This window comes from Bufo bufo, chromosome 1 (genome assembly GCF_905171765.1).
Source record: "Bufo bufo chromosome 1, aBufBuf1.1, whole genome shotgun sequence".
Taxonomy (NCBI): Eukaryota; Metazoa; Chordata; class Amphibia; order Anura; family Bufonidae; genus Bufo; species Bufo bufo.
This window is the reverse complement of record NC_053389.1, coordinates 216,795,668-216,939,846: the sequence shown is the minus strand read 5'-3', so window position 1 is coordinate 216,939,846 and position 144,179 is coordinate 216,795,668. Positions and strand designations below refer to the sequence as shown.

The 144,179-nt window shown below is 44.9% G+C and overlaps 1 protein-coding gene across 1 annotated transcript; it reads right to left on the bottom strand.

The window, feature by feature from the left end:
* Window positions 1-63,328: 63,328 nt before the first annotated feature.
* LOC120986925 (galactoside alpha-(1,2)-fucosyltransferase 2-like) lies at window positions 63,329-126,330 on the bottom strand. Its single transcript, XM_040415607.1, has 2 exons — window positions 126,280-126,330; window positions 63,329-64,467 (listed from the first exon to the last, which is right to left on the bottom strand). Exon 2 carries the CDS (start codon window positions 64,400-64,402, stop codon window positions 63,329-63,331), a length of 1,074 nt encoding a protein of 357 aa, XP_040271541.1. The 5' UTR covers window positions 64,403-64,467; window positions 126,280-126,330.
* Window positions 126,331-144,179: the final 17,849 nt, after the last annotated feature.

Here is a 144,179-nt window from a genome sequence, read left to right as displayed (position 1 = left end):
TATACCAGTCCTTAAAAGGACTTTTGTGGCCCTATTAGCTAGAGTTTTGGTGTCCCTAACAGCCAGTCCCTGCTCCACAAAGAAACCTCTCCCTACACTGGCAAAACACAGAATGTAAAATGGCTGCCAGATCGGGTTCTGTTATAGGGTGGGGGTGTGTCCATGTGCTGAAACATCTCAATTGGCTGTCCTGTCCCACCTGAGATGTGTGTTCTCATTGGTCAAATTTCGGCGCAATGCAAAAGAATATGGCGCCGGCGGACATCGCCATATGTTAGCATGTTCAGCAAATCGCGAACACGCAAAGTTCGCCACAAAACGACCGCCAGGCGAACCTCAAGGCCATCCTCTAATTAGGACCTTCCAGAACCCTCACGAAGTTAGATCGTGAAGAGTATATGTATCAAGTTTGGGTGAGATCCATTAAGGCACTTATGAAGAACAAAATGTACAAACAAACAAACAATAAAAATTTCACTTTTAGATAGACAGAGTTACATGAGAAAATTATTTTATTTGCTTTTCGAAGGAGGAGCCAGGCTCCTCTATTGGGAGTCCATGTCTTTAGTCATCAGGTTATGGGGCACTTTTAAAGGTGTTGTTCACCGAAGAGACAGATTCTACAGATTCTCCAGACCATGTGGTAATCACCTACCTGACCCCTATGGCCGAGTTCCAGCGCTGTCCCCACCGACTCTGCAGATCCCAAGTGTTCCCACATCAATATCCGTTTTGGCATGGGTCAAGTGACTTCTGCAGGCAGACCCAGGACCCTGCAGAGCCGACAGGACAACAAAGGAACCTTACCCCAGGGACATGGATCAGGTAAGGCTGCTTTCACACCTGCGTTCAGGTGTCCCCCGCTCGTGAGCTCCGTTTGAAGGGGCTCACGAGTGGTCCCGAACGCAGCCGTCCAGCCCTAATGCATTCTCAGTGGAGGCGGATCCACTGAGAATGCATCCATCTGGCGGCGTTCAGCCCTCCGCTCCGCTCAGCGAGCGGACACCTGAACGCTGCTTGCAGCGTTCGGGTGTCCGCCTGGCCGTGCGGAGGCGAGCGGATCCGTCCAGACTTATAATGGAAGTCAATGGGGACGGATCCGCTTGAAGATGACACCATATGGCTCAATCTTCAAGCGGATCCGTCCCCCATTGACTTTCAATGTAAAGTCTGAACGGATCCGCTCAGGCTACTTTCACACTTAGAATTTTTTTAAGTTATAATGCAGACGGATCCGTTCTGAACAGATGCAAACGTCTGCATTATAGGAGCGGATCCGTCTGATGAAACATCAGACGGATCCGCTCTGAACGCTAGTGTGAAAGTAGCCTAAGGCTACTTTCACACTTGCGTTGTTCTTTTCCGGCATAGAGTTCCGTCACAGGGGCTCTATACCGGAAAAGAACTGATCAGGTATGTCCCCATGCATTCTGAATGGAGAGTATCCGTTCAGTTTGCATCAGTATGTCTTCAGTTCAGTCGTTTTGACTGATCAGGCAAAAGATAAAACCGTAGCATGCTACGGTTTTATCTCGGCTAAAAAGACTGAAGACTTGCCTGAACGCCGGATCCATTTTTTCCCATAGGAATGTATTAGTGCCGGATCCGGCATTCAGAATACCGGAATGCGGATCCGTCGTTCCGGTATGCGCATGCGCAGACTGAAAAAAGGTGAAAAAATAAATGCCGGATCCGTTTTTGCCGGATGACACCGGAAAGACGGATCCGGCATTTCAATGCATTTTTTCGACTGATCAGGCATTTTTAAGACTGATCAGGATCCTGATCAGTCGTAGTAATGCCATCAGTTAGCATACATTTTGCCTGATCCGGCAGGCAGTTCCGGCGACGGAACTGCCTGCCGGATCTCTCTGCCGCAAGTGTGAAAGTAGCCTAAGTTAGATTACCACCATGGGTCTGCCACACTGCTGGGGGAGGGTTGTAGAAAACGTCCCAGGGCTGAACAACCGTTTTAAGGAGAAATTTCTCCTGAAGTTGTCTATTTTATTTTTTATTTGCCCTTTCCTGAATTCCATTAGAGGATCATAATTTGTAATCTCTACCTGAGTGAGATTCCTCATTTGAATTATCTAGGCTGTGTAATTATTATCAACATTATGTTTTTATGATAGCAGAGGAACTAATATCATTTATTTAAACAGCCAACAGAATGAATGCCAATTATTAATTATTAACATTTCCAGACCTAGTGCTAAACCAATGAACCTAAACCAAACTGCACAGAATCAGAAGACAGAAACTGTGCAAACCAGATTACCATAAATTAATTTAGAAAATGTCAATTCAGATGCAGCCGCAGTTAGCCCCATTATTCTACGGTATTCCTAACATGCCCAAGGTGACCACGAAGTTGAATAGTTTTTTGGTTCCTCAAAGTGTCTCTACGTGTTCCCTCACGGCACTGCCAATCACAGACAAGAATAGGCATTTTCTATTATGGTCTGACCCATGTGCGGTCCACAAATTGTGGAACAGATAGAAACAGGATATTCCTGCCATAAAAGCAATCCAAGCAAGCAAGTATCTGTACCCTGTATGGCAGTATTACTGCTCTCTATATTATTAGGATATTATATGGCCAGTGTATGATTATATCTTGCACTTTTTGGTGGTGTCATTTGAGTACATTGTGTAGTGTCCTTTTTTTAAGCTGGAAAAAAAAACTCTTTGAAGGGAATGTGTCTATCAGAAATGACAATTATCTTTCAAAGAGCGTTTTTACAGGGAGGAACAAAATACCAAACTTCAAAAAAGCTAAATTTAGCCAACTAAGAGAGGCCATAGGCCTAATGCAGCGTACTCAAGTTAGGTTTAAAAATGTTCCTGGGTGTTGTAGTGCAATCGTGACTCTAACCGTGAGACAGCTGACTCTCTGCAAGGGCAGGTAATGTAAGTAATGTTCGTGACGCCAGCTGCCAATTGAACGTTGGCACGCCGTTTGCTGATAGCAGGAATAACTGAGGAACCACGTGATGTTAAACAGAACTCAAACTTTAGTAGTCATCATACTGGACACAGATGGAAGCCGCAGTTCGTTTGAAGACAGTTTGGTTTCAATACATTTGATGCAGGCAATATATAGCAAGGTGACTTCAGAGTGTTAAACACAGGACTTGCAGTACAGGCGGCTTGCACTCTATTCCTGACTGATCCTGGAACATAGAAACTCTTCTCCAAGGCCCGATGCCCTAGCACTGGCGTATATCCTTGGTTTTATAATTATCAAGTACCTCCTCTGTTGTCTTTAGTACCTCTTGCTTTTCTGGACTTGCCTCTGTCTCTCTCAGTTTCCTCAGGCTGATTAACGGTGGTGTTCTGCTTTTTCATATATAAACTCAGGAGGGGAACCTTCTCCTTGGATCTGGAACCCGGTTACAGGGACTGCAATACCCTCTCCTGGTCTGCAGGCTCCATGCCTGGACTTAACTCAGACATGGTCTAATCTCCAACCTCAGCTCCCACTTCAACTCCTCTTCCTTTCTCCCTGACTGGGCCTTATATAAATTACTAGGGCTCCCTAGCTCCCTCTAGTGACTAAGAGCTGGAATGACACCCCTAGCAGTCCCCCCGCCTGTACATGCACATTTTCCTGTAACAGGGAAGACATAGCTTACATTACATTATATTTTATGAAGATGGACTTATACGCTACCTCCCCATAAATAAGGGAAACGGACAGCACACAAGTGACCCTTCTGTAGTGACGGGCATTACAGCTCCGTACACTACATACCCCCGCTGCTTTAAGCTGAGTACGACCTCGTACTCCATCAGGACCCGCCCAACTGGAATCCTCACCTGAAATAGAAAAAGACACATGCAGTGCATACATATACGTCATTCATCCTGCATTTACGTCAGGATAGTGAATGGAACTGGGGCGCTGACCTGGCACGAGCGTAACATTATTACCAGGATAGTCCATATGTGCAAATGTCCTTAATAGAACAGCAGAAAAGATAAAAACAGTATAAAAGTTTCTTGGAGGCCTCAAAGAACAAATATGAGTCCGTACCCAGGTTCCTTTCTTATAAATCACAGAGGCTCGCAGGCAGTGGAGTCCATCTCTGGGCACATTTCCTTAAAAACAAAGATCTCAGAGGCTCAGGTACTTTTGAGTCTATCACTGGGCACGTATCCTTGGAGTTCCGTTACACAATAAAAATGACCAGCTAAAAACAAGTGCTGTAATACCCCTGATCAACCTGAAAAGGGGGTTAAGGGTAAAAGGTGCAACAACGGAACAGGCACAACTTGGTGTGTGATAGCAGAAGCAGGCAGGAGGTCCTGGAAACAAACTTGGCTTTGTTGACTTTATTATTTCAGTGGGTGACCACTACACTGAGCCGTGGGTAAACTGCAGCAGCAACAAAGGACCAGAACAAAGGACTCCTGTCCTGGAAGGGTTAAACTTTCAAAATCATCCCTTGGCGAAATAAATCAAAGACCTAGCAGCTAATTCACAAGGGCGCCTCATAGTTGCCCAGCTCTGCTGGCAAATAAGGGCTGTAGTAGTTCTCTACAGGTGGATGTGCCCACATTACAGTGTCAGGGGGCAGCTGCAAAGTGATGGGACCCTAATAGGTATTGGCCCCATAGGTCCTAGGGGTAAAGACTCTTGTGGACCGTACCGGTCCCGACATAATTATAGTAGGCTAGGGTGGACTTGATACCGCCGCCGCAAGCGGTCCGGTGGGCTCTGTGCAGCAAGTCACAGGATTAGCGGGACTTCTTTGGGACCTTGACGGAGCAATGTTAGCAGAAGGTGGTTTACGGGTGGTGACAGGCACCCTTACCTCGTCCTCCTTAGGCGGCGTCTGGATCCTGGCGGTGGCAATCTTGCGCAGCTCCCGCAACTTTCTCCTCCAGCCGGACGATCCTGGTCACCTATACTTTCAGTCTCCGAATCGCTGTCCTCTGCTGGCGCCGCCGGCGCAGGTATAGCGTAGGATGTGTCGAACGCGGCCGCTGCAGGCTCCTGGTGGCGCATCTGGTCTCCTACCCTTCGGATATTCTCCAGGGTAACGCGAAGTCCTTTTAAATTTTCCATGTCTTGGATGGTTTTCCCTCCCGGCGAGGCAGCTCGGGGGACGGATAGGGACTCACCCATTTCTCCAAACACAGTTGGCTGCCAGAATACATTAGGACCAATGAAACGAGCCCCGCTCTTGGAACGCGTGATGGGCTGGTTCTGGAGAGCGCTCAGGTACCCGCTCGCAGCCAGAATAGTCCTCTTCTGCCTCCCAGTCCTCCGGTTCCTTCTTGGGACGGGTCACGGCAGTCGCATATGGGGCCTCGCAGGCTCTCGGCAGGGGTGAATTCTACCTCTCTCCTCGCGGAGGTTCTGCAGATGCTCAGGGAGGTAACCTCTCTTGACAGCACCTCCGGTTGACGTAATAAGTCTCTGCCAGTCACACAGTCCTGTATGAACCCGTAGCCACGGGTTTTGTCAAAGGACATGTACCAACCCCCTTCTCCTTTCCAGGCGGGGTTGGGTATTGGAATGACGGTCATAAATGGACTTGGTCAGTTCTTCATAATATATCTTTGGTTTTAGTATTCCTCTTTATAGCGGCTCCCGGATCTCTGCCATTAAATGCGGACCACTTGAAAGAGGGCTGAAAGAAATCTCTCCAAGAGCCCTAGCAATGCTCCGGTTCTTTCCTCAGTGGCGGGCAGGCGGGTCTCTCCGGTCCCGGAGAGTAGGCCGGTGGAGTCTCCTCTGGCTCAACACCAACGACATCCGTCTTCAATAGCTCAGGCGCAGACATCTCAGCAGAGCCGGTCTTTACTCTCCAACATGCTCGATCCTCCTACGGAGAGCGACAGGGGTGGCGCCAATAAGTTCAGCAGATCCTCCCATTGCACTGGGAGGCCGCCCCCCACGTATTCCAGAATGTGGAAGGCGGAGTCCATGCTGGCAGACATGCATATGTCCCAGGACAGGCGGTGGCGGCCTGACCTTGAACCTTTTCCCGCTTTTTCAGTAAAAAGGCGCCAACTTTTCCCGCCTTTTTCGATGAAGATGACGCAGCAGTAAATTCAGCAAGCTCAGCGGCCATCTTTTAGCAAGAAACGCTGGTCCCTATTCACTGACAGCAAGCAGGATGGTAAAAAGTCCATAAACACACTCCGATGTGGCGATTTTCCTTCCTCTGATAGAACAACACTGCACAGTGCTTTTTGGAGGTTTTAGGGACACTTTTGGTATGTTTTTCAGTCCACAAAGTCACTTTAATAAGCAGGCAATTTGTCACTTTGGTCACAGGGCAACTGTAATAAGCACAAAGTTCACACTTCTTGCACTAGAAAGCGTGCGCATCCTGTTCGTGACGCCAAAAGAGACGTGCAGCGTACTCAAGTTAGTTTAAAATGTTCCTGGGTGTTGTAGTGCAATCGTGACTCTAACCTGAGACAGCTGACCTCTCTGCAAGGGCAGGTATGATAAGTAATGTTCGTGACGCCAGTGCCAATTGAACGGTGGCACGCCGTTTGCTGATAGCAGGAATAACTGAGGAACCACGTGATGTTAAAACAGAACTCAAACTTTAGTAGTCATCATACATGGACACAGATGGAAGCGCAGTTCGTTTGAAGACAGTTGGTTTCAATACATTTGATGAAGGCAATATATAGCAAGGGGACTTCAGAGTGTTAAACACAGGACTTGCAGTACAGGCGGCTTGCACTCTATTCTGACTGATCCTGGAACATAGAAACTCTTCTCCAAGGCCCGATGCCCTAGCTCTGGCGTATATCCTTGGTTTTATAATTATCAAGTACCTCCTCTGTTGTCTTTAGTACCTCTTGCTTTTCTGGACTTGCCTCTGTCTCTCTCAGTTTCCTCAGGCTGATTAACGGTGGTGTTCCTGCTTTTTCATATATAAACTCAGGAGGGGAACCTTCTCCTTGGATCTGGAACCCGGTTACAGGGACTGCAATACCTCTCCTGGTCTGCAGGCTCCAGGCCTGGACTTAACTCAGACATGGTCTAATCGCCCAACCTCAGCTCCCACTTCAACTCCTCTTCCTTTCCCTGACTGGGCCTTATATAAAACTAGGGCTCCCTAGCTCCCTCTAGTGACTAAGAGCTGGAATGACACCCCTAGCAGGCCTGTACATGCACATTTTACAGTAACAGGGAAGTACATAGCATTACATTACATTATATTTATGAGGATGACTTATACCAACCTCCCCATAAATAAGGGGAAACGACAGCACACAAGTGACCCTTCTGTAGTGACGGGCATTACAGCTCCCGTAAACTACACTAACTAACTGGGATAAAGTCCTCAAAAATAAAAATACAGCCACAAAATGGATATCTTTAAAAACATCCTAAAATCTCATTGTGAGAGGTACATACCGTATGGGAATAAAAGGTTAAGGAACAAAAAGAAACCAATGTGGATAAACAGAACTGTAAAGAAAGCAATAAATGACAAAAAGAAAGCATATAAAACACTAAAACAGAGGGTGGCACGGAAGCACTGAAAAACTATAAGGAAAAAAACAGAACATGTAAAAAACAAATAAAAGCGGCCAAACTAGAGACCGAGAGATTAATTGCCAAAGAGAGTAAAACTAACCCCAAATGTTTTTCAATTATATAAATGTTAAAAAGTATAAATCTGAAGGTGTCGGCCCTTTAAAGAGTAATGAGGGGGGATTCGCAGAGAGCGACGAGGAGAAAGCAAAGCTGTTAAATATTTTTTTCTCCAGTGTATTCACTGAGGAATATAAACTGTCAGATGATAAATGCTGAATGTTGAAATAAATTCGCCATTAAAAGTGTCCTGTCTGACCCAGGAAGAAGTACAACAGCGACTTAAAAAGATTAAAAAGTTACAAATCGCCAGGACCGGATGGCATACACCCCTGTATCCTAAGGGAATTAAGTAATGTCATAGCCAGACCCTTATTTCTGATATTTGCGGACTCTATACTGACAGGGAATGTCCCACAGGATTGGCGCATGGCAAATGTGGTGCCAATATTCAAAAAGGGTCCAAAAACAGAGCCTGGAAACTATAGGCCGGTAAGTTTAACATCTGTTGTGGGTAAACAGTTTGAAGGTTTTCGGAGAGATGCTATCTTAGAGCATCTTAACGGAAACAAGCAAATAACGCCATATCAACATGGCTTTGTGAGGGATCGGTCATGTCAAACTAATTTAATCAGTTTCTATGAGGAGGTAAGTTCTAGACTTGACAGCGGCGAATCAATGGATGTCGTATATCTGGACTTCTCCAAAGCATTTGACACTGTACCACATAAAAGGTTAGTATATAAAATGAGAATGCTTGGACTGGGAGGAAACGTCTGTAAGTGGGTAAGTAACTGTCTGAGTGATAGAAAACAGAGGGTGGTTATTAACGGTACATACTCAGATTGGGTCACTGTCACTAGTGGAGTACCTCAGGGGTCAGTATTGGGCCCTATTCTCTTCAATATATTTTATAATGATCTTGTAGAAGGCTTGCATAGTAAAATATCAATTTTCGCAGATGACACTAAACTGTGTAAAGTAATTAACACTGAAGAGGACAGTATACTACTACAGAGGGATCTGGATAGATTGGAGGCTTGGGCAGATAAGTGGCAGATGAGGTTTAACACTGACAAATGTAAGGTTATGCACATGGGAAGAAATAATGCAAGTCACCCGTACATACTAAATGGTAAAACACTCGGTAACACTGACATGGAAAAGGATCTAGGAATTTTAATAAACAGCAAACCAAGCTGCAAAAAACAGTGTCAGGCAGCTGCTGCCAAGGCCAATAAGATAATGGGTTGCATCAAAAGAGGCATTGATGCCCGTGATGAGAACATATTCCTACTACTTTACAAATCATTAGTCAGACCACACATGGAGTACTGTGTACAGTTCTGGGCTCCAGTGAACAAGGCAGACATAACAGAGCTGGAGAGGGTCCAGAGGAGGGCAACTAAAGTAATAACTGGAATGGGGCAACTACAGTACCCTGAAAGATTATCAAAATTAGGGTTATTCACGTTAGAAAAAGACGACTGAGGGGAGATCTAATTACTATGTATAAATATATCAGGGGTCAGTACAGAGATCTATCCCATCATCTATTTATCCCCAGGACTGTGACTGTGACGAGGGGACATCCTCTGCGTTTGGAGGAAAGAAGGTTTGTACACAAACATAGAAAAGGATTCTTTACGGTAAGAGCAGTGAGACTATGGAACTCTCTGCCTGAGGAGGTGGTGATGGTGAGTACAATAAAGGAATTCAAGAGGGGCCTGGATGTGTTTCTGGAGCGTAATAATATTTCAGGCTATAGCTACTAGAGAGGGGTCGTTGATCCAGGGAGTTATTCTGATTGCCTGATAGAAGTCGGGAAGGAATTTTTTATTCCCCTAAAGTGAGGAAAATTTGCTTCTACCTCACAGGTTTTTTTTTGCCTTCCTCTGGATCAACTTGCAGGATAACAGGCCGAACTGGATGGACAAATGTCTTTTTTCGGCCTTATGTACTATGTTACTATGTTACTATGTTACTAGAAAATGACTATTAAATCGCATTTTTATGTTAAACTAGAAATGAGTGAACCAGTCGAGATTCGTTTTTTGGTCCAGTTTGTAGAATTTTTATAAAGGTTTGGTTGGGACTAGAGTTGAGCGAACACCTAGATGTTCGGGTTCGGGAGTTCCGCCGAACTTTAAAAAAAAGTTCGGGTTCGGGACCCGAACTTGATCCGAACTTGGACCCGAACCCGAACCCCATTAAAGTCAATAGGGACCCGAACTTCACTTTATTATTTTCCATTATAACATGGTTATAACGATAAATAATAGTATTAGCTTCTTCAGATCTGAGTTTTAACGATCGTGAAAACTCAGATCCGACAGTATATTCTAACACAGAGGCGTTCCCATGGTGATGGGGACGCTTCAAGTTATAATATACTAAGAAATGTGTACATAACTGCCCCCTGCTGCCTGGCAGCACCCGATCTCTTACAGGGGGCTGTGATCCGCACAATTAACCCCTCAGGTGCCGCACATGACCCCCTCCCTCCCCAGTATTAAAATCATTGGTGGTCAGTGTGTTTTTTTTCCAGCTTAAAAAAGACACTACACAAGTACTCAAATGACACCACCAAATAGTGCAACCATGGCAGTCCTGGCTGCCATGGTTACTTAGCACTTTTAGCAGCATTATACTTACGTGCGCTGTCTGTGGCTGGCCGGGCACTCCTCCTACTGATAAGTGACAGGTCTGTGCTATAAGCAATGCGCCGCACAGACCTTTCACTTACCAGTAGGAGGAGCGCCGGCCGTCCACAGACAGCGCATGTAAGTATAATGCTGCTAAAAGTGCTAAGTAACCATGGCAGCCAGGACTGCAGTAGCATCCTGGCTGCCATGGTAACCGATCAGAGCCCCAGCGATTAAACTGGGACTCCGATCGGAACTGCCGCTCTGCTGCCACCAATGATGGGGGGGTTGTTAACCAATGATTTTAATTAGGGGTGGGGAGAGGAAGGCCGCACTGGACACCAATGATTTTATAGGGGGTGGGTGGGGGGGCCGCACTGGCCACCAATGATTTTAATACTGGGGAGGGAGGGAGGGGGAGCCGAACTGGCCACCAATGATTTTAATACTGAGGAGGGAGGGGGGTCTGGCCCCCTGCTGTCTGGAAGCACCTGATCTCTTACAGGGGGCTGTGATCCGCACAATTAACCCCTCAGGTGCGGCACCTAAGGGGTTAATTGTGCGAATCACAGCCCCCTGTAAGAGATCAGGTGCTGCCAGGCAGCAGGGGGCCGTTATGTCCACAGTTCTCAGTATATTCTAACTTGAAGTGTCCCCATCACTATGGGAACGCCTCTGTGTTAGAATATACAGTCGGATCTGAGTTTTCACGATCTAACTGAAATCCGATGGTATATTCTAACATATATAATGTCCAGCAGTATTGATCCCTTTAAAACATAACTTTTACTTTTCAAATTATAAAATATTACCACCGTAGTGGTTCGCCAGTGAACAGTGATAAGACGAACAACAATAATCACAGATACAGATTTTCCTTGGAGCCAGTCATGGATACACCTAAAGAGTGGTGAGTGAACACAAGGCAGCTGAGGGGAGCAGTGGGCAAAACTATACTTTCCCTATGCTCACCCTGGCTAGAACCTCAGCCCAGGGACGTCCCCTGATGGTGGAGACTCCCTGTCCTCGTTCCTGGGCTGACTGCCCTGCGTTTACCCTCCTCTCCAAAAATAACAAAATGTGCTCCCCAGGAAACTGACGGGTGTAGTGATGCGTCCCTGGTAACTGAATATCGTCAGGGACACCAATAGATAAAGACCAGTTCAATATGCCGGTGAATAGGATAACCACCCACATATACAAGGGACCGAGCACAGGGGCATCGAACGATGCGTTCCCAGGCCGGTTCCACAAAAGTCCCTACGCGTTTCCCCTATTGCTAGGTTCATCAGGGGGCATTCATGGTCAAAGATACAACCATCAATCAAGTAATAAAACAAAGATACTTAAGATATTGTTGAGGCAACAGGACCAGAGACGCAGATGATATTAAGCATAGGACCAAGGGACCCGTTTGATATGTCCCACCTGTAAGAAATAGAAACATTCTCAGTTCAGGTGCTGGATATAGACTATATATATCCCCTACATCTCCTCTATATCAGCACTTACTTAATGTCCTGTGCAGTCAGGAGGCTAGAGGGCCCACCAGAAAAGGGCCAGTAATTCACCCAAGAAGCTGTGAGCAGAAAATTGTATGTAGTATAAAACACACTACATGCCCTCATGGTTTTGATTTTTAGTAAATGGTCCTTACTTACATTTAAGCTGCGTCCTGATAGCGTCCTGTTCCTCCTTTCACTCACTCTCACTTTCATTCCCTTAAATAGCCACTTACCAGCTGTGCAGAGTTCACACTAATTCATATGCAAATTCAGCTTGTGCCAAAAAGTAAGGCACCACAGCCGGCGTCTCTTCTGGTCTGTGAGCCGCATACACATGCAGCCATTCGTCCCTCATGCGGCCCGAAGCGTTCCACCTATCTCTGGTAGCCGACCAGACCAGGTGGAACGCACTCTGTGGCGGCATCCGGTCGCATGGAACGCACAGACGTGTCACTTCCGGTCTGTGTGACGCCTATCCCAGGTGAAACGCACAAAGCGGCCGCATCCTGTTCTATGGAACGCAGAATCGCGTCACATCCGGTCTATGAGCCGCACCATAACCAGCACATAGAGATCCTATGTCAGGGGGGGCAGCCCAACAGGCAAAACGACGCTCAATACATATATACATATGCAGCCAGACTAAACTGGCATACCGGTGTATATTAAGGCATATTCATAATAGGGGCCGAAAATAGAATGTGGAGGATGCTCATAGTTCACTATCATACTTTTCACTGTGGTGTATTCCCTATGATAGAGGTGACACCTAAGGCACATTGGATAGCTAATGTGCAGTCTGGATACAGAGTGTATCCTGATTCTTTCATCTTGGCCATTGATAAAATTACCGAAGTGGCGTAATTTATTAGACAGAGAGATAAGAGAAACGTACATATGAAGACCCACCCTCAACGGGATAGGTCACAGGAAACAAGCAAAGGTGAGTCTCTCATTAATCCCTGATGGTGCCTGGGATCTGAAGCGGTGAATCCAGACGCACTCCTTTTGAAGGATTTTACGGTCCCAGTCTCCACCCCTTGGTGACAATGGGATGGTTTCCAGGACCGAAAAACGCAAACAGCTGGGATCACCACCATGGACGTCGATAACATGTGACGCGACGGGTGTGATCTTTTTCTTCACCACGTCGTTCACATGCTAGCAAATCCGCCGCCTGACCTCTCGAATGGTTTTACCTATATAATCCATAGGGCAAGGGCACTGGCATATATATACCGCACCCTTGCTCTTACAGTTGTAAAAGTCCCTTATTTGATAGGCTTGACCAGTGACTGAGCAAACAATCGATTTAGCCGTGGAGATAAAAGCACATGCTTTACAGGAGCCGCATTTGAACATCCCGCACGGTTTCCGGTCCAGCCAAGTCCCCACTCCAGTTGGTGTGGTGTAGTGGCTATGGACTAAGCGGTCTCTTATACTCCTCCCCCGCCTATAGGTGACACTCGGTTGCATCGTCAGCACATCCTTCAGGTCAGGGTCCATGTGAAGAATTGGCCAGTACCTTTTTAGGACTGACATTACTTCCACGTTTGCGTAGTCAAATACAGAAATCAGGCGTATCGGTTGTTGTCCACTCTGTACCTTTGGTTTAGGGACAAGGAGTTCGGTACGTTCCCTGCTTGCGGCGTTCTGAAACGCCCCTCCGAGTACCGTCTGGGGGTAACCCCTCTCCCTAAATCTCTTCTGCAGCTTCTTAGCCTCAGTGTGGAAGGCCTCACCCTCTGAGCAATTTCTCCGGGTCCTCAGATATTGGCCCCTTGGTATACCGCGTTTAAGCGGTGTCGGGTGGTGGCTCTCCCAGTGCAGCAACGAGTTGGTTGCGGTGTCCTTCCTGAACATATTAGCAGAGAGTTTATCTCCCTCCCTGGTAATCCGTACGTCAAGGAAAGAAATAGAGTGATAATCAAACTCAAAGGTGAACCGCAGCCCCAACGTCGTTGCTGTTAAGGGACCCCACAAACTCCCGGAGTTCCTCCGACCCACCCTTCCAATCACATACAATTTTCTGCTCACAGCTTCTTGGGTGAATTACTGGCCCTTATCTGGTGGGCCCTCTAGCCTCCTGACTGCACAGGACATTAAGTAAGTGCTGATATAGAGGAGATGTAGGGGATATATATAGTCTATATCCAGCACCTGAACTGAGAATGTTTCTATTTCTTACAGGTGGGACATATCAAACGGGTCCCTTGGTCCTATGCTTAATATCATCTGCGTCTCTGGTCCTGTTGCCTCAACAATATCTTAAGTATCTTTGTTTTATTACTTGATTGATGGTTGTATCTTTGACCATGAATGCCCCCTGATGAACCTAGCAATAGGGGAAACGCGTAGGGGCTTTTGTGGAACCGGCCTGGGAACGCATGTGCTCTGTCCCTTGTATATGTGGGTGGTTATCCTATTCACCGGCATATTGAACTGGTCTTTATCTATTGGTGTCCCTGACGATATTCAGTTACCAGGGACGCATCACTACACCCGTCAGTTTCCTGGGGAGCACATTTTGTTATTTTTGGAGAGGAGGGTAAACGCAGGGCAGTCAGCCCAGGAACGAGGACAGGGAGTCTCCACCATCAGGGACGTCCCTGGGCTGAGGTTCTAGCCAGGGTGAGCATAGGGAAAGTATAGTTTTGCCCACTGCTCCCCTCAGCTGCCTTGTGTTCACTCACCACTCTTTAGGTGTATCCATGACTGGCTCCAAGGAAAATCTGTATCTGTGATTATTGTTGTTCGTCTTATCACTGTTCACTGGTGAACCACTACGGTGGTAATATTTTATAATTTGAAAAGTAAAAGTTATGTTTTAAAGGGATCAATACTGCTGGACATTATATTGACTTTGTGATCCTTCTCTATTGATTGTTATTTGATTTAGCTGGACAAATATATTCTAACATAGAGGCGTTCCCATGAAGATGGGGATGCTTCAAGTTAAAATATACCATCGGATTGGAGAAAACTCAGATCCGATGGTATATTAATATTACCCGAACACCGAACCCGAACTTTTACTGAAATGTTCGGTTTCGGGTGCCAAACACCGTAAAGTTCGGTACGAACCCGAACTTTACAGTTCGGGTTCGCTCAACCCTAGTTGCGACCTGAATCTGTGAGAAAATGTCGGTACTGATGGCATTAGCAGCATGATGCAGGCAGAAGCTGTACAGGACGTGATAATAGGCAGACAGACAGCAACAGTGACAAAATGAGGTACTGCCAGTAAGGGGAGGTCTATTCATCGTAATCAGCCTAAGTTGTGAGAATATGTCTGCTTAAAGAAATTTAACTCCCATCCCCTCCCCCCCCCCAAAATAAATAAATAAATGTCAACCGTGTGGCCAATGAATAAACGTAAACGGATGCTGGAGGCTTGACACTCAATTTTACCTTAATACACACTGGTAGATTGCTGCACACCTTGCCTATTGCTGCAGCAATCACATATACATGCAGTTTAATTAAACTAAACCCCCCCCCAAACAAAATGTATTACAACCGTGGTAAAAGCTAAATATACGTAAATGGACGATTGAGGCTGGATGCTCAATTTCACCTTAATACACAAAGGTAGATTGCTGCCACAAATTGGGTTATGCTGCAGTAATACCAATATATGCAGCTTAATCAAATTGATCCCACAAAAAATAAGGATTTCTGTGAAAATGAGGGGGAAAAAATAAAAGTACCGTATATGTTTGCAGGTAGCTTCTTTTAAGGTCTGTTGCATTGCAGGATCTGTATTTCTGATAGCAGGCACAGCCAGCCATAGCTCCTGTCATCTCTTTCCTTGGCTATCAGCTGCCCTGCTTATTCTATACAAATCACACAATTCTTTTTTATAATCCTAGCCTTTCCCTTCACTCTCCCTGGCAATAAGTTTGATTGATTTCTGACTGCCCTTGATTGTTTTTTCACTCTCCCTGACTCCCTAAGACCGTTTTCCTGGCAGACACAATAAGGGTCCATTGACACGTCCGTATGTGTTTTGCGGATCCACAAAACACGGACACCGGGAATGTGCGTTCCGCATTTTGCGGACCGCACATCGCCGGCACTCTCATAGAAAATGCCTTTTCTTGTCCGCAATTGCGGACAAGAATAGGACATGTTCTATTCTTTTGCGGAACGGAAGTGCGGATCCGCAAGTGCGGATGCGGACAGCACATTCCAGCCCCATTGAAAATGAATGGGTCCGCACTTGTTCCGCAAAATTGCGGAACGGATGCAGACCCATTTTGCGGACGTGTTAATGGACCCTAACACCCAACCCTCCTTAATAAGAGCCCAGCACAGACTGCCATTCTGCTCGGGCACCTCCCTGCCTGCTGCAGCACTGATTGGTTCATCCAGGCTGTCTGTCAGCCTGGGAGCCAATCAGGGCAAGTCCTAACCCCCGTTTCCTCTCTGGATCATGTGAGAACCCTTCTTCTTCGTCCCTACTGCGTTTTTACTACCGACATGTGCACTAAAAGGGCCTTATTCGGATTAGTCTGACGCCTGGAAAATAGCAATGTTCTGACTGAACCCTCCATTAAAAGTCAATGAGGAGGTCCCCTTCTGACCATTGCAATTTTCTTAATACTTTGTAAATGCTGTTAAGAACAGCACAGGCAAGTTGCCCCCATAATCATGTTCAGAAAATAGAATAAAAAATAGACAATCACCTAAAAAAACAAAAAACTATGGCTCAGAATATGGAGACACTAAAACATCATTTTTTTTTGTTTTAAAAAAGCTGTTATTGTGTAAAACTTACATAAATAAAGAAAAAGTATATATATTAGGTATTGCCGCGTCCGTATCGTCCGGCTCTATAAAAATATCACATGACCTAACCCCTCAGATGAACAGCGTAAAAAATAAAATAAAAAATATATGCTAAATAAACAATTTTTTGTCACCATACATCACAAAAAGTGTAATTGCAAGCGATCAAAAAGTCACACGTGCCCTTAAAATAGTGCCAATCAAACCGTCATCTCATCTCGCAAAAATCATACCCTACCCAAGATAATCGCCCAAAAACGGCAAAAACTATGGCTCTCAGAATATGGAAACACTAAAACATGATTTTCTTTGTTTCAAAAATGAAATCATTGTGTAAAACTTACATAAATAAAAAAAAAGTATACATATTAGGTATCGCCGCGTCCGTATCGTCCGACTCTATAAAAATATCACATGACCTAACCCCTTAGGTGAATACCGTAAAAAATAAAAATAGAAACGGTGTAAAAAAAGCAATTTTTTGTCACCTTACATCACAAAAAGTATAATAGCAAGCGATCAAAAAGTCACACGCACCCCAAAATAGTGCCAATCAAAACGTCATCTTATCCCTCAAAAATCATACCCTACCCAAGATAATCGCCCAAAAACTGAAAAAACTATGGCTCTCAGACTATGGAAACACTAAAACATGATTTTTTTTGTTTCAAAAATGAAATCATTGTGTAAAAGTTGCATAAATAAATAAAAAAGTATACATATTAGGTATCGCCGTGTCCGTGACAACCTGGTCTATAAAAATACCACATGATCTAACCTGTCATATGAATGTTGTAAATAACAAAAAACCTTGCCTCACAAAAAGTGTAATATAGAGCAACCAAAAATCATATGTACCCTAAACTAGTACCAACAAAACTTCCACCCTATCCCGTAGTTTCTAAAATGGGGTCACTTTTTTGGAGTTTCTACTCTAGGGGTGCATCAGGGGGGCTTCAAATGGGACATGGTGTCAAAAAACCAGTCCAGCAAAATCTGCCTTCCAAAAACCGTATGGCATTCCTTTCTTTCTGTGCCCTGCCGTGTGCCCGTACAGCAGTTTACAACCACATTTGGTGTGTTTCTGTAAACTACAGAATCAGGGCCATAAATATTGAGTTTTGTTTGGCTGTTAACCCTTGCTTTGTAAATGGAAAAAATGGATTAAAATGGAAAATTTTAGAGCTAACTACTTACCCATGTACCGAAAGATACGTCAAGATTTGGTGTCCTGGCTAACCTTACAGACCTCATGGGTGGGCAGGATAAACATCATCAGAATGGTGGTTCTCCCTAGACTCCTTTACCTGTTCAGGGCTCTACCAACCCCAGTTCCAATAAAGGATCTACGATCCATTCAGAGAGATGTGATGAGGTTTATCTGGGCTAACAAGCGTCCTCGTATATCCAGGGCTTTCATGTGTAGACATAGGTCTCAGGGAGGGTTATCAGTCCAAGATTTTGTGAAATGCTATCAAGCAGCTAGGTTAGTCCAGATGTTCTTGACCCATTCGGATTCACGAGAACATCCTCTATGCATCTCACTTGAACGCTCTAATCTTAAGGGAACCTGTCGCCGGGATTTTGTGTATAGAGCTGAGGACATGGGTTGCTAGATGGCTGCTAGCATATCCGCAATACCCAGTCCCCATAGCTCTGTGTGCTTTTATTGTGGGGAAAAAACGATTTGATACATATGCAAATTAACCTGAGATGAGTCCTGTCCCTGACTCATCTCACGTACAGGACTCATCTCAGGTTAATTTGCATATGTATCAAATGGGTTTTTCCCCAGAATAAAAGCACACAGAGCTATGGGGACTGGGTATTGCGGATGTGCTAGCGGCCATCTAGCAACCCATGTCCTCAGCTCTATACCCAAAATCCCGGCGACAGGTTCACTTTAACCCCTACACATGGAGAGCTCTGATATGGAATACCGCTCCTATCCCTCAGGCCCTACGTAACAATTCCCCCCTGACATACTACTCACTGCTACTCTGGAGATCAGTTAGATTCAAATTTGCACTCCAATACAAACCATCACCGTTACTGGGCCTTATAGGAAATCCATTATTTCTACCAGGCCTTCAATACCACAACCTTGATTGGTGGTCGACCAATCAACTGTGTACGCTGCACAAGTTCCTAATTAGAGGTAAACTGATGTCCCTTACAGACTTTAAAGAAAAATACTCTCCCCCCGTGAGGGAATACCTTCTCATGAATCATATATTCTCCTATTTAAGATCTGTTCAGATGCCCAACAGAACTGTGGAATTTACACTGTTCGAGCATTCTATTGTCTACTCACTATATAGACAGGGATTGCTATCAAGAATGTATGGGGCCCTCAACACTATCCCCCGAAGGCCATAAGTTACCTTATATGAGAGCTTGGGAGGAAGACATACAACAAGAGTACTCACCCTCCAAATGGTCCGAACGTTCGCAGACCCTTACGATGGGTTCCTGGCAAGTTAAACTGGCAGAAACCTCAATAAAAGTACTACACAGATCCTATATGGTCCCCACACAACTTCACTGCATATACCCTGACATATCCCCTATGTGCTTTAGAGGATGTAATGAGGAAGGGTCAATGTTACATATTTGGTGGTCTTGTTCTGTTGTAAAACGGTTCTGGGTCTAAATAACAAATCTGTTATCGTCGGTGTTAGACTGCAACTTCCCTCTAACATTACCATTATGCCTCCTAGGGGACAAACCTCATCGGCTAACCTACGCCAGATTCAAACTTTCTCAATATATACTACTAGCAGCTAGAATCCACATTGCTTTTAAATGGTGATCAGACTCGCTATCCTTCCAAGCTGTTTTGGATAGGATTAATAAAATCCTGATGTTTGAGAAGTTATCGGCTATCCGCACTGATTCATTCTCCGCTTTCGAGAGGGTGTGGGAACCTTGGCTATCTTCCTCCTACTCTCCAGATTTACGTTATAGTATCTCCCTTTGAATCTTATGTCTTTTTGTGATCTACAGCAAAGTTGTTGATTTAATGCACTTTTTCTCCAAGTTCAGAAAATGTATTAACCCTGCCGAAATGTCAAAGACAATTGTCATGTATACCTCCAAGAGATGTTCTTGTTTTGTGTAACATATCTTATCATTCACCACTGTAATTTCTTGCTTAACTATGCAAAAAATTCAATAAATACTTTTTGAAACATAAAATGGAAAATTTGCCAAAAAATTGAAATTCTGACATTTCATCTCTATTTGCCAATAACTCTTGTGGAACACCTAAAGGGTTAACGATGTTTGTAAAATCAGTTTTGAATACCTTGAGGGGTGTAGTTTCTTAGATGGGGTCACTTTTATGGAGTTTCTACTCTAGGGTTGCATCAGGGGGGCTTCAAATGGGACATGGTGTAAAAAAAAACAGTCCAGCAAAATCTGCCTTCCAAAAACCGTATGGCCTTCCTTTCATTCTGCCCCCTGCCATGTGCCCGTACAGCAGTTTATGACCACATATGGGGTGTTTTTTGTAAACTACAGAATCAGGGCGATAAATATTGAGTTTTGTTTGGCTGTTAACCCTTGCTTTGTAATTGGAAAAAAAAAATTTAAATGGAAAATCTGCCAAAAATGTGAAATTTTGAAATTGTATCTCTTTTTTCCATTATTTCTTATGGAACACCTAAAGGGTTAACGACGTTTGCAAAATCAGTTTTGAATACCTTGAGGGGTGTAGTTTCAAGAATGGGGTCATTTTTGGGTGGTTTCTATTATGTAAGCCTCACAAAGTGACTTCAGACCTGAACTGGTCCTTAAAAAGTTGGTTTTTGAAAATTTCTGAGAAATTTTCAAGATTTACTTCTAATCTTCTAAGCCTTGAAAATAAAATGTCATTCCCAAAATGATCCTAACATGAAGTAGACATATGGGGAATGTAAAGTAATAACTATTTTTGTAGGTATTACTATGTATTATAGAAGTAGAGAAATTGAAACTTGGAAATTTGCAAAATTTTCCAAATTTTTGGCAAATTTGGTATTTTTTTATAAATAAAAATTAAATTTTTTTTACTCCATTTTACCAGTGTCATAAAGTACAATATGTGACGAAAAAACTATCTCAGAATGGCCTGGATAAGTCAAAGCATTTTAAAGTTATCACCACTTAAAGTGACACTGGTCAGATTTGCAAAAAATGGCCTGGTCTTTAAGGTGAAATAAGGCTGTGTCCTTAAGGAGTTAAGGAGAGGATTGTGGAACATCTTAAATCCCATGGATTGAAAGATGAAAAACAGCATGGGTTTACTTCAGGGAGATCATGTCAAATTAATCTTATTGATTTTTTTGATTGGGTGACTAAAAAAATAGATAGCGGAGGTGCAGTAGACATCGCTTATCTAGACTTTAGTATGGCTTTTGATTCTGTCCCACATCATATCTAGTAAGGCTTTTGATTCTGCTTGACATTTGGCTTGTGACCTGACCTGTTCTTGTTCATTCCTGTGGTACCTAATTACTCTCCTGGTATTTGACCCCGGCTTCTCCTGACTATTCTCTGCTTTCTCCATTTGTACTTCGTCGCTCTCTTGGTATTGACTCGGTCTGTTCACTATGCGTTGTTTGTCTTGTCTGCCCTCCCAGCACGTATTCTAAGCTAGGGACTGCCGTCCAGTTGTCCCCTGTCATCAGGACTTGCAAGGCAAGTAAGCAGGGCCAGGGGTGAGGTTGGAGAGCAGTGGTCACTATCCTTCCCCCCTGTGTGTGCGTGTACATGACCGTGACAGCCTCTTCTTCCTTGCCATCTGATTGATTTCGATTTAGATATTCGAGTACCAGACTATCAACCTGGCCTCGAAGATCTAAACCGCAATCGATCTGTGTGCGTCGCCCCCGTCTGCCAGATGAACGGCAAACTGGTGCAGCACCTACAGGGGTGACTTCAGGGTTGGGATTTGTGATTTCTTCAGCAATTGCCTCAATTTGGTCAGAAGGCTGCAGTGGTGGAGAAACTGAATCTTCTCCAGTGGCCTCCTGGTTATCTTCCTCTATGTCTGTTGCCTCCACCCCTGTAGACAGTTGTTGAGACCCGCATTCTTCTGACATATTGTCTACAGTTCTGTTAAAAAATATTATAATTAAAAAAAAATTATATAAAAATTTATATAAAGTTTAAAAATATAATATAAAATTTACTTACATTCTCATTTCCATTATTGGCTTCAAAAATTGGAGATATCGGGTGAACATATACAGCTTTTTTTTTAAGGCACCTTGTCCACTCCTCTGGCATTAGTTTCTCTGCGGCACTGGTCCCTGCACGTGTTCCATCTTTTCTTAAGTTGTTGTGCTGAAAAGAAAATAATAATACATTTTTTTTTATAAATTTATTATTATTAATACAAATTTACTAGACAAAATTTGAATTAAAGCTCAAAGTGTTATTTTGCTCCTGTGCACACGATCAATGCTGTTCTGGGACATATGGCCTGATAACGGACCATGTGTCTCAGAGGGCATATGGTTGTGTGCATGAGGGCTGATACAAACATCCTTCTAGTTTTAGGGCTCATGCACATGGCCGTTGCACGGCTGTGACCGCATTGCGGGCCGCATACGGCACTCCCCAATGCACGGAATGGCTGCTCAACGGCCATTTGCATGAGCCCTAATAATCAAATTTGTGAAAGAGGCCTATTATCTATTCATATCAAAGACATTAGAAATATTTAATAAAAAATGTGGTTATTTAAAGTATAAAATTTTTTTTTTTTACATGTTTATTGGTTGCTATGCAATAAGTTATGCATTGCTGAAAGGGAATTTATAATGTCTGCTATGCAAGACATTTTCTGACTAGGCCTCTTGCACAATATATATTTAATTTACAATATATACACAAAAGTGAGTTGGCATCTGTCATGAAGAAGCATAGAATATGTGCAAATGAGCATATAAAGTACTGTATCACTCAAAAGTACACTATCTATGCTGTTCCAGGACATATGGCCCACTCACGGACCTTAAGGCGTCATGCACACATCAGTGGAGCACGGCCTGTGAACACCCGGCCTGCCGTGCTACTGAGTGCAGGAGCGCATGGCGTCATAGCAACCAATGACGCCGTGTGCTCCAGCACTCAGCAGCACGGCAGGTCGGGTTTTCACATGCTCCACGGATGTGTGTATGAAGCAATTAAAAATACACATACTTTTAAGTAAATTGAGATACTCAAATTTTATTTTTTCTGCACTGAGGCTGAGGACCATGCTGTCGGTAGCAGTTTTCTGGCTATTTCCTCCCATGACCGGTCTTTTTTGACACGGTCATGATAGACCTCAGAACGGGTGTCCCATAGGCAGTGGCGTAGCTATAGGGGTCGCAGTTGCGATCGGGCCCCTAAGCCAGAGGGGCACAGGAGGCCCCCCTTGCCAGTGGTACTGTACTTTTCCCTTTATAAGATGCAGTGCATCTTATAAAAGGAATACTAGTGAGCGCTTCCATAATGGAAGCGCTCACTAGTATGCAGGAGGAAGAGGCAGGGATGAAGCACTGTGAACGCAGTACTTACCCCTCCTCCTGCTTACTCATCTCCGGTACCTCGCTGGTGTGTCCTGGCTGCCTGCAGCGTCAGGACGTACAGAGCGCACTCTGACCTGACGCTGCAGGAGGTCAGGTGACTGTGCAGCGCGGGCCCTGAGAAGAGAGCCAGGACAGGGAGAGTGGCGGCAGGAGACAGGAGAGGTAAGTCATTTTATTATTTTCACAGTTTGATCTGAGGTCTGATATGGAGGTCTTATTGGGGGTCTGGAGAGGTTTAATGGGGAGTCTGGAGGTCTTACTGGGGGTCTGAAGTGGTCTGACTGGGGGTCTGGAGAGGTCTCACGGGGGGTCCACAGTCTGGAGAGGTATAATGGGGGTTCTGGAGGTCTCATTGGTCTGACTGGAGCGTCTGGAGGTCTGACTGGGGGTCTGGAGAGGTCTAATCGGGGGTTTAAAGGTCTGACTGGGGGGTCTGGAGAGGTCTAATGGGGGTATAGCTATCTGATTGGGGGTCTGGAGAGATCTAATGGGGGGTCTGTAGGTCTGACTGGGGGTCTGGAGAGGTCTAATGGGGGTATAGATGTCTGATTGGGGGTCTGGAGGTCTAATGGGGGTCCTATTGGGGGGTCTAGAGGTCTAATGGGGGTTTTATCTAAGGTCTAATATTGGGTCGGGGTCTTACATGGAGGTCTAATGGGGGGGGTCTGATCTGAGGTCTAAAACTGGGGTCTGACATAGAGGTCTAAAGGGGGTTTGGTCTGAGATGGGGGTCTCATTTAGGGTTTTATATGGGGGTCTGATCTGAAAGGGGTATTTTTTATACTGGTGCACAATATAAAGGGGTGTTTTTGTACTGACGCTCTGTGTGGTACCAGTATTTTCAGGGGGACTGTTTCTGCAGCATAACATTAGGGACACAGCGGACACAGTATTGGAGATGGCAGGATGGGGTGTTGAGAAGGTGAGGAGGAGGAGGATGGAAAAGTAGGAAAGTAAGTTGTCTGTTAAACTCTGCAGAGACGAGGTGTGGCTGAAAGAAGTCACTATGGTGGTCTGGTCTGAGAGGAGAAGAAGAGAAAAGAGAATATCTACATCAGAGAAGAGAAGTCACTGGATGGAAGAGGTACATATGTGGGGCTGTATTACCCTGTATGTTCTGTAGCACTGTATGTAATGTTTTCCAAGTATGTCTTTAAAGGGGTTGTCTGCTTTTTTTTTCGTACGAGTGCTGCCTTCTCTGCTCTGTTTACCTGCTCATCACTGAAAATGCTACGGCGAGCAGGTGAACAGAGCAGAGAAAGCAGTTCTCATATGAGCGCAGCCCTCTCTTCAAACAGCTGATCGGAGGGGGTGCTGAGGGACCCTGCCGATCTGATATTGATGACCTATCCTGAGGATAGGTCATCAGTAGTAAAAAGATAACAACCCCTTTAACAGTAGGACTGGAGGGAAGGGGTTAGGTTGAGAATTTGGCATGGGGGGGGGGTTCAATTTTTCCCTGGGGCAGCAGAAAAGCTAGGTGCACAAGCGCTGAGTGAAGGGGGAGGGGGCCCAAGCTGAACTCTTGCACCAGGGCCCATGAGCCTTTAGCTACGCCCCTGCCCATAGGGCTGGGTGCTCCTTAATCAACACTATTATTTTCTCTACCTCAAATGAGGCCATTGTCATATTCTTCTCTTTTTCCCTTTTCTTCTTCTGCTTCTCACTACTTTCCCTGGTTCTGAAAGTCACAGGGGGCAGGTCTATTTTTTTTCTATTTCCTGTGGATCCACAATTGCGGTTTACATGCGGATGACATTTGGCACCTTTCCGCATGTCATCCACATTTTTGTGGACCTATTGACTACAATGGGGCCACAGCCCGCAATTTGCGGCCAAAAGTAGGACATGCTCTAGTTTTTGTGCGGATCCGCATAACGAAACGGAACTACAGATGCTGACAGCATACTGAATGCTGTCCGCATCTTTTGCGGTCCCATTGAAATAAATGGGTCCGCATCTGTTCCGGATTACAGATTGCAGACGTGTGAATGGAACCTTATTCTCTCTTAGGATCTGTAACACTTGTCTCACGTGATCCTGATGCGTCTCCATGTCAGGAGAATAAATTATAATATCATCCAGATACACCACCACAAACCTGCCAACCAGATAATGAAAGATTGAATGTAACATAGTAACATAGTACATAAGGCTGTGTTTTGTGTCATTGTGGGAGTGGTTTGGGGCATTGTGGGTGTGGTTTGGGCCAGTCCGGTTTTCTAGGGTGAAGCCAGTGGCCACCCTACATGACATCCACAGACCACAGATCACCCTCCCACCGCTCACATTTGAACATGATTTCTCTAAACGGTAAAGTAAACACTGTAATCATCCAGGCTGCACTGACAGTAACTTTAAAGGGGTTCTGCACTTTCATTTAACTAATGATCTATACTCTGGATAGATCATCAGCTTCTGATCGGCGGGAGTCAGACACCCGGGACCCCCGCCGATCAGCTGTTTGAGAAGGCAGCGGCGCTCCAGCAGCGCCGCGGCCTTCTCACTGTTTACCGCCAGCCCACTGACGTCACGACTAGTATCAACTAGCCTGGGCTCTGTTCACTTGAATTGGGCCTAGCCGTGCCCACGCTAGTTGATACTAGTCATAACTCGTGACGTCAGTGGGCCGGCGGTAAACAGTCAGAAGGCCGCGGCGCTGCAGGAGCGCCGCTGCCTTCTCAAACAGCTGATCGGCGGGGGTCCCGGCTGTCTGACCCCCGCCGATCAGAAGCTGATGATCTATCCAGAGTATAGATCATCAGTTAAATGAAAGTGCAGAACCCCTTTAACTTTTAAATCAGGAAGATTCAGGGGGAGCCAGCTCTCCTCTCAGACTCAGAGTCAGATCTCATCTCTCTAGTTAGAAAGAAACTTAGTCAGACATTCACTACTTGTACCTTATTATTAAGTTATTAACCTGCTACACCACTAGGTCAGGCTCAGTCTCAGACCAGTCAGGCTGACTCTCAGCTTCAGCAGCTACTGCAGTGCTTCTGCTTCGCTTCGGTATCGGACGGTTAGGGTAGGGTAGTGCCACGCTACGCTGTCTGTCTCTCTAGTCTCTGGGCTGGGCCTGGCTGGCTTAGGCAACTACTTCAACTACAGGCAGTGGGCGGGCTGCACTGAGCGCTCATGGTGACGTCACGTGCCTGGCCCAGGCTGCGCCGCCTAGGAGGAGGAGCAGGAGCGCCGCCCGCACTGCCAGTAGTTGAATGTTAGCTAGTCTCGACTAGCGGCACGCTGATTTATGCACAGCAGCGTATTTATGCACAGCACTGCCACTGACTGAGTCTGACTAGTCAGGTCCTGGGGACGCGGTGGGCAGACTCAGATGTGATGTCCGGTAGGATAGTCCGGCCCTCAGGGCCTGCGCAGCACAGACCAAGTGTCACACACAATGACACACTGTAGTGCACAGTGCACACCAAAATGAATGGGGGACATTTTAGTTGGGGATTTTAGTTGGGGGGCACATGGGGAGGCACAGCTTGATGTAGGGGGGCCATGGCCCCCTCTGGCCCCCCCTGGCGACGCCACTGTGTATCAGAGTGCACCCCTGTTATCTGACTTGATCACAGAAGTGGATAGAGAGAGCGGTCCACAGAAGCCCAGAAGTGTGCTTGTCTGGGACTCAAAGCTTCATCAGGACCAGTGATTACTCTATACAGAGGTCTCTAGATGGCTCCAGTAGGTGCGAGTGACGATGGGACATAACGCAAGTGTCCCAAAGGGTTACTGCTCACTTGAGCAGTACGTGGTGGACAGGAGAGGAAAATTATTTGTGAAAAGTCTGAACAAGTTAGAGAAAGGATATGGTATATGTGAAGGTGGTACTTTGTGTTGTACAACATGGCAAACTTTGCTGAGAGAAAAGAAAGGTACAGATTTGTGTTCGTGTTCAAGATTTGTGTTCGTGTTCAAGCATAGTCCTATGGCAGACTATATTAAGAAAACAATATTAAATAACTGGGAAATCCTAAAGGTAGAGGATGATTTGGGTGAATTCACAGATCAAAAACCCATATTAGCCTTTAAACGATGTCGCACGTTTAGGGACATTCTGGTGCGTAGCCGTTACAGCGAGCAAAAACCGCGCGATTTGGTTGTCACTCGGTAAGCCGTTTGGCAACCATCGCTGTGGTGACTGCTCCCTGTGCGGATACATGTTTAGAGGCCGCCATTTTTTCTTTGGAGGTCTGGAACACTGTGTGCATCAATTTATCAATTGCAGAACGACGCACGTAGTCTATGTGTTAATTTGTGTATGTGGATCCTTCTATATAGGAAAAACCAAGAGATCCTTAATGGAGCGGGTACGAGAACATCGTAACTCAATCAAAACAGGCAAGGGACGTACTCGCCTAATTGAGCATGTACGGTGCCAACATGGGGGAGACGCAAATGTCTTGCGATTTGCGGGCCTAGAACATGTCCCCCCCACCAGTTCAGGGAGGTGATAGACACCGCACCCTGCTCCAGAAGGAAGCTCGGTATATTATTAAAACGGATGCCACAGGTTGTTTAGGCTTAAACGAACGCAATGATCTGGCAGCATTCATTGAATAGGACGCTATATAAATATGATTCTCCTATGTATACACCTTAGATTATCTTTAGTCACTGTACGTATATTTATACGTTTTTGTATTTATATATCATTGCATTAACTTTTGCATTTCTTTCATTTATATTTTATGTACCCTTCCATGTGTGTAGATACTATTCGCAGACTATGTGTCACTTTTTGTAACTATTGTTTCATTTGTGTCAGTATTGTTTTTAAACTTAAACTTGCACTAATGTATCAATGCACCTGTGTTTCAGGTGTGTGCAGTGGGTGTAGCCTCAAGGGTGTTTGAGTGATGGGTCAGTTGACCCTCCCCCCATATGAGGCTATAACTAGCACACACTTGATTCCCAGAGTGGATCAAACAGCCGGAGGAAGCGGTCATACCGCGAAACAGCCGTCGCTGTGGATTGATACTCCATGTGAGTCTGCCCCCGCAACATGCCCTGCAATAAAGAAGCGTGAACACGAATGGTGAGTGCGGCTTATCTTTGCATCTTGTTCTCTACTGTATTTTAAACCAGGTAATCTTAGGCTGGGCCAGCCGCCAGCCTATAATAGCACTGAGAAGTAAGGAAGTGGGTCTGTAATGTATGTTGTCAGCAAAATTCCCACCTCCCGAGATACGTGTTTTGCCTGTGGTTCTCCACGCCTACATAGTCACACCCCTGTAAGCCCCAAGCATGTCCTCCCAGTCCCTGCTACGGCGCAATCTTATTCCCAGCCGACGCCCATGGCTGGACCATTAATCTCCTTCAGTCCTGATCCTCCCGTTGCCCCTGTAGTCTCACAAGTGGCTCTGTTATATCCCATGATAAATCCAGATGGCACGTTTATGGCCCCTAGTAATCCACCTGCTGCCTCAATCATGATATGGGGACAGTCAGTAGCACCTGAACAAGAGAATCCGGACAGTGTTGTTGGTCCTGTAGACTCAGACACAGAGACCCCTAAGCGACCACCCCCAATAGACTATACAGGGAGTGCAGAATTATTAGGCAAGTTGTATTTTTGAGGATTAATTTTATTATTGAACAACAACCATGTTCTCAATGAACCCAAAAAACTCATTAATATCAAAGCTGAATATTTTTGGAAGTAGTTTTTAGTTTGTTTTTAGTTTTAGCTATTTTAGGGGGATATCTGTGTGTGCAGGTGACTATTACTGTGCATAATTATTAGGCAACTTAACAAAAAACAAATATATACCCATTTCAATTATTTATTTTTACCAGTGAAACCAATATAACATCTCAACATTCACAAATATACATTTTTGACATTCAAAAACAAAACAAAAACAAATCAGTGACCAATATAGCCACCTTTCTTTGCAAGGACACTCAAAAGCCTGCCATCCATGGATTCTGTCAGTGTTTTTGATCTGTTCACCATCAACATTGCGTACAGCAGCAACCACAGCCTCCCAGACACTGTTCAGAGAGGTGTACTGTTTTCCCTCCTTGTAAATCTCACATTTGATGATGGACCACAGGTTCTCAATGGGGTTCAGATCAGGTGAACAAGGAGGCCATGTCATTAGATTTTCTCTTTTATACCCTTTCTTGTCAGCCACGCTGTGGAGTACTTGGACGCGTGTGATGGAGCATTGTCCTGCATGAAAATCATGTTTTTCTTGAAGGATGCAGACTTCTTCCTGTACCACTGCTTGAAGAAGGTGTCTTCCAGAAACTGGCAGTAGGACTGGGAGTTGAGCTTGACTCCATACTCAACCCGAAAAGGCCCCACAAGCTCATCTTTGATGATACCAGCCCAAACCAGTACTCCACCTCCACCTTGCTGGCGTCTGAGTCGGACTGGAGCTCTCTGCCCTTTACCAATCCAGCCACGGGCCCATCCATCTGGCCCATCAATACTCACTCTCATTTCATCAGTCCATAAAACCTTAGAAAAATCAGTCTTGAGATATTTCTTGGCCCAGTCTTGACGTTTCAGCTTGTGTGTCTTGTTCAGTGGTGGTCGTCTTTCAGCCTTTCTTACCTTGGCCATGTCTCTGAGTATTGCACACCTTGTGCTTTGGGCACTCCAGTGATGTTGCAGCTCTGAAAAATGGCCAAACTGGTGGCAAGTGGCATCTTGGCAGCTGCACGCTTGACTTTTCTCAGTTCATGGGCAGTTATTTTGCGCCTTGGTTTTTCCACACGCTTCTTGCGACCCTGTTGACTATTTTGAATGAAACGCTTGATTGTTCGATGATCACGCTTCAGAAGCTTTGCAATTTTAAGAGTGCTGCATCCCTCTGCAAGATATCTCACTATTTTTGACTTTTCTGAGCCTGTCAAGTCCTTCTTTGACCCATTTTGCCAAAGGAAAGGAAGTTGCCTAATAATTATGCACACCTGATATAGGGTGTTGATGTCATTAGACCACACCCCTTCTCATTACAGAGATGCACATCACCTAATATGCTTAATTGGTAGTAGGCTTTCGAGCCTATACAGCTTGGAGTAAGACAACATGCATAAAGAGGATGATGTGGTCAAAATACTCATTTGCCTAATAATTCTGCACTCCCTGTAGTGCTTCCGGCTCCCAACCCTTGAGCCTGCCCAGACCAACTCTGCTCCAGGAACAGATTAATGAATTACAAAGGAATATGCAAGCTTTAGAAAGGGGCAATTTCGAAGTTGTAAAGGAAGCCCTAGCTCTTACCCGACCACAAGGACCTCCAAAATATGTCCTTTACCCCGCAGCAGTTATTCACCACAGTGAACCTGCTGCCAGATCCTGAAACCCATCCCATGCCCTTTTTCAGGAAACTGTACAAACGTATGGATGTACATGGTCAGACCTACAGAGTATTGTGGAAACAAGACAGGGGAGTATTCTTCACTAATAATGGACCATATCCTCACCCCTATCCTAAGGGGTCTGACCTTCAACCCTCGAGGTGGCAGGGAAGGAAACTCTCATTCCTTGTAGACACTGGTGCAGCCCGCAGTGTTTTATGTGAGACTGCCGTCCCTCCTTCCTGGCTCACTGACATTCAATTACCCTGTTCTGGACTAGAAGGGGTTGTGCAGCACAACCAAGCCACTCTTAGTGGACCAAAACTCCACAGCTCCACCTTTCAGCAGGAGTCATGTTGCAATTTGTTGTCAGCCAAACATGCCCCTTCAATCTGTTAGGCTCTGATTTTCTTTAGAAAATCCAAGCTAATATACAGTTCAGAGAGGATGGGACGGTCACCCTTGGTACAGCCCTATACCCGGAAGAAACTTGCCTCCTCATGGCATTAACAACCCTTCAGGTCACTGATTCATATGAGCCAGGGGATTCGCTGCAGAACATTTTTCACCTCATCCCCGATACCCTCTGGACCAAAGGACCCCAGGATATTGGACGCCTCAATGTCCCACCAGTCACTGTGACCCTGAAGGACCCCAAGGTCCTTCCATACAAAGCGCAATATCCCTTTCTGTCTCTCAACAGGATGCTATTACACTCCAAGTGCAGGCCCTCCCGGCAGAATGGGGCAATCAAAATCGCTACCTCTCCCTGTAACACGCCCCTTTACTTAGCTGGCTGTCGGGTCTTACAAGCCACATTGCAGCTGTGTCTCCCCAAAGTTGTCTTCCTAGGTTATTGTATCTCTCAAGGTAGCAAGCACCTCACTGATGCCAGGAAAAAAGTCATCTCTGACATCCAACTCCCGGACACCCCTCATCAGCAGCGAACCTTTCTGGGACTCATCTCCTACTGCAGACCCTGGATCCCTGATGCTTCAGTCTTAATGCAGCCCGTATATGACTGCATTCCCCGCAATGCTACTACTTCTTTCCAGATGACAATGGAGACCAGAAAAGCGTTTCAGACATTAAAGGCCGCCATTGCATCTGCCCCTGCTCTTGGCATCCCCAACTACAACCTTCCTTTCAGACTGTATATCATGGAACATCAGGGCCACGCGACTGGAGTCCTTTCTCAAACTCATGGTGGTCGCAATAGACCCCTGGGTTACTATTCTAAGTGCCTTGACCCCGTAGCCAGAGCCGCCCCTACCTGTGTCAGAGACATCCATGCTGCCAGCTCTCTTCTGGATGTCACATCTGACGTTGTGCTTGGTCACCCCCTCACAATTCTGACTCCCCGTGACATTTCTGCCATCCTCCAGCAGACTCAGCCTGAACACCTCACTGCACAGCGCCACCTCTGGCTCCAGTGTAGTCTGCCAGATAATGTCACTATTCAGAGATGCCAAATCCTCAACCCTGCTGCACTCCTTCCTCTTCCAAGGGGGAGTATACTGGAGATGGAGATTATGAAGATTTTATTGATCTACGGAGTACATGCTAAAGAGGATCTTCAGGAAGAAGAACTATGGACCTCAACCGATTCTCTTTACAAGGAACAAGATCATGATTGCATCACAATGATGGAAGCTAAAGTGGGGGCACCATCATCAGTCCAAGACACTCCTCTGACAAACCCACATTGGGCTCTCTTTGTGGACGGCTCAAGGTATGCCGATGACAAAGGGAAGTTCCGTACAGGCATAGTGGTCACTAGTGAGCATGAGGTGCTGTGTGCAAGACAATTGTGCCCAGACCAGTCAGCAAAAGAGGCTGAACTCATTGCCCTCACTGAAGCCTGCCTCATGGCAAAATACTCTAGATATGCCTTTGGAGTGGTTCATGACTTTGGAGTAATATGGAAAGCCAGGGATTACATCATACCCGCAGGAACCCCAATCAAGAATGCTTCAGCAGTAGCAGATCTAATGGCAGCAGTACTTCTGCCCAGCCAAGTGGCAGTGATAAAGGTAAAGGCCCATACTCGAGCTGACACCTCTGAGGCCAGAGGAAACGCCCTAGCTGACCAAGCAGCCAAGAAAGGAGCAGTGGAAGAGGAAAGAGTCCAGTCAGACCAGATTATGGTAGCACAGGAAGACCTGAAAGAAAAAGAAGTCACATGGGACCTACTGAAACAAATGCAGAAACAGGTCACTCCCATGGAAAAGGAAACCTGACTGAAAGAGTCAGCCCTCGAAGAAGAATCTGGACTCTGGACACAAGGAAAGAGAGTGTGCCTACCCAGAGCCCTCTATCCCTTAATAGCCTCAGAGACCTATGGGCCCACCCACCAATCCAAAACCATCATAAAAGAACTAATTGACAAAATATGGGTGGCCCCAGGAACCACCCCGTTCCTGGTAAGACATACCCAGTCTTGCCTCATTTGTGCCGAGTGTAACCCAGGCCGGACTAAACCCACGCCCACCAAGTGCCTTTCCACAGCTCTGTACCCATTCCAAAGGATCCAAATCGACCACATCCAGATGCCAATGTGCCAAGGGTTTTAATATGTGCTAGTAGTGATAGACTTGTTCTCTGGGTGGCCAGAAGCCTACCCCGTCCGAAACCAGACAGTAACCACCACTGCTAAGAAACTAATGCAGGAAACTGTTTGTAGGTTCGGGGTACCTGAGGTCATTGAGAGTGATCAGGGCCCAGCATTTACTGCTAGTCTAATACAAGGGGTCTGAAAGATGGTATGGTCAAAACTAGCATTTCACACCCCTTACAAACCCCATACGAGATCCTATTTGGGACAGGGCCAAGAATAGGACAGTATTTTCCGCAACAGCTACAAATGCATTATGAATCTGTTACAAAATATGTGATAGCATTGAGCAAACAATTGTCTAACATATATGCACAAGTTCTCTCTTCCATTCCAGATCCTGACTCCCTAGAAGGAAGCCCCACTCTGAAACCTGGAGAGTGGGTGGTAGTCAAGAAACGCCAGAAGCACCTCGAGCCACGATACGAGGGACCCTACCAAGTGCTGTTAACTACCCCAACTTCCGTGAAACTCGAAGGGAGACCCACCTGGATCCACGCCTCACATTGTAAAAGAGTAAAGGCCGTCCTGACGACCCCAGGAGAATAAGCCATGAGGATCCACCTACTTTGACATGACTTTGACCCATATACCAAGTTAAATCCAGTAAAGACAAGGACAGGGAAGTGCCCTTCCCTGTCTCAGGGTGGGCAGATGCCCTATGGCTCATGATAAACAGATCTGGACCCTCGATAGATCATAGCTCTACCCACTGGCAAGAGGGATACTGGGCTAATGTCACATGTTTTTCTAGCTGGACACACTGTTATAGTCTCAAAGTACAAACCAAAGGCATGACATTTAGTCCACACATACACTCAGGTTGCAATGACTCAGAAACAGACAGCCACGTGCAGTGTATTGGTGTAGATGAACGAAAAATATCTACCCTGTATCCACCGTACTGTACAGAACCTTATCACAGGTATATTAGCCAAGACCACCGAAGGTCAGTAGAAAGGATATGAGCTGGCAAAAGGAACAATTAGCCAAATTAATTACCCAATTATTCAATAGCACAGCAGTGGCAGTTCCAGAGGACATATACTTAGTTTGTGGACACAAAGGGTACAAATGGTTATCTGAGAATGTCACAGGACTGTGCACCGTTGCCAGGCTTACTCCTGCCACCTTTATAGTACCACACTCTGAAATTGACATAAAAGCTATTCCTAAACACACCTTGTACCGTAGGGCCAAAGATAACATACCCAGACCAAATGGTAAGCCACATGTTCCCAATAAAAAAATTTGTACCCTTTTCATATATCCCATGGTAATGCAGATGTGGGATCATTTGGTGGTAGCAACTGATTATCTAGACGATCAAATATGGGAAGTGATGGGACTTATGTATACCTTGAACAGAGCCAGTTGATCATTGTCACCAACCAACACACATTAGTTCTAGACTATGTTACAGCTAAAGATGGAGGTATATGCCAGGTTGTGGGACCCGCTTGTTTACCATTACATAGACCCGCACGGAAATTTGCAAGTTAAGGTCAGGTCTAGAGAAAATGAAGGATCTAAGGGATAAATGGCTGGACGCACATAAAGCTGATAAAGATACATGGTGGTCTGATACTTTCTCATTCCTTAACCCCGCCAACTGGTTTAAAGGTATTGGGGGTTGGCTCATGGGAATTGTCCAAGCAATATTACAGGTAGCCCTAATACTATTGGTGATATACATGGTAATTAAGCTTGTTCTTACTTGTGTAACCCGCCTTTCAAAAAGAATGAAGAAAACTGATGAGCAACCTATCATGCTTCTTTATGATGAGGAAGAACAAAAGGAAACGCCATTCAACATGGTTCCCCCTCCCAGCTATGATGCCGTGCAGAGATAGGGTAAGATAAAACCCGGGGTACTATCATAAGCCCTGAAACCAGGAGCTTTTATTAGAGGTAAGTTGTCGCCACTGCAGGTAAAAAGGATATGAAAGGTATGCGCAGTGGATTTGTTAGGTAGGGATAGCCTACAATCAAGTTTCCAAGGGGGGACTGTTATGGACTACTGAAACAGTATGGATACTTGCTTGTTCTATACACTTGCGTTACACTGCTCAGACACCACTTAGTAGAAAAATCCTGCTTCCTAGATGTACCAGGCGCACACAGCTTTTCCTCTATCTTGAAGATGGGAGGGGGGAAGGAGCGCATTCCAAGGTCCTAGGTACAGTGAGGGGGTTGCGGAGCTGCACTGTTAAGCTGATATTTAAGTCAGCCTGATGGAAAAGAAGTGTAAGATTAACCCATTAAATGCTTGCTATTATTTCCCAGTAACTAATAAAAATGCACTACATTCAGTCACCTCCCACTGGGGGGCTATATTCTGTGTGAACACTCACAATAAACTAGAGATTTTGCTTTGACCCCAGCGTGTGTGTCTTTGCTTAATTTCTCCATGCACGTAAAGACAATATCTACCAATTTGGAGCAGTACATCAACCTACCTGGTATCTTCACCAGATCCACAACAGGTCTCCTCAGAACGCTCTCCATGCCGTAAGCCACGCAACTTAGATCTCGGGGAGATCTGATCTGGGTCATCGTAGAGAAGACCTAGAGCTCTGAAAAATTCATCTACCGACCAGAGGGACTGTGATCCGGTCAGCAGCGAAAAAGCCCAAGATTGAGCGTCACCTTTAAGTAACAAAATGATTATACCCACTCTTTAACTCTCGTCCCCAGAAGAGTTAGGACGTAGTCTAAAATATTATTTGCCCGACTCCCTGAACCGAATAAAGTTGTCACTTCCCCTGGAAAATCTGTCCAGGAGAGCGACCTTAGGTTCAAGGCAGGCCTGGTTCCCGCTGCCGGAACCAGCTGCTTGTGGTCTCTAGATCTGTGAGACGGTCGTGGGGAGGTGGGCTACCTCCAAAGACAGCCCCTGCAGTTGTCCGACCAGTGTATCCATTGCTGCACTGACACAAACAAAAATGGTGGTTGATAATGTCAAAGTGTAGGGGGAGGGGAGGAACACCAGAATGACAACAGAAGGAAAATAACCAGGAACTAGGCCTCAAGGCTACGGAAAGGTAAATGGTGACCACCTAAGGAAACCCTAAACCTAGCCCTGACTCCTGTCAGTATGAATAGACCCTGAAGGTGGGAATATTCATACACTGTAAACCTAGGCCCTAGTAACCCTGAAAATCCCTAGAATTGGTGACAGGGTCTGAGACTACTGATTCCTTCCCAGATGAACAAACCAGCCTCTCCCTGAGGCCTAGTAAACAACGAGCAAATGGGAGCAACAAAATACCAAGAGAAGTACACTTATCTTCAATAGAAAATGGATGAGCAGGAACTCAGATGAAGACCACACACCAGCTCTTCCAACTCCAGGCAGAGAATATCAACCGCATGGTATGAAGTGTGAGTCCAGACTAAATAGAGGAGCAGTAATGACCACAAGCTACACCTGAAACTGGAGGTGTGGTCATTACCAACAACAACACTGCAACAAGTGAAAACAGATAGGCTGTCAGATGACCTAATGTGCAGCCAGTCTTTCAGATCTTCTAACCTCCCCATAGAGAAGACTGGAATGGTTCCTCAGTATCCCTGCCTTCTAGATGGCTGTGTACACAGCGCTCTGTGTATAGCTGAGGAAGCAATATGCCGCTTCCTGTTTTGGCCCCAGCGATCATGTAACTGTCGGGCTCGGGAGACTGCAGTAGGTGCCAGGTCTTCCAAGACCTCGATCAGCCCTGCAATGAGGCTGTATTGCTTTGTATAGTGCTGTACAGCCTCTATGTGGGCTTTATTTCCCCTGTAACTGGAGCTACTATGTCAGCCCCAATTACAGGTCAGCAGTAAAAAAATATATAATGTAAAAAAAATAAGTATTTTATAAAAAAAATTCAAATAAAAGTTTCAGGGTTAAATCCCCTATTCAAGTAATTTAAAAATGATAAAAAAAATTGACATATTTGGTATTGCCACATCCATAACGACCGGCTCTATAAAAATATAATGATTTTCCACATCAGGCAAATGTCGTAAAAAAAATGCCAAAACAACAATTCCCATAAACATAATATCAAACGATCAAAAAGTCATATATACCCCAAAATTGTACCAATAAGAATTACAGTCTGTCCTACAAAAGGCAAAAAAATGTTAAAAAAATATGGCTCTAAGAAAATGGCAACACAAAAGCATGATTTTCCAAAACTGCTCTTATTGAGTAACTGACAAAAAAAAAACAACAGCTCTATAAAAATATCCCATGACTTACCCCATCAGATAAAAGATGTGAAAAAAAAAATAAAGTGATTTTATTATGCAAAAATAGTAAAACATGAAAAAACTATATAAATTTAGTATCACCATAATCATATCAACCTGCAGAATAAAATTATCATTTCATATACACCACATGGTGAACCCCATAAAAAATACAAATAAAAAACACTGATAGGATCTAAATTTTTGCCTACCTCACCTCTAAAAATATAAGATAAAAAGTGATCAGAAAGCCAAATGTACCCCAAAATGATGCCAATAAAAAGTGCAGCTTATCCTGCAAAAAATGAGTCCTTACACAGCTCAGTCAACAACAAAAATTTTTAAATGGTATGGCTTTTAAAAACCATTTCAGCAAATTCTAGATTAGAAAATCCACATGCTGCTCCTTCCCTTCTGAACCCTGGCGTATCCCCAAACAGCAGTTTACGATCACAAGTGGGGTGTTGCTGTATTCAGGAGAAAATGGGTAGTAGATTGTGGGGTGATATTCTCCTGTTATTTCTTGCGAAGAAGAAACTTTGGGCCATAAAGCACCATTTTCTTGTAAACAAAAATGTCATTTTTTTTATTTTCACAGCCAAGTTTTGATTACAATTCTATGAAAGGCCTGTTGGTTCACTACAACCTTTAAAAATTATTGCTGAGATCTCTGGATCCATGTGAGGCACAAGGCTGGTTCTAGCTTTGTTAGAAAGGTATTGTCATGTACTATATGATGTCTGATTTTCATTTTTTCACATCAATCATGGGATAACTCCTTTAAAAGTTAATTGAGATTAATCATTCCTGTGGTAACTAAAACTAATGATTTAAGTTCGCTTTCAAGTCATAAGAGCCGTATACTGTAGATAAGTAATATTTGCACATTCTATTAAGTCACCTTGTGTTTTCCCTTTGACATGGCATTCTTAGCCTTGCTGAAGCGAGCCCTGGAGGGTCGGTACAGAGGATGGGAGTGGTAGTGGCCCTGTTGAAGTGTTGTGTCACAGTGTACTTCCTCAGGCCGTTACTCACTGGGGATCCGTGAAGTGGAAATGTAGTATTGAAGAATAAGGCCAGAATTAAACATAACAAAGTCTTTTTACTAACTGCGACGTAAAACTTCAAATACATTCAACAGATTTTAATTGCAATTATCTGACACCAATAAGGAGTATGGAGGCAGGTTGGATGGCTGCAATTTAGCACTTAGGTCATACTGGCCTAGTAATGTTCTGGGTGATGTAGTCCCTCACCTTTCTCAGCAATGTCTGTAAATGCTCATTATAGCAGTTAAAAAAAGAGAAGTATTATTTGTCCTTAAAGGGGTTGTCTGCTTTATTTATATTAATGAGCAAAGTATTCCAAAATTCGTATCGGCTGCTTTGCCGAATTTTACAAAAAAATTACTTTGTCATGAATAGCATTTCTTTGCAATGTGGGTGCAATGACTCCCTGTCATTGTACCATTCAGATGGTGCGTTTATAGCTGATTGCGGCATCTAACAGTAATAATAAAGTGTAAAATAAAAATAAAAATAAACTAAATCATACTTAATTCATCCATTTGCTCTTGATGGGCATCTTGATTGAAGATCTAGAGCGAAATCTCACGTGGCCCTTGATGACGTCATCACGTTGCGGCGTGGTGACATCGTACATCACTGCGCATGGGATTTCGTGCAAGATCTTCAATCAAGATGGTGGCGGCCAGCCTGTCGCGAGAAAATGGATGAGGTAAGTATGATTTTTTTGGTTTGTTTTTTACCTCCATTCAGGGAAAATCGATTACCACAAAGCACGAGGAAATTTGGCTTTGCAGCGAATTGAATTTTCCCTGAAATTCGGATTGAAGTCCACTTTGTGGACTTTGATTTGCTCAACACTATTGATGACCTATCCTCAGGATAGGTTATCAATATCATATTGGAGAGATCCGTCCCATGGGAGGGCTTAGGCTACTTTCACACTTGCACTTTCTCTTTCCACCCGTGATAGGATCTCAGTAGCGGGGAAAAACGCTGCAGTTTTGTCCCCATTCATTGTCAATTGGGACAAAACTGAACTGAACAAAACGGAGTGCGCCAGAATGCATTCCGTTCCGTTTGGTTGCGTCCCCAAGCAGCGTTTTTCTGTCCGCGATGTGGTGCGGAGCAAGACGGATCCGTCCTGACACACAATGTAAGTCAATGGGGATGGATCCGTCTTCTCTGATGCAATAGAAAACAGATCCGTCCCCCATTGACTTTCAATGGAGTTTATGACAGATCCGTCTTGGCTATCTTAGAGATAATACAACCAGATCCGTTCATAACGGATGCAGGCGGTTGTATTATCAGAATAGAAGCGTTTTTGCTGATTCATTACGGATCCAGCAAAAACGCTTGTGTGAAAGTAGCCTTACTTGTAATTATATCTGCTCACCGATGCAGTTGCGACGCCTAGCAGGTAAACAATGGAGAGAAGCAGTGGCGTGCCTAGGGTGTTTGGCACCCAGGGCAGGTTGCTTTCTCTTGCTCCCCCCCAAAAAAATCATACCCCCTCACAGTAATATTGCCCTCATTGTACAACTTTCACAGTAGGTTTTAACAGATGTGTGCCCCCTCACAGTAGTTATGCCCACAATGTGCCCTCTCACAGTAGCTATGCCCACATTGTGCCCCCCTTACAGTAGTTATGCCCTCTCTGTGCCTCTTTCACAGTTGTAATGCCATCTTTGTGCCCCTTCACAGTAATAATCCCAATTGTGCCCCCTTCACAGTAATAATCCCCATTGTGCCCCCTTCATAGTAATAATCCCCATTGTGCCCCCTTTATAGTAATAATGCCCACTGTGCCCCCTTAACAGTAAAAATGCCCATTGTGCCCCCTTAATAGTAGTAATGCCCACTGTGCTAGTAATGTCCTCTGTGCCCACTCCATAGTAGAAATCCCATTGTGCCCCCTTCACAGTAATAATGCCCACTGTGCCCCCTTCACAGTAATAATGCCTTCTGTGCCCCCTTCATTGTAGTAATGCCCTTTGGCTCTGTGCCCCCTCCATAGTAGAAATGCCCATTGTGCCCCTTCACATTAGTGATGCCCTCTGTGCCCCCTCCATAGTAATCAAGTATTCTGTGCCCCCTCCATAGTAATAAATTCCTCTGTGCCGCTGCCATAGTAATAAAGCCCTCTGTGCCCCCTCCATAGTAGAAATGCCCATTGTGCCCCCTTCACATTAGTGATGCCCTCTGTGCCCCCCTCTATAGTAATAAAGTCCTCTGTGCCCAGGGGTCAAGTCCTGGGAAAAAAAGTGTGGGAACTCACCCAAGTGCCTCGCGTGATGTCACAGCATGCGGCGTTCGCAAAGGGCAGGGGAGGTCGGCTGGAGCAAGCAAGTACTGTATTTTTTACCCTATTAGACGCACCGGTCCATAAGACGCACCTAGGTTTTAGAGGGGGACAATAAGAAAAATTTTTTTTTCATTACACCTCAGGTCAGACCACCAATCAGACCCCCAATGTTAATCAGACCTCAGCTAACAACCCCAATAAGATCCCCAATGTTAATAAGACCCCAATAAGACCTCAGATCAGACCCCAATATGAATGACCCCCAATAAGACCTCAGATAATAGCCCCATGCCTCTCATCAGCCCCCCAGTGCCTCTCATGAGCCCCCCAGTGCCTCTCATCAGCCCCCCCAGTGCCTCTCATCAGCCCCCCAGTGCCTCTCATCAGCCCCCCAGTGCCTCTCATCAGCCCCCCTGTGCCTCTCATCAGCCCCCCTGTGCCTCTCATCAGCCCCCCTGTGCCTCTCATCAGCCCCCCTGTGCCTCTCATCAGCCCCCCAGTGCCTCTCATCAGCCCCCTGTGCCTTGTCTCATCAGCCCCCCAGTGCCTTGTCTCATCAGCCCCCCAGTGCCTTGTCTCATCAGCCCCACAGTGCCTTGTCTCATCAGCCCCCCAATGCCTTGTCTTATCAGCCCCCAGTGCCTTGTCTCATCAGCCCCCCAGTGCCTTGTCTCATCAGCCCCCCAGTGCCTTGTCTCATCAGCCCCCCAGCGCCTTGTCTCATCAGCCCCCCAGCGCCTTGTCTCATCAGCCCCCCTGTGCCTCTCATCAGCCCACTGCCCATAATATATGAAAAAAAAAAACCAAAAAACACTTACCTCTCCTGCTCCTGGACGCAGACGCTCCTCTTCTCCTGCTGTCGGCTGTGCTGTGAAGGCTGCGCACAGCGTGACGTCACAGAGCGACTCACTCCTGTGCGCACTGCGCAGCCTGCAGAGCCGACACCCGAGGACCAGGAAGCGGTGAGTACAAAGCATTCACTGCTTCCTTCCTGGTCCTTTTGCCCTGAAACTTTGGGAACGGCGTTCCTGCCATGAAAAAAGTGCAGGAACGCCGTTCCCACCCGTTTCCCCTCGACTCGAGCCCAGTGGCAATGTCCCTTGTAATCATGACGCCAGTACCTTTTGGATGGAGGTACAGCCATTTACTATAGTGTTAATAAAGGAACTGAGTCTGAAACTCCAAATGGCACTTTACTGATGATGACTTGATTACAATACATCCATTGCATTAAACAGTCTCTTGATACAATCTGGCATTAAGCACAATCTCCCATGCATATGGGGAAAGGGAAATGCAAATCCTCAATGAAGTACAAGCTCTTGTAATACATAAGAAACTACTGCTCAGACTAGGCTTCTAATGATAAAGAAAGTCTTACACTGGTCACAACTCCGGCCTGATCCTAATCCTTGAATAAAAAGGTGCTTTTCTGAATCCTGAAACTTCTATTCCAATGCTGTTCTGACAGTTGGCCTGACTGTCCTCAGGATTTAAACTGGAGATGTAGATGATTTAAGCTATCTCCTACACCTACTACAAAGGTGCTTAATAAGTCCTCAGGTAATGACTAGAGATGTCGCGAACATAAAATTTTCCGTTCGCGAACGGCGAACGCAACTTTTTCGAAAATGTTCACGAACGGGCGAACCGCCATTGACTTTAATGGGCAGGCAAATTTTAAAACCCACAGGGACTCTTTCTGGCCACAATAGTGATGAAAAGTTGTTTCAAGGGGACTAACACCTGGACTGTGGCATGCCGGAGGGGGATCCATGGCAAAACTCCCATGGAAAATTACGTAGTTGACGCAGAGTCGGGTTTTAATCTATAAAGGGCATAAATCACCTAACATTCCTAAATTGTTTGGAATAACGTGCTTTAAAACATCAGGTATGATTTTGTATCGATCAGGTAGTGTAACGGTTACGCCCGCTTCACAGTGACAGACCAAACTCCCTGTTTAACACACCGCAAACAAGCGCAAATAGTCCATTTGCACAACCGCAAACTCCCGATTTGCACAAGGTTGGATACCAAGCTAGCCATGTCCCGTTCCTTGTCCTCACTGATGTCATTGAAGGTCTCTTTCTCCACCCAGCCACGTACAACACCAAGGGTCCCCGAAAGGTGACAACAAGCCCCTGGGACGCCTGCTGTGGTTGGTCTTCCACCTCCTCAAAGCCACCTTTCTCCTCTGACTCCTCTTCTTCAGACTCCTCTCTCTGCGTTGCCTCTCTCTGCGTTTTTATAAGGTGTGTTAAGTAGTACTATTCCTATCAGGTTAATCCCTGTTACGTCCCCTATCAGGGGACGTGTAAATGGCATCAATTTTAAGAACGGAGAGAAGGAAAAAGATGCTTGGTCGGTCCTCCTACTTCAAATTTGGGGCACTACACGTGCAATCTAATGTGCCGCCAGATAGTTGTGGTGTCTTATGTTGTTCTATTCTTATCAGTTTAATCCCTGTTACGTCCCCTATCAGGGGACGTGTATATGGCATCGATTTTAGGAACGGGGAGATAAAAAAAGATGCTTGGTCGGTCCTCCTACTTCAAATTTGGGGCACTGCGCGTGCAATCTAATGTGCCGCCAGATAGTTGTGGTGTGTTATATTGTTCTATTCTTATCAGTTTAATCCCTGTTACGTCCCCCTGGAACGCCTCAGACTCCACCAGCTTGTATGGTAAAAGCTGGCGGGCTAAGAGTTCAGACAAGCCAGCTGTCAGATGCCGGGCAAGGGGGTGACTTTGTGACATTGGCTTCTTACGCTCAAACATGTCCTTGACAGACACCCGACTGTGGGCAGATGAGCAGGAACTGCTCAAGGCGAGAGACGGAGTGGCGGATGGTTGAGAGGGGGCAAGGAGGACAGCAGTGGTTAATGTGGCTGAAGATGCTGGACCAGGAGGAGGATGGCGGCTTTGAGTTTGTGTGCTGCTTGTACTCATGTGTTGATCCCATAGGCGTTTGTGATGTGCGATCATGTGCCTTCGCAAAGCAGTTGTACCTAGGTGGGTGTTGGACTTCCCACGACTTAGTTTCTTTTTCTACAGGTTGCAAATGGCATCGCTGTTGTCAGAGCCAGACACGCAAAAAAAATGCCACACTGCTGAGCTCTGCAATGACGGCATTCTGGTGGTGGCAACAGCATGCGTTGATTGGCGTGCTGTCTGGCTGACCCCGGGTGCCGATGCATGCTGTCTGACTGTGCCACTAGCTCCTTGCGACCACCTCCCCCTGCTTCCAACTCATCTCCTCCTCCTCTCTGTCTCCCCATCAGAACTTTCCCCCTGTTCTTCTTCTCTTCGAGCGGGCACCCACGTGACATCCACGGACACATCGTCATCATCAACCGCTTCACTTGTATCTGACAACTCAGCAAAGGAAGCAGCAGCAGGTACAACATCATCATCATCACACCGTACGTCCATGTGTGTAATGCTGCCTGACTGAGACATATCCCTGTTATCTACATCCTCTGGCAATAATGGTTGCACATCACTCATTTCTTCCAACTGATGTGTAAATAACTCCTCTGACAGATCAAGTGAAGCGGCTGTGGTGCTAGTGTTGGTGGTGGCGGCGGCAGGCGGGCGAGTGGTAACTTTAGAGGTGCCCAAAGCTGAGCTGGAGGAGGATGGTGCGTCAAGAGTTCAGGGTACATGGCCTCTGAACACTGGGCATTAGTCTAGGGCCAAAGGGAATCACAGCACCACGACCACGACGGCCCCTGCGGGGTGGCCTGCCTCTGCCTCTCATTTTTTTTAGATTAGTTAAGTTGTACTATGCGTGCAAGCTACTGTGACACAAGATGTGAGTTGCGCTGAAGTGACACTATGCACTGCACTGGGCCTTAAACACACAAACACGTGTGTAACTGACTGCTATTTATTCAGCCAAAATTGTTGTTTTTCTTTAAAAGGAATCGAATGTGACACCAGATATGAATGGCGCTGAAGTGACACTATGGACATGCAGGGCTGTGAGCCTGACACACACGCTGGCAGGCAGGCAACTGCAATTTGATTACACAGGAAAGAAAAAGCAGACTGATGTTCTAGCCCTAAAAAGGGCTTTTTGGGGTGCTGTCCTTACAGCAGAGATCAGATGAGTCCTTCAGGACTGCAGTGGACACTGAATACACTTGCCTAGCTATCGATTTCCCTATTAAATCAGCAGCAGCTACACTGTCCCTCCTCTCACTAAGAATGCAGCTTCCGAATGAATCTAAAATGGATGTTGTCCAGGAGGTAGGAGGGTCTGGGAGGGAGGGTCTGCTGCTGATTGGCTGGAATGTGTCTGCTGACTGTGAGGTACAGGGTCAAAGTTTACTCAATGATGATGTATAGGGGGCGGACCGAACATCGCATAAGTTCGCCCGCCGCGGCGAACGCGAACAAGCTATGTTCGCCGGGAACTATTCGCCGGCGAACTATTCGGGACATCTCTAGTAATGACTATCTTGTTAATCCTTTGTCTTGCATAAACGTGATAATTCCTTAAATACTCGGCTGCATACAGTCTAGACATTGGTCACCCCGGAAGAGCAATCTATAGTAGCTGATTGCTCACCTCTAGGAAGAATACTTGCAGGCCTTAACCCTGGGCTATGGAGCCGACAGACAGAGTAGAGAGGCTAGGAAGAGACCTCCCTCCAGATATTCAGCTACATGGCTGTTGCTTTCTTGAAGGCTCATGAGAGAACTGCATTGAACTAAACTCTCACTTGGATTTATCTGAGCTCATCTGAACTGGTTTGGATTTACCTCAACCAGGAACTGAACTGCTCTGCACAGCACACAACTGCACAGGACTGCACACACGGCACATGAGCTAAGCTATTTATGCACACTGACACTGCTCCATCTTGTGGAGAATCGAGTGTAGTGCACCCTGACTAGGCCTGTATAAAGGATACTTGCATGTAAAATCACATTGTGACATGGAGAATATGACAGGAGATTAAATACTAAATACAGGCATATCACATGACATTAATACATGGTAAAAACACATTTGCGGGGCCCACGGTTACTTGAGTGGGACACTGCACGATGTACAGGAGAAGGAGGAGAATCAATCTCTTCTCTTCCCCTCCTCTGCCTTACAGGCATAGATGCACACAGGTATAGCTGACAGTATTGCTGCCGACAAACAACTAGTCAGTATGGGGAAGAATGATGGCATTAGCGTACGCTCCTCCCCATACTGTGAAGATCATTGCATGTAAATACAGCGGTCTCCTGCACCAGCAGGCAATCAATTGTTGGGAAGGAGTACTTCCTTCCCCACAACCTGCTGCTGTATTGTCCCGTGTAAAGGGACCTTGAGGACTTTATCTCCTAGTGTTGTAAAATCATATATTTAACTCTTTTTACTGCACTGTTCTGTGCACTGCCAGTACAGTCATCCTCCCGCTGTTTATTTACAGGCTGCAGCGGTGATGTTTAGTTTTGTGGCACGTGACTGCACTAGCCAATCACTCTCCTTAGTGGTCTTGTGCCATATACCTCTGAAGAGAGTGATTGACTGCAGAGGTCATATTCCATATACCTGCAGATCACCGCTGCAGCCTAGTATCCAAACAACCAGAGAAGAACTGGACCACCGGACAGAGAACGGTGTAGGCAAAAGAGTTTGCAGTACCCCATACATGGGGAAACTACTATTGTAAATGGTTTGTAGTGTAATGCAATGTAATGTCACGCTATACCGTTTGTTCACCAGCAGATGGGGTATGGTTAGCAGTGTTTGCCAACAGGTATAGTACTTACCATCCCATTTCTCCCCTCTTGGTAGGAGTGGACTGATCCTAATTCCTGCCAAGGAAGGGGCTGGATTAGTGACAGCAGTTGAAAGTTGTAAAGAGGAAACAGAGACTTGACAGAGCATGGGATCCATCTCCCACTTCTCCAGGCCATGTGGACCACAGAGGTGTCTCATCTAGGAGGACAACATTGCCCCAGAGAGCCTGCAGGGTCCCATGATATAGAAGATTTATAAGCTATGGCATATTTGTGCCAGCAGAGTGATGAAGCAATTAAGCTATCAAAATTCCTGCAAGGTGGTGGGAAACACATTAAGACACCATCACTGCAGTTCAGGACAGGCATAGCTGGAAGACTGCATCATACAGTGGACACCTACAGCCACAGATGCAAGTATACAGCCGTAGGTGAGGGAATCAGGAAGAAGACATTGTCAGCTAGCAAACTTCATCTTCTGTCACATTGACAGCCACCATACCTTATTATCTGGGAGGAGAGAATTGCACTTGTAAGGGCTCTTTCACACCTGCGTTATTGTCTTCCGGCATAGAGTTCCGTCGTCGGGGCTCTATGCCGGAAGAATCCTGATCAGGATTATCCTAATGCATTCTGAATGGAGAGTAATCCGTTCAGGATGCATCAGGATGTCTTCAGTTCCGGAACGGAACGTTTGTTGGCCGGAGAAAATACCGCAGCATGCTGCGCTTTTTGCTCCGGCCAAAAATCCGGAACACTTGCCGCAAGGCCGGATCCGGAATTAATGCCCATTGAAAGGCATTGATCCGGATCCGGCCTTAAGCTAAACGTCGTTTCGGCGCATTGCCGGAGCTGACATTTAGCTTTTTCAGAGTGGTTACCATGGCTGCCGGGACGCTAAAGTCCTGACAGCCATGGTAAGTGTAGCGGGGAGCGGGGGAGCAGTGTACTTACCGTCCGTGCGGCTCCCCGGGCGCTCCAGAGTGACGTCAGGGCGCCCCAAGCGCATGGATCACGTGATCGCATGGATCACGTCATCCATGCGCATGGGGCGCTCTGACGTCATTCTGGAGCGCCCCGGGAGCCGCACGGACTGTAAGTATACCGCTCCCCCGCTCCCCGCTCCTACTATGGCAACCAGGACTTTAATAGCGTCCTGGGTGCCATAGTAACACTGAAAGCATTTGGAAGACGGTTCCGTCTTCAAATGCCTTCAGTACACTTGCGTTTTTCCGGATCCGGCAGGCACCTCCGGCAACGGAAGTGCATGCCGGATCCCAACAACGCAAGTGTGAAAGAGGCCTAAGAACTGCTGTTGGATGTGCTGCCATTTATTTATTTATTTATTTTTTGCACTCAGTAAAGAAAGATGTTCTTGGCTCTACAATCTCTGCCTTCCTTCACATCATCTTTTTCACCAGGGAGTGATGGCCTGAAGTAGGACACCTTGACACAACAGTACTTCATCAGGGCCACTACCACTCTCATCCTCAGCAACGGCTCCTTGGGACTTGCTGCAAGTTGAGTATATAATCATTTTTTATTTCACAGAATTAGGTGGCATGGGCCAAATTTATAGTTATCTTAGGCAGCACCTTTAAAGTCCACCTTTTGCCACGCAGTTAATGTTTTCCAGGAGCTTAACATTGATGGCCTGTCCTCAGAATAGGTAATCAATATCTAATTGATGGGGGCCAAACTCTCAACACCCTCACTGGTCATCTGTTTGAAGAAGCCAAGGTGATTCAGTGAGCACTGCGACCTCTTCATAGCTTACCATGCACACGTCGTTCGTTGTATAGCAACTGTGCTTGGTATAGTAACCCACGCCCAATCACTTGAATTGGACTTGGCTGTGCCTAGGAAATGTGACCGATGAACATGAAGTTACTGGCCTAGGAAGAGGCTGCAGAACTCACCAGAGAACCTCTTTAACCCCTTAGTGACCACCCATATGCTTTTTTTTGCAGCGGTCACTAAGGAGCCTTAGGCTGGGCCGCCGCCTTTTCATGGCGGCCTAGTCTAAGCACTACGCAGGGCCCCCGTGCAGCGGAGAGGGGGACACAGCTCTCACATGAGAGCTGCACCCCAGCTCTAACAGCCTGGACTGTCAGGCGTGCTGATCTGGGCTGTTTAACAACTGACATACCACAGGCAATGGCGCCCGCCGCATATAAGCGGTGACAGAGGGAGCGGACTCCTCTGTCTCCCATCGGCACCCCACAAATGCGATTGCTGGGTGCCGATGTGTGTATAGGCTGACTGGGACCTGATGTAGGCCCCATGCCTGCCTTGAGTGTTCTCCGACAGGGTGCGTCTGTCTGGGTGCGTCTATAGGGATAGTGCATTGTATTTTAGAAGCAATGAAAAGATTGCCTGTTATAGTCCCCTTGTGGAACTATTAAGTGGTTAAAAAATGTATTAAATAAAAAATTTCCAATAAAAAGAATAATCTTTTTTCCCTTGACAATACACTTTTCAATAAAAAAAAATTGCAAAAATAAAATCTCCCCCACATGTTTGGAATCGCTGCATCCGTAATCACCTAAACTACACAAATATCATGAAAAGTATCCTCTACGGTAAATGCCATAAAAAACAACAACAATAAAATGTCAGAAATGCTTATTTATTCTTAGTCACCACCGAAAAAACTTAATAATAAGCAATCAAAAACTGTAATTTTCCCAAAATGATATCAATGAAAAGTACATGTCATCCTGCAAAAATCAAGCTCTTACACAAATCTATAGAAAGAAACATAAAAAAGTTATGGGTCTTGGGATGCGGTGATGCAAAAAGATTTTCTTCTTTTTAATAAAGGGGGTTTTATTGCACAAAGTAGTAAAACATTAAAAAAAACATATATGTATTTGAAAAAAATGTGGGTGATTCAGTCAGCACAACCCTGTATGCAGGTGCACATCGCTATGGCGAAATACATATACAAACGCAAAATACAAATGCAATAGCACTCTGCAACCAGCAGAGTGCAGAGTGCTATTGCATTTGTATTTTGCGTTTGTATATATATGTATTTGGTATTGCTGTAATCGTACTGACCCAGAGAATAAAGATATTATGTTATTTATGCTGAAAAATGAACACTGCAAAACTTATAACGTAAAAACTTAGTGGCAGTATTACAGTTTAGTGGCAGTATTAGAGTTAATAAAAGTTAATCAGAAAGTTATGTGTACCCCAAAATGGCACCATAAAAAACTACAAATTGTCCCACAAAAAACAAGCCCTCATACAGCTATGTAGACAGAAAAATAAAAAAGTTATAGCTCTTGGAATGCGACAATGAAAAAAACGCTTGGTCAATAAGGCCCAAAACAAGCTGGTTACTAAGGGGTTAAACAGCTGATCTGCTGGGGTGTAAGAACTTGGTCCCCATCTGCTTAGATATTGATGACTGAAAGGAATCCATGTTCTTTATTATGTCAAAACCAATTGTGCCTTTTGCTGAAGTTTCGTTTCTCTGTTAGGAACTAACTCTGATTGCTTTGGAAATAATTGTTGTAAGGTTTCTATTCTCTGTAACCCTGAATCTTATCTCTTTGGCACTACTCCCGGACAATATTCCTAATATTGAAGTTCCGTTTTTTGTTTCTCTTTTTGTGTCTGTAGAATAGAGCGTGTTAATATGATAGGTTGAATACATAACTTACGATGATATGCTAATAAGGGGGGTAAAGCCCCCTCTATGTAACCTGTGTGCATTAAAAATAAACCTCAGAGTGTTCATTCAGTACATCACTGTTGTGTCTTTCATTACCTACTGAGTGAAGCGCTCTCCTGACGTCAGAAAGGGACTCAAACCAAGCCGATACTAGAAGTTTGGTGCCAGGGGTACCAAGTGGGACGTTGAGATTCCTATCAATGACCTATCCTGAAGATAGGCCATCAATATTAAACTTTCAGAAAACTGCTTTAAATGTAATCTGTTGATGAAAGTAAGCAACCTTTTCAGGTTTAAGAGAATCCGACGTAATTGTTCTTCAATGGGATGACTGATGTTAAACTTATAGGGGAAAAAAATAAAAGTGAAAAAACTAAAATTGACCAGGGGACAAATATACATAGTAACAAAAAAAATTACACAAAAAGGCAAATGATTGTTAACATATTTAACACAAAAACTTGATTTAAACAAAGGTCATTTTCTGCTGACACTTTCCCCTTAAGAACGATGCATGCGTTGATTCACGATAGAAGTCATTTATTAAATAACATGAGTCCATGACATAAGTATTCTTTGAAGGCACATTTGATAATGACTTACTTGAATATCATGAGAACAATCCTGAGCTGTTTACCTGGGATTGATATATAATATTAATGTGACTCAATAACTGTGATCATCATGGTATATTAATAATTTACATTACAACACCTTAAATGGACATTTTCATCAGAAAGGAGGAGTTTTCAAACTTCAGTCATAGAAAACTATATCTTTTTTAGACTTGTTGGGCTGTTTTTGATTTCGGCAGCACTGTACCATTGTAAATGTTGTTCTTCTGTAGCAGTCAACAAAATGATAAGATCTCCTATATAGATAGGTAATTTATAGTACGTAATGTTGCTGCGAGGGGTAGGTGTTTTTTTAAGGGTAATTGTCATGATAATATTAGGTGTAGAATTGGTATAACAGTATGACAGCTCTCTTGATAGCCCTAGAGAAAGATGTCCAAAGAAGAGCATTGCATTGATTAATGTAATGTGTGAAACTCTAGTTGAGTCTGTCTGATCGCAGTGATGGTCTGTCTGAAGTTAAGCAAGACTGTTTGCTGTGATAAAAGTTCAAAGAGGAAGTTAAAGAACCAGAAAAGGAAGGAGAATACTCCTCACTTTAAAAAAATATATGCAGAAAACCAACCACCCATTTTTTTTTAATAAAAAAGAAATAAATAGAATTTTCACATATTGGCTTTTTATATGTAATAAAAATTTGTTTGTAGAAGTGTCCCTTTAATGTATAATAAACCATGCACCATTAAAAGGAAAACTGTTAAAGTTAATGTATCCAAATATGCAGTAGTAAGGCCATAAACTAAATAGATACATGCCCACGGCACAGACTTTACAATAGAGGGCAGGGATATAACTATAGGGAGTACGGTTATACCCAGGGCCGCTGATAGGCCAGTACAGCTGGCCCAGTTGTACCGGGCCCGGCTGGCAGGGGGGCCCGGCAGTGGCGTAGCTATAGGGGTCGCAACGGGGCCCCCTCAGCCAGGAGAACGCGGCCCCAAGCTGGTGAAATCAGATTCACATGGGGCGGAGGCGGAGCGGAGGCGAGGCCCTGCATGACGCGCACTGTGCAGGGCAGGGCAGGCTAAGTAGGAGGAGGGAGGGGGAGTGGCTTCAGTTGAGGTCAGAAGACGAAAGAGGAAGCTGTGTGCAGCCGCCGGTACTGACTGACTCCGCCTCCTCTCCTGGCTGAGAGCTCCCCTCCTCGGCTCCTCCTATCCTGAGCCTGCGAGTGCGGCTGCCTGCCAGACTGTCTGCTGTGCTGAGGTGAGCGTGGCTAGCTGGACCATCCGACTGGACCAGGGTCCTGGTGGTCCGGTCCAGACCAGTTAAAGTGTGTGTCTGTGAACTGTGAGTGTCCCTGAGTGAGTGAGTCCGGTCCGGGGGCCCTAACCCGCCTGGTGGAAGCGCCGGTGGCGGTGACATAGTCAGTGATAACTAAGCCCAGCAGCCCCAGACCAGACCAGTCAATACCCGCTCCTTTAGGAAAAAACTAATCAGTACTCTCATCACTCAGATGTGACTGCAGGCAGCACAGCAGCAGGCCAGAAGCGATCGATCAGCCAGGATTAATGTGCACAGCCTGGGTGGGAGGCCCCCCTTACCCTGGCCTTAGGCAAGTGACAAACTGCCCCCCCCCCTCCTCAATCTGAATCCACAGATCCCCTCCATAACAGTGCCATCCACAGATCCCCTCCATAACAGTGCCATCCACAGATCCCCTCCATAACAGTGCCATCCACAGATCCCCTCCATAACAGTGCCATCCACAGATCCCCTCCATAAAAGTGCCATTCACAGATCCCCTCCATAACAGTGCCATTCACAGATCCCCTCCATAACAGTGCCATCCACAGATCCCCTCCATAACAGTGCCATCCACAGATCCCCTCCATAACAGTGCCATCCACAGATCCCCTCCATAAAAGTGCCATTCACAGATCCCCTCCATAACAGTGCCATTCACAGATCCCCTCCATAACAGTGCCATTCACAGATCCCCTCCATAACAGTGCCATCCACAGATCCCCTCCATAACAGTGCCATCCACAGATCCCCTCCATAACAGTGCCATCCACAGATCCCCTCCATAAAAGTGCCATTCACAGATCCCCTCTATAACAGTGCCATTCACAGATCCCCTCCATAACAGCGCCATTCACAGACGACCCCCCAGCGCCATAAATATCACTTGTAGACAAATCTGCATGTTGTTTCAAGGCGGCGTCTGGGGAGGGGCCAAGGGCGGGGCCAGGGGTGTGGCTGAAGGAGGGATCAGGGGGTGGAGCTGAAGGGGGCCCCGTCATGTATGCTGTACGGGGCCCCATGATTTCTATCAGCGGCCCTGGTTATACCTCAACCTTGGAGCCTTAGATAGCCCAAAGGCATATAGAAACACAACAGCATGAAGGCACAGTGTAAAGGAGCAATGTCAGTTCAGGTAATTGCACAATAATATAATGTGTGTAGACTTAGATGTACTACTTCAGCTTCAAAGTGATTAAAGTGGACCCTGGTACATGATAATACATTGGAGCCCAGGGGCTTCCAGTAACAGCTCTGATGAAGGCAATTTGACGCTGAGACTCTCTGGCTTTTGCAAAACCACTCACTATAATGCTGGAACAGCCTGCCCGACAAGCCTAATGCGAGTGTGAAAGAAGCGTTATAAAGTGATGTAAAGAAGCAGAACTTCTAGAAGTAGAGAATGAAGGTTCCTGCTAGAAGTTCTAGAAGTAAATAATGAAGGTTCCTACTGAATGACAGCAAGCAGGAACCTTGCTAACCATAAGGAATTGATACTGAAAATATTTTGGAAAACTATACGATTGTTCATTATACACAGAATGACATTTAGTTGCTGAAACTGGAATACCTCCTTTAAAGATATTGCCCATCTTGCCATTACTAAGGCAGGATGGGACTAAGCGTCAATCAACAGATGACCAGAAAACAGGAAAGTGTGCCAGTGCTCTGCTGTTTCGGTAACTTCTATTGCAGTGCATGGGATTTACAAAAGTCAGTGTAGAACCATTGCAGTGCAATAGGAGCTACTGAAAAAAGTGGATCATTTACCCTGTTTCTTGGCCATCTGGTGGTTAGCACTTAGTCCCATCTCACATCAGTAATAGCGAGTTGGAACAACCCCTTTGCCCCTATACTGGTAAATGATTCAGCCATACAACAAAGTATTCTCTCTGTCCATCACTTTCCATCTGTTTACGGATATACAGTACTCTACATGAAAATTTACTATCCTACGTGTTAAACAGTTCTCTTAACTGTTACATCATAAATTTATAAATACTGAACAAATATGATAATTTAGTAAATGTTCACTGAAATGGTTATGAATCTTCAACACTCTTTGCAGAAATCAGTAATACAAGTCAATATACAACTTTCTACTATACTTTATTAAAATAATGCTTCTTTCTCCCACCTCCCTTCTCTTAAACTAACATTTCCTTCTAAATTCATCTTGACAGATGAGAGCTTTAGCAACTCACTAAAGGATCGGACTGCACACACACTGCCAATAGAAGTCTATGGAAAGGGAAGGAGGAGAAAAAGTGAGCTGCTAGAGGGAAAAAGCATCATTTACTTTGATAAAATATATTACAAAGTTTCTCATATTCATCTATATGGCTGATTTATGCAAAATGTGAGACCACGTAAGGATCAGACTGCCTTCCTTTATGCTGTACATGTAGGATTTCCTTTTAATACAACTGGCTATTTAAACTTTAAATTTAACTTTAAATCATATAATCGGTACAGCTTTTGCATCACTTTTATATCCAAAAAGTTTAAAGGCCTAATATCTTTATTTAAGCAAATATAATAATGACGAGTAAAAACACGAATGATTGTGCCCCTATCACAATATGAACACACTGGTATGTGCAATTACCGGCCTAATAATTGAATCAATTTTTGATCCAAAACACCTAAAAAACACAATTTGACGATTAGAGTTTGCATTTTTTTTATAACTGTTAAAATTAATAGGAAACAAAAACAACATGACATTGGGTAGAGTAAGAAAAAATATCAGTAATACTATTGCCCTGAGTGAACCTAGCCAAAGATACTTTCTGACTATGCATATGAAACATTTGTCATCAAGTAGATGTTTATTTTGCATCAACATTCATGGATATTGATCATTTTCAATTCTAATTAACTTCCTTACATTATTCCACCCAGGTCCCTTCAGATAAATATGTGTACAGTAGACCTCATAATGCAGGGCGTGGGTAAGTCTGTTAAGTAGGTTTGCTTTTCAATATCCTTTTACACTTTACATAAATACTTTGCCATACATATCAACAGAAAATGTTGAGTGATATTGCAAATAGTTTCCTTATATTGTGCTAATTACATTATATCTTTTACTGCACCCAACAACCTTGTTCTGCTTCAGTGATTGCAGATTATCTGGGAGTCATTGTAAGATAAGTAGGGTGTACATATATACGGGAATCTGGCACAGGAGCGGATCAAACTTGTTGGCGGTTTTCGGGCAAAAAATGCAGTTTCAGACCTAACCTCCATAGTAGCTGTGTACTGTATGGTCATTGGATAGCCTGCCCAGGACATAACTGACAGAAGGTCCTAATTATCTGAGCCGGATTTGACAGTAATTGAATACGTTTGTAGCCTAACTTGCTGTCCCCAGTGTCTGTCTATGGGGGAAGCAACACAATATGCTTGACCACCAGATTTCTAGAGGAGGCTTTATTGCCAGAAGGGAACAGATGAATCCCCCAGTGGGCCCCTGAGCTAGGTGGACCTTGGTCCCCCACCCCCTGCACCAGTGGCACATAATGCAGCAGAAAGACTGCACTACATATAGATAGGCAGCTTACAGCATCTCAAGAAGCTTGTGTCCATAGAAAAACTGTGTACATTATTTAAGAGACTACTCAGTTTATGAATATATATATTATATATAGCAAGATTAATATTTTTCTATAGCATAGTACTAGAGTTAACTTTATCATATACAAAAGCGAGGTTACTGATACAAAACAGAAACTCAGCAAACAATTCATATTCGTCTGAAAGATTTTAAGGGTATATTCATACGAGTTCCTAAAAAACAATCTATATATCTGAATGGGACTCATTCTGCAGCACATCTGCCATGTGTGAATTTTCCTGCTGAAAACCCTAACCTGAGACTTAATTCTATGGCAAAAAAAACCTCAATTGTTACTTTTGTGTGTCCTGAGAAGCAATCAGACCAGGCCACACATGAACGTTAGATGCTTGCTGGCAATTATCAGTTAGAGGATGCCAGTTCTGTGATACAAGAGTGGCAATAACATTGGTTTATGTGGGATTTTGTATACAGAGTTGAACCATTTTGAATTTACTGCAGATAGGCAAAGTAACGTCGGTATTCAGTAAAAGGCGTTTTCCTGGTAGAAAACTTTATCACCTATCCATGGGTAATAAATGTATGATCGTTGTGTCGGATTTCTGGGACCTCCACAGATCATAAGAATGGGGTTTCCTGAGTACCCTGCGTGAAGGAAGCAGTGGTGTGCATGTGTGACCACCACTCTATTCACAGCATTTGCCTATCTTCAAAGTTCCATAGAAGTGAATCAACTGTTGGTCATGCATGCGTACCATCACTTCATTCTCTTAAGGGATGCTGGGACCCCTGTTCTTGTGATTAGTCTGATCATACATTTCCCACCAATCCACTTCAAGGGGTCCCAGTTTTATATTTTTGGCTTTGCTGTTGTATATTATAATTAAAATTTAGTAAATTTACTAGAATACTTTGTGCTTCATCATTTTCAAGGTCCTCTGCTTGTTATAATATTTAAATGCCGTAATAAGACATATGAAAGCGGTTATACAATTAGTACAAATTGTTTGCATAAATTAGTTTTCCTCTTTAAATAGAATGTGTAATGTTATTAATTAGGCCAGAATATAATTATACTTTAACCCCTTAAGGACCCTGAGATTTTCCATTTTTGCGCTTTCGTTTTTCACTCCCCGCGTTCCCATAGTCCTAACTTTTTTATTTTTCCATTCACATAGCCTTATGAGGGCTTATTTTTTGTCAGACAAGTTGTACCTTCTAATGGCACCATTTACGGTTGCATACCATGTAGTAGGAAGCGGGGAAAAAAATCCAAATGGGGTAGAATTGGGAAAAAACCAAATTTTTTTTTTTTACACTGTACACTATGAGGTAAAATTGACCTTTTATCTTCATTCTCCAGGTCAGTATGGTTACAATAATACCACACTTGTATAATTTTTCTTGCGTTTTAATACTGAAAAAAAATATATAAATTCAAACCCCCATTCACATTACTGTATTGTAGGCCAAACCAGCCGACAGTCTAATGTGTATGGGGAGCTCCTGACTGACTGGGCAATACATTTTTTTTCATCCAATCCTTTGTTCTCCCAGGAAATAAGCCACCACCATAAGGCCATATGCACACGACCGTTGTGTGCATCCGTGGCCGTTGTGCCGTTTTCCGTTTTTTTTCGCGGACCCATTGCCTTTAATGGGTCAGTGGAAAAATCAGAAAATGCACCGTTTTGCAGCCGCATCCGTGATCCGTGTTTCCTGTTCGTCAAAAAAATAGGACCTGTCCTATTTTTTTGACGGACCATCAGATGCACACAAGTTTGGCATCCGCGTCCGTGAGCCGTGGCCGTAGGTTACTTTCATACAGACGGATCCGAAGATCCGTCTGCATAAAAGCTTTTTCACTTCGTGAAAACTCATATCCGACAGTATATTCTAACACAAAGGCGTTCCCATGGTGATGGGGACGCTTCTAGTTAGAATATACTACGAACTGTGTACATGACTGCTCCTGCTGCCTGGCAGCACCCGATCTCTTACAGGGGGCTGTGATCCGCACAATTAACCCCTCAGGTGCTGCACCTAAGGGGTTAATTGTGCATATCATAGCCCCCTATAAGAGATCAGGGGCTGCCAGGCAACAGGGGGCAGACCCCCCTCCCTCCTCAGTTTTAATTTCATTGGTGGCCAGTGTGGCCCCCCCGGCCCCCCTCCCTCTATTGTAATATCATTGGTAGCCAGTGTGCGGCCTCCCCCGCCCCCCCCTCCCTTTATTGTATTATCATTGGTGGCCAGTGTGCGGCCCCCCCGCCCCCCCTCCCTCTATTGTAATATCATTGGTGGCCAGTGTGCGGCCTCCCCGGGCCCCCCCCCCCTCCCTCCCTCTATTGTATTATCATTGGTGGCCAGTGTGCGGCCCCCCCGGCCCCCCTCTATTGTATTAATATCATTGGTGGCCAGTGTGCGGCCCCCTCTTACCCCCCCCCCCCCCCGATCATTGGTGGCAGCGGAGATTCCAATCGGAGTCCCAGTTTAATCGCTCTGGGCTCCGATCGGTAACCATGGCAACCAGGACGCTACTGCAGGCTTAATTGCCATGGTTACTTAGCAATATTACAATATTAGAAGCATCATACTTACCTGCTGCGATGTCTGTGACCGGCCGGGAGCTCCTCCTACTGGTAAGTGACAGGTCTGTGCGGCGCATTGCTTAATGATCTGTCACTTACCAGTAGGAGGAGCTCCCGGCCGGTCACAGACATCGCAGCAGGTAAGTATGATGCTTCTAATATTGTAATATTGATAATACAATAGAGGGAGGGGGGGGGGGGGCGACGAAGGCCGCACACTGGCCACCAATGAAATTACAATAGAGGGGGGGAGGGGGGCCGACGGAGGCCGCACACTGGCCACCAATAATATTACAATAGAGGGGGGGCCGCACACTGGCCACCAATGATATTACAATAAAGGGAGGGAGGGGGGCCGACGGAGGCCGCACACTGGCCACCAATGATATTCAAACTGGGGAGGGAGGGGGGTCTGCCCCCTGCTGCCTGGCAGCCCCTGATCTCTTACAGTGGGCTATGATACGCACAATTAACCCCTTCAGGTGCGGCACCTGAAGGGTTAATTGTGCGGATCACAGCCCCCTGTAAGAGATCGGGTGCTGCCAGGCAGCAGGGGGCAGTCATGTACACAGTTAGTAGTATATTCTAACTAGAAGCGTCCCCATCACTATGGGAATGCCTCTGTGTTAGAATATACTGTCGGATCTGAGTTTCACGATCTAACTCAAATCCGATGGTATATTCTAACATGGAGGCGTTCCCATGGTGATGGGGACGCTTCAAGTTAAAATATACCATCGGATTGGAGAAAACTCCGATCCTATGGTATATTAACTCCTGACTTTACATTGAAAGTCAATGGGGGACGGATCCGTTTGAAATTGCACCATATTGTGTCAACGTCAAACGGATCCGTCCACATTGACTTGCATTGTAATTCAGGACGGATCCGTTTGGCTTCGCACTGCCAGGCGGACACCAAAACGACTTTTTTTTCATGTCCGTGGATCCTCCAAAAATCAAGGAAGACCCACGGACGAAAAAACGGTCACGGATCACGGAAAAACAGAACCCGTTTTTGCAGACCGCAAAAAAAAAAGGTTGTGTGCATGAGGCCTAAGTGTGACTTTCTCCTTGAAAACACATGCACCGTATGTAAATGAGTCGAGAGAGCAGTCGGCTAAATGATTGCGACAGTTATTGAATGTGCATGGCCAGCTTTAGGCCTCTTTCACACGAACGATACAGATTGGCTTCGGATGCGTTCAGGGTTCATTCAATGAAACTCGCACCATTTTGCAAGCAAGTTCAGTCAGTTTTGTCTGCAATTGCGTTCAGTTGTTCAGTTTTTTTCGCGTGGGTGCAATGTGTTTTGATGCAATAAAAAACTGAAGGTTTACAAACAACATCTCTTAGCAGCCATCAGTGAAAAACGCATCCGCACTTGCTTGCAGATGCAATGCGTTTTTCAGTGAAGCCCCATTTACTTCTATGGGGCCAGGGCTGCGTAAAAAAAAGCTGAATATAGAACATGCTGCGATTTTCACGCAACGCAGAACTGATGCGTTAAAAACAATGCTCATGTACACAGACCCATTGAAATGAATGGGTCAGGATTCAGTGCGGGTTCCAGTGGCGTAACTACCGGGGAAGCAGCTGCTTCGGGGCCCAGGCTGACAAGGGGCCCGGCGCCTGGCAGCGTGTCAGTCAGATTATATAAAGACTAGGACCTTTCATGGGTCCGGACTTTGTTAACTAAGTAGCAGAACATGTAGAGCGGTGCCCAGGGATCTCCCTGCACTTACTATTATATCTGGGTACCACTCCGTTCCCCCGCTGTGGCCCCCGTTACCGTCTCCTGCGCTGTATGATAATTACTACTATCGAAGCAGGGAGGAGGAGACTGTCCTGTTTCTCAATGGGCGTTCCTTCTAGCTGGCTGTATCGCTGTACAATCGTAGCGCAGAGCGTCACAGCCAGGGAGAAAAAAACCTCACCTTCTCCCTACTGCCACATTATGATACCCTGTAAGAGGCACATCACTGGAGCATAAGGGGATACCCCTGTACTATGCCTCCTAACCTCTACTATACCTTCTTATACCCTATACTGTGCCTACTAACCTGTATGCCCTCATACCCTGCATTGTGCCCCCTTATCATAGCCTGTACAGTGCCCCTAATCATACCATGTACTTTGCCCTCTTATACTCTATACTGTGCCCCTGGTCACATACTGTACTGTGTCCCCTTATAACCTGTTATCCAGTCACAGTATGGCAGCTTTATCCAGTCACTGTTTGGCAGCATTATCCAGTCATTGTATGGTGGCGTTATCCAGTCACTGTATAGCAGTGCTATCCAGTCACTGTATGGAGGTGCTATCCAGTCACTGTATGGAGGTGCTATCCAGTCACTGTATGGCGGTGCTATCCAGTCACTGTACGGCGGTGTTATCCAGTCACTGTACGGCGGTGTTATCCAGTCACTGTACGGCAGTGTTATCTAGTTACTGTATGGCAGTGTTATCCAGTCACTGTATGGCGTTATTATCCAGTCATTGTATGGTGGTGTTATCCAGTCATTGTGTGGTGGTGTTATCCAGTCATTGTATGGTGGTGTTATCCAGTCATTGTGTGGTGGTGTTATCCAGTCACTGTATGACGGTGTTATCCAGTCACTGCATTGCACTATTATCCAGTCACTGTACGGCGGTGTTATCCAGTCACTGTATGGCGGTGTTATCCAGTCATTGTATGGCGGTGTTATCCAATCATTGTGTGGTGGTGTTATCCAGTCACTGTACGGCAGTGTTATTCAGTCATTGTATGGCGGTTATCAAGTCACTGTATGGCGGTTATTCAGTCGCTGTATGGTGGTGTTATCCAGTCATGATATGGAGCTATAACGTTACAGTGTTTTGTTATCCAGTCATGGTATGAGCTATTATCCAATATGGTGGTATTATTTCATCTCTATATGTTGGTGATTATAAAGTCACTAAATCTATTATTATTCTGGGGTAGGGCTAATATCTTTACAGTATTAACTGTAGATTCCAGTACATGATACTGTGGAGTGAGCCTTGTAGAATACAGTCCACACCACTGATCACCAGGACCAGACTGTGCGCTCTGCCAGCCTTCTGTACTATAGCATGCCGTACATTGCAGCCTCCCTTCTCTGCCTCTAGTGCTTGGCACTTGGCACTATCATGGCACACTAAGGCCAGTTTCACATCACGTTTTGCCATTCGTCTAATGTATACAAAAAATGTATATGTTAACAAATGCATCAGACTGACACCATACAGTGGCATCCGTCACCATAGAGTCCCATTGTAAAAAAAAAATATAACGTATAAGTTTTTTTTAACAGACTTTGCAGGATACAAAAGCAAAGTGTGCTGCACTTTCGTATACCTTTTTTTCAACGTATACATCAAACGGAAGGCAAAAATGTGATGTGAACCCTTCCTTACATATACACACATACGATGCCAGGATAGTCATGGAGGGGGGCCCCATACAAAATTTTCTGTGGGGCCCAGTCAGTTCTAGCTACGCCCCTGGCGGGTTCATGTCACGCATTACACCCACACGGAAAACTCGCTCGTGTGAAATGGGCCTTACTCCAACATAAGCAAGTCCGATGACTGGGCAACCTGGATTGTGAGTAGTGATGAAACATTTCAAGTAGGTATGAATATTTAGGAAAAGAAATGCACTTAATGAGAACAGTTTTAGACCATGTTGACATGGCAGATTTTTCAAGTTCAACAATCTGACATGGATTTGCAAGGTTGAGAATTGTCAGGTTGAGCAATTCATCATGGTGCTGATCTGCAGGTGGATTACCCAGATTAGTGCACGTGGAAAGGCTACTTTCACATATGTGTTTTGGTTTCAGGTTTTGAGATCCGGTAGAGGATCTCAAAACCTGACCAAAATGGTTCCATTTTGATAACACATCAGTATGCATCCGTTCCGTTAGGATGCGGTTATGTGAAATTGAAAAAGGACAAACCGGATCCGTCTATAAATACATTGAAAGTCAATGGGTGACAGATCTGTTTTTTTAGGATCTGTCGCCATTGACTTACATTGTTTGTAGTGATGGATCTGGTTTGTTCCATTTCGATGACCGGACACAAATTCGCAGCTTGCAACAGTTTTGTGTCTGGTCACCAAACCGCATGCTGACAGAACGGAAGACATCCTGATGCATCCTGAACTGATCTTTTTTCTTCCATTCAGGAAGCATGGACAAAATGGAAGCGTTTTGGCCCGGTTTTGAGATCCTCTGCTGGATCTCAAAATTGGATTGCCAAAACTCATATGTGAAAGTAGCGTTACTTTATGAATTCAAATGCTACATCTGTAAAATAAAAAAAATAAAAAGTTACGTGGACTTCAGCATAGAATATGTGAAAATGCCCTTTATAAAGGCAGTGGAACTTTATCAGTCGGATACCTACAAAATCAAAAAATGTATAGTCACTAACAACTCTAGAGTTTTCCTAAGTTGGATAGAGACATCATTTACCACCCTTTCCCTATTTTGTAACTTAAAGGGGTTGTATTATGGCACATGAACATCATAAGAACCTCCTCTTCGATGTTCATAAAAGCCAAAAGGGAGAACCGCCTTGGGAGACCTGACTCAGCCATGCATTCATTGAAAATTTAAATTACAGGACAGTTTAGTATACAAATGTTCACATACGGTGGTCTTGCTGTAATCTTTTTTGGTTGGGAATCTGTAGAGAAAATCGACAATCTAAAATTGAGAAAATTCACAATATAAATGAATGCAAAAAAACATAACAGAAGTATGTAAAAGGGGTTGTGAAGGTTTAGAAAAACATCAGAGTCCCCCCCCCCCCAAAAAAAAAAAACAGTGCCACAGATGTACACGGGTCAAATGTGGAATTGCAGTTCAGGCCCCTAACTTTAACAGAGCAACACCGTTAACATCCCATGGACAGGTATGGTGTTTTTTTTTGTAGAAAGCAGCTGCATTTTTCAGACAATCTCTTTAATACATAAAGAAAAAAAACATTTAAAAAAGTTTTCTATATACCTAGAACAGTTTACTATTTTATGCCTACTCTGTGTAGGCTTTGTGCAATATTATGCAGTAGATCTTATAAAAATATTAGTTACATTTTGCACCAAAGAGAACCTGGTTTTAAAAAGCTGACAAATAAATAATCATATTCCTGTTAAAAACATATTTTAGATATAATAGTTTAGCTCTATTAATATTTATATCCATAAATATGGTAATGTATGCGATATAGGCAGCTTTGGCTTTACTTTCAGTACTTTCAGTGCCACAGTGGAGACAGATCTGCTGGAATCCCTATCCATTCAGGTAGAAATGCAGCATCATAATGGAAAAGTTTCAAGAATTCCGATTCAGGAAGCGTAAAATTAGTGAGGTAAATAGTTTCTCCTCCAACCAAGTAACTTGCCCAAAATCCAAATGTCCCAATAGTCATGATGGTATGGTTACAACCAACCAGAAGTGTAAAATCTTTGCCTGGAGTAGACTCATTGCCATCCCCTGAGAAGTAGACATCTCCCTTGGAATTGTCAATGTTTTGTTTACACCATTTCATTCCATTACTGGTCACTACAAAAACCGGTTCTTTATATTTATTTCGGAAGTAATTCATGGCTTTCTCCAGGTAACCCTTGTCTGCGACCACACCCTTCCAAACACTTGGCATAACGTTCACATAATCGCCTCTGCGGACATGGACCCCAATGTAGGTGATATTTTTTCGAGAACCTTTTATGCTTTCCAACACTTGGTTGGCCTCAGTCTTAAGGTAGTCATGGATTGTAAACTCCCGAAGGATGTCCTTTCGAAGATGATGAAAAAATGTCCACGAACAAGGATAGCCTGTCAGTTTAATAAAGCTCTCGTCAATGTGATTATATTCCTGTGACATCCAGTCATGTAGCCAGTATTCCTTAAATGGGACATACCTGGCCACGTTGTCATGTAAAACTGGAAGCGTGATTTTAAATATTTGTCCCAAGTAGTTATGCATATCTGTAAGTATAAAAGCCTGACGCCCATTTGCTTTGGCCAAGGCATATAATGCAGCATATTCACCCATGTGATTTCCCAACCTACCATCTGGTCTTATAGTCCAAATTCCTAAATCTTTGCATTTAGCCATTATCTCATTGCTACCAATGTCTGATAAACCCTCCTTTGTTTTAGAAGGTTTGTTGTCTTTTTCTGGGCATATTAAAGATATTGGTAGATTAGCAGAAAATGTCAGAAATTGGATATGGAGCTGTAGTCGGTACAATACAAAGAACACAAAGACTGACATAAACATACAGCCCACGAGAAAAAGTTTATTTTTCTTGTTAGGTATCTCCATCTTTGTCTGGGATCTTCCCTTGATCCTGGATGGTCGGACTGATTCATCGATAACGAATCTAATACCTGTTGAAAAGCAAAAACAACATTTTTAATTATGTTATACATAGAATCACAGCATATAACTATCTCTGCTCTTTAAGTGGGCCTGTTTGGGCCTTTAAGACCAATACATAAAAAAAAAAATATAATGTAATCATTGTATTACAAGAATAAAAAATACTTTGTATTGATTATAATAAACAGATTAAGTCACCAGTACTTAACGCTGGCGATTCCTTGTACAAGTCATTCTAATTGAGAATGGATGACTAGTGAAACATTTTGAAAGAAAAAATAAAGCAATTACCCCAGGGATAAATAACATTGTAACTTTATTCTGTGGGTCAATGTGATCATGGTAATACCAAATATATGGACATTTATATTCCACTACTTTTGCACACGAAATAAAAATCACTTAAAAAAAATCCTCTGTTTTTGTGCTGCCATATTCTGAGACACAGTGTAAATCATGGAGCGTGCTGAAGCTCTGGAGCAGGGAGTATTGAAATCGTTGATGATGTATGCTGTGGATACTGGTTACAAGTTGACCCATATTCTGAGACCCACAACTTCTTTATTTTTCTATCAACAGATTTCTTTGAGAGATTTTTGTTGCGGGTATGAGTTGATGGTTTCACTATTACCATTTGAGGGCACATGAGACTTTTCGATTGCTTGTATTTAGTTTTGTTTTTTTAAATCGGGATACAGAACAGCAATACTGGTAATATTTTTAAAATTTTTCACTTTTCTAGTGTTCAGATTAAATAATACAATAGTTTAATAGATTGGGTCGATATCAAGGGCAATACCAATAGTATTAATATGTGTATATTTATGACCAAGTAGAATTTTATTATTTAAAAAATCTGACAAGCATAGGCCAAAACAATTGCAAAAAAACTATATTTTAATATTATTTTAAAAAAAATATTTTTTTAATTAAAAAAACACTTTTTAAACATTTTACTACATTTATTTAAATCTTACTAGGGGTCTTTAACCTCTGACATGCTGATTGCTAGTATAATACTCTGCAATACTTCTGTATTTCAGTGTATTATACCTTTGCGATGATAAGCAGCCTATTAGACCCTGCCTCTGGAAAAGGATTAAAGGGAACCTGTCACCTCCCAAAACCATCCCAAGTCGCCAGCAGTACCTGTGTGTTGCCTGCAGTGTGTTTCTGATGATGCCTTTATTCCTGAAGACAGATGCAGCAAAAGTGCTGAAAACTTTGTTTTATCCTCTGCCCGTCGCGCTTCTCCACACGTGCTTAAAGTCAAGGGGGCAGCGGCCTCCTTGCTTCAAGTCACGGTAACCACACCCCCTTCCCCACCCCTTCGCTGTGACTGACAGCCGGCAGTTCGGCAAAGCATAAGTGCTGTCAGTCACAGCGAAGGGGCGGGGAAGGGGGCGTGGTTACCGTGACTTGAAGCAAAGAGGCCGCTGCCTCCTTGACTTCAAGCATGTGTGGAGAAGCGCGCCAGGCAGGGGATAAAACAACATTTTCAGTACTTTTGCCCCAGGAAGATGCCTTCAGGAAGAAAGGCATCATCAGAAACACACTGCTGGCAACACGCAGGTACTGCTGGCGGCTTGGGATGGTTTTGGGAGGTGACAGGTGCCCTTTAATAAGCTTTCTCATTTGGCAGTCCTGGGGCTATTGTAAGGAATCCAGCTCTTGCAACACATCAGTAGCCCACAAACACATTGCGTGGGTGCCAATGGTCATATCAACCTGACAAATTCCAAATAGGGTACTTGCAAAATTATTTATTATTTAATGTTTTTTGGTTCTATGTAATGTTCTGATGTATTATATTGTACCTGCATATTTTCAACAATCCTGACTCTGCCCTTGTGGGAGACTAGGAGATGAATCTAGGTTTGCCCCTAGTTCAGTCTAGTGTTAGCTGAGGAAGAGAGAGGAGCTACATATGCCTACTCATCAGAAGACTAGGCCTAAGTCCCAGAGATATTTACATAAAGAAAGCCATCTGTACTCTACAGTACACTAGAGAGAGGGAAAAAAGAAACTAGAAGGTCCAGAATCTGCAAGGTTAGGCGCAGTCAGTAAGGTATTTGCTGTATAAGGCCTCATGCACATGACAGTTGTTTTTTGCGTTCGCAAATTGTGCATCCGCTAAAAAAAACAAATGCGGCATCCGTTTTTTTTGGAGGATCCGTTTTTTTCCACAGATCCCTTGTAATAAATGCCTATCCTTGTCCGCAAATGTGAAACATGCATAATTTTTTTTGCTGAAGGGAAACACGGACAACGGACGCGGAACACAAACGGATGAACTATCAGCATTTTTTTGCTGACCCATTGAAATGAACGGGTCCCCATCCTATCCGCAAAAAAAAACGTAACGGAGGCCTAGAAAACAACTGTCGTGTGCATGAGGCCTTAGGCTGATAAAGACTTAACTGCAGTGAGAGGGACATTGCTAATAAAATCTTCACACTTAGACATGGTCGTGGCTAGCCATATTTTAATCCAGTAACCCTCATCCTATGAATTACAGGCAATTTTTTCAACAACCTTATTGACAGCTTTAGGCTGGGTTCACACTTGAGCGTTTTACAGCGCGTTCAAACGCGCTGTAAAACGCTCAACACATGAAAACCAATGCTTCCCTATGGCCCTGGTTCTCACTTGAGCGTTTTACAGCGCGTTTGAACGCGCTGAAAAACGCCCTACGCTCAAACAAGTTCTTGAGCTTTTTTGGGGCGTTTTGACACACGTTTGTGGCCATAGGACACTGAAGTCAATCAAACAAACGCGCGTCAAACGCGCGTTTACTATTGCAAAAAACGCGCATAAAAACGCGCGACAAAAACGCGCATTAAACGCGCATATCAAATACGCTCAGGTCTTAACCCAGCCTAAGATTCTGGAGAGAGCGAGAGAGAGACTTTGGAAAGACAGAGAAAAGGAGCACTACAAGCCCCATCATTGCTCATATCAGTACATTGCTTTCGGGAAAAATTTGCACTGTGAATTGTTTGGAGCTATATTTTGATACCATTGGATGTACTACAACTCCCATTCTACGTTTTACTAAAGAGAGGCTTATTTATTTTCTACAACTAGCCTGGTTACTGACTCCAGCACCATTCACTGGCCACAGCACTTACATCTCCTGCCTTGTACTTGTACCAAACTCATAACATCAAGGGCACTCTTACTACTATCAGGCAGGAGCCCCAACATCAGGGGTGCCCCAAGGGAAGAAAGGGTTTGCCCTCCTGTCACTGCCCCAGCTCTAGCGAGCATTGGTGTGAGGACTGCCACTGTGATTTATGTGAATAACTGTTGCAGCATCTACCACCCCTGTCCTCCAATCAGCTCCTACACAGATTGTGCGGGCACAGCTCCAGTGACCACATAATCACAATTGCAAACACGCATGCCACTCTGCGGAAAGTATTTCCTGTAGATTATGTACAATACATGTATGTAATTTTGCATTAAGGGGTTAATGTAATTGCAGGTTAACCAGGGCTTCACAATGATTTAGTGGTTAGTCCTTGCAGCATGGGGATTCTAGGTTTAAACCTGCATAGGTTTACATGTTCTCCTTGTGCTTGTGTGGGTTTCCTTCCACACGCCCAAAATCATACTGATAGGTAAATTATCCCCAGTGTGTGTGAGAAATAAGATCATGATCCTATTGGAGACACGGTTTGATAGTATGTTAGTACACAGCTGAATAGTATGCTGGTAAATTAAAGGGAACCTGTCACCTCCTAAATGCATGTAAACCCGCCAGCAGCGCCTCAGGGCAGCCCGCAGTGTGATACTAATCATACTTTTCATCCTGCAGTCCGATGCCGCATAAGGTCAGAAAACAATCTTTTATCCTCCGTCCGCGCTAATTTGCATGTCAGCTTGAAGTCAAGGTAACCAGGCCCCCTCTTGCCTTTAAATGACAGCCTGCAATTCGGCTTCGCTTTCCGAAGTCTCGCTCATGCGGGGTGCCCTCTATTTTACTGCGGGATCCCATGCCCTGACATGGGGGTCACATGTCCTCCATGTAAATGGAGGGGCAGATGACCATGCTCATTCAAATGCTAGGCTGACGGAGATAGCCTGGTGCTGTTATGTTCTTCAGTCCGATACAGAATGAATAGACCATCAGTGTGCATGCTCATTTGCCAATCTATTCATACAGGGGGACACAGCATCCTGTGATAGGTGGGGGTCCCAGCAGTTGGACCCCCACCAATTAGACACATACGTTATCCTGTAGATAGGACAACCCCTATAAAGGGAACACGTCACCACAACAATGCAGTGTAATCTGCCAGCATTATGTTTTAGAACAGAGGAGCTAAGGAGACGTATTTCATTCATTTATATTCCTGCTAATTCTGGGCTTTGAACTCAAGGAGTTGGTCCTATCAGTGATTAACAGCCTTCCCTCTATGACTGTGTATACATTGAATAATCTATAAATTAGGGTTAATATGCTGTTAGGAACCAGACATATGCTTTCTGGAAAATTGACTAGATATAGTAATGCAGATCTACTAATCAGGTCAAAAAGAGCAAGGAGAAACAGCGGGCCCATGTAAAAATGGAGCGACGGTTGCATACTGCTGTTCCATTCAAAGCCTATCAGACTGCTGGAGATAGCCAAGTACAATAGTCACCTATCTCTGACATTACCATCGAGTTTGACTGGAGCAGAAGTCTGCATGCTTGACTGCTGCTCCATTCATATGTGGGGGACAGAGGACCCAGGTTCTCGGGATCAGTGGGGTCCCAGCCAGGCTTGGACTGGCCACCGGGGTACAGGTAAATCCCCCGGTGGGCCCCTGAGCAAGGTGGGCCCATAGTCCCATAGTCTGATAGATTATAAAAGAAACGGCCCAGTTTATTATTATAGACACGATCAGAGCTGAGATGTCTTCTAGGTATAGAGGAAAGCTACCAGTATCTTCCTCTCCCCAGGACCTACCTTCTCAAAGTCGCTACAGGGACCCCCATATTCAATCATCTGGAAGCATCTTGCTGCTGTGTGAACAGGTAATATTTGAATGTATCCGTACGGTGGGCACCCAAAATAAATTTTATTAGTGGGCCCTAGGCACCCCCTAGCAGTCGACCCCCACAAGTCAGATGCTTATTACCAATCTTACAGATATGTAGGTGATAAGTGATAACATGACATTTTAGGATAGCCCCTTAAAGCATTTTCAGGCACAGTATTGTAATTTTATTTCGTTTTTGCACCAGGATTTTGGTTATGTAGTCAAAATGAAGAGTAGAGTTATATAACACGCTGGAGGTGATTTACTAACAAAATGTGTCATAATCCTGTCTCAGATTGTGAGAAACCACTGGAGTACATGGCTTGCGCAGAATTTAAAGGGGACCTACACCTTTGGTGAAACATTCTCGGAACACTCTGCACTGTTGGGCTTCACCGACTTCAGCATATGGAGTATGGAACTAGTGATGGACGAACATCGGCCGGGACGGTTTGCGAACGTGATCGCGATCAAATGTTCGCGAACCGCAAGTTCGTGGCGGGCCCCATTCACTTTAATGGCAGGCGAACCTGAAAAGCCTTCAGCTCATATTTTCAGCCAGCAAATACTTACTAGAAGTACACAAATAGTCCCACAACATGGACAGTGATATACCAGAGGGGGATCATTGGCAAAAATTCCCACAAAAAATATGTATTTTAATCAGGGGACATTTTTTTTTTTTTTAAACATAATTTTTATTAAGTTTTTCAAATATTTAGACAATTGTACAGCATCAGTACATCCTTATCGTCTTCATAAAAAAAAAAAAATGACAATATGTTCATTATTCACAAACAGTACAATATAATACATTCCCTTCCTTGACCCTCCCCCCTCCCTACTAAATCAACCCCCTCCCCCCTCCCTCCCTCCCTCTCTCTCTCTGAGTCCCTGAGGTGCCTAACATTGTTATTAGTCAATCTGAAGTCTCCCCAAAGTTTGGCTTAGTTTTTTCTTCAAGTACCATTCGGATAGAATGAATGGGGTCATTAAAGTACGCATATCCCTGTCTGAGTATACCACTTTTATAAAAGCCTCCCACCTCCTGAAAAACTTGGAGATGGGGGCGTTGAGGGCGTTTTTCTCCTCTTCACTAAGTTTCGGCAAAGATACTTTCTCCAACCACTGTTTATTATCTAAGGGAGGGGTGTTTGGGGCCTTATAGAGCTCCTCATAAAATGTTCTCAGGACTGCATTTATGTCTTTGGGGTGCGTCTGTAAGTGACCCAGACTATTTCTGAGGGGAGGTATGATAGTAGTAGGTCGTTGACCTTTCGCTAGCCCCGCCAATAATTTCCCAGACTTATTACCGTGCCTGTACAGACGGGCTTCCCATTTTGTTTGTGAGATCGCCTCCCATCTATGTAACCACTGCTCATACTCCTTTTTAGCTGATTGCCAGATGTTTTTTAAACTAGGAAGCGGTTTACCCAAAAAGTTAGTGTAAGCCAACCTCAATTTGTTACTAAACTCTATTATTTTGGCTCTGATATTCTTCTTTTTGCTCCCCACAAATGCCATAATCCTACCCCGTAGAACCACTTTACCTGCATCCCAGAGGCTTTGGGGACCTACTGTGTCCCTATTGTCCTGGAAATATTCCAACCACCACCCTCTTAATCTATTTTTGAAATCCTCGTCTGAAAACATATTAGAGGGAAATCTCCAGATAAAGTCAGAGCCCCTAAGGATACGGTCCCTAAGCAGGATTGGGACTGGTGAATGATCAGATATAATTAGTTCCTCTATCCGGGGATCAGATATAAGGGATAAACCGCTGTTACTCACAAGTAAGTAATCTAGGCGGGACCAAGAGCTATGTGCGTTGGACAAATGTGTAAAATCCCTGCCCTCAGGGTTAAAGGCCCTCCATGTGTCAATCAGCTGAGCATCCTGGAGTAACGATGACATCCTAGAGTCTCGTGTGTCTAAGCTCAGGTTTCTAGGTTGGTTTCTCCGTCTATCCTCCTCCGGGTTCACCACCGCATTTAGGTCACCCCCCAAGATCTTCAATTCTATGGGATCCCCCGTAACCCGAGCTCCCAAGGAGTTGAAGAACCCCACATCACGTTCATTTGGGCCATAGACATTATACAGGCTTATATCCCCTAAGTGTGAAGTGAGATGTAAATGAGCAATCCTGCCCTGTGAGTCATGAGACTGTTGCACTACACTGTATGGAAGCCCTTTTTTTAAAAGCGTGAGTACCCCAGCCTTGTTTCCCACAGCCGGAGATCCAAATACCTCACCTACCCATAATCTCTTCATCCTAACAAAGTCTCCCTGATCTAAGTGGGTCTCTTGGAGTAGTGCTATGTCTGCTTTCAGACGCTTTAGGTGTTTCAGAACCATAATACGTTTATGCGGAGATCGGAGACCTTTTACATTCCACGTTATTATTTTTAGAGTGTTAGCCATGAGGGTAAACCCAGAAAAGATCTATGAAAAGCAATGTTGAGAGAGATAACCCGTGCCCCCTATCCCAATCCCCCCCCCCCCCCCCCTGTAACCTGCCCAACCCAACATAACTTAAAACTTGAACGTCTAGTTAAAGACATAAACCAAGGGCTCCTGCCCCTACACATAGTGTTAAAGGCTTCACTTCTTCCCAACACTCTGATCAAGCATGCATATCTCAACAGCATACTATAATAACTCATATCTCTCCTCCTCTTTCGCTCAGCGACTTCTCATATAGCTTGGTACGCAGCCATATTGAAGCAGGCAACTGCATTCATACAACTAACATTGGCAGTAATAATGACAAAAAATGGCGGAGCGGCAAACCTCGCCTTCTGCGGCCATATAATGAGGTCTGGCCGAGCGTCCCGTGCATGATGTCCATCAAACATGAGAACAATAAAACAAAGGTAGAATAAGATAAAGATAAAATAACTGCTCCAAACTTCAGTAGGAACATATTAAGTATTATTACTACTCATCTTCACCCCACGATAGCGAATCTCCCTCATCCGGCCTCTTTCTGGGTAACGGCTGGGGCGCGCCACTTCCAAGCAGGTGGACCTGTGGCTCCTCTTGGCTCCCTTAATGACTCCATCTCAGGTGATGCCGGCGCATTGACTGTACTGCTGCGGTACGTAATCGCTGGTAATGGGGTTCGCTCCATCATGTTGATCTTTAGACGCCGACTTGCTTCTGTAGGTGAGTCGAAGGTTTCCCCAGACCCGTCCGGTTGCTGCACCTTTAGGATTGCCGGGTATAATAGAGAAAAGCGGATCTGGGCTTTGAATAGTGCAGAGCAAATAGGGGCAAAAGCTCTTCTGCGCCTGGCTACATCAGCAGAATAGTCCCCAAAGATAAGTACACGTTGCCCTCGTAACAGCACCCCTCCGCCTTGCTGTTTGTATGCCCGGAGTATAGCAGTCTTATCAGCATAGTCCAGATACTTAACTATAACTTGGCGGGGTCTGCTTCCTCGCGTTAGATTCAGGCGTGATCCCCGGGGCCTAGTAGTATCATCAGGTTGCATGTTTTGGCCCACCCGATGGGCCCTTTCCACCTTACATTTGGCCCCTAGCCCCAACACCTCCGGCAGTTCGGACTCACATATGGCGATGAGCTCCCGTGCTGGAATGTTCTCGGACAGGCCTATCAGGCGGAGATTGCTCCTTCTGGAGCGATTTTCCAGGTCGTCTACTTTACTCCATAACTTTGTATTTTCCGACACCACCTGGGTTAGATGATTTTTTAGCATTTTATTGTCAGCCTCAATATCCGACATCCTGGTCTCTAGTTCCTCCAGGCGGGCCCCATGTTGCGTAACCTCTGCTTGTATCGCCGCAAGAGATTGTGCCACCGTAGAAGAGAGAGCTTCTTGTAAGTCCGGCGATATCCGAGCCGCCACTTCCAGCGCTAGTTGTTTGTAATCCACTGAGGGAAAATCTTCCTCCTCGGCGGGAACCGGGGGCCGCTGGGGTAAGTCGCTCGGCAGGGAATGAACTGCAGGCTCATTCTGGCGGGTTGCCATTTTAGGTTCAGTTGGCGCCTTTTCTGGTTTGGCCAGATTTTTCTTTGATTTGCTCCCCATGAAGATTAGGTACCGGTCCATAAACCGCCCGGTGAGCTGTGAAGTAGATTGTCCCAACTGCCAGCGGATATCAGGCAGCTAGTGTGACTGGGAGAATGTAGTCGCTGAGCTGCAGAGACGGAGCTCCTCTCACATGCGACCAGTCATGTCGGCGCCGGAACCGGAAGCCCCAGGGGACATTTTTATGCGTCTTAAAGTTAAACTCTCAAAATTGTGCCCTGCTGGAGCAAAGAAATAATTTATTTCCTATCGGTTTGATGTATACAAATGTGCAGCACTCCACGTTTTTGTATCCTGCAGAGTCTATTTAAAAAATGCATATGTTAATGTAAAAGATTTTCTACCATGGAACTGTATGGTGAACGGACTCCACTGTACGGCATCAGTCTAAGGCATCTGTTAACGCGTACATTTTTGGTATGCATTAAATGGATAGCAAAAATAGGATGTGAACCCAGCCCTAGTGTCAGAATAAGCACCAGTACACAGCAGAGCAGCGTGGCGGAGAAGGGAGGCCTCCATGTAAAAGCGTGAGTACCCCAGCCTTGTTTCCCACAGCCGGAGATCCAAATACCTCACCTACCCATAATCTCTTCATCCTATCGGAGACCTTTTACATTCCACGTTATTATTTTTAGAGTGTTAGCCATGAGGGTAAACCCAGAAAAGATCTATGAAAAGCAATGTTGAGAGAGATAACCCGTGCCCCCTATCCCAATCCCCCCTCCCCCCCCTTGTAACCTGCCCAACCCAACATAACTTAAAACTTGAACGTCTAGTTAAAGACATAAACCAAGGGCTCCTGCCCCTACACATAGTGTTAAAGGCTTCACTTCTTCCCAACACTCTGATCAAGCATGCATATCTCAACAGCATACTATAATAACTCATATCTCTCCTCCTCTTTCGCTCAGCGACTTCTCATATAGCTTGGTACGCAGCCATATTGAAGCAGGCAACTGCATTCATACAACTAACATTGGCAGTAATAATGACAAAAAATGGCGGAGCGGCAAACCTCGCCTTCTGCGGCCATATAATGAGGTCTGGCCGAGCGTCCCGTGCATGATGTCCATCAAACATGAGAACAATAAAACAAAGGTAGAATAAGATAAAGATAAAATAACTGCTCCAAACTTCAGTAGGAACATATTAAGTATTATTACTACTCATCTTCACCCCACGATAGCGAATCTCCCTCATCCGGCCTCTTTCTGGGTAACGGCTGGGGCGCGCCACTTCCAAGCAGGTGGACCTGTGGCTCCTCTTGGCTCCCTTAATGACTCCATCTCAGGTGATGCCGGCGCATTGACTGTACTGCTGCGGTACGTAATCGCTGGTAATGGGGTTCGCTCCATCATGTTGATCTTTAGACGCCGACTTGCTTCTGTAGGTGAGTCGAAGGTTTCCCCAGACCCGTCCGGTTGCTGCACCTTTAGGATTGCCGGGTATAATAGAGAAAAGCGGATCTGGGCTTTGAATAGTGCAGAGCAAATAGGGGCAAAAGCTCTTCTGCGCCTGGCTACATCAGCAGAATAGTCCCCAAAGATAAGTACACGTTGCCCTCGTAACAGCACCCCTCCGCCTTGCTGTTTGTATGCCCGGAGTATAGCAGTCTTATCAGCATAGTCCAGATACTTAACTATAACTTGGCGGGGTCTGCTTCCTCGCGTTAGATTCAGGCGTGATCCCCGGGGCCTAGTAGTATCATCAGGTTGCATGTTTTGGCCCACCCGATGGGCCCTTTCCACCTTACATTTGGCCCCTAGCCCCAACACCTCCGGCAGTTCGGACTCACATATGGCGATGAGCTCCCGTGCTGGAATGTTCTCGGACAGGCCTATCAGGCGGAGATTGCTCCTTCTGGAGCGATTTTCCAGGTCGTCTACTTTACTCCATAACTTTGTATTTTCCGACACCACCTGGGTTAGATGATTTTTTAGCATTTTATTGTCAGCCTCAATATCCGACATCCTGGTCTCTAGTTCCTCCAGGCGGGCCCCATGTTGCGTAACCTCTGCTTGTATCGCCGCAAGAGATTGTGCCACCGTAGAAGAGAGAGCTTCTTGTAAGTCCGGCGATATCCGAGCCGCCACTTCCAGCGCTAGTTGTTTGTAATCCACTGAGGGAAAATCTTCCTCCTCGGCGGGAACCGGGGGCCGCTGGGGTAAGTCGCTCGGCAGGGAATGAACTGCAGGCTCATTCTGGCGGGTTGCCATTTTAGGTTCAGTTGGCGCCTTTTCTGGTTTGGCCAGATTTTTCTTTGATTTGCTCCCCATGAAGATTAGGTACCGGTCCATAAACCGCCCGGTGAGCTGTGAAGTAGATTGTCCCAACTGCCAGCGGATATCAGGCAGCTAGTGTGACTGGGAGAATGTAGTCGCTGAGCTGCAGAGACGGAGCTCCTCTCACATGCGACCAGTCATGTCGGCGCCGGAACCGGAAGCCCCAGGGGACATTTTTATGCGTCTTAAAGTTAAACTCTCAAAATTGTGCCCTGCTGGAGCAAAGAAATAATTTATTTCCTATCGGTTTGATGTATACAAATGTGCAGCACTCCACGTTTTTGTATCCTGCAGAGTCTATTTAAAAAATGCATATGTTAATGTAAAAGATTTTCTACCATGGAACTGTATGGTGAACGGACTCCACTGTACGGCATCAGTCTAAGGCATCTGTTAACGCGTACATTTTTGGTATGCATTAAATGGATAGCAAAAATAGGATGTGAACCCAGCCCTAGTGTCAGAATAAGCACCAGTACACAGCAGAGCAGCGTGGCGGAGAAGGGAGGCCTCCATGTAAAAGCGTGAGTACCCCAGCCTTGTTTCCCACAGCCGGAGATCCAAATACCTCACCTACCCATAATCTCTTCATCCTATCGGAGACCTTTTACATTCCACGTTATTATTTTTAGAGTGTTAGCCATGAGGGTAAACCCAGAAAAGATCTATGAAAAGCAATGTTGAGAGAGATAACCCGTGCCCCCTATCCCAATCCCCCCTCCCCCCCCTTGTAACCTGCCCAACCCAACATAACTTAAAACTTGAACGTCTAGTTAAAGACATAAACCAAGGGCTCCTGCCCCTACACATAGTGTTAAAGGCTTCACTTCTTCCCAACACTCTGATCAAGCATGCATATCTCAACAGCATACTATAATAACTCATATCTCTCCTCCTCTTTCGCTCAGCGACTTCTCATATAGCTTGGTACGCAGCCATATTGAAGCAGGCAACTGCATTCATACAACTAACATTGGCAGTAATAATGACAAAAAATGGCGGAGCGGCAAACCTCGCCTTCTGCGGCCATATAATGAGGTCTGGCCGAGCGTCCCGTGCATGATGTCCATCAAACATGAGAACAATAAAACAAAGGTAGAATAAGATAAAGATAAAATAACTGCTCCAAACTTCAGTAGGAACATATTAAGTATTATTACTACTCATCTTCACCCCACGATAGCGAATCTCCCTCATCCGGCCTCTTTCTGGGTAACGGCTGGGGCGCGCCACTTCCAAGCAGGTGGACCTGTGGCTCCTCTTGGCTCCCTTAATGACTCCATCTCAGGTGATGCCGGCGCATTGACTGTACTGCTGCGGTACGTAATCGCTGGTAATGGGGTTCGCTCCATCATGTTGATCTTTAGACGCCGACTTGCTTCTGTAGGTGAGTCGAAGGTTTCCCCAGACCCGTCCGGTTGCTGCACCTTTAGGATTGCCGGGTATAATAGAGAAAAGCGGATCTGGGCTTTGAATAGTGCAGAGCAAATAGGGGCAAAAGCTCTTCTGCGCCTGGCTACATCAGCAGAATAGTCCCCAAAGATAAGTACACGTTGCCCTCGTAACAGCACCCCTCCGCCTTGCTGTTTGTATGCCCGGAGTATAGCAGTCTTATCAGCATAGTCCAGATACTTAACTATAACTTGGCGGGGTCTGCTTCCTCGCGTTAGATTCAGGCGTGATCCCCGGGGCCTAGTAGTATCATCAGGTTGCATGTTTTGGCCCACCCGATGGGCCCTTTCCACCTTACATTTGGCCCCTAGCCCCAACACCTCCGGCAGTTCGGACTCACATATGGCGATGAGCTCCCGTGCTGGAATGTTCTCGGACAGGCCTATCAGGCGGAGATTGCTCCTTCTGGAGCGATTTTCCAGGTCGTCTACTTTACTCCATAACTTTGTATTTTCCGACACCACCTGGGTTAGATGATTTTTTAGCATTTTATTGTCAGCCTCAATATCCGACATCCTGGTCTCTAGTTCCTCCAGGCGGGCCCCATGTTGCGTAACCTCTGCTTGTATCGCCGCAAGAGATTGTGCCACCGTAGAAGAGAGAGCTTCTTGTAAGTCCGGCGATATCCGAGCCGCCACTTCCAGCGCTAGTTGTTTGTAATCCACTGAGGGAAAATCTTCCTCCTCGGCGGGAACCGGGGGCCGCTGGGGTAAGTCGCTCGGCAGGGAATGAACTGCAGGCTCATTCTGGCGGGTTGCCATTTTAGGTTCAGTTGGCGCCTTTTCTGGTTTGGCCAGATTTTTCTTTGATTTGCTCCCCATGAAGATTAGGTACCGGTCCATAAACCGCCCGGTGAGCTGTGAAGTAGATTGTCCCAACTGCCAGCGGATATCAGGCAGCTAGTGTGACTGGGAGAATGTAGTCGCTGAGCTGCAGAGACGGAGCTCCTCTCACATGCGACCAGTCATGTCGGCGCCGGAACCGGAAGCCCCAGGGGACATTTTTATGCGTCTTAAAGTTAAACTCTCAAAATTGTGCCCTGCTGGAGCAAAGAAATAATTTATTTCCTATCGGTTTGATGTATACAAATGTGCAGCACTCCACGTTTTTGTATCCTGCAGAGTCTATTTAAAAAATGCATATGTTAATGTAAAAGATTTTCTACCATGGAACTGTATGGTGAACGGACTCCACTGTACGGCATCAGTCTAAGGCATCTGTTAACGCGTACATTTTTGGTATGCATTAAATGGATAGCAAAAATAGGATGTGAACCCAGCCCTAGTGTCAGAATAAGCACCAGTACACAGCAGAGCAGCGTGGCGGAGAAGGGAGGCCTCCATGTACTGACAGAGCGCTAACTGGTCCTGGTGGTCAGGGATGAGGACTATGCTTCCCAAGGATCATTTTCTACTGGGAAATACAGGGCACAGTATAATACACTAGAATCTATATAATATAAAGATATTAGCCCTACCCCCGAATAATAATACAATTAGGTGATCATTTATTATATAGAAATACGTCTATGTTAGGTGTATTTCTGACAGATTGTGGCGCAAAGGTCCTTAGCACCGCAATCTGCATATTTTTCCCGCTCATGCCAGGTCTAAAAAAGGATGGCGTGGGCAGGGAAAGGAATTCAGTTATGGCCATCCAGTTATTGGATACCACCGCCATACATTGACCGGATAACACCTCTGCACAGTGACCGGATAACACCGTCATACTGTGACCGGATAAAAGGGTATAAGAGGGCACAGTACAGGTAATGACTAGGGGCACTGCACAGGGTGTGGTAAGAGGGCACAATGCATGGTATAAGGGGGCACAGTACAGGGTGAGGGGCACAGTACTGGGTGGGGGGCACAGTCACATGACCCTGTGACATTAGAAGGTACTTATGGTGAATGCAATAGTAACATAGTAACATAGTACATAAGGCCGAAAAAAGACATTTGTCCATCCAGTTCGGCCTGTCATCCTGCAAGTTGATCCAGAGGAAGGCAAAAAAAAAAACTGTGAGGTAGAAACCAATTTTCCCCACTTATGGGGAATAAAAAATTCCTTCCCGACTCCAATCAGGCAATCAGAATAACTCCCTGGATCAACGACCCCTCTCTAGTAGCTATATCCTGTAATATTATTACACTCCAGAAATTCATCCAGGCCCCTCTTGAATTCCTTTATTGTACAGGGTGGGCCATTTATACGGATACACCTTAATAAAATGGGAATGGTTGGTGATATTAACTTCCTGTTTGTGGCACATTAGTATATGTGAGGGGGGAAACTTTTCAAGATGGGTGGTGACCATGGCGGCCATTTTGAAGTTGGCCATTTTGAATCCAACTTTTGTTTTTTCAATAGGAAGAGGGTCATGTGACACATCAAACTTATTGGGAATTTCACAAGAAAAACAATGGTGTGCTTGGTTTTAATGTAACTTTATTCTTTCATGAGTTATTTACAAGTTTCTGACCACTTATAAAATGTGTTCAGTGTGCTGCCCATTGTGTTGGATTGTCAATGCAACCCTCTTCTCCCACTCTTCACACACTGATAGCAACCCCGCAGGAGAAATGCTAGCACAGGCTTCCAGTATCCGTAGTTTCAGGTGCTGTACATCTCGTATCTTCACAGCATAGACGATTGCCTTCAGATGATACGAGATGGTAATAATCACTTCTGTAAAAATTTTAAGGAAAAAATGGGAAATAATGGGAAAGGAAATATTAAAAGAGTAATAATAATAATCAAAAATTTAAAATGCAAAAGTGGGAGTGCAAATGGAGCAATGCGGTGGTCGTATAGCGGTAATTACCACCTATAATAGTTCGTTGGCACTCTGGTAGGTAGATGTCCCTTGTGAACAGTTCGCAGTAGAAAATGTTTATAAAATATAAAAAATCTTGCTAAGGCAAAAATAAATGCAGTGCTTCCCTGTCAGGGATTGCTGGCCGGACACTGTTAGTGGTAGTAATAAAAATGAAAAAGAAAAAAGAGGGGGGTAATGTACCAGTCGGGTGCTGCACCTGGTGTGGAGCGGGTTTCACTATTTTAGTGTGGTGAAGCTCTCGGTGTCATTTTTGTGATTCTTTTTTCTTCTTCTTTCTTCTTTGGGGTGAGATTGAACATGTGGTTTGGTGTAGTGTAGTTTGGGTAGTGATTATGTGCTTTAATTTATGTGTTGGTACGGAGTGAGGTCTAGTGGTGGCATTGGTGGGGGACATCGTGAGTGGTTAAATTAAAGCACATAATCACTACAGACAGCGGGCTACCACTGATGAAGAAGGCAGCTCAGACCTTCGAAACGCGTATGGTGACTCCCCCACAAACCCGCTAAATATATTATCCTGGAAGCGCTTCCATATAATCGAATAATTAACCGACTATTCGGATTGAAAAGACCGCTCTACAAACATTCACAAACTGAACGCAGTGAAGACACGTGAGACGTCATACGAGTGATGTCACATCCACGCGGGACGCCGAAGAACCCGAACAGCCATCACAGAATACAGAGCGCAGTAAGGACGCTCCAGCAGCCGAGACACACGTACCTTACAAAGAAGGTAAACCACAGTCAGGATGTAGCCCTTCTCAGTGTGTGGGACGCCATACCAGGTGCAGCACCCGACTGGTACATTAACCCCCTCTTTTTTCTTTTTCATTTTTATTACTACCACTAACAGTGTCCGGCCAGCAATCCCTGACAGGGAAGCACTGCATTTATTTTTGCCTTAGCAAGATTTTATATATTTTATAAACATTTTCTACTGCGAACTGTTCACAAGGCACATCTACCTATCAGAGTGCCAACGAACTATTGAAGGTGGTAATCACCGCCATATGACCACCGCATTGCTCCATTTGCTCTCCCACTTTTGCATTTTACATTTTTGATTATTATTATTACTCTTTTAATATTTCCTTTCCCATTATTTCCCATTTTTTCCTTAAAATTTTTACAGAAGTGATTATTACCAACCATTGCTGAATATTACCCTCTAAACCTAAGGCTGGGTTCAGACCTGAGCGTCTTTGATATGCGCGTTTAACGCGCGTTTTTGACGCGCGTTTTTTATGCGCGTTTTTTGCAATAGTAAACGCGCGTTTGACGCGCGTTTGTGTGATTGACTGCAATGTCCTATGGCCACAAACGCGCGTCAAAACGCCCCAAAGAAGCTCAAGTACTTGTTTGAGCGTAGGGCGTTTTACAGCGCGTTTTTCAGCGCTGTAAAACGCTCAAGTGAGAACCAGGGCCATAGGGAAGCATTGGTTTTCATGTGTTGAGCGTTTTACAGCGCTGAAAAACGCGCTGTAAAACGCTCAAGTGTGAACCCAGCCTTAGCCTTCCCTATACTATCGATATAGATAATCAATACATGCATATTTTTACCATCCAATCTGTCTACATTGCTCTTTTACCCTCAGTTCAGACCTGAGCGTTTTACAGCGCGTTCCTACGCGCTGTAAAACGCTCAACAAGGAGAAACCAATGCTTCCCTATGGGAATGGTTCTCACCTGGGCGTTTTACAGCGCGTACGATCGCGCTGTAAAATGCCCGACGCTCAAACAAGTACATGAGCGTTCTTTTGGGCGTTTGTCGCGCGTTCCCGTACATAGACTTTCGGGAACGCGCGACAATGTGTGTTCACTTGTCTCTGTATGCGCGCTTGTAAACGCCCGTACAATCGCGCATACAGAGCGCTCCTTTCAGAACGCTCTGGTGTGAACCCAGCGTAAGCGTTACCACCAGATGTAGAGTGCTGGTTTTCATTATACATCTCTATTGCATACCTCCTCCTCTGATTGACATTGTACTGGCCAGGTGACCCACCAGCAACCCACTTTTTTCTGTATACTTATGGTGAATGCGGTTCATACGCCACCATAATGAGAGGCAGAGGAGTGAGACAAGGGTGTGATTATGTGGCTAGAGATAAAAAATTTACTGTCTGCTAGTACAGGCCCCAAAAATGTGCCAATAGGCATTCACCTGACAGCAAAGAACTTTGGATTCTGTGGCTGGAGGTACATTAGGCAGTCACAGGATAAATATGTAACTGTCGGCCAGTATAGGCCCCAAAAATAATTTCTTCAAATAGTGTTTTTCACTCTGTGTAGATGCGGTAACGCAGCAAAACCGCAAACAAATACTGCACTACCTAAATACACTATATAGAAAGTATATTATTGGTATATAACACTCCTGCCTCAATCAGTTTTGTTGGGGGGGCAACTGGTATATCCCACCAGTAGAAATTATTTGTTCCAATAGCGTTTGGCATTTTGTGTGGCTGCAGTATCGCAGCAGAACCGCACACAACTGCTGCACAATACAATTGCACTATAATAGACTTTCTATGTTAGAAAGTATATTATAACTAAGTATATCGCACCCCTCTGTGTATCACACCTATCGATAGCACACCTATACCAGTCCTTAAAAGGACTTTTGTGGTCCTATTAGCTAGCGTTTTGTGTCCCTTAGGCTAGGTCTACACAACGACATTTGTCGCGCGACAATAAGTTGCGCGTCAGATAGGGCACTACTACACTGCAATATTTGTCACGCGACTTTTTGTCACACCAATGTCGCGCAACAATTTTTATAATGGCAGTCTGTGGTGTCGCACTGCAACATGCAACACGACAGTCGCAGAAAAATCCATCTCGAATGGATTTTTTGCGACTGTCGCGTCGCAGTCGCAACATGCCGCATGTTGCAGTGCGACACCATAGACTATCATTATAAAAATTGTCGTGCGACATTGGTGTGACAAAATGTCGCGCAACAAATGTCGTCGTGTAGACCTAGCCTAACAGTCTGTTCCTGCTCCACACAGCAACCTCTCCCTACACTGGCAAAACACTGAATGTAAAATGGCGGCCAGATCAGGTTTATTTATAAGGTAGGGGGTATGTCCATGTGCTGAAACGTCTCAATTGGCTGTCCTGTACCACCTGATGGATGTGTCATGGGTCAAAGTTCTTCACAATGTAAAAGAATATGGTGGGCGCGAATATCGCCATATGTTCGCTCGTTCGGCGAACAGCAAACGAGCAAAGTTTTAAGGGACTACAAAATAGGAGTAACAATAAATAGCATTTCCCCTTTAGTGGCCCATGAAATTGGAAATGTATAGCTGGACGAAAGTCTTCTTGGACAGCAGACACAGGGGTTGTCCAAGATTTGAAATGCATGGTTGTGCAGTACCACACCTGTCCATGGTATGTGAATGATATTGTAGCTTAGCTTGGAGTGAATGGAGCTGAAATGTGATACTGCATGCATCCTGTGGACAGATGTGTCATTATTTAAGCAACAAAGCTTTTCTATTCCTGGACGATGCTTTTACTGAGACAATGCCTTTAAAAGGGTTCTCCGGGAATAAAGAAAAGGAAAATATTTGAATATTACTTTATTATAAACTAGAAGAAGGACCCGGCTTCACACGGGTATATTTAATCTATTTCATTAAATGTTTCTGCGTGTCGTTAAAAGATATCCACATTATCCCCCATAACTGTGATCTCTACAGCACCCCGCCCCCTTAACAGTGAACTCCACTGCTCTTCACTCCTTAACACTGACCCCCCCACAGTGCCCCACCTTCTTACAATGAGACGTCTACGGCAGCCCATCCCCTTAACTTTGAGCTTCACAGCAGCCCACCCTTTTAACAATGAGTTTCACAGCACCTCACTCCCTTGACATTGACCTTCTCAGGGGCACGCCCCCTTAACAGTGACCTGTACAGCACCACACCCCTTTAACAGTGACCTCCACAGTGGCTGCCCCTTTAACAATGACCTCCCCAGTGCCCGTTCATTTAACAGTGACCTCCACAGTGTCCATCCCTTTAACAGTGACCTCCACAATGCCCATCCCTTTAACAGTGACCTCCACAGTACCTGCCCCTTTAACAGTGCCCCTTACAGTGCCCGCCCCTTAACAGTGACCTTCACAGTGGCGATTCCTAACAGTGGCCTCACAGTGCCCGCCCCTTTAACAGTGAGCTCCACAGTGCCCGCACCTTTAACAGTGACCTCCACAGTGCCTGCCCCTTTTAAGTGACCTCCACAGTGCCCGCCCCTTTAACAGTGACCTCCACAGTGCCCGTCCCTTTCACAGTGACCTCCACAGCAGCCCACACCTTTAACAGTGAGTTTCACAGCACCTCACTCATTTTTTGGGAATATCTCAGGAACGGTATGTCCTAGAGAGCTGAGACCCTCACAATATTTCTTTCCAGGTAGCAAGGGATGTGTATAGTTTTGTTGAAATCGATGGTTGCGTTTTTAAGTGATCGCGGAACATACATACACACATACACACATATATACGTCCTATTTTATATATATAGATATACCAAATACCTTTCATTAGTTATATTGTCTCACTTTGTCTGGGGAACAATTATCAGAAGAAATAAAATGGCTGCCGTCCTATCAGTGCACACAAAACCTGTCCTAATCACATAGGAGGACAAGTTATTTCTCAACACTCAGCTAAAGAGTAGTGATGAGCGGCAGGGGCAATATTAGAATTTGCAATATTTCGCAAATATTTTGTAGAATATTCATCATATATTCGCGAATTCGAGATTAAAATCAGCAATGTATTATTCGCGTAATGCGCGGAAAATACCGGCGTGGGTCACTTATGCTACATTTTTCAACTGGTATAAGTTTCCTGAGACTGGAAAAAATGGTCGGCACGGCAGAATATTAGAATAGCTTTATATGCAGATAGAGTGCTCCAATATATTTGCGCTTGCGAATTTTCAGCAATTAATGATGCGCATATTTTTTTGCAATACGTGCAACTTGTGACATCACACCACTATGTCTGTATCATGTATGTATGGACAGCAGAACCTCTTACACTGCCTAACACCCTGCACTGGAACCTATCAGCTACACTATAGATCAATCTGACCTACACTGACTGTCTCCCCCTAACTATCTGAATTATATATATAAGTTAACTGTCTAATGTAATACAACAAAGCACAGAGCACAGCAATGACACTGCTGTCTCTTTCATAACTGCAATAAACTTTAGAAAATAGCTGCTGGGGAAGTTCTTATATAGTAAGGGGTAGGCAACTTTTCTATTGGTTGCTAGGGATGTTGCTAAGCTGTGACAAAGCCTTCTCATTGGCCCACAAGCTAGAAGAAGGAAGGGATGATCACCTGATGTGTTCTGTGTTAAAAAAAAAAACTAATATTCGTCATTACGAATATATAGCACTATATTCTAAATATTCGCAAATTCTCAAAGTGCCGATATTCGCGATAAAAATTTGTAATACGAATATTCATGCTCAACACTAATCCTGAATAGAGATGATAAGATCTTCAGCTGAATCTCTGTAGGAATGGAGTTCATGAGGAGACATGATGTACAGGGAGGGCGAGACGTGGTAATGAGCAGCAGCTCTTATATGCAGTCTCCATTACCACAGCCCCACATTACCACAGTATGTCCTGTCCATCCTCTCTGTACTACATGTCTCCTCATAAACTCCATTCCTACAGAGATTCAGCTAAAGATCTTATCAGCTCTATTCAGGATCATAATCCCTTGCAAGCAGAGTAGAGGAGGATGAGGCAGCTATTTAGCTCAGTGATGTGAAGTAACTTGTCCTGCTGTGTGATTAGGACAGGTTTTGTGTGCACTGGTAGGACGGCGGCCATTTTATTTCTTCTGATGATCGCTCCCCAGACAAAATGAGCCATTATTACTAATGGAATGTATTTGGGAATATATTTATAATAAAGTAATATTTAAGTATTTTCATTTTTTTAATTCCCGGAGAACACCTTTAAGTAATGTTATTCTTCCTTGAGATGCGACATTATAACTAGAGATGAGTGATGTTATGAAAAATTTTAATTTGCCGAATTTCACAAAGAAATTTGTTTTGTTACGCATTACTTTGTCACGAATTGCATTGCATTGTATGTAGCGGACGCAATGACGGGGAACAGCGATTGCCCCCCCCCATCATTGAACCCCTCAGCTGCTGTGTTCATCATTGATCGTGGCATCTAACATTAAAATTGAGGCTTTTCAGGGGTTATTCATGGTTAAAAAAAATGCATACTAACCTTATCCATTTGCTCGTGGAGAGGCCGTTGCAGCCATCATGATTGAAAAAATCGAGTAAAATCTAAAGTAGTGACGTGATGACATCACGCTGGTCGGGCACAATCACGTCACTGTGTTGACAGTCTCTTGAGCAAATGGATGAGGTGAGTTATTTTTTTTTCTTTTTACCACTATAACAGGAAAAATAGATTCCTTCCCACGAAGCGCGAGGAAATTCGGCTTTGTGACAATTTTTTCCTGAAATTTTAATTGAAGTCACTTCGTTTGACTTCGATTTGCTCAAGACTAATCACAACAGAAGTAAACTAAAACCACCAATACCACCACCCACTAAACTCCACTAAAACGCTAAAAACTAAATCTTACTTTAAATTTTGCATGGTAACGTCATACAAGATGTAAATTAAATAATAATCGAGGGTAATAAGGAAAACTTTGTCACAACATCCTGCCATGGTGCCACTCTAAAAAATATAAGTGACCTGTTTTCTAATGACATGAAAAGAACATACTCTACCAAAACTAATTCCCTAAGGCCATATACAGTGAGGAACAGAAGTATTTGAACACCCTGCGATTTTGCAAGTTAGAAATCATGGAGGGGTCTGAAATTCACATTGTAGGTGCATTCCTACTGAGAGACAGAATATAAAAAAATTATTCAGGAAATCACATTGTATGATTTTTTAACAATGTATTTGTCTTGCACTGCTGAACATAAGTATTTGAACACCTGAGAAAATCAGTCTTAATATTTGGTACATAAGCCTTTGTTTGCAATTACAGAGGTCAAACGTTTCCTGTAGTTCTTGACCAGGTTTGCACACACTGCAACAGGGATTTTGGCCGACTGCTCCACACAGATCTCCTCTAGATCTGTCAGGTTTCGGGTCTGTCGCTGAGCAACACAGAGTTTCAGCTCCCTCTAAAGATGTTCTATTGGGTTTAGGTCTGGAGACTGGCTAGGCCACTCCAGAACCTTGATATGCTTCTTAAGGAGCCACTCTTTGGTTATCCTGGCTGTGTGCTCGGGTCGTTGTCATGTTGGAAGACCCAGCCACGACCCATCTTCAATGCTCTGACTGAGGGAAGGAGGATGTTGCTTAAAATCTCACAATAAATTACGCCATTCATCCTCTCCTTAATACAGTGTAGTCATCCTGTCCCCTTCGCAGAAAAACACCCCCAAAGCATGAGGTTACCACCCCTATGCTTCACAGTAGGGATGGTGTTCTTGGGATGCAACTCATCCTTCTTTTTCCTCCAAACACGACGAGTGAAGTTTAGACTAAAAAGTTCTACTTTTAATTCCCTGAGGCTATATACAGTATATAGTCAATTGTCGGCTCATGTAAAAGAGCCTTTACTATGTCTTTGTTCTTTTGTTTGTCAGGGAATATTTGCGTTCTTGGAGGTGACTTCACCATGTTTTATAAATCATAGCTGCCTCATGCTATGTCCACATTGCAGGCAGATAGATTAAACAGCCTGTGCCATCAGTACTTGAACCACAGCATTACACTTCATCAGTGCCAAACTGGGGTGCCAAGGGCCCACTGTACACCTACATGCAAATGTTACTCCTGTTCTCAAATCACTAAAAATGTGTCCACACACATTTATTTTCAGTAGTAGCCTGTACCTCAGACTATTCTGCCCTGGCTAGGTGAGCATTGTTTTTTATTTTGATAACAATACAGGCTTCACTGCTGTAAGAAGGCACTAAGGGAGCATTCTGCTGTGTGTGGGGGCACTAAGAGGGCATAACTACTGTGTGGGGGCACTAAGGGGGTATAAGTACTGTGAAGGGGGCACTAAGGTTGCATAAATACTGTGTGGTGGCACTAAGGGGGCATAACTACTGTAAAGGGGACACTAAGAGGACATAAAGTGCCTTGCAAAACTATTCAACCCCCTTGACTTTTTTTGTATTTTGATGCCTAACAACCTGGAATTAACATGGATTGTTTGAGGATTTGCATCATTCAATTTACAGAACATGCCCACAACTTTGAAGATGTTTTTTTTTTTTTTTTATTGTGAAGCAAACAACAAATAGGACAAAATAACAGAAAAAGCCTATGTGCATAACTATTCACCCCCCTAAAGTCAATACTTTGTAGAGCCACCTTTTGTGGCCCATTCCTCTTTGCAAAACTGCTCCAGCTCCTTCAAGTTGGATGGTTTGCGCTTGTGAACGGCAATCTTTAAGTCTGACCACAGATTTGGATTGCGATCTGGGCTTTGACTAGGCCATTCCAACACATTTACATGTTTCCCTTTAAACCACTCAAGTGTTACTTTAGCAGTGTGTTTGGGGTCATTGTCTTGCTGGAAGGTGAACCTCCGTCCGAGCCTCAGATCACGCACAGAGTGGTACAGGTTTTGCTCAGGAATATCCCAGTATTTAGCACCATCCATCTTTCCCTCAACTCTGACCAGTTTCCCATCCCCACAGCATGATGCTGCCACCACCATGTCTCACTGTGGGGATGGTGTTCTTTGGGTGATGTGATGTGTTGTGTTTGCGCCAGACATAGCGTTTTCTTTGATGGCTGAAAAGTTAAATGTTAGTCTTATCAGACCAGAGCACCTTCCTCCATACATTTTGGGAGTCTCCCACATGCCTTTTCGCAAACTCACAATGTGCCTTTTTGTTTTTTGCTGAAAGTAATGGCTTTCTTCTGGCCACTCTGCCATAAAGCCCAACTCTATGGAGCGTACGGCTTATTGTCGTCCTATGTACAGATACTCCAGTCTCTGCTATGGAACTCTGCAGCTCCTCCAGGGTTACCTTAGGTCTCTGTGCTGCCTCCCTGATTAATGCCCTCCTTGCCCGGTCCGTGAGTTTTGGTGGGCGGCCATCTCTTGGCAGGTTTGCTGTTGTGCCATGTTCATTCCATTTGGTTATGATAGATTTTATGGTGCTCTTGGGGATCTATTAGACTATTATGTTCTGATCCATCACATAAAATTCAGATTAACAAAACATTGAACTTAAAGGGGTTGTCCGGGTTCCATTTTCACCCAGGCAGCCCCCCTGACTTGAGCATCGGAGCAGTTCATATTCCGATGCTCTCCTTTGCCCTGCGCTAAATCGCGCAGGGCAAAGGCATTTTCAGGAGTTCCGGTGACGAACTGGGCTCTCCATGGGGCTGCCTGGTGACGTCACCGGCACTGATGGGCAGGCTTTAGCGCTGCCCCAGCCAGTAAAATGGCTAGGGCAGCACTAAAGCATGCCCATCAGAGCTGGGGACGTCACCAAACACACTGCCGGGCGGGAGCCTCCGCCCGGCAGTGTGTTGTTGTAAACAAAAGAGCCTGTGCCCTGCGCGATCTAGCGCAGGGCAAGGGAGCGAATTGGAGCATAAGATGCTCCGATGCTAACATCAGGGGTGCTGCCTGGGTGAAAATATGGGTATGTCCGGGTTCAGCTCTGAACCCGGACAACCCCTTTAAGGCTGAAATGTAACAAAATACGAAAAAAATCAAGGGGGGTGAATACTTTTGCAAGGCACTGTAAATACTGTGTGGTGGCACTAAGGGAGCATTACTACTGTGAAAGAGGCATAACTATTATGAAAGGGCACTAAGGGGGCATAACTACTATGTGGGGACATTGTCATGGTCTTACCTGCTTGCTGCTCTCCTTCGTTTGACATGTGCTGGCGGCCATCTTGGGTCCTGGGTTTCTTGTAGCCTTCCACCCTGCGGCTCCTCCTTCCCCTGGGAGGAGCTGGATGCCTAGCTCATATATATAGGAGGTCTGTGGCTTCAGTTCCTTGCTTGGTCCTCTTGTGTTCACATGCTTCTAAGACTGCTGCTGCTTCTGGTTCCTGATCCTGGCCTCGTCTGACTACCCTGCTGGTTCCTGATCCTGGCTTCGTCTGACTACCCTGCTGGTTCCTGATCCTGGCTTCGTCTGACTACCCTGCTGGTTCCTGATCCTGGCTTCGTCTGACTACCCTTCTGGTTCCTGACCTCTGGCTTCGCAAAGACTCTGCTCGGTTTCACCATCCGTTTGGACTTTTGCTTTACAGCTTTATTTTCAATAAAGCCTTCTTATTTTCACTTATCTCTTGTTGTACGTCTGGTTCATGGTTCCGTGACAGACATTAAGGGGACTAAGCAGCATTGTTTATAGATAGGAATGGGGTGGAGTTATAGGCGTGGTTTAGCATTGCTGATAATGTCCCTCTCAAGGCTTTTGAAAAGTTAGGAGGCATGTCTTTTCTGTTAAGCATGTGGATTTCAGTAGAACAAAATAACCACATGCTATATTGGGCGAAAATATTTATTTCTGTGCCCAACCACTGACTTACAAGGCGTTCTTCTATAAGGACCACCCTACATTCATTTAACAGGAACTAAAAAGTATTCCTGAACTCCCCCAATTTGTGTGGTGATGGGTCACAGTTGTTTGCATCTTTTTTCATATGCCACTTAGGGGCACATTGGCAATGTATTGTACCTGGAATTTTCCCGGTGGGCCATTTACTGTAACCTTCCACATGCAGTGGGGCAATGTACATCACATCCTCTCTGTGACATCAGGGATTCCCCTTTCCTGACTCCATATATGGCTAGCTCCATAGCATTTTAACAGGGTATAGGGATACCCTTCTATATATAATTTTTTAATCTCTACTTTTAAATTGTTACCAGAGGTGACTTGAACTCACAATCTTCTGCTTGGGAGATAGAAGCCTTACCAGTGTGACACATAGCACACTACTGTTTACCTGAAAACCTTCATTAGTAATCACATACAATACCCTGGTATCTACGGATACATCTACTATACCAGGACATTGGGATAACAGCAAAAGCCTAATTTAGTAATCACAAAAATACAAGTGAGCAAAATAAATTACAATGAACACATTTTAGCTATCTCTCTTTAACCCCTTCTACTCCAGGCCTGTTTTCACCTTCCTGCCCAGGCATATTTTTGCACATTTGACATGTGTCACTTTATGTGGTAGGAAAGTTGGGATGGTTTTACTTATCTAACCGATCTGAAATTGTTTTCTGGGAACACATTGTACTACATGTTACCGTTAAATTTGGGTGAATACTTTTTCCTTTATTTAAAAAAAAAACCTTAAAATTTGTAAAAATTCACAATTTTCTAAATTTAAATGTCTCCATTTTTAAGATAGTAATAGCTCATAAAAATGTTATCAATTAACATTCCCCATATGTCTACTTTATGTTGACATGATTTTGTAAATGTAATTTAATTTTTTAGGACGTTAGAAGGCCTAAATAAATTAGACTTTTGCTGTTATCCCAATGTCCTGGTATACAGAAATACCAGTGCATTATCCTATCCATTCCATTCCGTTCCATTCCGTTCCATTCCGTTCCATTCCGTTCCATTCCGTGCCGTGCCGTTCCGTTCCATTCCATTCCCCTGTGGCTCAACTAGCAAGGCTTATGCCACTGATGCAGAAGACCCTGGGTTCAAGACCCACCAGTGACAATTTGCACAGCAAACACCCAGAGGCATTGTCTGCAATCTGCAATAATGCTGATCACAGACATGTAACCCCAATTGCGACCACGGCACCTGAGGCATCTTTCCCCTGGAGCTCTGCACTTCTGGGGCCCGAATGGATCCCCTGTGCCGAGATCAATGTGGCTATGGCAGCGTTGGGCCTTTGGAAGACTCAAAGTCCTGCCACAGCATTGTTATTAAAAATAACCATAGAAAATAAATATTGCCATTGTTGTGCACAAAATGTATTATTGAACGTACTATTAACCACTTAAGGACCACAGGTTTATACCCCCCTAAAGACCAGGCCCTTTTTTACAAATCGGCACTCCACAACTTTAGCGGTTTATTGCTCGGTCATGCAACTTACCACCCAAATTAATTTTACCTCCTTTTCTTCTCACTAATAGAGCTTTCATTTGGTGGTATTTCATTGCTGCTGACATTTTTACTTTTTTTGTTATTAATCGAAATTTAACGATTTTTTTGCAAAAAAATGACATTTTTCACTTTCAGTTGTAAAATTTTGCAAAAAAAAACGAGATCCATATATAAATTTTGCTCTAAATTTATTGTTCTACATGTCTTTGATAAAAAAAAAATGTTTGGGTAAAAAAAAAATGGTTTGGGTAAAAGTTATAGCGTTTACAAACTATGGTACAAAAATGTGAATTTCCGCTTTTTGAAGCAGCTCGGACTTTCTGAGCACCTGTCGTGTTTCCTGAGGTTCTACAATGGCCAGACAGTACAAACACCCCACAAATGACCCCATTTCGGAAAGTAGACACCCTAAGGTATTCGCTGATGGGCATAGTGAGTTCATAGAACTTTTTATTTTTTGTCACAAGTTAGCGGAAAATGATGATTTTTTTTTTTGATTTTTTTTTCTTACAAAGTCTCATATTCCACTAACTTGTGACAAAAAATATAAAGTTCTATGAACTCACTATGCCCATCACGAAATACCTTGGGGTCTCTTCTTTCCAAAATGGGGTCACTTGTGGGGTAGTTCTACTGCCCTGGCATTCTAGGGGCCCAAATGTGTGGTAAGGAGTTTGAAATCAAATTCTGTAAAAAATGACCAGTGAAATCCGAAAGGTGCTCTTTGGAATATGGGCCCCTTTGCCCACCTAGGCTGCAAAAAAGTGTCACACATCTGGTATTTCTGTATTCAGGAGAAGTTGAGGAATGTGTTTTGGGGTGTCTTTTTACATATACCCATGCTGGGTGAGATAAATATCTTGGTCAAATGCCAACTTTGTATAAAAAAATGGGAAAAGTTGTCATTTGCCAAGATATTTCTCTCACCCAGCATGGGTATATGTAAAATGACACCCCAAAACACATTCCCCAACTTCTCCTGAGTACGGAGATACCAGATGTGTGACACTTTTTTGCAGCCTAGGTGGGCAAAGGGGCCCACATTCCAAAGAGCACCTTTCGGATTTCACTGGTTATTTTTTACAGAATTTGATTTCAAACTCCTTACCACACATTTGGGCCCCTAGAATGCCAGGGCAGTAGAACTACCCCACAAGTGACCCCATTTTGGAAATAAGAGACCCCAAGGTATTCGCTGATGGGCATAGTGAGTTCATGGAAGTTTTTATTTTTTGTCACAAGTTAGTGGAATAGGAGACTTTGTATGAAAAAAAATAAAATAAAAAAAAATCATCATTTTCCACTAACTTGTGACAAAAAATAAAAAATTCTAGGAACTCGCCATGCCCCTCACGGAATACCTTGGGGTGTTTTCTTTTTAAAATGGGGTCACTTGTGGGGTAGTTATACTGCCCTGGCATTTTCCAGGGGCCCTAATGTGTGGTAAGTAGGTAAATGACCTGTGAAATCCGAAAGGTGCTCTTTGGAATATGGGCCCCTTTGCCCACCTAGGCTGCAAAAAAGTGTCACACATCTGGTATCTCGTACTCAGGAGAAGTTGGGGAATGTGTTTTGGGGTGTCATTTTACATATACCCATGCTGGGTGAGAGAAATATCTTGGCAAAAGACAACTTTTCCCATTTTTTTATACAAAGTTGGCATTTGACCAAGATATTTATCTCACCCAGCATGGGTATATGTAAAAAGACACCCCAAAACACATTCCTCAACTTCTCCTGAATACAGAGATACCAGATGTGTGACACTTTTTTGCAGCCTAGATGCGCAAAGGTGCCCAAATTCCTTTTAGGAGGGCATTTTTAGACATTTGGATACCAGACTTCTTCTCATGCTTTGGGGCCCCTAGAATGCCAGGGCAGTATAAATACCCCACATGTGACCCCATTTTGGAAAGAAGACACCCCAAGGTATTCAATGAGGGGCATGGCGAGTTCATAGAAATTTTGTTTTTTGGCACAAGTTAGCGGAAATTTATATTTTTTATTTTTTTCTCACAAAGTCTCCCTTTCCGCTAACTTGGGACAAAAATTTCAATCTTTCATGGACTCAATATGCCCCTCACGGAATACCTGGGGGTGTCTTCTTTCCGAAATGGGGTCACATGTGGGGTATTTATACTGCCCTGGCATTCTAGGGGCCCTAAAGCGTGAGAAGAAGTCTGGAATATAAATGTCTAAAAAATTTTACGCATTTGGATTCCGTGAGGGGTATGGTGAGTTCATGTGAGATTGTATTTTTTGACACAAGTTAGTGGAATATGAGACTTTGTAAGAAAAAAAAAGAAAAAATTCCGCTAACTTGGGCCAAAAAAATGTCTGAATGGAGCCTTACAGAGGGGTGATCAATGACAGGGGGGTGATCAATGACAGGGGGGTGATCAATGACAGGGGGGTGATCAGGGAGTCTATATGGGGTGATCACCCCCCTGTCATTAATCATCCCCCTATAAGGCTCCATTCAGATGTCCGTATGTGTTTTGCGGATCCGATCCATGTATCCGTGGATCCGTAAAAATCATGCGGACGTCTGAATGGAGCTTTACAGGGGTGTGATCAATGACAGGGGGGTGATCAGGGAGTCTATATGGGGTGATCACCACAGTCATTGATCATGCCCCTGTAAGGCTCCATTCAGATGTCCGTATGTGTTTTGCGGATCTGATCCATGTATCCGTGGATCCGTAAAAATCATACGGACATCTGAATGCAGCCTGACAGGGGGGTGATCAGGGAGTCTATATGGGGTGATCACCCCCCCTGGAAGGCTCCAGGGAGACGCCTGTATGTGTTTTGCGGATCCGATCCATCTATCAGTGGATCCGTAAAAATCATGCGGACGTCTGAATGGAGCTTTACAGGGGTGTGATCAATGACAGGGGGGTGATCAGGGAGTCTATATGGGGTGATCACCACAGTCATTGATCACGCCCCTGTAAGGCTCCATTCAGACGTCCGTGTGCGTTTTGCGGATCCGATCCATCTATCAGTGGATCCGTAAAAATCATACGGACATCTGAATGCAGCCTGACAGGGGGGGTGATCAATGACAGGGGGGTGATCAGGGAGTCTATATGGGGTGATCACCCCCCCTGGAAGGCTCCAGGGAGACGCCTGTATGTGTTTTGCGGATCCGATCCATCTATCAGTGGATCCGTAAAAATCATGCAGACATCTGAATGGAGCTTTACAGGGGGTTGATCAATGACAGGGGGGTAATCAATGACAGGGGGGTGATCAGGGAGTCTATATGGGGTGATCACCACAGTCATTGATCACGCCCCTGTAAGGCTCCATTCAGACGTCCGTATGCGTTTTGCGGATCCGATCCATCTATCAGTGGATCCGTAAAAATCATGCGGACATCTGAATGGAGCTTTACAGGGGTGTGATCAATGACAGGGGGGTAATCAATGACAGGGGAGTGATCAGGGAGTCTATATGGGGTGATCAGGGGCTAATAAAGGGTTAATAAGTGACGGGGGGGGGGGGGGGGTAGGGTAGTGTAGTGGTGCTTGGTGCTACTTTACTGAGCTACCTGTGTCCTCTGGTGGTCGATCCAAACAAAGGGGACCACCAGAGGACCAGGTAGCAGGTATATTAGACGCTGTTATCAAAACAGCCTCTAATATACCTGTTAGGGGTTAAAAAAAACACATCTCCAGCCTGCCAGCGAACGATCGCCGCTGGCAGGCTGGAGATCAACTCTCTTACCTTCCGTTCCTGTGAGCGCGCGCGCCTGTGTGCGCGCGTTCACAGGAAATCCCGGCTCACGCGAGATGACGCCTATTGGCGTTAGTGTGACCTGGGAGCGCCGCAGAAATGACGCCTTTCGGCGTTAGCGTGACGGTAAGTGGTTAAAATATGTATTTATTCCATGCGGTGAACTCCATGGTGGAAATAAATAATCAAAATAGCGGATTCACCGCTTTTTTGTCTCTTCATCGGAATAAAAAGTGATCAAAACGGCATATACATACATTCCAAAATGGTTTCAATGATAAATAGAGATTACCCCGCAGAGACCCCCTGCCTACTTGTCTTAGTCACACATTCTGCCAGTTTGGCTTTGCCTACACCACAGGGCCACTTCTACATTTTTTTTCCAGGGCCATTTTGAGTTCCAAATCTGACCCTGACACTTTGGTGTTAATTTTTGCACCTTTAGTACAATCTCTAAATAGTTACATAGTTACATAGTTAATATGGTTGAAAAAAGACATAAGTCCATCAAGTTCAACCAAGGGATAGGTGGGGACGCGAATCCCAGAAGGAAGTGACACTCAGATTTCTACACGTTTTCATAAGCATTAATATTTTTTACTTTTAAGAATTCGTCTAAACCCTTTTTGAAACTGTCTGCTGTTCCTGCTGTGACCACGTCCTGAGGAAGTCGATTCCACAGATTCACAGTTCTTACAGTAAAGAAGCTTTGACGCTTCCGGAGACTGAACTTTTTCCTCTCCAATCGGAGGCAGTTCCCCCTTGTTTTTTGAGCACATTTTAAATAATCTATCTTGTAACAAACTGTCCAGTTGCTAACTAAAGAATGTAAGCAGTATGTGCAGCGTACTCAAGTTGTGTGCAATAGGTGTTTCTGGGTGATGTAGTTCAATATACACTAACCTGGTACAGCTGACTCTCTGCAAGGGCAGGTATAGGTAGAAATAGTTTGTGACGCCAGTGCCAAGTAAACGGTGGCACGCCGTTTGCGGATGCAGGAATAAATTGAGGAAACGTAGTATTAAAACAGAACTCCAACTTTAGTAATTTTCAAGCAGAGACAATATTGGAATCGCAGTTCCTTGGCATACAGTCGATTTTGCAATTCGGTCGATGCAGGCAATTCAGTTACAGCAAGGTGATTACAGAGTGTTGAACACAGGACTTGCAGCACAGGAGCTTGCACTCTAATTCTGTCTGATCCTGGAATATAGCATATCTTCACCAAGGCCCATTAACCTAGTTCTGGCTTTATATCCTTGGCTATAGCTTTAATAAGTACCTCCTCTGTCTTTCTGAGTACCTCTTGCTTTCCTGATCTTTGCCTCTGTCTCTCTCAGCTTCTGGACACTTCCTCAGGCTCTAGAAACTTCTGAGCTGTGGTCTAGACTGACTTTTGCTTCCCTGTCTGGGCCTTATATAAACTAGGGCTCTCTAGCTCCCTCTATTGACTAGAAGGTGGAATGACACCCCTAGCAGGCCCGTACATGCAAGTTTCAGTAACAGGAAAACACATAGCATTACATTACATTTTATAAAACTGACATATAACAACTTCCCCATAATTAGGAGGGATGACAGCACACCAAGTGACACTTTGGTAGTGACGGGTATTACAGTCCCCGTACACTACATACCCCACTGCTTTAAGCTGAGTACGACCTCGTACTCCATCATGGGTCGCCCAACTGGAATCTCTACCTGAAATAGAAAAATAGACATGCAGGCATACATACATGTAATTCATCTGCATTTACATCAGGTCCAATTGGCAAAAGTGAAGGGTAGTGACAAGGGGCGTCGTTCTCTTCTCTCAGGATAGTGAATGGAACGGGGGCGCTGACCTGGCACAGCGTAACATTATAACCAGGATAGTCCATGACAATGAATAAGTCCATGATAGAACAGCAAAATAACGGAACTACCCAGGAGTTTCCCGTGGGTGTATCACAGGCAAGGGCTCACGTGGAGGAGTCCATTCTCGCGCACAAATGTCAAGTAAGGTATTGCCCGTGGCAACTGTTTGGGAGGAGACACCACCAGAATAATCAAAGTCTCCTAAACGGACTGGCGGACGTCCCCTGGTCATCCGGGTAGACCTTCTCAACACAGGGGTCTCCTCTTCCCTTAGCAACGAGGTAGAAGGGAGAGGAGCAACAGGAGGGTCTCCATCCGTGAGACCTCGGTCAGGAACAACTGGAACAACAGGAACAACTGGAACAACAGGAACAACAATATCCACTACAGGGGGAACTGGATCCAGGGCATCTTGAACCGGCTCTTCTGGAGGTGAAACTACAGTAGGTGCCGGAGCAGGCACCAGCAAGTTCAACCACGGTGTCAGAAGCCAATGCATGGGATCAGCGTCATACCTGAGATTACTGACAGCCTGCATAGGATCCTCGGGCGGTATTGCTGACTCTGACACAGGATATTCAGATCCGGAACTCTCGGCACTAGGTTCTAGTGTCAGGCAGAGCTTCAACCGGTTTCGGTGTACAATTTGGGATCCCTTGTCTTCCTGGGTGATCTCATAAGTGTGAGTTCCAACATTTGGGATTGCAGTGACAACATAGGGACTTCGCTCCCACTTACTGTCCAATTTGCTGGTACGACGGTTATTCTTTAACCATACCACGGCCCCTATGGTCAAGGGTTCTGCATGGGCTGCCTGATCATAGTCTCTCTGCTGTCGGTCTCTAGCAAAGTCCATACGTTCCTGAACAATGGCTTTGGCTGCATCCAATCGCCTTTGGTGCTCAGCAACCCAGTCGGTGTTAGGTAATGGGTTAATGCAATCAGGTACGTGTATGTCCAATGAATGATCAGCAGGCAATGTCCCTTGGCGCCCAAACATCAAGTAAAAAGGGGTATACCCGGTGGAACAATGTATGGTATGATTGTATGTGAACATGAGCTGTGGCAACAGACTGGGCCAATCTCCTCTGTTTTCAGGAGGCACGGCCCTCAGCATCTGTATCAAGGTCTGATTCATTTTTTCACATAATCCGTTACCTTGAGGATGGTAGGCCGTCGTCCGGATCTTCTTACAGTTGTGTAAGCGGCACAGTTCATGGAACAGATGGGACTCAAAAGCAGGTCCTTGATCGGTGAGGATCTTTTCTGGACATCCATAGGGCAGGAGAAAGTGCTTCCAGAACATTTCGGCTGTAGTCTTGGCTGTCTGGTCTCTCACAGGCACTGCTACAACAAACTTTGTGAAATGGTCAATAATAGTCATGGCATAAGCATACCCTGAGCGACTAGGCTCCAGTTTCACATGGTCGATGGCGACAAGTTCAAGAGGACGGGTACTTACAATGGGTCTCAGTGGTGCCCTCTGATCATGGTGCTCACTTCGTTTCAAGGCACAGGCTACACACTCTCGACACCACTTCTCCATGTCTTCTCTCATGCCTACCCAGTAAAACCGCTGGCGGATAGTAGCTTCAGTCTTTTGGACCCCAAAGTGACCGGATTGATTGTGGTACATCTCCAACACCATACCTGCATCTCGTCGGGGTATGAGAATCTGGTGCACTCTCTCGTTGGACACTGGGTCTAGGCTTCTCCGTAGCAATAGGCCCTTTTGTATGAAGAGTTGATGGCGCTGTCTCCACAGTTTGATGAGCTCAGGATCTGCACTCTTACGCCGAATCCTCTCAGGGGCTCTGCCACTAGTAATGAAGTCCAACAACTCACCCAGCACTCTACTTTCCGACTGTAGTTTCACCCACCTTTCTTCTTTAGGATCAGGCCTACTGGAGGGTGAAGGAACTGCAGCTCTGTTATTGGTAGCTCGAGCCTGATCCTGTTGAGCAAATTTGTTATAGAAAGCCGGCATCTCTACATCTTCCCAAGCATCTCGCACATCATCAGGAGCTGTCTCTGTGGGAAGCCTGGATAAAGCATCAGCATTATCATTAGTACGTCCAGCACGATACTTTACAGAGAAATTATAGTTGGCAAGGCGAGAGGCCCATCTCTGCTCCAAGGCCCCCAATTTAGCTGTATTTAGATGCGCCAGAGGGCTATTGTCAGTGAATGCAATGAACGGGGTGGCGGCTAGATAATCCTTGAATTTTTCTGTCACCGCCCACACTAATGCCAGGAACTCTAGTTTGAAGGAACTATAATTCTGGTCATTTTTCTCAGCTCCTTTCAGGGAGCAGCTTGCATATGCTATCACTCTCTCTTTTCCCTCTTGGATCTGGGCTAACACAGCTCCCAGGCCTCGCTTGCTAGCATCAGTATAGAGATGGAAGGGCTTGCTATAATCTGGATAACCTAACACTGGAGGCTCGGTCAGTTTCTTTTTTAGCAATTGGAACGCTATCTCTCTTTTCTCATTCCACTCAATGGGCACAGGAGTTCTAGGACTCTTTTTGGGTTGCCCCCTCAAGAGTTCCTGGGTAGGATCAGCTATTTGAGCAAAATGGGGGATAAAACGTCTATAGTAGCCGGCAAAACCAAGAAAACTCCTCACCTCTTTGACGGTAGTAGGAACCGGCCAATTACGGACAGCTGCTAATTTATCAGGGTCAGGTTGCACTCCCTCTCCGCTTACTACATGCCCCAGGTATCTTACTGCAGGTTTGAGCAGGTGACACTTGGATGGCTTTACCTTCAAGCCATATTTGATAAGGATTTCAAATACTTCTGCCAAATGTTTCAGATGGTCTTTATATGTTTTTGAGTACACAATGACGTCATCTAGATACAGCAGCACTGTTTCGAAGTTTTTGTGACCCAAACACCGTTCCATTAGTCTCTGGAAAGTTCCTGGGGCATTACATAGCCCGAACGGCATACAATTGAATTCGAACAGGCCCATGGGAGTAGTGAAAGCAGTCTTTTCCCTATCCTCGGGGGCCATGGGTACTTGCCAGTAGCCACTGGTCAAGTCCAATGTGGAGAAATAGGCAGAGGAGCCCAGAGCAGTTAGTGACTCCTCAATGCGGGGCAGTGGGTATGCATCTTTGTGGGTTATTTGATTAATTTTCCTATAATCCACACAGAAACGGATACCACCGTCCTTCTTCTTTACAAGGACCAGGGGTGCAGCCCACGGACTACGGCTGTCCCGGATTACATTAGAGTCTTTCATCTCTTGGATCATTTCTTTTACAGTCTGATATGAGGTAGGTGGTAAGGGTCTGTACCTCTCCTTGATAGGAGGATGAGAGCCAGTAGGTATGGTGTGTTGTATGGCACTCACCTCTCCATAATCAGTGGCATGCTTACTGAAGGCCTGGTGGTGCTCCTTGACAAGCTGTATAATCCCTTCTTGTTGCCGTTGGGGGGTATTCTCGTCCCCCACATGGAGCTCTTCCCACCAGGGCACTTGTGGCTGGGTCACCGGCGAACATCTGCTGTCTGCAGCTGGCGGCTTTTCTGTCACTGGAAGACGAATGATGTCTTGGAAGGACACCTGGGACAGCTGGGCAACAGGGCAATGCTTAGTAAGCGCAACAGGATGATTAATCAGACGGACAGGTACTTTACCTTGGGAGACGTTCACCAGGCACTTGGCAGCTCTCACATAAGGATAATCCTCCATCTGGAGTGGTTCTACCAGGGCTGGATAATCTCGGCCTTCGACTCCCAGGACAGCACGACACCACAAAAGAGTTTGAGAATTAGGAGGCAAAGTCACAGGCTTAATATCACGGATCCTGGCAGTACAAATTTCTCCTTTCCCATTAGCAAACCTCTGCTGGGCACTTAACACAGTAATAGTCTTTTGAATCACCCTCCTGGATGCAGAGGAAGCTGTGGGCAAAGTCTGATGTAATACAGCAAGTATTTCTGAATAACAGTTTTTGAAGACATTGGTGCCTAGAATGACAGGATGTCCTCCTCTGTCACCGGCCTGTACTACGATCACTCCCTGTTGAGGCAGGGTTACTTCTCCCACCTGCAGGGTGGGTTCCCAGTATCCATGAATCTTTACTGGTTTGCCATTGCTGGCGATAATTTCCACCCAGGATTCAGGCGGTTGGGTCAACTGGTTGGTGTCCCAGAACTTTTCAAATGCAGGCAGCTGAATAGTAGTGACCTGAGACCCAGTATCTAATAGGGCTTCAAAGGGGACCCCGTTGATCTCTATATGGATTTTAGGATGGGATCCTACATAACGTGGCATCCAATTTGGATCCTCTGGACCTAGTGTTCTACCTCCCGAGGGGTGGTCCTCAGCCTCAGGGGTTGCCCGTTTAACTGCCAGCACGTGGATTCTGTGTGTCCCAGCTTTTTGCAGTATGTACACACGGGCTTCTTGCGACCTCTATTACGCCTCCCAGGATCCCTGGGGTGAGTCTCTTGGTAAGGAGGTGGGAACGGCCTAGGAGGTGACAGGAATTCTTCATCTAGCATTATGGGTTTTTCCCATTCCTCTATTTTTCTGCACACTTTCTCTAGACTTTTAGTGAGGTGATTTACTTGCTCTGTCAGCATGGCAATAGTATCAGTAGCTGACACTTGAACAGCTTGGCTGGCCTCAGCTCGGTTAGTGACAAGCGGTTTTGGCTTGCAGGCTGATGACTCAGATAGGGCGCTCAACTCAGGAGATACTGTGGACCCCAGAATTTTTATAGCCAGTTCTTTAAAGTCCAGAAAGGCACTGTTAGGGTGCTGGGCGGACAGCATCTTTAACTGGGTCCTTATTTGTTCACTAGACACCCCGTTGATAAATTGTTCCCTCAGGGTCTGGTCCCGGTTATCAGCCTCTTTGGGATCTATCTGGATTACAGCCCCTAAAGCCTCCTGAAGTGATAGGGCATAGTCACGGAGGGACTCACCGGGCTTCTGTCTCTTGCCAAAGAAGTGCATCTTTATCTCTGAGGCAGTCCTAGTTTCAAAATTGGCTCTGAGGCGGGTGAAGATCTGTTCTAGAGTACTCCGCTCAGTAGCAGGCCATGATAACACTTCCCTGCGGGCAGCCCCCTCCAGTTGCGCCAGCATGATTTCCATTTGCTGGTCGGCATTTATAGGGTATAATCGGAATAGTGCCAGCAACTTTTCTTCAAAGTCCCGTAGGGTATGGGTCTCTCCCCTGTAGCGGGGGAACCATGGGGCCCCGAAATAGTAGGGCATGGTAAAGGGCATCATGCTAGGGGCTGTAGGGTGATCAGGAGCCGCAAGCTCTCCTGGGGCCGGCTGCTCAGGCACTCCTGGCTCTGACATGGTAGTCTATTGAGAGGTGGCCGCTGGCGACTAAAGAGGCCGGTACACTCCCCTTCCCTCCGGTTACAAGTGCTTACCGGTATCGCCGGGCTTGCGCAGGTCCAGTCTCGCGAGGTTCCGGACGTCCTGAGCACCCGATGACGCAGGAGAAGCAGGGCCGCGGCGGTGCGATGATCAAGAGGGGCGGGACTCTCTCTGTCTTTGCAGGGATCCGCCCACGAAAGTCCTCAGCGGCGCGGGAAACTTTACTCCAGGCAGCCGGTGGCCATCTTTAGCAAAACGCTGTCCATTCACTGACAGCAAGCAGGATTGCAAAAAGTCCACAAAACCACATTCCAATGCGGCGGTTTTCTTCCTCTGTGTAGCGCAACACTGCACAGCGCTTTTTAGAGTTTTTTTGGTACACTTTGGGTATGATTTTCAGTCCACAAAGTCCACTTGCAATAAACAGGCAAATTTGTCACTTTGGTCACAGGGCAACTGTATAAGGCACAAAGTTCACGCTTCTTGCACTAGAAAGCGTGCGTATCCTGTTCGTGACGCCAAAAGAGAGGTGCAGCGTACTCAAGTTGTGTGCAATAGGTGTTTCTGGGTGATGTAGTGCAATATACACCAACCTGGTACAGCTGACTCTCTGCAAGGGCAGGTATAGGTAGAAATAGTTCGTGACGCCAGTGCCAAGTAAACGGTGGCACGCCGTTTGCGGATGCAGGAATAAATTGAGGAAACGTAGTATTAAAACAGAACTCCAACTTTAGTAATTTTCAAGCAGAGACAATATTGGAATCGCAGTTCCTTGGCATACAGTCGATTTTGCAATTCGGTCGATGCAGGCAATTCAGTTACAGCAAGGTGATTACAGAGTGTTGAACACAGGACTTGCAGCACAGGAGCTTGCACTCTAATTCTGTCTGATCCTGGAATATAGCATATCTTCACCAAGGCCCATTAACCTAGTTCTGGCTTTATATCCTTGGCTATAGCTTTAATAAGTACCTCCTCTGTCTTTCTGAGTACCTCTTGCTTTCCTGATCTTTGCCTCTGTCTCTCTCAGCTTCTGGACACTTCCTCAGGCTCTAGAAACTTCTGAGCTGTGGTCTAGACTGACTTTTGCTTCCCTGTCTGGGCCTTATATAAACTAGGGCTCTCTAGCTCCCTCTATTGACTAGAAGCTGGAATGACACCCCTAGCAGGCCCGTACATGCAAGTTTCAGTAACAGGAAAACACATAGCATTACATTACATTTTATAAAACTGACATATAACAACTTCCCCATAATTAGGAGGGATGACAGCACACCAAGTGACACTTTGGTAGTGACGGGTATTACAGTCCCCGTACACTACATATGTTCCATATTGGAGTTTCTGCAGTGCGTGCAATGTACGTCATATGCTCATACTAAAATATTCTTTGTTTGCAAATTACACATGGCAACTGGGTTTATGTAATGCAAACCTATGCCTCCATGGCCACTGCGTTCTGCCTTCTGCCACGTGTGTGAAAAAAGAGGCAACAGTACTGCAGAATGTATTACCAATATATCTGACATGTGGAGTAAACAGGAATGTCATGTAAAATTAAGAAACTGTGGGATTGTGGGTTCTTCAATGGAATTATAGCCCAAACATTTATGCAAAATGTTCCATAGATCTCAGAGACTGGCATTCTATACACATGGCCCGTCCATAGAGTGAGCCTCACATATACAGGCCTACCTGTAGACGTAGGTGTTGCCCAATCTACATTAAGCAAAAATAATTCACACTAACCATACAGAATATTGGCAATTGAATAAGACACTGCAAAGATATTTCAAAACTATTGTTATTTGTGACTTTTGACCATTTTTACCTAGGACTTCCTGGACAGTGGGTGACCTATGCTTAGGATAGGCCAGGCATGGCCAACCTGTGGCTCTCCAGCTCTTGTAAAACTACAACTCCCACCATGCCCTGCTGTAGGCTGATATCGGTAGACTGTCTGGGCATGATGGGAGTTGTAGTTTTGCAACAGCTGGAGAGCCTCAGGTTGGCCATCCCTGGGATAGGCCATTAATATACAGTTTGATAGGTGGGGGACCCATTCCCAGGACACCCACTTAAAAAAGGGCTATAGCACTTACTGGATTGGCAGTGCAATTTCTTTGCTTATCCAGACCATTGAATGTTACTGTGCCTGGTTGTACAGATCAACCCCACTGATCGCACATACTGTCTACATATATATATATATATTTCCTGGACGTCCTACGGCAGCACAATAACAAATGGGATGTTAGTCCCCTAGGTACAACCGAAGAGACAGGATTATTAGCAATAACACTTAATTAGTCAATTACTCAATTATTCCCCCTATAAAGGTTAGACTCAGTGAACCACACATTGTATTTCGTTTTTCTCTCTAGGCACTGAGGAGACAAGGACTCTGGGTGCTTTGCATCAGTTTTTTTTTTCAAACTTTTTTCCAGGTTGTATACGTGGGGTGTTCCCTGTCCCTTGGCCTAAAGGTGCACCTTCCAAGTGGATATACGGAAACCTTGGTCACATAATATAGCTGTGCCTGTTTTCTATTCCAGTTTTACTGGTATGTGTATCACTGTACTGCAGTGGCAGCAGGAAGCGCACGGCGTCATAGCAACCAGAAGAAATCCAGGTCGGTATCACACGGTCCGTGTTTCACGGACGTGTGCATGAGGCTTAAAGGACCTAGAAAAAAATCTGCAGTTTCTCCCACACATGTGGTTTCTGTGTCTGATTCTTCATCTGTCTTTGAAGGGGAAATAGTTTCAGAGGATTCGGATTGCGACGAATATTATTTATTGCATAAAGAGAAAATTAAAGGGGTTCTCCGGCCTCTACTTGAAAATTGGCCATCTTCATAACCTGTGGAGGGAAGGTTATTTCACCAATACTTACCCTCCACAGCACAGCCCTTCCTATGATACTCTTCACGGTCATGTGACCACTCCTGAAGCGTTTTGAAGTCTTCCGGTCCTCTTTTTTTCCTGCCTGAGGCAGGAGACGGAACGTCATCACTGACGTCACCACCTCCTGTCAGCCTTCTTCAGTCCCGTCGCTTGAACACTACTGCGCATGCGCCTGGACTGTCGGACGTCTTCTGAGTGTACAGGCTTCTATGTGAAGCCTGTACTGACTCATGTACAGCGCGATGGGGGAGCTGTGCATGGCAAATGGGGGCCACTTTGGATGGCACATGGGTGCCCTTGTGGGCACTGTGGCTGGCACATGGGGGCACTGTGGCTGGCACATGGGGGCACTGTGGCTGGCACATGAGTGCACTGTGGCTGGAACTGTGAATAGCACATGGGGGCACTGTAGATAACATCTAGAGTGACCCCATAACAGTGATATCCACAGGGCTCCCATAACAGTGACACTGTTATGGGGGCGCTGTGGATGTCACTGTTATGGGGCACTGTGGATATTACTTTTATGGGACACTGTGGTTATTACTGTTGGGGGCACTGTGGATGTCACTGTTATGAAGGCACTGTGGATGTCACTGTTATGGAGGCACTGTGGATGTCACTGTTATGAGGGCACTGTGGATGTCACTGTTATGGGGGCACTGTGGATGTCACTGTTATGGGGGTGTTATGGATGTCTCTGTTTGGGGACACTGCGGATATCACTGTTATGGGGACACTGCGGATATCACTGTTATGGGGCGCTGTGGATGTCACTGTTATGGGGACACTGTGGATGTCACTGTTATGGGGACATTATGAATGTCACTGTTATGGTTGCCTGTGGATGTCACTGTTATGGGGACACTGTGGATGTCACTGTTATGGGTGCCTGTGGATGTCACTGTTATGGGGACACTGTGGATGTAACTGTTATGGGGCACTGTGGATGTCACTGTTATGGGGACACTGTGGATGTAACTGTTATGAGGCACTGTGGATGTCACTATTATGGGGCACTGTGGATGTTACTGTTATGAGGCACTGTGGATGTAACTGTTATGGGGGCACAGTGGATAACACTGTTATGGTGGCTCAGTATGAGTGATAGGGATCATGCAAACTACTGTGATCGACCCAGGAATCCATCTCTCTGTCCATGTATCAGCCACAATTTCCAGGCCAACCTCGGCTCCCCTGACCAGATAAGAGACTGGCTGTATCATACATTACTGTCATATCGTCAGTTCGGTCAGGAGAGTGCGGTCGGCCTGGGAGATGTGGCGACACACGGACTGTGTTTCCCAGACTGATCATGGTCTTATCTCATGTGTATCACATATGATGGCCCAAGATAAACCCTTTAGCAGTCAGGACCAAAAAAGATAGGATTAGGCCTCATGCACAGCAGTGGAAAAAGATTATTGAAGCAGCGCTCACCTGCGTTCGGCCACTCAGAAGCACGGACACAGCCGGGACCCGGCTGACATGAATTGTAGACAAAAAATTAAGAAATCCAGCTTCTGAAAAATGTGTCACTTTATTCCAACATTAAAATCTCCACATTTTCGGGTTCTAGAGCTGTGTATCTAAACCCTTATGCACAGGACTGTATCCGTTCTGCTCTCTCCAAGTAGCAGATCTGCTAAATAAGGATACTGCCTGTGTGAGATGTGCATTTTCTTTCCAGAGCCATTGGGGTCTATGGGTTTTAGACCTGCATTATGAGGACCAGAATAAGACATGTTCTATCTTTTGCTGTACTAATATACGGATGTGGAAAGCAGTGTCAGTTCTGCAAAAAAAAGAACATGTCCTATTTTGGTCCTCATAATGCAGACCTGAAATCCATAAAAATCAATGGGACTGCAAAAAAATAAATAAAAATGCTGGTCGCACACGGACAGTATCCTTATTTTGCAGATCTGCGTCTCGCAGACCGAAAAATGGATAAGGTCGCGTGCATAAGGGTTTAGATACACAGCTCAGCAGGCAGTATGATACAAAATGGAATTAGATACACAGCTCAGCAGGCTGTATCATAGAAGATGGGATTAGATACACAGCTCAGCAGGCTGTATCATAGAAGATGGGATTAGATACACACTTCAGCAGGCAGTATAGCACACAACAGGCTCTGTATCAGGCACACATACATGGTAGGATTAGATACAGATGTGTTTGGGTGTGCTTGCTGCTTCCAGCTGTTTATAACACTCTGGAGATGGTTAGGGAAGAGCCTGTGGATGGTCAGTGATGGGATTAGATACACAGCTCAGCAGGTTGTATGATACAAAGTGGAAATAGATACACACTTCAGTAGGCTGTATCATAGAAGATGGGATTAGATACACACTTCAGCAGGCAGTATCGCACACAACAGGCTCTGTATCAGGCACACATACAGGATAGGATTAGATACAGATGTGTTTGGATGTGCTTGCCGATTCCAGCTGTTTATTACACTCTGGAGATGGTTAGGGAAGAGCCTGTGGACGGTCAGTGATGAGTTTAGATACACAGCTCAGCAGGCTGTATCACACAGGATAGGATTAGATACAGATGTGATTGGATACGCTTGCTGCTTCCAGCTGTTTATTACACTCTGGAGATGGTGAGGGAAGAGCCTGTGGACGGTCAGTGATGAGTTTAGATACTCAGCTCAGCAGGCTGTATCACACAGGATAGGATTAGATACAGATGTGATTGGATACGCTTGCTGCTTCCAGCTGTTTATTACACTCTGGAGATGGTGACGGAAGAGCCTGTGGACGGTCAGTGATGGGATTAGATACACAGCTCAGCAGGCTGTATCACACAGGATAGGATTAGATACAGATGTGAGGGAAGAGCCTGTGGACGGTCAGTGATGAGTTTAGATACACAGCTCAGCAGGCTGTATCATACAGGATAGGATTAGATACAGATGTGATTGGATACGCTTGCTGCTTCCAGCTGTTTATTACACTCTGGAGATGGTGAGGGAAGAGCCTGTGGACGGTCAGTGATGGGATTTAGACACTGAGGGAGAAGTAGATTCCTGTCTGGGTGTAGTAACATGGACACAGGAGTTGTAGTGGGTGTGGCTGCTGCAGGCAGAGCAGAGTGGGGGCATGGCCAGCCTGTGACTCATCACTGTGCAGTGCAGCCAGGCTTGTGTATCAATAAAGTTATGTATTCAACAAAACAAGAAGGGGAGAAAGTAAACAGATCTGCCAGGATAGTCTGATGTCTTCCAGGGGGGAAGGAAAGCTCGGACATGAAAAACAGGTATTGGGGGCATATATATAGATGGTGAGGGGTGTTTGGAGCACAATGTTGATTTTGGGACCGGACAACCTGTTTAATGCTCTAAAAAAAGCTGTTAAAGAAACTGTAGAATCAGACAAAAATATTCATAAAAAGACAACAACTTTTTTGTGTATCAATAAAGTTATGTATTCAACAAAACAAGAAGGGGAGAAAGTAAACAGATCTGTCAGGATAATGTGATGTCTTCCAGGGGGAAAGGAAAGCTCGGACATGAAAAATAGGTATTGGGGGTATATGTATGGATGGTGAGGGGTGTTTGGAGCACAATGTTGATTTTGGGACCGGACAACCTGTTTAATGCTCTAATAAAAGCTGTTAAAGAAACTGTAGAATCAGACAAAAATATTCATAAAAAGACAACAACTTTTTTTATTTTCCACACTGCAGTAACAAGGTATTCCCTAGTCACCCTGTGCTGAAGGAATGGCTCCAGCAGGATTGGGATAGAACTGAAAAGAAATCTGACACAGGCGCCAGATTTAAAAATATGTATAAACTGGATAAGAAATTCACAGAGGATTGGGCTAACACCCCTAAAGCAGACCTTGCGGTTGCAAGGCTTTCAGAAAAGGCGTTTTTTCCTTCTGAAGAAGCATTAAAAACTTTATTAAAAGACCCCATGGATAGAAAAGCAAAGTCCATGTTGGAGAAAAAACCTACGCTTCCTCAGTCGCCAGTTGTAAAGCAGCATTAGCTTCTATCCGGGGGGCAGAGCACTTCGTATCTGGATCAGTCAGCTAAGTCATGATTTGGAGGAAGGAGTTTCTAGGGAAGAAATTTTAGCGAAAATCCCATTACTCAAATCGGCCTCTGATTTTCTGTGTGATACGCCGTTAGATGTTTCAAAATTTGCTTCAAGATCTATGGCTTTGTCTAATGGAGCCAGAAGGCCCTTATGGATAAAACAGTGGCCTGGGGATGTCCTGTCCAAAAATCACTTCTGCAACCTCCCTTTCAGTCTGGTTCATTATTTGGACATCAGCTGGAAAAAATATTGGAATCTCTAAGTGAAGGGAAAGGCATTAAATTTCCAGAGTCCAAAAGGAAGTTTAACCGTTTCAGGTGCTTTCGTAATCAAAGCAGAAGATCCCCAAGATTCAGAAAGAATGGGGAGGCTGATCATCAGAGAAAGTTCAGATGAAGAGATCAAGGAACCTCCTTCAAAAAGAAGGGCGCTGACCAGAAACCTACTGACCTATGACGCTAGAAGAAAACCAGTGCGAGTAGGCGCAAGACTATAAAACATTTTTCCTCAGTGGTCAAAAAACTCATCAGACGTCTGGGTAACTTCAATTATACAAAGAGGATATTCCCTAGAGTTCAGAAAGTTTCCTCTAGATCGATTTTTCCTCACCAGGACACAAGATCCAGTTATTCCTATATTAATTCAATAATTTGTTGAAAAGGGGGCTCTGAAAGATGTTCCAAAATGGCAAAGACGAAAAGGAGTCTACTCAAAAGTGTTTGCAGTCCCGAAGCCAGGAAAAAAATGGAGGTTAGTCATAGATCTGACCTTCCTCAACAAGTACCTCTTGAAACTGAAATTCAAGATGGAGACGATCCGGACAGTAATAGACCTCCTACAAAAAGAAGACTACCTAGCAACGATAGACCTGACAGACGCCTACCTGCATCTGCCTATACTCCCCAAACATTGGAAGTAGTCTCCAAACATTGGAAGTCTTTTGATAAAACTTGTCGCGGTAAGTGGGCCTATGCTATTTGATCAAACTGTATACTAATTGCCTCTTAATAGTGCACAGCAAATGATTGATAACAGTGCTGTATAGCCATGTTTTATCAAAAGAAATGCTGAAAATTTAAAAACAGTTGTTATATCAGAAGCATAGGAATGAGGATGTGCGATTTAGATTTTCTCTACATATCAATACTATTTATATGCTATACTTTCTTTATCCCCCCTCTGAATCAGCACTCCTCCCCATTCGGCTCAGGTGCTTTTAACTAGCAGAAGTCTGCAAAGGGTCTATAAACGGTGGCCGTCGCTGCTTCTGTGCCGTGCTGGTGGAGTGATGGGACCCGGGGCCCAGGTGGCCTCGCTGTACAGTGGGGCCGCTGTGCGGCTGCTGGATCCCGTTACCTACTGGAGCAGTGTGGAGGCGCGGTGGTCGCCGCACGGCGCCGCGCCATGGTTAGAGTAGGTTCCCACTTAAACAAGAGGCAACCTTGTCGCGGTAAGTGGGCCTATAGAAACATAAAAACATAGAATGTGTCGGCAGATAAGAACCATTTGGCCCATCTAGTCTGCCCAATATACTGAATACTATGGATAGCCCCCGGCCCTATCTTATATGAAGGATGGCCTTATGCCTATCCCATGCATGCTTAAACCCCTTCACTGTATTTGCAGCTACCACTTCTGCAGGAAGGCTATTCCATGCATCCACTACTCTCTCAGTAAAGTAATACTTCCTTATATTACTTTTAAACCTTTGCCCCTCTAATTTAAAACTGTGTCCTCTTGTGGTAGTTTTTCTTCTTTTAAATATGCTCTCTTCCTTTACCGAGTTGATTCCCTTTATGTATTTAAAAGTTTCTATCATATCCCCTCTGTCTCTTCTTTCTTCCAAGCTATACATATTAAGGTCCCTTTAACCTTTCCTGGTAAGTTTTATCCTGCAATCCATGTACTAGTTTAGTAGCTCTTCTCTGAACTCTCTCTAGAGTATCTATATCCTTCTGGAGATATGGCCTCCAGTACTGCGCACAATACTCCAAGTGAGGTCTCACCAGTGTTCTGTACAGCGGCATAAGCACTTCACTCTTTCTACTGCTTATACCTCTCCCTATACATCCAAGCATTCTGCTGGCATTTCGTGCTGCTCTATTACATTGTCTTCCCACCTTTAAGTCTTCTGAAATAATTACTCCTAAATCCCTTTCCTCAGATACTGAGGTCAGGACTGTGTCAAATATTCTATATTCTGCCCTTGGGTTTTTACGCCCCAGGTGCATTATCTTGCACTTATCCACATTAAATTTCAGTTTCCAGAGTTCTGACCATTCTTCTAGTTTTCCTAAATCCTTTTCCATTTGGCGTTTCCCTCCAGGAACATCAACCCTGTTACCTATCTTTGTGTCATCAGCAAAAAGACAAACCTTACCAGCGAGGCCTTTTGCAATATCACTTATGAAGATATTAAACAAAATCGGTCCCAGTACAGATCCCTGTGGAACCCCACTGGTAACATGACCTTGTTTTGAATGTTCTCCATTGACTACCACCCTCTGTTGTCTGTCACTCAGCCACTGCCTAATCCACTCAACAATATGGGAGTCCATGCTCAATGACTGCAGTTTATTGATAAGTCTTCTATGTGGGACAGTGTCAAAAGCCTTACTAAAATCTAGATATGCGATGTCTACTGCACCTCCACCGTCTATTATTTTATTCACCCAGTCAAAAAAATCTATAAGATTTGTTTGACATGATCTCCCTGAAGTAAACCCATGTTGTTTTTCATCTTGCAATCCATGGGATTTTAGATGTTCCACAATCCTATCCTTTAATAGGGTTTCCATTAATTTGCCTACTATTGATGTCAGACTCACTGGTCTATAGTTGCTCGATTCCTCCCTACTACCTTTCTTGTGAATGGGCACGACATTAGCCAATTTCCAATCTTCCGGGACGACTCCTGTTACTAATGATTGGTTAAATAAATCTGTTAACGGTTTTGCCAGCTCACCACTAAGCTCTTTTAATAATTTTGGGTGTATCTCATCAGGCCCCTGTGACTTATTTGTCTTCACTTTAGACAGCAAACTTAGAACATCTTCCTCTGTAAAGATACATGCATCAAACGATTTATTAGTCATTCTTTCTAGTGGAGGTCCTTCTCCTTTTTCTTTTGTAAAAACGGAACAGAAGTATTCATTAAGGCAGTCGGCTAGCCCTTTATTCTCTTCTACATACCTTCTGTCCTTTGTTTTTAATTTAGTTATTCCTTGTTTTAATTTCCTTTTTTCATTTATATATCTGAAGAATGTCTTATCCCCTTTTTTCATAGACTGAGCTAGTTTTTCTTCTGCCTGCGCTTTAGAAGTTCTTATAACTTGCTTGGCCTCTCTCTGCCTAATCTTGTAGATTTCCTTATCTTCATTGCTCTGGGTTTTTTTATAATTACAAAATGCTAGCTTTTTATTTTTAATGATTTGGGCCACTTCTGCTGAGTATCACAGTGGTCTCCTCCTTTTTTTGCTTTTACTGACAAGTCTAATGCAATTTTCTGTTGCCTTCAATAATGCACCTTTTAAGTAGTCCCATTTCTCCTGGACTCCATGTAATCCGTTCCAGTCTGATAAGGACTCATTTATGACTAATTTAATTTTTGAAAAGTCTGTTTTTCTAAAATCTAAAACTTTTGTTTTTGTGTGGTGGGACTCTTTCACAGTTCTTATATTAAACCACACTGACTGGTGATCACTAGTTCCCAAGGTTTCGCCTACAATGACATCATATACCGAATCCTCGTTTGTGAATACCAAATCCAAAATGGCCTCCCTCCGGGTTGGCTCCTCAACCACTTGTTGTAGAGATAACCCCAGTAGGGAATTTAGAATATCTGTACTCCTGGTAGAACTTGCTATTTTGGTTTTCCAGTTTATATCTGGGAGATTGAAATCTCCCATAATGATAACTTCTCCTTTCATTGTCATTTTAGCTATTTCTTCAACTAGTAGATCATCTTTAACTTGACCAGGTGGTCTATATATCACACCTACACGAGTTACTGCATGGTTAGCAAACTGCAACGTAACCCAAACTGACTCTATGTTGGCCTCACCAACTTGTATTAGGTTAGATTGAATGCTATCTTTCACATACAGGGCCACTCCTCCTCCTTTCTTGCCTTCTCTGTCTCTTCTGTATAAAGAGTACCCTGGTATGGTTATGTCCCAGTCATTTCTTTCATTAAACCATGTCTCCGTAACAGCCACTAAATCTACATTCTCAGATGCCATTATTGAATCAAGTTCATTGATTTTTTTACCTAAACTGCGAGCATTTGTAGACAGGACTCTGAGCTTATCATTTCTTAACCTCTGTGCTTCTGACCTGTTCTGGCATTGTTTCGGGGGGCAATTGGACTCTTTTATTTTCACTCTTTTGCCCCCCCCCCTTCCTAGTTTAAATACTCTTTCGCAAATTCTTGGAGTTGTTCACTAAGTACATTTGTTCCTTTGAGAGAAAGATGCAAACCATCTTTTTTGTACAGTTCCTTTCTATTCCAAGTAGAGCTATCATGAGAAACAAAGCCAAATCCTTGCTCTTGACACCATTTACCAAGCCATATGTTGAACTCCTTTATGCGCCTCTGCCTATCATTCTGAACATTATGCACAGGCAGAACTTCAGAAAATGAAATGGTGGATGCAAAATCCTGTACGTCATTACCAAGTGTGATAAAAGATTTTTTCACCTCTGACACTTCATTGCAAGCCAGGTCATTTGTCCCTAGATGGACAAGAACATCCACGTCCCCTTCCTGCTTTGCTTGCTTAACAATATTAATAATACGTCTTCTATCTCTTCTAGCAGTAGCCCCAGGGAGACATCTCACAAAACCATTTTCTTTAAGCTCCACACTTCTTATGATTGAATCACCCAGCAACAGCTGCTTCCTTTGAGACTTCACTTTATCTTTTTTGTTGCATACATTAGACATAGGAGTCGATGGTTTAACACCCTCTGTGCTTGAGTCCATATCCATGTTGTCCTTACATTCTGAGAGTGCTGCAAATGAATTATGGAGAACCACCGACTGTGGGACATGTCTTCTATCCACCACTCTAAGACTTCCAGAACCTACAGTAACCCATCTGCCATTTCTGGGGGTCCTCTGTGGCAGTGGCTCTTTGATCAAACTGTATACTAATTGCATCTTAATAGTGCACAGCAAATGATTGATAACAGTGCTGTATAGCCATGTTTTATCAAAAGAAATGCTGAAAATTTAAAAACAGTTGTTATATCAGAAGCATAGGAATGAGGATGTGCGATTTAGATTTTCTCTACATATCAATACAGTCTAATTAGATCTTTCTTCAGAGCCTTGAACATCCTAAAACCTACAGTCCAACCTCCACTTCCATCCTGGGGCTTATTATCTGTAGTGGTTACAACATTGACCAAACTCCCGTTTGAACAGTTGCAAGAGGTCCAAATACACTAGCTCTCTCTAAAAACCTTCTTTTTAATAGCTATCGCATCAGCTAGGAGAATTAGCGAGCTACATGCATTATCATGCAAAGAGCCTTATCTGAGAGATCAAGGGACTGTCTGGTACTTCGTACAATGCCATGTTTTCTTCATAAGGTGGCCTCCAGTGCCAACCTTAACCAGGAAATCGCTCTACCTGTTCTATATCCTGAACCTCAAGGCATGGAACAAGAGACTCTACACACTCTGGATGTAAGGAGAGCAGTCCTGACGTATGTGGAAAAAACTAACCCCTTCAGATCCACAGAGAGTCTGTTTGTTTAGCATCAAGACCCAAATAAAGGGCGCAAAGCTAGCAAAGTGACCTTAGCACGATGGATACCATACACCATTCAAAAATGTTATGCTCTCAGTGATCTTCGGTGCCCTCTACAAAATAAAGGCACACTCTACTCGCTCAACCGCCACATCCTGGGTGGAATTGGGCCAAGTATCTATCCAGCAAATTGGTTCAGCAGCTACCTGGTCTTCAAGTTCAACATTCATGAAGCACTACAGACTGGATACAAGTCTACAAGCAGAAGGGGCAAAGAGTGTTAGAACTGGCGTCTTCTCTCCCTCCCTGATCTCATTGCTGTACAAATCCCATTTGTTATTGTGCTGCCGTAGGACGTCCAGGAAAACAAAAATTTACTCACCGAAATGTGTTTTGCATCCATGTCACCTGCTGTTTAAAGCAGCAAAGAAATGTACATAACCTCTAACCTTATAAACCCAAGCCATACATGTAGAAATAAAAGAATACACAATGTCCAAAATACTCAGTCACAGAGGATCATTCATAATCATTGTGAGTTGTGAACGTACCCTTCCATCACAGTAATCCTTCTAGTCATTAATTTGGATCCTTTGACCATACAAAATCTGATTCAGATGGCGTGTGCTTTAGCATTAAATATATATGAGAAAACCGCAAACATCTGTAAATATATAGATTCTTAAAGATTTATAAGACATTGTAACAACACGTATTTGTAGGCACTTTTCTGGTCTCTCACTGTTCAGATAGACGGTCTCCTTCCCGTCTGTAATGGGCGATAACTGGAGCAGGACTGGACTCTGGTGGGCAGAGTCTCTGAAACTATAGTGGGCCCCAAAGCTCCAGCAGAAAATCCAATTTAGAACAGCCTTTGGAGCTAATCACTTGCCTCTAGGGTCTATTTAGTTGATTCAAAACCTATTAGGCTAGGTCTACACGACGACATTTGTCGCGCGACAGATATGGCACAACTACACTGCAACATTTGTAGCGCAACATTTTGTTGCACCAATGTCGCGCAACAATTTTTATATTGGCAGTCTATGGTGTCGCACTGCAACATGTGACATGCTGCGACTGCGACGCAACAGTCGCAGAAAAATCCATCTCAAATGGATTTTCTGCGACTGTTGCGTTGCAGTCGCAGCATGTTGCATGTTGCAGTGCGACACCATAGACTGCCATTATAAAAATTGTCGCGCGACATTAGTGCAACAAAATGTCACGCGACAAATGTCGTCGTGTAGACCTAGCCTTAGACCCGAAAAAATCATTTTCTCTGTTGTCATAAAGAACCCCAGTCCGACACTGGACTGCTGTTAGCTCCACAGCAAAAGTACAGAGAGGATGTCATAGAGGGGCTTACCTGCTTGTTTATTAAAAAAGGTAGTCCTGGTACCCCCCCCTATGTCTATGTATTACATAGTGAGCCATTAATTTGTGTATGGCAACAACATTAGGGATGAGCGAACCCGTGGAAGTTCGGGTTCGCCCGAACTTCAGGTCAAAGTTCGGGTTCGGGACCCGAACTTAACCCGAACTTGACCCCGGACCCCATTAAAGTCAATGGGGACCCGAACTTTACTTTATTATTTTCCATTCTAACATGGTTATAATGGAAAATAATAGCATTCTTAAGACAGAGGTCTTCTTTCTTCAGGACCTGCAAAAGGACCTGCGATGACATCACCGCACTCACCATGTGGTGAGCGCGGTGACGTCACCGCAGGTCCTGCTGAATAAAGATAGAACTTCTATCTTCATTCAGCAGGACCTGCGGTGACGTCACCGCGCTCTCAACGTGGTGAGCACGGTGACGTCATCGCAGGTCCTTTTGCACGTTCTGAAGAAAGAAGACCTACGCAATCAAGTGGATGAGGTGAGTTTTTTTTTTTTTTTAACCTCTCAATGGCCATTTTATTTAGCATTCTGTCTTAAGAATGGTATTATTTTCTGTTATAATCATGTTATAATGGAAAATAATAAAATCACCCGAACACTGAACCCGAACTTCAGTGAATAAGTCTGGGTTCGGGTCCGGGTTTCTTGGACATATCCGCTTATCTACGTGGTATCAGAAGCCTTACCTGCACAGATCTCTCTATTATCCGGTCGGCTTCTAGTTTTTATTTCCTCTATGAGATGAAGTAACTGGCATACACGGCATGCAAAATGTTTCAATCCCTAGTCACCACCAATTACAAAAACTGTCTTTCTAATAAAGCAAGGGTCTGTGGGGTGAACCTTCACTAGAATAATAGGAGAATTGCATAGAAACTCAGCTTTTATCAATGCACACGTATAGGCATTGCTTATGGTCCAGTAACAGTGTTTGCTAAAACAGGGTGTAATAGAAGCATGTTTATGGCATTTTTTGCATATATTTGTGAAAGTATTCTACCGAGAGGATGACTGAGAAACATGCCTGGAAACCCAGAGCATCATATAAATACCACTGACGACAAAAACACTACAAAACTACCGCAACCCAAAATGCTGTCTATATAGACTTCCATAATCATTCCAAGACGCTGCTGTGCGTGTATACGAGTGGCTGGCCTTATATTATCAGACTAGTGGTTTCCTGCATCTGCCTGACCTAGAGTTGTTCACACACATAAATCTATTTCATATGTATTCCTTTTCATATCTGTCTACCTATCTAAAAGAAAATGTTAGACCAGCACCTCCAAACAATATGAAATAAAGTACAGCTGCATGCTATCACGGCTAACACGCAAAACCAAACACTGCTCCATGGGCAAAGACACATGCAAACACTGGAGACATGGGTTCATTTCAATTGCATTACTGCTATACTTACTATACATGAAATTAGAAGCTCTTTGTGCACATTTTGGATGAACGACAAGGCGGCTTCTGCAGATGGGAACCTGACACTATCAGAATTGCCTCTCCTAGCCTAAGGCCTCATGCACACGACCGTATGCAAAAAATACAGGTGACCTCCATGTGCATTCCGTATTTTACATAACGGAACAGCTGGCCCCGTAATGTTGACAATAATAGGACATGTTTTTTGGGGTTTTTTTGCGGAACTTTTTTGGGTTTTGTGATAGATTCTTGCAAAATGAACATCAGATTGTCCACACCAAGGATACAGAAGATTATCCAGAAAATTTCTCTTATCATTGCTCATCCAAAGATGTCTGTTAGGAATGCCATAAGAGTTTTGGGTCTCTTGAGCTCATCAATAGACGCTGTTCCTTGGGCCAAAGCTCATATCAGGTCCCTACAAAACAATATCCTGTCAGTATGAAACAAGTCACAAAATACTCTGGACAAAGCTCTACTCATTTCTCCAGCCACTCGTCAAGATCTAAAGTGGTGGCTCATGTCATCTCGCCCAACCAGTGGGGAGAGTCTGATTCCTCAAGCACAGAAGATCCTCACCATGGATGCCTCCTCTTGGGGTTGGGGTGCCCATGTAGAGGACATGTGGATCCAAAAGAGATGGGTTCCAGAGTATATGCCGATGTCATCCAATATGAAAGAAATGAGAGCTGTCAGACTTGCTCTCTTACATTGCCAGAATCACCTAAGCAGCTGTCACATTCAAGTCCAATCAGACAACCTGACAACCGTCTATTATATGAACAAACAAGGCGGTACCAGGAGTCCCCAGTTAACGGCAGAGTGCAGGCAATTGATGAATTGGGCAAAGACTCATACGGCAGGCATATCAGCCATACACATGAAAGGAACTCTCAACATAATGGCAGATTGTCTCAGCAGAGGGAAACTCCACCCAGGAGAGTGGAGTCTGAAAACCAAGGTTTTCAAACAAGTGGTGAAGCAGATGGGTCAGTCGACCCTGGATGCTATGGCAACACAACACAATACCAAAGTAAAAAGGTTCTGTGCCCTCTACCAATCTCACCAGTCATGGGAATAGATGGTCTCGCAATCAGCTGAAAACAATAGCTGGTCTATGTTTTTCCCCCATTCACGATGATAATGAAAGTGCTCAAAAAGACGATCCAGGACCAGGCGGAAGTTATAGCAGTTCTTCCCTTTTGGCCTCGAAGAGCTTGGTTCTCTCTAGCCATGACCCTCTCAGGAGGCAGACTGTGGAGACTACCGTTACTGCCAAACCTACTAAGGCTACTTTCACACTCGCGTTTTGGGCAGATTCGTCATTGATCTGCAAAAATGGATCCGTTACAATAATACAACCGCATGCATCCGTCATAAACGGATCCGTTTGTATTATCTGTAACATAGCCATGATGGATCCGTCATGAACTCCATTGAAAGTGACGGCCTGGAGACTAAGCGGCAAAAATGACTCAACTTAGGCCTCTCCGCAGAGGTGATCGATACAATCTTAGCAGCTAAAAGGCCTAATACAGTAAAGATCTACAACAGAGTTTGGAGAATTTATAATAACTGGTGTTTGGTCAATTCAGCAGACACAGAAACTATCGACAGCGTCCTACAGTTCCTACAGGATGGTGTAAAAAAAGGTCTCAAACGAAACACCTTAAAGGTACATTTTACCGCTATCAACGGGCAACTGCGAGGAAAATTCTCTAATCACAGTCTAATTAGATATTTCTTCAGAGCCTTGAACATCCTAAAACCTACAGTCCAACCTCCACTTCCATCCTGGGGCTTATTGTCTGTAGTGGTTACAACATTGACCAAACTCCCGTTTGAACAGTTGCAAGAGGTCCAAATACACTAGCTCTCTCTAAAAACCTTCTTTTTAATAGCTATCGCATCAGCTAGGAGAATTAGCAAGCTACATGCATTATCATGCAAAGAGCCTTATCTGAGAGATCAAGGGGACTGTCTGGTACTTCGTACAATGCCATGTTTTCTTCATAAGGTGGCCTCCAGTGCCAACCTTAACCAGGAAATCGCTCTACCTGTTCTATATCCTGAACCTCAAGGCATGGAACAAGAGACTCTATACACTCTGGATGTAAGGAGAGCAGTCCTGACGTATGTGGAAAAAACTAACCCCTTCAGATCCACAGAGAGTCTGTTTGTTTAGCATCAAGGCCCAAATAAAGGGCGCAAAGCTAGCAAAGTGACCTTAGCACGATTGATACCAATCACCATTCAAAAATGTTATGCTCTCAGTGATCTTCGGTGCCCTCTACAAATAAAGGCACACTCTACTCGCTCAACCGCCACATCCTGGGTGGAATTGGGCCAAGTATCTATCCAGCAAATTGGTTCAGCAGCTACCTGGTCTTCAAGTTCAACATTCATGAAGCACTACAGACTGGATACAAGTCTACAAGCAGAAGGGGCAAAGAGTGTTAGAACTGGCGTCTTCTCTCCCTCCCTGATCTCATTGCTGTACAAATTCCATTTGTTATTGTGCTGCCGTAGGACGTCCAGGAAAAAAAAATTTACTCACCGAAATGCGTTTTGCATCCATGTCACCTGCTGTTTAAAGCAGCAAAGAAATGTACATAACCTCTAACCTTATAAACCCAAGCCATACATGTAGAGATAAAAGAATACACAATGTCCAAAATACTCAGTCACAGAGGATCATTCATAATCATTGTGAGTTGTGGACGTACCCTTCCATCACAGTAATCCTTCTAGTCATTCATTTGGATCCTTTGACCATACAAAATCTGATTCAGATGGCGTGTGCTTTAGCATTAAATATATATGAGAAAACCGCAAACATCTGTAAATATATAGATTCTTAAAGATTTATAAGACATTGTAACAACACGTATTTGTAGGCACTTTTCTGGTCTCTCACTGTTCAGATAGACGGTCTCCTTCCCGTCTGTAATGGGCGATAACTGGAGCAGGACTGGACTCTGGTGGGCAGAGTCTCTGAAACTATAGTGGGCCCCAAAGCTCCAGCAGAAAATCCAATTTAGAACAGCCTTTGGAGCTAATCACTTCCCTCTAGGGTCTATTTAGTTGATTCAAAACCTATTAGGCTAGGTCTACACGACGACATTTGTCGCGCGACAGATATGGCACAACTACACTGCAACATTTGTAGCGCAACATTTTGTTGCACCAATGTCGCGCAACAATTTTTATAATGGCAGTCTATGGTGTCGCACTGCAACATGTGACATGCTGCGACTGCGACGCAACAGTCGCAGAAAAATCCATCTCAAATCCATCGACAAATGTCGTCGTGTAGACCTAGCCTTAGACTTGAAAAAATAAGAATAATTTTCTCTGTTGTCATAAAGAACCCCAGTCCGACACTGGACTGCTGTTAGCTCCACAGCAAAAGTACAGAGAGGATGTCATAGAGGGGCTTACCTGCTTGTTTATTAAAAAAGGTAGTCCTGGTACCCCCCTATGTCTATGTATTACATAGTGAGCCATTAATTTGTGTATGGCAACAACATTAGGGATGAGCGAACCCGTGGAAGTTCGGGTTCGCCGGGTTCGTCCGAACTTCAGGTCAAAGTTCGGGTTCGGGACCCGAACTTAACCCGAACTTGACCCCGAACCCGGACCCCATTAGTCAATGGGGACCCGAACTTTACTTTTTTATTTTCCATTCTAACATGGTTATAATGGAAAATAATAGCATTCTTAAGACAGAATGCAAAATAAAATGGTCATTGAGGAGTTAATAAAAAACCTCACCTCATCCACTTGATCGCGCAGCCTTGATCGCGTAGGTCTTCTTTCTTCAGGACCTGCAAAAGGACCTGCGATGACATCACCGCACTCACCATGTGGTGAGCGCGGTGACGTCACCGCAGGTCCTGCTGAATAAAGATAGAACTTCTATCTTCATTCAGCAGGACCTGCGGTGACGTCACCGCGCTCTCAACGTGGTGAGCACGGTGACGTCATCGCAGGTCCTTTTGCACGTTCTGAAGAAAGAAGACCTACGCAATCAAGTGGATGAGGTGAGTTTTTTTTTTTTTTTTAACCTCTCAATGGCCATTTTATTTAGCATTCTGTCTTAAGAATGCTATTATTTTCTGTTATAATCATGTTATAATGGAAAATAATAAAATCACCCGAACACCGAACCCGAACTTCAGTGAATAAGTCTGGGTTCGGGTCCGGGTTTCTTGGACATATCTGCTTATCTACGGGGTATCAGAAGCCTTACCTGCACAGATCTCTCTATTATCCGGTCGGCTTCTAGTTTTTATTTCCTCTATGAGATGAAGTAACTGGCATACACAGCATGCAATATGTTTCAATCCCTAGTCACCACCAATTACAAAAACTGTCTTTCTAATAAAGCAAGGGTCTGTGGGGTGAACCTTCACTAGAATAATAGGAGAATTGCATAGAAACTCAGCTTTTATCAATGCACACTTATAGGCATTGCTTATGGAGTCCAGTAACAGTGTTTGCTAAAACAGGGTGTAATAGAAGCATGTTTATGGCATTTTTTGCATATATTTGTGAAAGTATTCTACCGAGAGGATGACTGAGAAACATGCCTGGAAACCCAGAGCATCATATAAATACCACTGACGACAAAAACACTACAAAACTACCGCAACCCAAAATGCTGTCTATATAGACTTCCATAATCATTCCAAGACGCTGCTGTGCGTGTATACGAGTGGCTGGCCTTATATTATCAGACTAGTGGTTTCCTGCATCTGCCTGACCTAGAGTTGTTCACACACATAAATCTATTTCATATGTTTTTTTTTTCATATCTGTCTACCTATCTAAAAGAAAAAGTTAGACCAGCACCTCCAAACAATATGAAATAAAGTACAGCTGCATGCTACCACGGCTGACACGCAAAACCAAACACTGCTCCATGGGCAAAGACACATGCAAACACTGGAGCCATGGGTTCATTTCAATTGCATTACTGCTATACTTACTATACATGAAATTAGAAGCTCTTTGTGCACATTTTGGATGAACGACAAGGCGGCTTCTGCAGATGGGAACCTGACACTATCAGAATTGCCTCTCCTAGCCTAAGGCCTCATACACACGACCGTATGCAAAAAATACAGGTGACCTCCATGTGCATTCCGTATTTTACATAACGGGACAGCTGGCCCCCGTAATGTTGACAATAATAGGACATTTTTTATTTTTTTTTGCGGAACGGAAATACAGAAACAGAATGCACATGGAGTAACTTTCGTTTTTTTTGGTGGACCCATTAAAATGAATGGTTTGGTATACCCAAAAAAACGGAACGGACACGGAAAGAATATACGTTTGTGTGCATGAGCTCTAAGGCTACAACATTCAGGGCAGTGTAGCATCCAGGTATAGTATGCTCTAATTAAACGCCTTTGACAGATGGGTGGGAGTGCACGGTCCAAATGTAGCCAGTCATCTATCACATATTTATTCTATCTCTCTAATATCTAACTTCTAATATCTATCTATCTCTATTAATTTCATATTTATTCTATTTATCTACATCATCTATTATCCATCTCATAGTTGTTCTCTGTCTAATATCTATCAATGTATTACCTATTTGTTATATTTCACATTTATTCTTGATCTATCTATCATTTCATTATCTATCTATCTATCTATCTTTCTCATTATCTATCTATCTATCATCTCTCTATCTCATTATCTATCTATCATTTCATTATCTATCTATCTATCTATCTATCTATCTATCTATCTATCTATCTATCCATCACATTTATTCTTGATCTATCTATCTATCTATCTATCTATCTATCTATCTATCTATCTATCTATCCATCCATTTTTATTCTTTCAATCAATCATTATCTATTACATATTTGTATCTATCTCTTATTTAATTAATTAGTTATATTTTTCATATTTATTCTAATATCCATTTTATATTTATTCTATCTACTATGAGAAATGACAAAAATTTGTAATGCGCTTTTCTCACAGGGACTCAAAGCGCAGGGATAGTTGTGTGGCTGGGGCGACTCCCTGGCACACTCTATCTATCTATCTATCTATCTATCTATCTATCTATCTATCTATGAGGCTAAGTTTGTAATTTGGCTCCACTCACTGTAAAAGTCTCATTGCTATCTGTGGTTTTATGTGGAAAACATAAGGGCACATTCAGATGGGCAGACAGTTGTTCTAGTTATCAGGAATGCATGTTCGTATAAACGCTCTTTCCGATAATTGCCCCATGAAAATGTTTCATCGATCACCAAATGCTCTTTTGTTAGGTGATTAGACGGCATGTAGAATCATCATTTATTGGTAGCATTTCATCCTGCATAACCAGGTAATGGCTGCTGCAATCAATGAATCTGTATGGGGACAGATTATATATCAGGGATGGCCAACCTGCGGCTCTCCAGCTGCTGTAAAACTACAACTCCCACCATGCCCTGCTGTAGGCTAATAGCTGTAGGCAGTGTGGGCATGCTGGGAGTTGTAGTTTTGCAACAGCTGGAGAGCCGCAGGTTGGCTATTCCTGTTATATATAGATATAGTAACGCATGTAGATGCAGCACAACACAACAGTTCATTCCCTATCATTGCCCTTTGTATCGGTTCACGTAATTGGGCCCTTCGTTATATATCAACCTGGAGTAATCCCAACACACAAACAATGCAAACCATATACTGTACATTATGCACAATTTTGTCTTGCTTTCATTTAGTTCACAAGTTGCCTACGGCAAACCCTACTATATGTGTATTTGTACTAGGTAATCCACCCCAGAAATACAAGGCTAACTCCTAGATTTCTGCCATGGATTTTTCCAAAAGGATTAGCGACCTAATTGTCATTCAGCTGGAATAAATCTGACACTGTTCCGCATAAAATTGCGATAATAGTGAACATTTTATTATTCTTGTGGCTAATTTTTTCCACTTCAAATGAATGGAGTTGAGATTGACTGCAGATTTGTGGCTCCGCAATGTGAGAAGTTGAACTTATATCCTTATGTCAGATATCCAGATATATGGTAAGATGGGTGCTGGCCCTTTCTATTTATGTATGTAGGACTGCACCATACATCCTTTTCGCCAGATCACCACATCACTCAACACTTTCTGATACTACTAGCATGGATGTCACACGCTGACGACTACATGATGTGTTAGAAAGATCTGTGTTTTTTTCCATGGAGGCACAGAACCTTTAAAATCACTTGGGATAAGTATATAGGCAATGCTACACGATCCTTAATTAAAGTCTAGGGATGCTATATGCCCCTGGAGGTGCCTCTGTATCCGTGGTAAAGCGACGCTGCTTTGATTACCAGTTCAGCGTAGAAAATAAATCATAGCCCTCTATAAATAACATCCATATAGTCCAGTTTTCTGCTTCTTCTATTGTTCTATAGATCATAAAACAAGCAACAAAGGTACAAGAATAAAACCCAGCAAGAGATACGCCTTACCTTTCAAGATCTACGTGAGAGCATTGTAGCTGCCTTGTTCCTAGACCATCCACGTACCTGTGGGAATGGCAGGTGGAAGTCCTGCACCGTGACAGGTGTAAAAAGATTATGTCATAAAAATGAGTGTGGCTGTTTGGCTCCCTCCTGGCACTAGGTGTCAGAGTCCAGCAATTATAGTATATTCTTTCCGTCAATGACCCGCACTAGTGTCAGGTTTCAGAGCTGCTTGTTTGTATTTCTAACACTTTCATTCATCACATGAACATGAAGGTAAGGAGCCTTTATTTGCCTTATGAAGTGCACGCATATTCATGTCATATTCCCCAATGTATTATTGTGTTATTTTTCCCAAATAGTCACAACTTCCACACGATCTTTAAAAAAAGTGGATGGACTCAGATCGGCAGTCCCAAATATGTAGAACGGGTTGTCCCATGAAAAATATTCTAGTTTTTAAACCAGCACCTGGATCTGAATATTTTTGTAATTGCATGTAATTAAAATTTTTGTATGGCCACTGAGTTATTCAATAAAATGTATCTGTATATCGCCAACTGCTGTTTTTTTATTTTATTTTATTTGTTTGACCGGCTCACTGAGATGGACGCACATGCTCAGTTTCATCCTTCAATGGCCTCCTGACCTGTGATAGGGAGAGAGCTCCAGCAGAAAAGACACGCCCCTGAGCGCCAGCAGAAAAAATACGCCCCTGAGCTACAGCAGAAAAGACACGCCCCTGGGCTGCAGCAGAAAAGACACACACCCCTGAGCTGCAGAAGTAAAGACACTCCCCTTGAGCTGCCAGCTTGATATAAATCTAGCAGAGCAATGAATGTGGAGATCTCTGGATCCATGTGAGGTACAGGGCTGGCTCTAGTTTTGTTAGAAAGAGATTGCCTTGCACTATATGATGTCTGATTTCCAATTTTTCATTAATCATGGGATAACCCCTTTAACACCAGTTATTTGTGCTAGGATTGACTAGATAAACCTCTCTTCCCCTATAGTACTAACTCACACTAAACTTGTCCATACACATGTTCACATTTTGTTTCTGCTGTACATTTTTTTATGTATACTTTTGATGGATGTGCATACGTTTCAATATGTTTGTGTCCATTTTTTACAAAGAAGTATATGTTTTTGTGAAGCCTTTCTTTGTTTTAAATAAAGATTTGCATTGTATCAAAAGAAGCAGAAAATATTTGGATAAAAATGATACGTTTCATGGATGGTAAACATTTTGTCTTATATTTCCATCTGTCTCCCATTCACTGCAATGTAAAAAAAAGTATACGTTTCTATACTTTATTTTTTTCCAGCACAGAAAAGCGTGGTATATTAAGTTACTCTGTTCAGCAAACGAAAAACGTACAGAAACGTAAAGAGTGACAAAGTATGCACTTTTGAACTATGTTTGCCCAATTATAGTCTATGGGTGCATCAAGCTATATGTTTCTGTACATTATTTTCTATTTACAAACGTGTCACCTTGACGTACAACAAAAACGAGATGTGAACAGCCCTTAGACCGTATAGCATAGCCAGATAGCATAGCGATCACTCCTCCCCATGCTACGGAGAAGATTGCTGCATGTAATAGCAGCGGTCTCCTCCACTAGCTAGTAGATCTGCCTGTGTAATACAGGCCTAACCCTTTCCCGACACAAGACGTACTACTATGTCATGAAAGTCGGTGACTTACCGCATCTTGATGTAATAGTACGTCATGGATAACTCCGGTCACCGCGCTGCATCGCACGGTGACCGCAGTGCACTAATCGGCAATCAGCCATGTTAAGGCTACTTTCACACTAGCGTTCGGGTGTGCGCTCCGTTTGAAGGGGCCCCGAACGCATCCGTCTGGCCCTAATGCATTCTCAGTGGAGGCGGATCCACTGAGAATGTATCCGCCTGCCAGCGCTCAGCCTCCGCTCCGCTCAGTGAGCGGACACCTGAACGCTGCTTGCAGCGTTCGGGTGTCCGCCTGGCCGTGCGTAGGCGAGCGGATCCGTCCAGACTTATAATGTAAGTCAATGGGGACGGATCCGCTTGAAGATGACACTATATGGCTCAATCTTCAAGCGGATCCGTTCCCCATTGACTTTCAATGTAAAATCTGAACGGATCCGCTCAGGCTACTTTCAGACTTAGAAAATTTTCTAAGTAATAATGCAGACGGATCCGTTCTGAACGGATGCAAACGTCTGCATTATCGGAGCGGATCCGTCTGATGAAACATCAGACGGATCCGCTCCGAACGCTAGTGTGAAAGTAGCCTAAGGCTACTTTCACACCTGCGTTAGGTGCGGATCCGTCTGGTATCTGCACAGACGGATCCGCACCTATAATGCAAACGTTTAGATCCGTTCTGAACGGATCCGTTTGCATTACCATGAACAAAAAAAAATATATATATATATATATATATTTTTTTTTGTTCATGATAATGCAAACGGATCAGTTTTGACTTTACATTGAAAGTCAATGGGGGACGGATCCGTTTGAAAATTGAGCCATACTGTGTCAACTTCAAACGGATCCGTCCCTATTGACTTACATTGGCTACTTTCACACTAGCGTTCGGAGCGGATCCGTCTGATGTTTCATCAGACGGATCCGCTCCTATAATGCAGACGTTTGCATCCGTTCAGAACGGATCCGTCTGCATTATAACTTAGAAAAATTTCTAAGGCTACTTTCACACCTGCGTTAGGTGCGGATCCGTCTGGTATCTGCACAGACGGATCCGCACCTATAATGCAAACGCTTAGATCCGTTCAGAACGGATCCGTTTGCATTACCATGAACAAAAAAAAATAAAAAATATTTTATTTTTTTATTTTTTGTTCATGATAATGCAAACGGATCCGTTTTGACTTTACATAGAAAGTCAATGGGGGACGGATCCGTTTGAAAACTGAGCCATATTGTGTCATCTTCAAACGGATCCGTCCCCATTGACTTACATTGTAAGTCTGGACGGATCCGTTTGCCTCCGCACGGCCAGGCGGACACCCGAACGCTGCAAGCTGCGTTCAGGGGTCCGCCTGCTGAGCGGAGCGGAGGACAAACGGTGCCAAACTGATGCATTCTGAGCGGATCCGCATCCACTCAGAATGCATTAGGGCTGGACGGATCCGTTCGGGGCCGCTTGTGAGCCCCTTCAAACGGAACTCACAAGCGGAGCCCCGAACGCTAGTGTGAAAGTAGCCTAAGTGTGAAAGTAGCCTGAGCGGACCCGTTCAGACTTTACATTGAAAGTCAATAGGGGACGGATCCGCTTGAAGATTGAGCCATATAGTGTCATCTTCAAGCGGATCCGTCTCCATTGACTTCCATTATAAGTCTGGACGGATCCGCTCGCCTCCGCACGGCCAGGCGGACACCCGAACGCTGCAAGCAGCGTTCAGGTGTCCGCTCACTGAGCGGAGCGGAGGCTGAACGCTGGCAGACGGATGGATTCTCAGTGGATCCGCCTCCACTGAGAATGCATTAGGGCCGGACGGCTGCGTTCAGGGCCGCTTGTGAGCCCCTTCAAACGGAGCTCACGAGCGGACACCTGAACGCAGGTGTGAAAGTAGCCTAAGTCTGGACGGATCCATTTGCCTCCGCACGGCCAGGCGGACACCCGAACGCTGCAAGCTGCGTTCAGGGTCCGCCTGCTGAGCGGAGCGGAGGACAAACGGTGCCAGACTGATGCATTCTGAGCGGATCCGCATCCACTCAGAATGCATTAGGGCTGGACGGATCCGTTCGGGGCCGCTTGTGAGAGCCTTCAAACGGAACTCACAAGCGGAGCCCCGAACGCTAGTGTGAAAGTAGCCTTACATTGTAAGTCTGGACTGATCCGTTTGCCTCCACACGGCCAGGCGGACACCTGAACGCTGCAAGCTGCGTTCAGGTGTCCGCCTGCTGAGCGGAGCGGAGGACAAACGGAGCCAGACTGATGCATTCTGAGCGGATCCACATCCATTCAGAATGCATTAGGGCTGGACGGATCCGTTCGGGGCCGCTTGTGAGAGCCTTCAAACGGAACTCACAAGCGGAGCCCCGAACGCTAGTGTGAAAGTAGCCTTAGACGAAGGCGACGAGGAGTTTTTCCGCCCCCCTGCAGCCCCGATCGCTGCGATTGGCTGGCTAGTGAAGACCGGCCCATTGCATATTGTACTGAGTGCCGGTCAGTACTGTCAATTACTGACTGCGTCTGCTCAGGTTTAGTGCCTTTTTTTTTTTTTTTTTAAGAAATCGGATAGTGCTAGCTAGTTATATATATATATATATATATATATATATATATATATAAAAGTCAATTTTAGTTAGTACTAGTTTAGATTTTTGAACCCACACACGTCTGCGTGCGTGGGTCCTGCACCTGCTGAGCGCCGGTCAGTACTGTCAATTACTGACTGCATCTGCTCAGGTTTAGTGCCTTTTTTTTTTTGTAAAAAAAAAAATCGGATAGTGCTGGCTAGTTTTATATATAGTTAAGGCTGTGGGCAGCCTGTAGTTGTGGGAGGAGCTCCCTCCCCTATTTATACCATTCAGTCCAAGCAGGAGGGCGGCCGTTTCATGCCTAGTTCTCACCTCTGCTGATCCGTGAAGCTACTTCCGGTTCCGAGTCTTCCGTGTGTCCCAGAGCGCGGCGCCAGCGGTAAGTTGGTGCTCCGGCACATCCAGGCGGTCGCGGCCTACCTAGGCTACAGATGCTTCTCCCCCTGCCCGTCTTCCTCCTGTCCGGACGCCAGCGGTAAGTTGGTGCTCCGGCACATCCAGGCGGTCGCGGCCTACCTAGGCACAGGTGCTTCTCCCCCTGCCCGTCTTCCTCCTGTCCGGACGCTCCCTGCAGCCGAGGTAGGCATCCGGGCCTCACGCAGAGGTTCCGGTCGCCGGCCACGCACGACACCACCAGTCGCCTCCCCCTCCAGATACTCGGGCACCGCCAGCACAGACGCTGCATCGGGGGGCGGGGTCAGCGGTCACAGGGGCGGCATCCAGCGGCGCGGCACCATCCAGGGCTGGCTGGCCTCGGGCGGTGAATGGGAATTCTTGCTGGCCGATCCAAGCTTCAGCGGGGTCCTGGGCACCGCCGGGGTTCCAGCGAGGGGGGAGGGGCTCCACAACTGGCCGATTCCATCAGATCCCCAGCAGTTCCCTGTCACAGGGATTAGGGCGGCGGTCAGGCTGGTCCAGGGAGCCTGAGGGCAGCAGGGCTGGCAGCTGCAGCCAGCCAAGACCTCTGCCAGCAGGCTCTGCAGCGGGCGCCACTTCTCTGATCCCTGCGGGTCGGCGCCTGGTGTTGTCTGCCTAGCAGCTGCTGCTTTAACCCCCGCACTGCTGTAAAATATTTTTAAAAGCATTTCCATGTTTAGTCTCATGTTGCTGTTGTCTTAGGGCTGTTGGTGTTGTCTTCCCTGTTCGGCCCTAGTATTTGGGTTTCCTTCTTCCCAAGGGGGCTGGCATCCACTGATTCGCTCAGATGTCATGTGTTCCCCGGGTTCCGCGAGGGCGTGTATTCCCTGTATCGCTCAGGCGTATGTACTACCTGTTTCACCCAGGGCCAATGTATTCCCTAGTAGCGCTAGTGTCATGTTCCCTTTATTCGCTCAGGTACAATGTCATTCCTGATTCTCCCTGGTATAATTTATTCCACAAGGTGCTCAAGTGCAATGTAAATTCCTGTAACGCTCTGGCGTCATGTATTCCCTGAAATCGCTCAGGTGTCACGTGTGTTTTTCCTGATTTCCTTAGGTGTCATAGGTTACCTGAGTCACTCAAGTATTACGTGTTTTCTTTTCCAGGTTCACTAGGTGTTATATATTTCTTGTATCACTCAGGTGCCATGTATTCCCTGAATCGCTCAGGTGTCATGTGTATTTCTCCTGATTCTCCTAGGTGTCATAGGTTCCCCGATTCGCTCAAGTAGTACGTGTTTTCTTTCCAGGTTTATTTAGGTGTCATATATTTCGTGTGTCACTCAGGTGTCATGTATTCCCTGAATCGCTCAGGTGTCACGTGTATTTCTCCTGATTCTCCTAGGGTCATAGGTTCCCTGATTCGCCCAAGTATTACGTGTTTTCTTTTTCAGGTTCAGTCAGGTGGTATATATTCTTGTATCACTCAAGTGTCATGTATTCCCTGAATCGCTCAGGTGTCAGGTATTCCCTGAATCGCTCAGGTATCATGTATTCCCTGAATCGCTCAGGTGTCATGTATTCCCTGAACCGCTCAGGTGTCATGTATTCCCTGAAATCGCTCAGGTGTCATGTATTCCCTGAAATCGCTCAGGTGTCATGTATTCCCTGAAATCGCTCAGGTGTCATGTATTCCCTGAAATCGCTCAGGTGTCATGTATTCCCTGAAATCGCTCAGGTGTCATGTATTCCCTGAAATCGCTCAGGTGTCATGTATTCCCTGAAATCGCTCAGGTGTCATGTATTTCCTGAATCGCTCAGGTGTCTTGATTCCCCCGTCACTTCATATCAGTGCTTATTATTCACACCTCTCCCCGGGTGTCGTACCAACACAGCTTATTTCTCCACGTAAACAGAGCCTCAGGCCACCGGAACTTCGTACCAGCTCTATCATGTCGCCAGGCTCCTCCGTATCCGATCGCTCCACTGTGCAAATACAGGTAAGGTCCAGCCGAGTGGCAGCTGTTGCGCCTTGCCGCAGCACAGAGCTTGCTTCATCACGAGCTTCCATTCTTAGGTCTTCAGCTTCACCGGGGCAGAGTCAGATGTGCAATAACTTCAACGCTGGGGGTTGTGGTTTCAATAGCTGCCGAGCGCTGCACATCTGCTCCCTCTGTTTCAGGGCCCATCCCCGTCCCAGCTGCCCGAAAAGGCAGCACAAGAATCTATGACTGGCCGACATCGACATAGAGCTCTTGAGCGCCCTTTTGCAGGACCATCCCGATCGCCAGTTAGTCCAGTTCCTTCTCGCCGGATTCGAGAGGGGTTTTCAAACGGGTTTCATTACCCTCCCTCAAGTTTCCTGGGAGGGAAGGAACTTGCAGTCGGCTACCCAAGATCCGGCAGCAGTAGCCACCTTATTGCAGGACGAGGTCCGGAAGGGGTTCCTGCTGGGCCCGTTCAAGTCCATCCCCTTCGCCACTTGGAGGGTGAACCCAATTGGTCTGGTCTCCAAGCAGTCCTCCAATAAAAAACGCTTAATCTATGATTTGTCGGCTCCACACATGTCACCTATTCCCAGCCTCAACTCCTTGATCCCATCAGAGGAGTTCTCCATGACTTCCACGTCCCATCCTTCCCCAGTTATGGAAGTATTACGGTCTGCATTGGGCGGACGGGTACTATTTTGCCAACCGGCTCACCTTTGGTTCCAAAAGCAGCCCGTGGCTGTTTGACAGGTTCGCATGCGCGCTGCATTGGATCCTAGTTCATCCCGGAAATCTGGACATGGTCATCCATTACCTAGATGACTTCCTGATCATTGAGAGGCCCCAGGGCTCCCCCTCGGGGTTGGTAAGCTTGCTCCAGCTGTTCGCCAGCCTCAAGGTCCCCGTAGCGTCTGCCAAGACGGAGGGTCCAGGCACCAGGGTTACCTTCTTGGGCATCATCCTGGATTCGGTCCGCATGGAGGCCAGCCTCCCCGCGGCCAAACTGGCTAAGATAAAGGGCCGCCGTTTCCTCCGCAGCTTCTTCCAGGATCCTGTCCAAGCGGGAGCTCCAGTCCCTGTTAGGGTTCCTCAACTGTGCATTCAAGATCATGCCCCAGGGCAGGTCCTTCACTTCCTGGCTCCTCAGTCTCCTCACGGCAGCTCCGGAACAGGACTCCACCGTCCAACTGGACAGGCATGCCATGGCGGATCTCCAGATGTGGCAGGCATTCCTGGCCGGGTGGAATGTCATTTCCTTGTTCGTGCCATCCCCGGATGCCGCGTCCCCCATGGTGTTCACCGACGCCGCAGCCTCCCGCAGGTTCGCGGCCATCTTCCATCCGCAGTGGTTGGTCGGCAGTTGGCCGGTGGAACTCACATCCGAGGCCGGGTCCATGAAATCATCCCCACTATTGGGCTAACAAATCAGTAATCTTCAGGACAGACAGTCAGGTACTGGTGGAAGTCATCTCCAAAGGGAGGGCCAAGTCTCCCAAAATCATGTCCCTACTACGTAGGCTTGTTTGGCTGTCTCTAACGTTTAACTTTCATATTTTCACGTTCCATATTCAGGGGGCACAGAACGTGGCGGCCGACGCCCTGTCTTGTTTTAATTACGATATCTTCTTTCAGGAACTTCCAGAGGCAGACCCCGTCGGTATTCCAGCTCCGCCATTCAGCTCCCTCCTGTTGGACTAAGGCCCCTGATAGCATCCGCCCGGACCTTGGTCTAGCATTCTCTGGCTGCCAACACCGCCAGGAATTATGACGCCGGGTTCAAAATCTATAGGCAGTTCATTGACACCCATCAATGGGGGGAGGTGGACGAGGTCACATTTATTATGGCATTTATAGCCCATTGCCATTCCCACCGCCACCTGTCATTTAACACCATTAAACTGTATTTGGCCGGCATTCAGCACCATCGGATGCTCGGTGACCCCTCTACCAAATCCACATTTTCAAATGGAAAAAATGCAAAATGTGATCGCACACTACATCCAGCACTCTGCCCTGCCTCCATGCTGGATGAGACATTGGTGTACATTTTGGCCAAAGCGTAATAAGCCACTCACCGCGTCAAGGTTGTCTCATTTGAGTGGTCCCTAACACTAGTTCCTACCTGTTTATGGGCCATGACAGCCACACAAAGTCCAGGGAATGCAGGTCAGCATGCAAGCCAAGCACACTCTTCTTTTAACCCCGTCCGATGCCATTACAGCTTTCATCGGATCCAGGGATGCAAGTACCAACATGCATGCTGAGCCCACCATATACTTCTCCTGGAGCCAAATGGCTACTGGTAGGTTCTATATAAGCAGACTCAGTTTTATACTGACTTTAAAACCAGCCTCCAGGACAGATTGACTGGTCAGGTGTGCATGACTCAAATGAGATCGCCACGCCTCCAATATAAACTACAAAGAAAAATTGTGGGGGGTTGAGTCAGCACAACCCGTATGTAGGTGCATATCACTATGGCGAAATACATATACAAACGGAAAATGCAAAATGTGATCGCACACTACATCCAGCACTCTGCCCTGCCTCCATGCTGGATGAGACATTGGTGTACATTTTGGCCAAAGCGTAATAAGCCACTCACCGCGTCAAGGTTGTCTCATTTGAGTGGTCCCTAACACTAGTTCCTACCTGTTTATGGGCCATTACAGCCACACAAAGTCCAGGGAATGCAGGTCAGCATGCAAGCCAAGCACACTCTGCTTTTAACCCCATCCGGTGCCATTACAGCTTTCATCGGATCCAGGGATGCAAGTACCAACATGCATGCTGAGCCCACCATATACTTCTCCTGGAGCCAAATGGCTACTGGTAGGTTCTATATAAGCAGACTCAGTTTTATACTGACTTTAAAACCAGCCTCCAGGACAGATTGACTGGTCAGGTGTGCATGACTCAAAGGAGATCACCACGCCTCCAATATAAACTACAAAGAAAAATTGTGGGGGGTTGAGTCAGCACAACCCGTATGTAGGTGTATATCACTATGGCAAAATACATATACAAACGGAAAATGCAAAATGTGATCGCACACTACATCCAGCACTCTGCCCTGCCTCCATGCTGGATGAGACATTGGTGTACATTTTGGCCAAAGCGTAATAAGCCACTCACCGCGTCAAGGTTGTCTCATTTGAGTGGTCCCTAACACTAGTTCCTACCTGTTTAAGGGCCATGACAGCCACACAAAGTCCAGGGAATGCAGGTCAGCATGCAAGCCAAGCACACTCTGCTTTTAACCCCGTCCGGTGCCATTACAGCTTTCATCGGATCCAGGGATGCAAGTACCAACATGCATGCTGAGCCCACCATATACTTCTCCTGGAGCCAAATGGCTACTGGTAGGTTCTATCAGTAATCTTCAGGACAGACAGTCAGGTACTGGTGGAAGTCATCTCCAAAGGGAGGGCCAAGTCTCCCAAAATCATGTCCCTACTACGTAGGCTTGTTTGGCTGTCTCTAACGTTTAACTTTCATATTTTCACGTTCCATATTCAGGGGGCACAGAACGTGGCGGCCGACGCCCTGTCTTGTTTTAATTACGATATCTTCTTTCAGGAACTTCCAGAGGCAGACCCCGTCGGTATTCCAGCTCCGCCATTCAGCTCCCTCCTGTTGGACTAGGGCCCCTGATAGCATCCGCCCGGACCTTGGTCTAGCATTCTCTGGCCGCCAACACCGCCAGGAATTATGACGCCGGGTTCAAAATCTATAGGCAGTTCATTGACACCCATCAACGGGGGGAGGTGGACGAGGTCACATTTATTATGGCATTTATAGCCCATTGCCATTCCCACCGCCACCTGTCATTTAACACCATTAAACTGTATTTGGCCGGCATTCAGCACCATCGGATGCTCGGTGACCCCTCTGCCAAATCCATATTTTCTAATCAGGCCATCAAAGCCACCCTTAGGGGCATTCAGAAGGTCAGCACGGCGGTCCAGGTGCGCAGGCAACCAGTCTCAGGCGAGCTATTCCGCAGATTGTCCGTAGCTCTAGACGGTCTCCCTTTTGGGCACTCAGCAAGCATTATCACCAAAGCGGCCATGTACCTGGGGTTCTATGGATTTCTTAGGCCTGGGGAGTTCACCTGCTGCGCAGTCAACCGGGCTACCCTGCTCAGGCGGCATCTTGCCTGGCATTCAGACCATTTCATACTGTCCATCCCATCTACCAAGACTAATCAGGCAGGTCCTCCCACCGAGGTAGAGTTCTTCCCCACGGCCAATTGTTGGTGTCCTATCAAGGTGCTCAAGGAGCTTCTGGCCTCACTTCAGTCGCCCGCACTAGACGACCCGTTGCTCCCGATAAACGGTAGGCCCCTTTCTTCTGCCCTGTTCGTCTCCAACATCCGCACGCTGGCAGCAGGGTTGGGGTACAACCCTAGCACAATATCCGGGCACTCCTTCCGCATAGGGGCTGCTTCCGCGGCATCCAGTCATCAGGTGCCGGCGCATGTCATCCAAGATGGGTCGTTGGCGGTCGTCATGCTACGCAAGGTACATTACCAATCCACAGGTCAAAATCGCCAGAGCCTTTTGTTCTTTGGCTTTATAGATCTCGTACTGCTCAATAAATCTGTTGCACCCTACACTGTGCCAGTCCTCTTCTTTTGCCCACTTGTTTAGGCCTTACCTCGTCTCTGGCTCCGGGCACACTCCAGCCAGATAGGTCAGGGCAGTACGTAGGCATGCCTCTTCTGTTCCTCGCTTAGCTCCTACTACAAATAGTTAAGGCTGTGGGCAGCCTGTAGTTGTGGGAGGAGCTCCCTCCCCTATTTATACCATTCAGTCCAAGCAGGAGGGCGCCCGTTTCATGCCCCTCCCTCTCGGCCCTTTTCTCAATCACTCCTCCTTGGGTGGCCCACTTGTTTAGGCCTTACCTCGTCTCTGGCTCCGGGCACACTCCAGACAGATAGGTCAGGGCAGTACGTAGGCATGCCTCTTCTGTTCCTCGCTTAGCTCCTACTACAAATATATATATATATATATACACATATAGATATATATATGTCAATTTTAGTTAGTACTAGTTTAGATTTTTGAACCCACACACGTGCCGTCTTCGTGCGTGGGTGCTGCACCTGCTGAGCGCCGGTCAGTACTGTCAATTACTGACTGCGTCTGCTCAGATTTTTTATTTATTTTTTTGAGCCTTTTTTTTCAAAATTTTTATCTTATTTTTTCACTTATCTTTTTCTCTTTTCTTTCTTTCACTTTTTTTTCTTTATCATAAATTTTATTTTAATGAAATTCATTACAAGCTCCTTCACGTGTTAAATCACTACATACACCCCCCTGACACTTTTCATTTTACATACACCAATAAAAATAAAAATGTCCCATTCATCCCAGCGAATGTACTCCGCTGAAGAGGCATACGCCATCCTTTCCTCTGAAACGGAGTCTGCAAGTGAGGGAGAAGAGGATGCCACATTCCTCTACTCCTCTACTCCTTCATCATCATCGTCATCCGGTGATGAGGGACCCTCAAGGAGATGCCCCAGGAGAGATGAAGTAGCTCCCCGCCCCAGTGATCCCCTATGGACCACACCGCCTGAGGATTATGAGCCCCAAATTCCAGAGTTTGTGGGAAACTCTGGAATTCAGATTGACTGCACGGCCTTTACAGAAATAGATTTTTTCAAAATCTATTTCTCTGATTATCTCATAAATTTGATGGTGACCCAAACAAATTTGTACGCCCAGCAGTTTATTGCTCAAAACCAGACATCCTCATATGGTAGACCCCTAAGTTGGACCCCTGTAAATGCAGCAGACATTATGAAGTTTTTGGGGCTGTTGCTGCATATGGGCCTGGTAAAAAAAAACAAAATGAGACAATATTGGAGTTCAGATGTCTTGTACCACACTCCAATTTACAATATGACCATGTCCCGTAAAAGATTTGAATCCATTTTGAAATTCCTACATTATAAGGATAACGCACAGTGCACCCCCCCCCCCCCCCAAAATGACCCACATTTTGACCGTCTATTCAAAATAAGACCCCTCCTGGAGCACCTCAACTCCAAATTTACAGAGGTGTTCACCCCAGAAAAAGAAATTAGCATAGACGAGTCCCTTGTACATTTTAAAGAAAGAGTTAAATTTCGCCAGTACCTACACAGCAAGTGGGCATGGAACGGAATAAAAATTTACAAGCTGTGAGAAAGAATCTCTGGGTACACCTACAGGTTCTGGACTTGATGAGGAGAAAGATTCCCGGACACAACTCCCTGAAGGCCCCCCCCGTCCTAGGAGTTACTGGCAAGATTTTGTGGGACTTACTGCACCCACTGCTGGATAATGGTTATCACCTCTATGTAGATAACTATTACACCAGCATCCCCCTATTTATGTCCCTAAAAGCCCGAGGTACTGTGGCTTGCGGCACAGTGCGAAAAAATCTGAGAGGGCTCCCTAGAACCCTGGTAGGACAACTACTCCGAAAAGGCGACAGTAAGGCCCCTTTCACACGGGCGAGTATTCCGCGCGGATGCGATGCGTGAGGTGAACGCATTGCACCCGCACTGAATACCAACCCATTTATTTCTATGGGGCTGTTCACATGAGCGGTGATTTTCACGCATAAGTTGCGTGAAAATCGAAGCATGCTCTATATTCTGCGTTTTTCACGCAACGCAGGCCACATAGAAGTGAATGGGGTTGCGTGAAAATTGCAAGCATCCGCAAGCAAGTGCGGATGCGGTGAGATTTTCACGCACGGTTGCTAGGAGACGATCGGGATGGAGACCCGATCATTATTATTTTCCCTTATAACATGGTTATAAGGGAAAATAATAGCATTCTGAATACAGAATGCATAGTAAAACAGCGCTGGAGGGGTTAAAAAAATAATAATAATAATTTAACTCACCTTAGTCCACTTGATCGCGTAGCCCGGCATCTCCTTCTGTCTCCTTTGTTGAATAGGACCTGTGGTGAGCATTAATTACAGGAACAGGACCTTTGATGACATCACTCCAGTCATCACATGGTACGTCACATGATCTTTTACCATGGTAATGGATCATGTGATGACCGAAGTGACGTCATCAAAGGTCCTGTTCCTGTAATTAATGCTCACCACAGGTCCTGTTCAACAAAGGAGACAGAAGGAGATGCCGGGCTACGCGATCAAGTGGACTAAGGTGAGTTAAATTATTTATTTATTTTAACCCCTCCAGCGCTGTTTTACTATGCATTCTGTATTCAGAATGCTATTATTTTCCCTTATAACCATGTTCTAAGGGAAAATAATACAATCTACAGAACACCGATCCCAAGCCCGAACTTCAGTGAAGAAGTTCGGGTTAGGTACCAAACATGCACGATTTTTCTCACGCGAGTGCAATACGCATTACAATGTTTTGCACTCACGCGGAAAAATCGCGGGTGTTCCCGCAACGCCCGTGTGAACCCAGCCTAAGGCTCTCTGCCATGAGAACATGCTGACGGTTAAGTACAAGGACAAGAGGGATGTCCTTGCACTAACCACTATTCACACCAACACCAGTTCTCCTCCCCAAGTGCAAAGTACCACTACCCCTATCAACAAGCCAGACTCCATCCTTGATTACAACAGGCACATGGGAGGGGTTGATCTGTCCGATCAAGTTCTGAAGCCCTACAGTGCCATTCATAAAACTAAGGTGTGGTACAAAAAGCTTGCTGTATACATTGTACAGATGGAAATGTGCAATGCGTACATTTTACATCGAGCTGCAGGCCACACAGGAACTTTCCTACAGTTCCAAGAGGTGGTAATCAAGGCCCTAATTTTCCAAAGTCAGGAAGGGGAGGGCCCGAGTACTTCAGGAGGTTATGGTGCCCGTGTTGTACCAGGACAACATTTCCCTTGTGAAGTGCCACAAACAGCAAAAAGGGGAAAGACCCAAAAAAGATGTCGGGTTTGTTACAAAAGGGGAATACGAAAGGACACAATTTATCATTGCGACACCTGCCCTGATAAACCAGACCTCTGCATGAAGGAATGCTTCTGAACCTACCACTCATTCATGGATTTAAAATTTCATCCTTTATGCGCCCTGCAATATTTCCATATCTCTGATTTAGTCCACCTCACGTGCATACCCACTTTCCAACAACCACTACATAATCTTTTCTGTAAGAAAAGTGTTAGGTCAAAAGTACCCTTTCCACCACTTAAAATGTTCGTACGGGGGTGCTATTTCCGAAATTGGGTCACCTCTTGGGGTTTTTAATTTCTGGGGACCTCAGGAATTTATGTAATGCGACATGCCACCGAAAATAAATGTCTGTTTTTCAGGCCTGCAAAAACCAATTTTTGCACTTTGCCTCTAGAGGCCTGCTGTGCGCCAATACAGCAGGCTACAAGCACATATGGGGTGTTTGCAAAAAGGGGAGAAAATGAGGAACATATACTGGGGTGCATTTTCTCCTTTAACCCCTTGTGAAAGTGAAAAATTTGGGTCTGGTAGTAATTTGTCATTTTCACAAATTTGTGCTTTAAAATGCTTTCTCTAGTATTTCTGCCTTCTGTGAGACACCCGTTTTCTAAAAAGTACCCTTTCTACGACTTAAAATGTTCGTACGGGGGTGCTCTTTCCGAATTGGGGTCACTTCTTGGGGTTTTTCATTTCTGGGCACCTCAGGAATTTATTTAATGTGACAAGGCACCTAAAATCCATGTCTGCCAATTCAGGCCTGTCAGCTAAATTCATACTGTATTTTGCCATTTGCATGCTGTGCACCCAAACAGCAGGTTACAAGCACATATGGGGTGTTTCCTGAATGGGGAGAAAATGGGGAACACATACTGGGGTGCATTTTCTCCTTTAAACCCTTGTGAAAGTGAAAATTTGGGGTCTGCTAGTAATTTTTCAATTTCACAAATATGTGCTTTGAAATCCATTAACAAGTGTTTCTGCTTTCTTTGAGACACCTATTTGATGAGAAGTACCCTTTCTACCACTTAAAATGTTCATACAGGGGTGCTTATTTAATGCGACATGGCACCTAAAATCCATGTCTGCCAATTCAGGTCAGCAAAATCCATATTTAGCTGTTTGACTAGAGCCCTGCTATGAGCCCATTTTTTTTTAGCACATATGGGGTGTTGGCATATTCGGGGCCAATTCCATGAATCACTATTGAGGACAACGTTCTCACTACACATCTTGAAATATTCCTTGAGGGGTGTAGTTTCAAGAATGGGTCACTTTTTGGGGGTTTCCACTCTAGGGGTACCTCAGGGTGTCTTCATATGCGACATAGCTCCCAAAAGCTCCCAAAAGCCAATCCTGCAAAATCTGTCCTGCAAAAGCCCTTTGGGGCTACTTCCCTTTTGAACCCTGCCAGGCATGCATACATAATTTTTGAAGCACATATGGGGTGTTGGCGTATTCGGGGGGAAATGGGGAACAAAATGTGGGGTGCATTTTGTCCTGTTTCCCCTTGTGAAAGTGAATAATGTGGGTGTAAAGCAACTTTTTCTGAAAAAAAAAAATGCAAGTTTTCATTTTCACAGCCAAGCGTTCCCAATTCTGTGAAAAGCCTGATGGGTCAAAGTGCTCAATACACACCTTGAAATATTCCTTGAGGGGTGTAGTTTCTGGAATGGGGTCACTTTTTGGGGGTTTCCACTGTAAGGCCACCTCAGGGTGTGTTCAATTGCAGGATGGCACCTGTCAGTTATTCCTGTGAAATCTGCCTTTTAGTAGCCATTTGGTGCTCCTTTCCTTCTGACCCCTGTGGTACGCCTATATAGCAGCATACAATGACATATGGGGTATTGCTGTAATCAGGAGAAAATGGGCAATAAATGAGGGGGTGCATTTTCTCCAATTCCCCCTTGTGAAAGTGAAAAATTTTGGTCTAAAGTCCATTTTTTGGGGAAAAAATTGTAATTTTTCATTTTCACAGCCAATTCCATGAATCACCATTGAGAAAAACATTCTCACTACACATCTTGAAATATTCCTTGAGGGGTGTAGTTTCAAAAATGGGGTCACATTATGGGGGTTTCCACTCTAGGGGTACCTCAGTGTGTCTTCTTATGCGACATAGCTCCCAAAACCCAATCCTGCAAAATCTGTCCTGCAAAAGCCCTATGGAGCTACTTCCCTTTTGAACCCTGCCAGGCATCCATCATTTTTGGAGCACATATCGGATGTTGGCGTATTCGGGGGGAAATGGGGAACAAAATGTGGGGTGCATTTTGTCCTGTTTCCCCTTGTAAAAGTGAATAATGTGTATGTAAAGCAACTTTTTCTGGAAAAAAATGCAAGTTTTCATTTTCACAGCCAAGCGTTTCCCAATTCTGTGAAACGCCTGATGGGTCAAAGTGCTCACTACACACCTTGAAATATTCTTGAGGGGTGTAGTTTCCGGAATGGGGTCACTATTTGGGGGTTTCCACTGTAAGGCCACCTCAGGGTGTGTTCAATTGCAAGATGGCGCCTGTCAGTTATTCCTGTGAAATCTGCCTTTTAGTAGCCATTTGGTGCTCCTTTCATTCTGACCCCTGTTGTACACCTATATACCCGTAGCAGTATACAATCACATATAGGGTATTGCTGTAATCATGAGAAAATGGGCAATAAATGAGGGGGTGCATTTTCTCCAGTTCCCCCTTGTGAAAGTTATAAATGTTGGCCTAAAGTCCATTTTGTTTGAAAGAATTGTAATTTTTCATTTTCACAGCCAATTCCATGAATCACCTTTGAGGACAACGTTCTCAGTACACATCTTGAAATATTCATTGAGGGATGTAGTTTCCAGAATGGGGTCACTTTTTGGGGGTTTCCACTCTAGGGGTACCTCAGCGTGTCTTCTTATGCGACATAGCTCCCAAAAGCCAATCCTGCAAGATCTGTCCTGCAAAACCCCTATGGCGCTACTTCCCTTTTTAACCCTGCCAGGCATCCATACATCATTTTTGGAGCACATATGGGGTGTTGGCATATTCGGTGGGAAATGGGGAACAAAATGTGGGGTGCATTTTGTCCTGTTTCCCCTTGTGAAAGTGAATAATGTGGGTGTAAAGCAACTTTTTATGGAAAAATTTTAAATTTTAAATTTTCACAACCAAGCGTTTCCCAATTTTGTGAAAGGCCTGATGGGTCAAAGTGCTCACTACACAACTTGAAATATTCCTTGAGGGGTGTAGTTTCCGTAATGGGGTCACTTTTTGGGGGTTTTCACTGTAAGGACACCTCAGGGTGTCTTCTTACGTGACATAGCTTCCAAATACCATTCCAGCTAAATCC

Excerpts from the sequence above, each read along its gene's own strand:
- LOC120986925 (XM_040415607.1), bottom strand. The coding sequence starts at position 64,402 with ATGGAGATACCTAACAAGAAAAATAAACTTTTTCTCGTGGGCTGTATG.